We start from the raw sequence: 144,179 nt of genomic DNA on the forward strand, positions 1-144,179 counted from the left end.
CATATGTGGTTACAGCTGCCGACTTAAGCCAGTGTCTCAAAGCTCGGAGTTTCTCTGATGCAAACTCACAAGTATGTTTGACCAGATGTCTTGTTCATGTTGCGGAAGGTTTGTCGATATCTCTGTGGTGACTGCATAAGCTGCTAAAATAGCGCTTTTTACTACCTCGTAATCTGAGTTGTCTTCGATATTGTCTAGGACTGCCAAGGCCTTACCGTTGAGTTTGGGCTTGACTAGCCATGTCCAGTCCTCCTTAGGTAGATCGAAGTGAATGGCAGAGGATTCGATTTCCCGAAAGAATGCTTCTGGATCGTAATCCGAGAATTGAGGCATAAGAGGAAGAAATTTGGTTATCTGCAACCTATTAGGGGTTCGAGTCCCCCCGTCTGAGGACTACAGCTGAAGCACGCTGAGTTGATGTTCACGTTCACGTGCTTTACTTTCTTCATTTCGTTCGTGTTCAAGTGCTCTTGCTTCATCTGGAGTGCCTGCATTTTCACCCTCTCTATCTCTAGGGCGATTGCGGGGTTTGCAGAACCCAAAGAGGTAGGGCTTTCCATGAGGTGGTCAGCCTCCTCCTCAGGGTCACCCAGATGAGCTAGAATTAGGGACATCAACTCGGGTTTTCTTGTTTGACTAGTGAAGGGAATATTATAGTTTGTAGCAATATATTCAAGTTGTTCCACATTTACAGTTTTAAGTTCCTCCACAGAGGGATTACCGACAAACTCTTCTACGTTGAACACCATTTTGATTGATGTACAAATCGATTTAACGGTTGTACGAAAGTTGTTAGTAACCACTAATGGTTAAAAGTGATGTTTGGAATGTGACACAGTAATCTCCTGAACTATTAACTAGTTCACAATCCTGGCATGATATTAATTGATAGGGGAGCGACCCCTGAAGAGATAACACTTCGACGAAGATAACGAGCCAGTGGAGAATGACCAGAGAATGCAATACCCACATCTGCAAACAGGATCTGGCATTAAGTACTCGTTTGAGTTTGAGCTGGTCAAGTTATGAGTCGAGTGAAGTATTGAATTGATTCGGAACGTCAGTGGTTCCTAAAGAAAATGAGTCTCGTAGGCTATGGGGAGAAAGTGTCTCACAGGAAAGATTCGAACAGAGCAAAACGTAATTAAGAGTATGAGGAACTGATAAAGTCTCCACGCTAGGCCTTTGCGTGGTTAGTTATTAAAGGCACAGTCAATCCCTACACTCAATCACGTTGCACATGAAACAGAACCAACAAACAGTGATTACAAAAGTAATAGGAGTGATACTAGGGGTGAACGAACATACATGAAACAATAAATGATTAGCGAAGATGAAGTGGTGGAAAATAACTATGAATCAGTTATAATAATCCACTACATTTGATCCCGGACGGGCCCCCAATAATGTTACGAGCGACACAGTAGTTTTGTCTAGGGTGATAATTTAAGAAACTGGTTACCCAAATATTAAATGAGGTGATGAAAATACGAAGATAGTCCTTAACATAAATTTAATGTATAAGTAAGAAACAACAATATTAACAACACCTGTAGCAAGTGAGAGTAATTACGTTACTTGCTCTTAAGACCTTATGGTCGTTTAAATCAAGTAAATGGTGTGAAGGTCATTAAGCACAAAATAGTTCAATACGAGTATGGAAAATAACAAGATAATATACCAAAACGAAGATTAAACCAAAGACAAAATGACACACAGATAACAATGAGAAAAAGAAAACACAAGAAACCCACACAATGACACACAATAATAATAGATAATAATAACCACCACCAATGAATAAATGGATGATAATCACTGATGAATGGATGAATGAAAAGATAATAAACACAGAAATGATGAGATATGAGAAAAATAGTATTGTTCACCTCCTATAGTTCACTGGTCACTTTGTAAGTGGTTACTGACTCACTGACTCGGCTGATGACGTGAGAGTTGTTGTTGCTGCTAGCCGAACCCTCAGGAGATGAGTACACTTTGGCCTTTGAGATGAGACTAACTCTCACACTTTGTGGAGGTTTCGACAATGCCTCTGAAATAGCCCAAGGCTATTTGATAAGCCTAAAGCCTTAGCCGAAGCTAGCTCAGGGAGCAACAGGTACAATAATTGATAATTCAGTAGTTAGCAACAGAGATAGTCTGGTTGCAGTAATAATATATATATATATATATATATATATATATATATATATATATATATATATATATATATATATATATATATATATATATATATATATATATATATATATATATATATATATATATATATATATATATATATATATATATATATATATATATATATATATATATATATATATATATATATATATATATATATATATATATATATATATATATATATATATATATATATATATATATATATACCAGTGAAGGGATGAAAGAATGGAGATGCTGGTTAACTCTTGCATAATGGGTTTGGACAGTATAGGATGACCTAGAGTAGAGAGTCGAGTGCAGTGGGGCAGGAGGGAGCGGAGGTATGCAGTTAGCAAGTTCTGAAGAGCAGTCAGCGTGAAAAAATCGATAGAAGATAGAAAGAGAGGCAACATGGCGACGGAATTTAAGAGGTAGAAGACTGTTAGTAAAAGGAGGTGAGCTGATGAGACGAAGATCCTAAGACTCCACTCTGTCCAAGAGAGCTGTGTGAGTGGAGCCCCCAATAAGTGAGATGCATACTCCATATGAGGGTGGACAAGGCTGCGGATGCTTCGCTGGATGCTGACGGTGCTGCTACTTTGGTTCACTGAGCTGATGAAGAGACGTATGGTGCCAAAGGTGTGGCTACCTCAACTGGAGCAACACAGAAGACTAGTGCTACTGGTGCCTTACTGAAGACAGTGAAGGGATGACAGGGGCCAAACCAGCCACTGAAAAGGGAAGAGCATCGTCTGGTAGCACGGGAGGATTGCTGGTGGCCAGAGGACAGCCCGCCGGGAAGAGGACAATGCGATCAACAAAGAGGTAAACGTTGTCCAGGGTAGTTGTAGTGACCTTACTTTTTCAATTAATGTGATAATAATGCATTACCATCTATTAACTCAAATAACACTCTGATTCTAGAAAACTCTGAAGCATAAATTTCCATTACATGTTATAAATAACCTAACATTTAACTAAACACATTAACAAATGACAGACAAGCAGTCAATAATGACCTAGACATTATTATACACGATCCAACTTGTTAATATCATTTTCTTAATGACATAACTTTAATGACTCTTTATCTTCTAATAACCTAAAACTCCTACCATAGGCAGTGTTCCGCTTCACCTGGGTACGTTTACTACACAAATACCAGACACTCAACTTTCAATTCGATATATTTGGTATGTGTGAAACAAGACTTAATGATAATATAAGTTCTTTATACAATATAAATAATTACACTGCCCACTTCAAAAATAAAACCACAGCTGGAGGAGGATTAGTTATCTATACTTTTAAAAACTTTCAGTGCACAAAATTACAAGACTTATCTCACCAATTACCATATATTGAATCACTTTTTCTTAATATAACCCAACCGTACCGACTCACGGTGGGTATGATATATAGACCACCCAATGCCAGCATTACAGACTTTTTATCATCACTTGAGAACATTTTACTAACAATTACTCAAAATTCAAAACTACCATGCTATATCTTTGGAGATTTTAATATTAATTTATTAGATATAAATACTGACAACCATGTTAAAGAATTAGCCAATCTATTTTACTCCCATTATGTATTTCCTGTCATTATAAAGCACACACGAGTAACAAATACAACAGCTTCCATAACAGACCACATATGGACAAACGACATTTCGCCTTACAATGTCAGTGATATTCTACACACTTCCATCAGTGATCATTTTCCTGTATTTGCAATATTCCCGGTGTCCTACTACAATAATGACGATACACACAAAACTATTACAAAGAATATTATTACTAACGAGAGTATAACTATGTTCAGAGATGAACTTTCTAGCTTTCAGAGGGAAAATCTAATGAACTATACGGATTGTCATGATTTCATTATGGAGTGGCCTGTGGAAAAATACCGCGGGAGTCCCCGCCATTTTGATTGAGAGAGCGGAAGTAGTCACAAGTCAGGCGGGAAAAACTAGAAGGCGGGAACGTGCGCTATTTCAAATCAGATTCGTTATTACTGCCAACGCTGAGCTATGTGTGGGATGCATGACCCACTATGACCAATTGCATGTGTTAGGTTATTAATAAATAACAATCCATAGCCGTTAGGGCGTTTTAGCGTAAGTGTTGCACAGAAAACGAGATGCCGTATGGCGAGAGCTGGCATCTTGACCGCGGAACCCGGCCTGAGCATTGTGGGACCGCCGCCATCTTTCCATCCATCTTCCGCCCAGACTCGGCTGCGAGTAGACGTTCCTCCCCAGCCTCCCGCGCCACGCTGTCCATCGTGGGGTTTTCCTGCCTGTAGTATCCACAATTCCAGAGTGATTGTGTACTCAGGCGAGGGGAGCCTTTGGGAGGTAAGGAGGGCACGGCGCGTTGCAGTGAGGAACGAGAAGAGGACAGAAGGACTCCAGGCCTAACGGACCACGAGGCAAATCAGGGTGTGGCTTCCCTCTTCTCCCCCTACAGCTAAGTAACCATTTGCTAGGATGTGTTAACGTAGATAGCTAGGTTGCTGTGTGCTTGGTTTAATTAATTATTCTTAATTTCCAGCGAGTTTCTTTGTTGTTTTCAATAAACTTAAGAGCAGGTTTATCTGGCTTTTGCTTACCCTATGAGAGATGTGATTGGTCAGATATTTAAATAAATAAGGACTAGAGGGGCTGTGAGTCTGATAACTCAATTTTCAGTTATTTTATTTTATACTTTTTTATTGCTGAGAATTTACGGGATTTTCGGAAATCCAGGCCTTTCAAGAACCCCACACGGATGTAGACATAGATTATAGTGCGTACACAAATAAATTTGCTGAAATATATAAAAAAAACATTTCGTCACAAAACATTACCAAATAAAAAAGAGATACGCTGAAAAGCCGTATATTACTCCAGCCATCAAAAGTTCAATTAAACATCGCCATAAGTTACAAAAGTTGTATGCTAAATGGCCACAAACTTACGGTGCTGAGTTCAAAAGCTATAGGAATTAGACAAGCTAAAGAAAATTACTATAAATCCAAATTAATAGAGTCATCAGGTAATGCTAGTAAAACATGGGAATTAATAAATAGTATTTTAGGCAGGAAAATGAACCAATTACCAACATACTTTACTTACAAAAATATATGTATAACTAACGATCATAAAATTGCAAACTCCTTTAATGAATATTTTAGTAGTGTTGGAAATGACCTTGCTGAAACCCTAGAAGATACTCACGTGTCATTTAGACGTTTTCTACAACCACCTGTTCCCTATTCCTTTTGCCTAAGACCAACAACCGAAACAAATAAAATTATTAATCACTAATCTTAAGGTACATCTCCTGGCCACGACAATATAAATGTTAAGGTAATCAAAGAGTGTATAGACATAATTTCTCCTTTTGTAAAATATATCATAAATTTATCTTTTCAACACGGATCCGTCCCCAAACAACTTCAAACAGCAAAAATAACACCAGTTTATAAGAGAGGGAACAACATTAAACCAGAAAACTACCGACCAATGTCCTTGTTATCTACATTTAGTAAGATATTCGAGAAGTTAATGGCGAGCCGTTTGCTGGATTATCTAACCATATACTCATTATTAACTAATTGCCAATTTGGATTCAGGCCAGTCCATCTATCACTCCCTTGATAACAAACTATCAAATTACACTATTTTGTGACCTAACTAAAGTGTCATGATTTCCTTATTCCAAAAATAGCCCGTAGAAAATACCGTGAAAGTCCCCGCCATTTTATTTAGAGAGCGGGAAATAAGTCCCTAGAAGGCGGGAAACTTCTACCTACACAGGCCCAGACCCAGGCCAGGCGGGAGCAGGAGCTTATTCAAATACTTATCGTTTATTGCTGCCAATGCTGATTATTCGTGGGATGCATAACCCACTATTACTTAGTGCATGGTGTTAAGGTATTAATAAATAATAACCCATGGCCGTTAGGGCGATAGTTTAAGTGTTATGCAGATCAAGAGATGTCAGTTGTGGCGAGTGCTGGCATCTTGACTGCGGACCGGGGCGGCAGGAGTGACCTTGGGTCAGGGCGCACCCTTCTCTTCCTCCAAGTGACCCAACCGTGACCAGACGTCGCTTCGGTGCTTCCCGCGCCATGTGTATCGTGGTGGTTTTCCTGTCCTGAAGTATCCACAAGTCAGGTGACTGTGTACTGCAGGCGAGGGAAGCCCTTGGGAGGTACGAGAAGGCGGCGTGTTGCTGAGAGGTTACACGAGGACTGAAGGAGGACCAACTTGGGCGAGTACCACGTGGCAAATCGAGGCGGCTACAGGAGCGCCCATCTACAGCTAAGTACACTTCTTGACTACGATAGTTTAACCCAGTTAGCTAGGTTGCTGTGTGCCTGGAATTAATTAATTATTCCTTATTTTCAGCGTGTTTTCTTTGTTGTTTTAAATAAACTCAAAAGGAGGTTCATCTGGCCTCTGCTTATCCTATGAGGGTGTGACTGGTCATAATAAGAGACGAGAAAGGGACTGTGAGTCTGAGAACTCAATTTTCAGATACTTTATTTTATATTTTTTATTCCTGAGAATTTTACGAGATGTTCAGAAGTCCAGACTTTTTCAAGAACCCCACATAAAGCGTTTGATACAATTTCACACACTATCCCGCTGGAAAAATTACATACATTTGGAATTCTTGGACCACCACACCAGTGGTTAGGGAGTTATTTAAAGCACAGAAAACAGTTTACTAATTTTAATGACAGTTCATCATCACATAAAAGTATAAATTGTGGAATTCCCCAAGGCTCAGTCTTAGGCCCGATATTGTTCCTAATATACATTAATGATATAGTGCGTTCTTGTAAAAAGTAAAATTTCCTTTTATTTGATGATGACACGACTATTTACCTTCAAGGTAAATAGTCCTTTGACTATTGACCTCAAACAAGTAGAGAACACACTAAACAGCGAACTATAAATGTTTCAAATTAGATAAGTAGCAATAAGTTAACTCTCAACCAAACAAAAACAAATTACATGGGAACCCACACACTACTCAGTCATCCAGCTGCTGTTAACGTAAGAATAAGTAACTGTTTGATATATAGGGTAAATGAAGTTAAATCTTCAGGTATTTTAATCGATAACGATCTTAAATGCAAAGCTCATAAAGACGAAGTAAAAACGAGAGTATCTAAATTAGTAGGGGTAATTTATAGGATAAAGGGTTGCTCAAATCAGGATAATATCAAGCAAATATATTTGTTTAATATATCCATATTTCATTTACTGTGCAGCAATATGGGGGGAACTTACCAAACTCAACTACAAAGTTTATTTATTACAAAAAAAAAATATTACGGATCATGTTCAACCTGAACTACCTTGATCACACAAATCAACACTTTTTACACCATAATCTTGTAAATTAACTGATATTATAACACTACAAACTGGTTTATTTGTATACAACAGTTGAGGCTTCCCTACGACGGACTATAGAATCATTTCTCACACTCCGGCTGCCGTTGTGCCGCACCTTGCACGGCCAGCAGTGTGTGGCGCTGCGGGGCTCTGGAACCACCTGCCAGATAATATTAAACTCGCCACCTCCAAACACATGTTTAAATCTAAACTTAAGGAACCTTTATTAGCAAGCTATTATGATGATATTTAATGTACGTTTGTCCATGTAAGAAGCTGTGTGTGTGTGTGTATGTGAGAGAGAGAGAGAGAGAGAGAGAGAGAGAGAGAGAGAGAGAGACCAATACTTCTAGAATCAGGGTTGTCCCACAGTGCCCCATGTCCCATGTCCCCTACATATCACTAAATATCTGTTGACCAATGACAATTACGGTACCTAAATTTTCTAAGAAATATTAGTACAAAAATACAATATATTGGGTATTCGCATTTTATATTTACACTTATTTGGTGAAAACAAAAAAAATCCTCCACTCTCTCTCTCTCTCTCTCTCTCTCTCTCTCTCTCTCTCTCTCTCTCTCTCTCTCTCTCTCTCTATATATATATATATATATATATATATATATATATATATATATATATATATATATATATATATATATATATATCATCTAAGTATAACAATTAAATTTGCATAATGATATGTTTCTATTACAAAGTGCTTTCCTGGTAGTGAATGTACATGAATTTATTTTGTATAATATCAAATGGGGCACTGGGACACTTAAATCTGGGCACAGGGACACTGTCCCACTGGTTGAATTTGATGCTGCAATCAAGAAGTATTATAACAAATGCCTCATAGCAAAGGAAAAAGGTGATGAAGGCGACTACGAAGTGTCATATCTTCGGAGAAAATAGAAATCATTGGTATTTTTCTTTCCACAAGGGCAGGATATAGCGTCCATCAAGCTGACGTCAAGGTCATCATCCCCAAGCCTAGCACATGCGGCACAACAAAGAGACAAAATTCGTACCTTAAATTTGATTTGAAATTTGGTTTCAGAAATGTGTACTATTCATGTTCTAGTGTGGCCCACTTCTTGTCCCACTGTGCCCCCCCCACCCACCTTGGGGCACAGTAGGACAAATTTGAAAATGTTCTTTTGTGAGGATCACAGCTTTTCCAAAGAAGGTGATTGTTTCTTACGCACATGTCTATTATTGCTAAATGGTGCTATTTGCTTTCCATTATTTTAGTTTTGTAATAGCTGTTCAAAAAAAGGAGATATTTTGTTTCAAAGATCTTATTGTCCCGCTGTGCCCCACCTTCCCCTAACCTTGGAGATAACCCAACCATCCTGTGATAGAATTCTAAAATCATATGTTTTCTTTAGGCTCGTATTAGAGCATAAGCTCAACGAGCCAATATAACTTTGTAAAGAAAAATGTATATATTATAATACCTATCGAGTTAAATAAAGAATCAATCAATCAATCAATTCAGTCTTATATATGGAAAGCATATGTGCTGGGAAGAAAAACTGGCGGAGACGATACAGAACGCCCAACTTCGAGGAAGCTTATTTAGTAAGAGAGATGTGAAGAACCCAGTTAAAATTCTGAGCTAAGGATAGACCGAGGATGTTTTTTCTTGTAGAAGAAGGTGACAGATGAGTGTTGTCGAAGAATAAGGGATAGTGGAAAAGTTTGGGAAAAAAAAGCCATTGTCCTGCAGTGGACTACATAATAATGTCTCAGGACGATGATTTCAAGTTTGATACGTTTCTAGGAAATTAACTGGATAGTTATGAAGTGAAGTGTGCAGCAGACTATTTCCTCGTAGTGATGAGAATATTTTGGTCCTTGGTCATTTGACCGGATGGCTGCTTCGAGCTGGGTTCCAAGTCCACCTCACAGCCTTCAGGAGGTGAGAAGGTGAAGTTCTGCAGCAACGCAGCCATGAAGATGTACAGCTCCATTCTCGCGAGTGCCTCTCCCAGACAATTTCTGCGTCCTTGATAAATTAATTACATTAGTTTTATTTCCCTAATTTTAAAGCCTGAAATATTAAATTTCAAAAACAGTAGATGTCATCAAGCTAGCCCTAATACCTGCCCCTTTAGAACTTGTGACGCCTTCTCCCCCTTTGCAGAGAGCCCCGAGGTGACGGGCGAGTACGCTAGAGAGAGAGAGAGAGAGAGAGAGAGAGTGACTATGGCTCACCCCTTGTGGGGCCTCCGAGGCGAGAGCCGGGCAGTGAGGAGAGAGACGGCGCACTCTCTACGCGCCTGGCAGTGCGCACGCCCACTGTGTCCTACAGCTTTCAATGTTCAATTTTCGTCGTGGTCTAAACACTTTCGATGCCTTGAGAACTTATTCAGAAGAAATCTATAACACTTTAGATAATAAACAGTCATTATTAAGCATCTTTGTTGACTTCACCAAAGCTTTTGATAGTCAGACATGATATTATTATTACGTAAGTTGTATTACTATGGAATTAGAGGTATTATTCATGACTGGTTTCAGGATTACTTATTCCACAGAACTCAATCAACCAAATTCCACACTTGTCTATCTGCATCTCTACTTATCCAATACGGTGTTCCACAGGGCAATGTCTTAGGTCCAATCCTGTTTCTTTTATATATAAATGATATTATTTACATATTTACAAACCTTAAAACAATCTTTTTCACAGATGACTCAACCTTAAATATTACTGGTGAAAATCCTACTGACATGATACATACAGCAAACACTGACCTACAAATCTTTCATAAATGGTGTCTGAGTAATAGATTAACAGTAAACTTAAACAAAGCATTTTATATGCTATTTGCTAATAAGTCACCATCAATGCTTCCGTCCCTATTTTTTTCTTCCCATGACATTATAAGCAGAACTAATAAACATACATTATTAGGAATAACGTATGATGATACCATGACCTTTAAGCATCACGTAACAAACCAAATCCTTAAATTGTCCGGGCTAGTATCTCTGTTATATCAAATTAAAGAATTAATGCCATTGATGTATTGAAAATGTTATATAACGCACATGTCTTACCACACCTGTATTACTGTACACCTATCTGGTGCAACACCTACCTCACACACCTGTTACCTCTGTTTAGACTTCAAAAGAAAATAATAAGAATTATTACAAACAGTGACTACTTTGTCCACACACAACCTCTCTTTTAAAGAAACAAATTCCTTAAAACTTTTTGACATGAATAAGCTACAAATTGGTATTTACATGTATAAAAAGGCACCCGGTACCGGTACCTGGTGCCGAGAAGAATCTATTCAGCCGGCACCCGGTACCGGTGCCTGGTGCCGCGAAGCCTCATGATCACTCGGCACTGAGCATAGCCGCTAGTACCGGTACCGTTTGGATCTTAGTGACGCTCGGCGGAGCGCGGCCTCGCCAGTCGCCATGCGGTATGGGCCCTGTGGAGACGATAAGCCTTGAATGTTGTGCTCGGTGCTGAGTCACTGCCTCGCTGACCTCCCAAGTTCCCACCATTTTGTCCTGCTTTTCGTTTCCATCACAGCTCCCGTTTCCATTATTTTATTATTTTATTTATTTATTGGATTTATTGGATAATTCTTGATGTCCGATTCTTTTTCTTTTTTAGGTTGCTAATAAATATTGTTATTGTTATTAGACTATGATCGAGTACCCATATCACCGAGATATCCACTCACTGAGTAGTGATTTCTCTCTCTCTCTCTCTCTCTCTCTCTCTCTCTCTCTCTCTCTCTCTCTCTCTCTCTCTCTCTCTGAATGAAGTGAATATTTATTTTTTCGATAAAAAATAGCATGTATAGCTATTATGGATGTACTCGATCATAGTCTAATAACAATAACTATTTATTAGCAACCTAAAAAAAAAAAAAAAAACGGACATGAAGAATTATCAATAAATCCAATAAATAAATCCGAGCAATCTGGTACCGGTACCGTACCGTTTAGCTGGTACCGTTAGTACCGGTACTGGTACCGGTACCTGCCCACCCCTAATGACTGAGTGTCTCAAGAGCGGCGTAGGGAGGACGTTATTAGACTCCAAATATCGTGAAGAACGAGTGCGATTGTAAGTCCCACTCGTGACCAGAGGAACTGCTAATGGCTTTGTCAGCTTTACGATGGGAGGAGAATGGACCCTCTCAGAGAGCCTGGACATAGGCGTTTGGCACCACCGGTACTGTGGTGGTGTCTGTTGCGGGGTTGGAGTCGGCAGACAGAGAATGTAGCTGTTTCTGTGCTGGTTCCATCTCACATTTTGTAACAAAATCACAACTATGTTTTATACAGGTACAGCGGGCAACATTTGGATGATTCCTCAAATAGGCCACAATGCTGGCCACCCCTTAAGTGCCCCGTATAGCCATTTCATCTTATCACAGTGGTAGGCCTCTGCTGAGTTTTCCTCCATCATTAATGTAGATTATGGCAACCCAAAGTTGAAAATGGCGTAGAGGAGATAGATTACTATCTGTGTTAGCCTCTTTTGGTAACACTGCTGCTTCATAAGTGCAAGTTACCCTCCCTAAGTAGTGCCACCAATGAGAAAGGATCCACCTTAATAAAGGCCTCTTTTACTTACCATGGTCCATTTTACATCATTGGTCTGGCTGTAAAGCTTGTGTTTTATTTACCATTAAGATCTGGATTATCGTGATCTGGGTGATCTAGATCATGATCTGCCTGATCCAGCTCCGGAGGTGGAATGTAGCAGACGACACGCACAGTCTAGCTCCTGCTCGGTTAAAACACAGCAGATTACCATATTTATAAGAAGTATACATCCCAAGACCACCTCCCGTAATGAGGAGCAGATAAGTTAGGATAATGCTGCAGCAATGCGTTTGTAAGCACTAAAGATGCAGAATAGAGGAAATGAACAACAGAAATGATGGAGCAACACGATTAGTCGCGGTATCCAAGAGTCCAGTCCTGCCATTGTCATTGTTTTGATCTGCCGATCTGCCTCGAGGCAATCTATTTCCGCAGAGCGAGTTTCGGTCAGATTCAGATCCCGATCAATAATCTAGAGCTGATCAGTGTTCTAAAAAGAAGAGGTCTTAACGTAGTCGATGATCACAGTCAAAGTTAGGTAGGCTACTTCTATAATGCGCTCTATCTCCAACAGATGAGATCGCCTGCTTTGTCATGTCAGAGTTTAAAGTGTATGTACAGTACCTCCGCATTGCATTTTGCGCCGAGTCGCGGCGTACTTAAATAACAGGATGAGATATTGATAAAAAAAAACACATTTTTTGAGCGTACCGAAGATTTAGAAGTCAATAGGTCCACCTTTCCTCTTGATGCACTCCTGTATGCGTGAGGGTACTGACTCTGCAAGTTTGTGGATCATTTCCAGGCCTAAATTGTTCCATTCCTCCCGACAGGCTGCCTCCAGCTTGGCGATGGTGCTTGTGTCCCTCCCTTGCAGACGCCGTTTAATAATGCTCCACAAATTTTTAACTGGGTGAAAATCCGGTGAATTGCTCGGCCAATCACCTATGAAATCTACCCGACAGTCTTCAAGCCACTCAATAACAGATTTTGCACGGTGACATGAAGCACCACCATGCAAACATGAACACGTCTGTGCGGCATTTTTCAACACACGGCTGGACAATCGCAGAGAAGCTCCATATAATTAAACTGGTTCATCATTTCATTTCTGGGTAGCACAACAAGGTCACCAGTGCCGATATACGAGAAGCAGCTCCACACCTTTAATATTTCAGGGTGCCTAACAGCGATGCAAGTGCACTTAGGATTGAGGGGATCACTTCCGGGGCGCCTTCACACACTAAATCCACGCTCACGCTGTCCACTGATAGATAAGCAGGCCTCATCAGTCTACAGCACATGCTGCCACTTCGTCATATCCCACTGAACGTGAGTCCTGACAAAGTCAACTCTGCTTCATATGGGTAAGGGTGAGCAGCGGCTTCTTCCTTGCGCGGCAACTGCAGAATTTTAAATCGTCATGGATGCGTCGATGCACAGTACTAACTGATACATTGCTAAAAATTATAGGGTTTTGTTCTTTTAATTCCCGTGCTGTTAGACGAGGATTGACCTCAAATTGTTTCTTGATAATAGTTAATGTCCGATGGGATGTCTTCCGAACCTTCCCTGGCCGGCCTCTGTGCTGACGTGTTGCTAGCCCGCCGTCATCCCTAAACCGCTTGATCCAAAGTTGAACTGTTCGTTCACTCACACCAACAAAACTTGATATTTCTTCTACGGAGGCTTGGTCTTATGGAGGTCAAAAATTGTCGCTATTTGCTCTTTTATCAAATCTCTTCTCTTGCCCATTGTGACAAAAAAGCAAAGAAACACCAGGCGTCGGGGCCAAACCTGCAGCGATGTCAGGAGAGCGCTTTTTTTTTTTTTAATCCTCGCTCACTGATTATGCAGAGGCTACTGGTGACAGTTTTGACAGTTGACACATTCATCGTGAGTCACTCTTCACTGTCCAATGTAAGATGACTTCCTTAGGGTCAGATGACTGGCGTGGAGGAACGATAATTCATTATCGACAAATTTCGCGCCGTTGCCCCCGTCGTGCATAATGCAAGGCAGAGCAGTAAAGTTGAGAGTGCCAGATTCACCTCAAGTTTAAGAGCACACGAGCCGCTCTCAGGAGTCACTCCCAGTCCAACATATAGCATTAAGACGCGTCACTCGACAATGACTTCTTCTCCTCACAGGTATTCATTTTCTTTTTCTTCGTCGGAGTTATTTATTTTCTTTATCTTCTTCAACAGTGAGTCTTCTCACCTTTACCTTTCGTACCATCCATCTCGGAGTAGATGTAAATTACCTGTCATTGTTACAGAAGCCATAGATTTGTAGCAGAATGTAAAATACTTCATTGATACTATATACTTCAGCTTTTAGCTACATTCAAAAGTAGATGAAGGGAATATTGCATTGGATGAGTATTACAATGAGCCAGAGGCACACCAGAACGATCCAGAATTCTTGTGACTGTACTTATACTTTCCTCCTGTGACCCGCCAGACCCCTCTGTCTTACTCTTACTCAAACAAAGGAGGCACTGACACGAACCGACACTTTCTCATTATGTTATTCATCAAGGGCAACACGCGTTAATTTGATCTGAATTACGAGGTCTGCGTTTCATAGGGAACATTTCCCTAGATACTTAGCGTCATTGCTTAGGGAGAAATTCTTAATTAGAACATCCTTGTCTCTACAAAATATTTACATATGGCATCGTTTCACTTTCTTGTTTAATGATGACGAAGGTGTGAGTTTTCCTACCGGAAAGACCTTACTTACCTGACAAGGATGCTGTAGACTGATCTATCGTGCCGCACTAACACAACAGGAACCTCGTGAACTCATTATCGGCCCAACCTTCCAGTGCTACCCACTGGAACCTCAAGAAATGGTCATCCTCGCCAGCCTAAGGAGCTGGAGTGTCAGCCATGCTTCTATGTTTTTCACTGTAACATCACTGCTAAGACTTCTAAGCCATATCTTGCGCAGAAGCATGAATTCTTGGCAAGAATTAGAGGGACGTCTTGGAAATCGGACGCGCCAGAACAAAGACGGCATGATTTGCAAGAACTTTGCAAAATCATGCAAAATCTGGGTCATTCTTGCTCACTAAACAAATCATTCAAATAGTCCGTTGAGGCGTTGCCTTCCGCGGGTCCTTTCCTCCCCTCTGCTCTGCCACACAGTTCCAACACTTATTTTTTTTCTCTCTTATGTTACCTAAAGGTAACCTATGAGAGGAAGAGATAGGTGTTGGGACGGTGTGGCAGAGCAGAGGAGGAAAGGACCAGCCGAAGTCAAAGCCTCAACGGATTATTTGAAATGGTTTGACTTATAGATGACGGCACAAGTGACCATCAGAAGGTGCTCACATTAGCGTTCCACAACCCAGCGATGCTGATAAAAATTTCTTGCTCCAGCTTCATGACATGTTGGAATAAAGTAATGGAAGTCGTTATATCACATTTACCTGTATTGAACGGCAAGAAACCCTCCTTCTGGGATACAAAGTTACCCTCCTCGTCAAGGAAGTGCTCCAGTCTGAACTGGTCTGGCTGCTCCCAGTACTGTGGGTCCTCATGACAGCAGATGATAGCCCCCGTCACCATGGCACCCTGCAGGGTAGAGAAACTCGGTTCATACTTGGTTTTGCACAAACAGACAGGCACAGATATATACGATCATGAGTGGAAATCCCCAAATAGAGAAATGGGTGAGCATTTAGGATGAAAACTGTATGGCATTCATAACATATCTGCAATATAGTAGCTTTTGTTACTGGCAAGTGCCTAATATTACCTACTGGCAAAAATAGTAATATACATCTTTCACATAACGCCTTTCACACATGCAACCTAACCAGATGGTCTGAATGTATAGGCTACGTGACTTGCTAGATGAGGTTGCGATAATAGGTGATGGTGGTGGCAGTGGGGTCTAGCACGTTACCTTGGGGATCAGGTAGCCGCCAAGGTGGACGTCGTTCTGGGTCGCATGGTGGACGCCCAAGGATATGAGGGAGGACTTTCGCAGCACCTCATGTACCGTCGCCTCCACCAGCGGGAGCCTGTGAACCCGGCCACAAGTTATCATTGTCCTGATCCAGTGTGTGTGGGAGGAGGGGAGGTAGTAGTAGGGTAGAAGTAGTAATAATGTAAAAGTAATAGTAGTAGTAGTTGTAGTAGTAATAGTGCGTAGTAATGATGGTACTTAGTATACTTCATATTCTGGAATAATACTGATGGGGTTCGCCCCCCTCGACCCCCCTGGACTCCCTTCTATTTTTCGGAAGTAACTTGTTGCTGCACTGCATTCAGGGACTAAAAAGAAATCCATGTTGTAAATATTAACTTCGCCAGAGGAGGCTACCTTTTCGTGAATATTATCCGTAGTGGTAGTAGTAGTAGTAGCAGTAGTAGTAGTAGTAGTAGTAGTAGTAGTAGTAGTAAAGAACAACTTCTCAATTTTTTCATAAATCGACATACACCTAAGGTGGGCTAAAATGAATCAGATTAGGTCACTGACCTCAGCGTCCAATCAACATGCACCTGGGGTGAACTGCCACTACTACTACTTCCTTTTTTTTTACGGCAGAGAAAACAGCTCAAGGGAAAAAAAAAAAAAAGGAAACAGTAATGAAAAAAAAAGCCCACTACTCGCTGCTCCCATAAAAGATTTCAGAGGAGTGGCCGAAAGATAAGTCAATATTATTTCGGGAGGAGAGGTGTCCTGATGCCCTCCTCTTGAAAGACTTCAAGTCGTAGGCAGGAGGAAATACAGATGAAGAAAGATTGTTCCAGAGTTTACCAGCGTGAGGGATGAAAGAGTGAAGATGCTGGTTAACTAGTGCGTAAGGGATTTGGACAGTATTCACACAGGCGGTTTTTGACGCTCCGGCGAGCGGCAGCCGCATGGCACTTGGACATCTACGGTCAAGTGCGGTGTCTGCCGCATCCGCTTGTCAGTCATATTTTAGTGCACCTCTGTCTGTCAAGGATGGAGGACATAAAATAGAGAGTGGTGTCTGTTCACTTGATGAACAAAGTCCCCCCCCAAAAAAAGAAGAAAGAGAAAATTCTGGAGTCACCCCTTGAATAGCAGTCGCCTCCTCCAGGGTGCATTTTTTTGTTAGTGATGTTTCTTTTTTTACATCAGAGGAGGGAGTCAAGGCAAGCAAGCAAGCAAGCAAAAAAAAAAAAAAAAAAAAAAAAAGGAGAAACGCGAAAAAAGTCCGTCAAACCAACTGCTCAAAGAAATAAGATAACATTGATCGGATGACTGTAAATAGTCTACTTGGATTAGTTAAACGTAGACACACGCAATCAAAGGCAAACAATCAAAGAAAACAAGCAAATAAATAAAAAAGAATAACACGAAAAACATTGAACACTGAACGGATGACTTTATATAGCCCCCTTTGATTAGCTAAATATTGAAAGTCGTTATTAAATACATATATGAGTTTTTTTCTAAATACGCCTGTGCTCCTTCCTTCCTTCTTCCGCGTCACCTGGCAATTCCTTAGTCCGTAACTTTGAATCTCACTCGTCTATTTCAATTTCCAAAGCAACCTTGTGTATACTTTTTGTTTTGGATTCTTCTGGCGTGTCACTTTTTCCTTGTGTTTAAGCCTCTTTTGAATAGTTTACAGGTTTTTTTACCGAAATATCACCACTCAGCTCGATTACACTTCCTCGAAGAGCTCATTCCTTTCTCTTATCTCCTTCTCTCATTCCTCTTCGTTCTAGTTTTCTTCTTCCTCCTCTAACTCCTCTCTCCCGGCCTCCTTTTATTCTTCCTCCTCCTTTCATTCATCTTTACCTCTTCCTCTTCCTCCTATTACTTCTCTACTTTCTCATTTCCTCTTTATTCCTCTTTTGTCCCTTTCCCTCTTATTCCTCTTGCTCTTCGTTTTTATTTTACTTCCTCCTCTTCCTCCTCTTCTCCTCCCTTCATATCTCTTTTCTTCTCCCTCTTCCTATTCCTCCTTTCATTTCTTTTCTTCTTCTTATTCCTCTTTTTCTTCCTCCTCCTCCTCTCATTCCTTCATTCTTCTTCTTAATTCCTGTTCTATTAATTTTTCTTACCCATTTTTTTCCTGGTCTTTCTAAACTAACTTTCAATCTCCGAGATCAGCAGCTCCGTGTCGTGGTAATCTAAATTAACCATAACCCTGAAGTTTAAATGCAGATGTTTGTTGTACAGAGGTATAGAGAATTAATATGTAAGACACTTACATTTCAATGTACATTAATTGAAAGTTCATAAGATGGAAATATAGTGCATACCAGCTTTTCCAATGATGCAAAGTGGTCGCGTGCCTTTCCTCCCAGTGTTAACAGAAAAACTATCCCTCGCCGCACGCGGCAAACACCGCATGTGTGAATGCGCCCATAGCAACACATGACCACCGAAACCGCTGTGAGGCATTTTTTGCCGCTGCGGTCTTGCTGGCAGTACGGCAGGATGCGGCTGCCGGCTGGTCAGCATGTTGCGGCGGCGCCGCGCGGCAGCTCTGCCTCGCGGCGCCGGATATGAGAACAAAACACACAAGAGTTAAATGCACGTGGTCACACTGTCCGGCCACGCCGCGCGGCGCTCCCCCCGCTCCCCCTTGAAACCATGTTTGACGTGGATTAATTTATTCAGTGTGTATTATCTTTTTACTAACCTTAGTGTAATGGTTAATCTCTCTTCTGGAGTTATTGCCCTCCTCAACTCTGTGTTTTGTTTGGAGATATGAGGCTTTAGAACTTGCAACAGTTCATCAAAAGAAGCCTTGGACATTCGGTAATAGTCAAAGAACTTTTCATCATATTTCCTTATATTCTCATAGAACTTATGAAACCTTTTACAAGTTTCCCTTTCAGCATGAAATGGATGAACCCAATGTCTCCGACGTGTGGGTTCTTTGAGTAATCCTTCTGCCTCAAGAGCACAAACAATCTTAAGCTTGGACAACATAACTATCCACAGTGACTGATGGGGGTAAAACTGCTCGCCGTGTGCGGCTTTACCGGACAGTGTGACATGGTACTGGTCATGCGGCGGCGTCGCCCCACAGTGTGACACCGGCCTAAGAGTCAATGTAAAGCTAAACCGTCCGGCACGTGCCGGAGCGGCAGAAACCGTTCGTGTGAAATGGGCCCAAAGGGATGAGCTTGAGTAGAAAGTTGTGTGCGGCGAGGCCGCGGGAGGGGGGGAGGCATGCAGTTAACAAGTTCAGAGGAGCAGTCAGCGTGAGAATATCGATAGAAGATAGAGAGAGAGGCAACATGGCGGCGGAATTTAATTAAGAGTAAGAAGACTATCGGTAAGAGAAGGAGAGCTGATGAGACGAAGAGCCTTAGACTCCACTCTGTCCAGAAGAGCTGTGTGAGAGGAGCCCCCCCACACGTGAGATGCATACTCCATACGAGGGCGGAGAAGGCCCCAGTATATGGATACCAACTGTGCGGGAGAGAAGAACTGACGGACACGATACAGAACGCCCAACCTCGAGGAAGCTGATTTGGCGAAAGATGTAAAGTTTCCAGTTAAGATTATGAGTTAAGGATAGACCGAGGATGTCTAGTGTTGAAGAAGATGACGACTAAGTGTTGATGAAGAATAGGGGATAGGTGATTGATAGATTGTGTCGAGTTGATAGGTGGAGAAATTGAAATTTTGAGGCATTGAAGGACACAAGGTTCCTTTTACCCCAGTCGGAAATAACAGTAAGGTCTGAGGTTAAGTGTTCTGCAGCCTCCAGTCTGGAGTCTTGTAATTCCTGTTGAGAGGGTCTTCTGTTGAAAAAAGTTGAATAATGCAGAGTGGAGTCGTCAGCGTATGAGTGGATAGGACAGTTTGTTATGGAAAGAAGATCATTGAAGAATAACAGGAAGAGAGTGGGTGATAGGACAGAGCCCTATAGAACACCACTGTTAATAGATTTAGGGGAAGAACCGTGACCGTCTACCACAGCAGAGATAAAACGGCCGGAAAGGAAACTGGAAATAAAGGAGCAGAGACTAGCGCAACTGAGAAAGTTTCACCGAAACGGCTAAGAGAGGATGACCAAGAGTCAGTTAAGAGAGCTAGAGGATTGCCAGTAGAACACCCCTTGCGGAACCCATTCTGGCAATCAGGTAGAAGATCAGAAATGGAAAGGTGCTTTTGAATTTTCCGGTTAAGGATTGATTCAAAAGCTTTAGATAGACATGAACGTAAAGCTATAGGGCGGTAGTTTGAGGGATTGGAACGGTCAACCATCTTAGGCACAGGCTGTATGTAGGCGTACTTCCAGCAGGAAGGAAAGGTAGATGTTGACAGGCAGAGGCGAAAGAGTCTGACCAGGCAGGGCGTCAGCACGGAAGCACATTTTTTTAAGGACAATAGGAGGCACTGCATCAGGTCCGTAAGCCTTCTGAGAGTTGAGGCTACAGAGGGCATTAAAAACATCATTCTTAACAATCTTAATAACAGGCATAAAGGAGTCAGAGGGGTGATGTGCAGAAGAAATATGCCCAGAATCGTCCAGAATGGAGTTTTTCCTTTTTTCCTTTTTTTTTTTTTTTCCTTACAACAAAGGAGACAGCTAAAAGGCACAAAAAAAAAGGAAACAATAATAAAAAAAAGCCCGCTACTTGCTGCTCCTAAAAAAAGACTCAAAAGAGGTGGCCGAAAGAGAGATCAATTTCGGGAGGAGAGGTGTCCTGATACCCTCCTCTTGAAAGAGTTCAAGTCGTAGGCAGGAGGAAATACAAATGAAGGAAGATTGTTCCAGAGTTTACCAGCGTGAGGGATGAAAGAGTGACGATGCTGGTTAACTCTTGCATAAGGGGTTTGGACAGCATAGGAATGAGCATTAGTAGAAAGTCGTGTGCAGCGGGGCCGCGGGAGAGGGGGAGGCATGCAGTTAGCAAGTTCAGAAGAGCAGTCAGCGTGAAAATAGCGATAGAAGATAGAAAGAGAGGCAACATCGCGACGGAATTTAAGAGGTAGAAGACTATCAGTAGGAGGAGGAGAGCTGATGAGACGAAGAGCCTAAGACTCCACTCTGTCCAGAAGAGCTGTGTGAATGGAGCCCCCCCACACGTGAGATGCATGCTCCATACAAGGGCGGACAAAGGCCCCTGTATATGGATAGCAACTCTGCGGGGGAGAAGAACTGGCGGAGACGATACAGAACGCCCAACCTCGAGGAAGCTGATTTAGCGAGAGAGAAGATATGAAGTTTCCAGTTGAGATTTTGAGTTAAGGATAGACCGAGGATATCTAGTGTTGAAAAAGGGGACAGCTGAGTGTTGTCGATGAATAGGGGATAGGGGTTTGGAAGATTGTGTCGAGTTGCTAGGTGGAGAAATTGAGTTTTTTTAAGGCATAGAAGGACGCAAGGTTCCTTCTACCCCAATCGGAAATGATAGCAAGGTCTGAGGTTAAGAGTTCTGCAGCCTCCAGTCTGGAGTCGTGTACATCCTGTTGGGATGGTCTTCTATTGAAAGAAGTTGAAAAATCCAAAGTGGAGTTGTCGGCGTATGAGTGGACAGGACAGTTTGTTACGGAAAGAAGATCATTGATGAATAACAGGTAGAGAGTGGGTGATAGGACAGAGCCCTGTGGAACACTACTGTTGATAGGTTTAGGGGGAGAACAGTGACCGTCTACCACCGCAGAAACAGAACGGCCGGAAAGGAAACTGGAGATAAAGGAACAGAGGGAGGGATAGCATCCGAAAGAGGGCAGTTTAGAAAGCAAAGACTTGTGCAAGACTCAATCGAAGGCTTTCAATATGTCTAGCACAACTGAGAAACGGCTAAGAGAGGATGACCAAGAGTCAGTTAAAAGAGCAAGAAGATCGCCAGTAGAACGCCCATTGCGGACCCCATACTGGCGATCAGATAAAAGGTTAGAAGTGGAAAGGTGCTTTTGAATCTTCCGGTTAAGGATTGATTCAAAAGCTTTAAATAGACAGGAAAGTAAAGCTATAGGGCGGTAGTTTGAGGGATTGGAACGGACACCTTTCTTAGGCACAGGCTGTGCAAAGGCATACTTCCAGCATGAAGGAAAAGTAGATGTTGATAGGCAGAGACGAAAGAGTTTGACCAGGCAGGGTGTCAGCACGGAAGCACAGTTTTTAAGGACAATAGGAGGCACTCCATCAGGTCCATAAGCCTTCTGTGAGCTGAGGCCAGAGAGGGCATATAAAACATCATTATGAAGAATCTTAATAACAGGCTTAAAGGAGTCAGAGGGGGTATGAGTAGGAGGAATATGCCCAGAATCGTCCAGGGTGGAGTTCTTACAGCAAGTTTGAGAGAAGAGTTCAGCCTTTGTGATAGATGAGACGGCGGTGGAGGGAAAGATGAAGAAGTGAAATTGGAGGAAATATGTTTGGCTAGGTGCCAGAAGTCTCTGGAAGAATGAGAAAAAAGCAAGGTTTTGACATTTAATATAGATGAAAGCGATTTTGGTAAGTCCAAGAATAGATTTGGCACGATTCCGGGCAGAAATGTAAAGATCATGGGCCGGTCTCCAAGACGGTCGGGAATAGGTGTAGAGTGCTGAACCAACTGCTCTAGGTCATTGAGAAGAGCAAAGCTGTAGGTTTGTTCACCAGGCTGGTCAGTGAAAGAGGATGAATGCCAAAGCTGGTGGTGAACATTGAAATCTAGAATGGAGATTTCAGCGAAGGGAGAGTGGGTCAAGATGTGCTCCACTTTAGAGTTGAAATAGTGAAAGAATTTTACAAAGTTAGTAAAGTTAGGTGAGAGATAAACAGCACAGATGTATTTAGTAATAGAATGACAATGAAGTCTTAGACAGATGGTGGAAAATTCTGAAGAGTAAAGGTCGTGGGCAGGAGAACACGTGATGTCGTTGTGCACGTAGGCGCAACATCCAGCTTTGGATTGAAATTTAGGATAGAGATAGTAGGAGGGAGCAGAGTAGAGATTGTTGTCAGTAGCCTCAGAAACCTGTGTTTCGGTGAGGAAGAGGAGGTGAGGTTTAGAGGAAGAGAGATGGTGTTCCACAGAATAAAAATTAGAACGAAGACCGCGAATGTTGCAGAAATTGAAAAGAAAGAGGTTCGAAGAGTTATCAAAACACCTCTCAGGTCGGTAGCCAGAAGGGGAGTCCTCCCTGGGGGAATATGTGGTCCCCCCCCCCAGGCGGGGACTCCGTGGTAGAGTGAAGGTGCGCCATTTTGAATTTTGGGAAAAGGTGTGTATGTTGAGTGAATGTATTTTTTTTTTTTTTTTTTTATGGCGTGGTGTGGATAGAGAAAGGATCTTTCTTTACAGAGCATGCTGAACTACCCTCCGGTGTTAATGAGACAATAGGGAAACGGTTAGTGAGGACATGGGAAGGGTCTTTAGAGGGCTTCAGCACCTTCCACGCTTCCCATATATACCTCACCGGGAGTAGCTTGCGCACGTTTCGGTAGGTGTCAATTTCGGGTGGAGAGGTGTCTTGATACACTCCTCTTCCTTACACCCAAACCCCAAAATAATCACTTCCCCGACCATCTAACCCAGCATCATCAACACGTTGAGCACCCACCCTCACACACATTCCCAATCACCACTCCTTGGATCACCCCCACCACTACCCCCAGAACCATCAACACGGCCAGCAACTCCTCCCTCGACACATTCCTAACCAATACCTCTGGGACCACCCTGACCACCACGCCTAGCACCGTCAACACTGCCAGTAACCCCGCCCCTCCGACACATACCCAACCCCAACCCTTGGGACCAGCCTGACCACCTCCCCTAGCATTTACTTCAGCATTGATAAGTTTCTATTTAGAGGTGGTGGCCGCTGTTGGGGCCACTCGGTTACCCGGGGTGTCCCGCACACCCTCGCATCCCCCTTACGACGACACTGGCGGGATTGTCAGGAGGGCTTGGAAGATACGGATGAGCGCTGGGCTCGGTGTAGCCCTAAGTGCATATGAAATGTGTGCATAACTTCTTGCTGGCTATCACCGCATGCGCACAACCGCGTCTCCAGGCATTCTAGCGTCTCCAATATTCTAATACGCCTCCACTCCTCCTGCCTGGATGCCGTATTCTTTCTCAGCCATATAGAGGTCAAATTCCTTATGCAAGAGTTAACCAGTATTGTCGACATCTATACAGGCGGACAAAGATTCGAATCTTAAGTCGCTTGTGCTCCCTGTCTTATTGTATGGCGTGAGACATGAACACAGAATAGTGACTTGGAGAGGTGGGTTGATGCCTTTGGTACCAAGTGCTTTCATGGGGTATCGCTGGAATGACTTCGTGTCGAATCGGCGACTGCTCTGTAAAACTGAATCCAGGCCTGTTACCAGCTAGTCCGTGAACGCCAATTCCGGCTATACGGGCACGTGGCACGCCTCCCGGATGTCGATCATGCTCATAGTGTTGTTTCTGTACTAGACAACCTTGAGTGGAGGCGACCAAGGGGACGCCCATGTAACTCATGACTGGGGCAAGTCAATCGATTCTGCCGGGATTGACTTGGGATGGATATGGCAGCTGCGAGGGAGCTTGCGAGGGAGAACCGCCGCGGGAGTATGGACGACGAGTGAATGAACCGACGCGACCCCGGGCGTATGCTCTCCATTAGTTAGTTGGTTACGATTCAAACACCTTCAGAATGGAGTCATCAGGACAACTCTCCAACCCTAATTGTATTCAGAATTTAGATATCCTTATAATTTTCGTTTTAGGAGACCAAAGTTATAGCATTTTTTTCAGTATTCCTTTTTCTTTCCCTTGAGCTGATTCCTTAGCTGTAAAAGAAGGAGATTTTTTGCTTAGAGAATATTAGTGGGTACGTTTACCTATGGCTTCCTGAGTTGAGAGTATGACGAGAGCCTGAATTCTTACCTCGGCTACAACAGTCCAAAATATAATTATTCAAAAAGCCAACATACTTGTGTTTATGTTCATAGGAAGGCAGCGTGTCGCGCGGGACTACCTCGTCGATCTGCTGCTGTACGCGACGCTGCTCATCGGGGTATTTGGCCATGTAGAGAATAAACCACCGGAGGGTGCTTGAGACTGTGTCAAACCCAGCGTTAAACAGGTCAAAAACAATTCTTGTTAGATCCAATTCTGGAAAAAAAATTGGCAATGTAAGCCGCGCTGGACTGTCTTGGCGGTGGTTTTCAAACTCAATTAGCCGACGTACCTCTGGGATATTTCAGCGCTGTCCACGTACCGTGTTGACCCAGAATATTTGTTAAAGAAGGATAAAACAATGATATGGTTCATTAAATAGGTTTAGTTTGTCTTCTTCAATGTCATCCCAGAGACTTCAGATGACCAACTTAAAGAATTTACTTGATAACACTTCCTCCTCGTTCCTTAGCACCATTATGTTTCTAAGGTACCCTCCTGCATCAAACAGGCGTTCAGGGACACACATTGCTTCCCTGAATATTCAAGTCATGTAACCCTTGAGGGTACGTGTACATCCATTTGAGAGCCCGTGGTAGCCCGTGGTAACCAACATTCCCCTGTTCATTACGTTTTTTTGTTTTTTTTCACGGTGTTATTACAATCTCTCTGATGAATTCCTCTAAGACTTCAGTCATTGACGTAAGTAAAATAGGAAGATTTGGAAATACATACCGCTGAAGTAGGTCGCGATATCACTCTTTCTATCCATCGCCAAGAGGTATTCATCAATGATGTCGCGAGGATGGTCCGGGTCTAGGGAGACTCGGTGGGATTCCATCAACTCCTGTAAAAGAAGTTCTGGTCTGGTACTTAGTTCAATTTATTCATTGCCATGTATTATGCCACTGTTATTGTTTTATTTCTGTCTGAAGCCATGGTGCTATGGAATGAAGTAAATAACCCACCTTGCACAGCTTGTAGTTTTCGTTCTTTATCCCTTCCAAGGCATCCTCTAGCATCCACTTACTCCTTATGTACTTGGGAAATAACTTAGATAGTTTCGGGAATAAAAACCTAAACATAACAGCGACAGCATTGCCCTCCACCCCCTTGATGATCTTGACTATCCGAAGAATGTCCTCATCATCTAACTCGTAGCGTTTGCCTGGAAAATTTCATGTCACGTTGTATATTATGAATTAGCATGACTAACACAAGATTTCCATAATATCTATAATGTTTAGAAATTACTAGATGAAAGTTCATATATCTTTTTTAGAAAAATTCGAGCACTCTATAGACACTGAAAGACTAAACAAATTCAAATTTCACATTTTGCACCGCTTAAATTAAGTCCCTTTAACTGCTATTAGAACACAAACAAGGTTGTATGAATGTCAATTTTCAAAACTAATAAAGCTATAACAGAACAGGAGAATGATAGGTTCATTAGAAAATTGAGAAATGCCTGCGAATCTTTTTCAGGGAATACTAACAAAATTTTATGAAGTCAATTCCATACTTAAGTTCTTGTCTTTCATCATATATCAAATTTTGCTACTCGTTTCTATTTTATTTTTTCATAGATCAACAGAGGTTGGGGTCAAGTCCCTCGTTAATCCAAAAAGATAAGATAAAAGTGAGTGCATACGTTATAGCTACTCGTGGCTTCGGTGCTCATCTCCGATCCTTTGAGCCTGTGGTAGGTAAGAACCAATTTCCCCAGGACGGGCCAATGTGAAATCCGGGCTTGCCACAGTTTACATTCTCCAGGTTTCCCCAGGTGCCCATATATCGACCAGCCCGAAAGGGAGGATGAACTGCTGGGTAAGCTGCAGCCGACTGCCCGGCCACATTATTCGGAACTCTATACTGGCTCTATACTGCGGTGACTAATTATATACAGCAGTAGAAAGCAAGAATGATAATTGTATCGTCTTTGGTAGAGTAGCGGCACGCATTGCATACCTCACAGCAAAAGTGGTACATGGCAACTTTGCAGCCTTCATCATCATTTTAATTAACAAAGATGTCTTTGGCTTCAAGCTTAAGAAAATGCTTTAAAAAGTATTTTTCAACTATTCCTCTTTGGACTATTGCTACTCACACTGTTGTTAATAATAAGGCAGCAATATATTGATTTCATATATTTGTTACATAGAAACTGTTTATGACGTCATTCTCCAAGCCCTTCCTTGCGTCGTGACTGGCTTGGTCTGGCTGACACATCTGACTGTTGATTGGCTGATTGTGGGTATGGGACCGCGCAAATATAGTTCCGAATAATGCGCCCGGGAGGAGATTCCAACTTGGGCCCCCGGAATCGTAGCCAGGCACTTTAACCACTACTCCACGGATACGCATGAAGTTTAATCTATATTTGTGACTTGGAGCTGAAGTAATAGCTTGCAGTACCAACAAAGCGTGACTCACTAGCGAGCATCTGCCACACCACGTTTAGCACGGCGACGTTAATCGACTTTGGGAAGAGCGTGGGACTCCCTGAGACGCTCCTGAAGTTATCAACCAAGCACGTCGCTTCTTTCTGTATCGCCCTCTCCAGGTAGGTCTTGCCCATGCCTAAGTCACGCAAATTACGCAACAGGAACCTTCGTGCATTCTGCCAGTGTTTGCCGTTACTCATAATCACACCTGAAATATATAATTTACTGATAAAAGTGGAGGCAATATGCAGCTATCTATATAATGTGATACCACAATACAATGATGGCTAATATCCTTTTTTTTTGTGGACTTACCTGCTTCAACGCCATCTGTTATGAAGTGCATTCCTTCACCACTAGGTCGGTCGGTTATGTCCGAACGGGAAAACGCTTCTTTGATTAGCTTGTAGTTGCACAAATATACAGTCTTCACGCCAAGCATATCCGTTCTGAAGGCAAGATATAAAATTTGGATCATTCAGAATGCTCAGCATAATAGGGGTCAAGGACACTCTTCCGGTATTATTGTGAGGGTTCCTGTAACCGGTTAAAAAAAATAATAGACCAAATGTACAAATAACATCACAGTGAAACTTACATGAAGATGTCTCCGTATTTCTTCCTGCATTCTTTTACTCGTTGCACCGTGACCACTGGAATACCGCCCAGGTAAGGGAGTGCAAATGGACCTGTGAAGAAATGGCAGTGAAAGCCAACTTCATATGCATAACTGGTGGGGTAAAGAGAATAAATACAGCACTTTGTAGAGGGAAAATCAGAAGAAAACAATATTCCAACTTGCAATAGTGCACTAACTAAAAGAGTCTCTCTCTCTCTCTCTCTTTATTCAAACACATGTTTAGTACATTAGAACATGGAAATATTTTTTTTCTAAGTTAAAGTTCCCCCGTCCGGTGGGGAGCTAATCGAAAGCCTCTGCCGAGATTACATTTGTATTCTATACATTTATTTACAAGTGCTTACAATTATTTACAAGCGTTTACATTTACGCTTTTACGGTGGGCGTAGGTGTAGCCACCTGTGGGAAGCAAGCTTCCTCTGCTGAGTGGACAGTTGTGTCACGTCGACATCAGCAGTGAGGTTGTTCCACCACACCACCGCTGCAGTGGAGAAGGCACGTTGGTGGGTGCTGAAGCGGGCCCTTGGCACTTCCAGGAGGGAGGCGTTGCTCGTGCTGCGCTCAGGCCTCCTTCAGGTAGCCCTCAGGTCCGTCAGGTGGTGCAATTGGCCCACTTGTGCCTTGTGTAGCAACGTCAGGGCAGCGACTCTGCGGCGGTGCTCCAGGCTATCCAGCTGGTTTATGGCTGCTCCTGCCCGTCGCTCGTGTGGTTGTTGTTGTTGTTGTTGTTGTTGTTGTTATTGTTGTTGTTGTTGTCTCTCCCACTAGCTCGGTCGGTGTTGCTGGGTGCCGCTGATGAGGCGTTCTGCCCTCCTCTGCACCTTGTCCAGCAGGTTGAGGTGGCAGCGGGCACTGGCCATCCAGGTGAGCGGTGCATACTCCATCACTGGACGGACTTGTGCCTTGTAGAGGGTGTTCAGACCTTCAGCGTCAAGGAGATTCTATATGCGGTGTAGGAGGGTCACCTTCTGGGAGGCTTTATGCGCCACCCTTTCAAGGTGACGGTCGAAACGCAGCTGAGAGTCCACCTCCACGCCTATGATGTCGACGCTGGACTGCAGAGGGATGGTGTCGTTTCCGAATCTCAGCCTGCCGTGGAGCTGCCTCGCGTCCTCCCGAGAGCGTGATATTACCATGGCCTGGGTTTTGTCAGGGGCAAACCTGACTTGCCACCTCTTTCCCCAGGCCATTATGTCTGCCAACTGTCTATTGACGGACTATCACGTCCTGGGCTTCCTCCCCTCTTGTATGTTTTGGAGAGGGTGCAGTCGTCGGCGTAGGCGTTTGCTGCCGGAATGGTTTGCAGGAGGTCGTTAAAGTATATGTTCCACATGATAGGTCCAAGGACGGACCCTGTGGAACGGAGGCCTCCACCGGGAAGCTGGTCGAGGTGCTTCCGTTGACTGCTACAAGGAGGCAAGGTAAAGAGAATGGAAGGTTGGTTCACCAGGGGGGGACGAGGTAACCTAAATATGTCTCTTCTGCGCATGACGTCACGTGTAAGAAGGACTGAGGGGTCCGGGCATGGAAGAGAGGTCAGTCTAGCGGCTTGCGCGCACCAGCCTCCTGACCTGAGCTCCTCACTCACTCAATGGGAAACTTAGCTGAAATGTATTTTCTTTCAATATGCCAACGTTTTGCATTGTGCGCTGTTGTCGATCAGTTTCGATGAAAGGAAACGGTAATATACAGTTTCATCAGCTGCCAAAAGATCAAGGACTTAGAAAGAAATGAATGGAAATGTGTAGTATACCTAAATACTTATTCTCGAGCAGATTCTGTTGGCTTTGTGTGCAGTCTTCACATGCCGTAAAAAGGAATAAACACTGGTATAAAACTAGATGTTGATCGCAGACCTTAGTTCTCCATCACTGAGTATAGACCAGCTACCTGTCATTCTCTTTAACTTTAAATTTACGTTTCTTTTTTCTTGAGACGTCCGCGCTAATATTTGCCGTACCAATATGGCGGTCGGCTGCCGACCATATACGCCAGTCGAGCGCGCGGTAGCTACTCTACCACAACTTTATTTCACGTGACGTCACACCCTGCGCGGAACGGCCGGTGTGAGCCTACCTCCCCTTCTCTTTACCTTGGGCGGAGGCTCCTACCTGACAGGTAGTTGGAGAGCAGGCGCTGCAGGTCCCCCGTGATGCCTAGTTGCTGGAGCTTCGCCGTCAGACCGCGGTGCCACACGGAGTCGAACGCACCATCTATATCCAGGGCAATTACGGGAGAGGGGTGGCCGTCATCAAGGGCGTCATGCCAGGACTTTGAGAGGAGGAGCAGGAGGTCGGAGGTGGAGCCGTCCTTCCGAAAACCAAACGGCTTCGGAAGGATATCAGTTGCTCCCCGATGATCCTCTCAAATATCTTGCTGATGATTGAGAGGAGTGATATTGGCCTGTAATAGTCTGGCTCAGACCTAGATTTTTTCTTGTGGCCTCCTTCCACTGTGCAGGCCACACCCCGGTCTGCAGGCATCGCCGGAAGATCTGGGCGAGGGGGCAGGTGAGCTCATCGGAGCATCGCCGCAATAGGTGTGGACTCACGCTGTCAGGGCCTGGCGCCTTCCTGTTGTTGACGCCCCTCAGATGTCTCCTGATAGCGTCCTCAGAGACTTGCACACTTTCTAGTTTTAAGGCGATGAATTGGGGAGGGTGGGGGACTGCCTGTCTGGTTCCTGGGTTGTCATCTTTTGACTCTCTCTCTCTCTCTCTCTCTCTCTCTCTCTCTCTCTCTCTCTCTCTCTCTCTCTCTCTCTCTCTCTCTCTCTCTCTCTCTCTCTCTCAATCACTTCAGTGTCTGAAATCGAGGAAGTTATAAAACACCTCAAAAAAATGTCCCCTGGTACTGATGACGTTAGCATAAAAATTATTAAAATATGTATGCTCTATTGAAGCTTCTCCTACTCTTGAATATATTATACATAAATGATTTACTGAATCTTTTTTTCCAAAAGACTATAAATAGCTAAGGTAATTCATATTCATAAAAAGGGTGACAAGTCCACATCCAATAATTACAGACTCCTGTGTCAGTTTTATCAACTTTTAGTAAGATCTCGAAAAACTCTTAGCGAAGAGAGTACTTGCTTGTACTACATTGATTAGTCATTATTCTTTATTTTTAAATTATCAGTATAGATTTAGATCAAATGTTTCAACATAATGAGAAATTCAAATCTTATGTCTAAGTATATATACAGCAATGGACAACAGACTGTATCAAATTATTGTATTATGTTACCTTTCGAAAGCCTTTGACACTATTGCACACACAATATTAACATAGAAATTGAAGGTATACGGGTTTAATGAGTCGGCTATTGAATGGTTTAAAAGTTACTTAAGTCATAGAAAGCAATGCACGGTATATAATAATGCAACATCTGTAACCAGAGATTTTAAATGGGGAGAACCCCAGAGCCCTGTTTTGGGTCCAATTTTATTTCTTGTGTTTATTAATTATACAATTCGATGTCGTGACATACTTAAATTTATCCTTTTCGCCGATGAGAGTACTATTTATATTCAGGGGCGAGCTACAGTGTAACCTCGGTTCACCAAGTTATTTCGTTCCTGAAGGCCGTTCGTCACCCGAAATATTCGTAAACCGAAGCTATTTTCCTCATAGGAATCAATGTAAAATGGAGTAATCCCTTCCTGGACCCCAGATGATTGCTTATTAAAGCTTTTACAACGGCACTTTTTGCACAAGTTCGTAACACAAAACCGATGCAAATCAATAAATCTAACACACAAAAAAAGAGGAATTCAATACTAAACTGATAAAGTATAGACGAAAACTTTATTTGATTTTACCGTACCTGTACGAAGGAGAGTTGACGGTGCAATAGGCGGTGTCACCTAAATAGGAGGTAGCTGCGGATTCGAACCCGCATCGTCCAGAAAGCGGCGAACCCGGGACCCGTACGCTAACCATTCAGGCACCGCCTCCCCATATAATGCCCCAGATCTGTTGTCGTTTGATTCTTTATGGTTCATTAATCACATATTAATGCATTCATCTAGTGATCAGGGTTCTGGTCCCCATTTCAACGGTATTAATCGCTCTAGGGCGAGAGTATCGTGACGCGCCAAGTCATCCCGAGGGGGCATTTCTGAGCGTATGCGACGCACCCAAGTGAGACTCATGGCTCCTTCCTTAAAGACTGTTCACATGGTAAAGAAATTATTACAGCGGAGGCGGTAGCCAATGCCCATGTTTCCAACGTGGTGTTGCCCTTACTCCACCGCGAGGGGGGAGGGCCGAACATCAGTGGTTATGCATCGCAAACTGTGACGAGGGAGCTCAGGATAAATTGAAAGGGTACAACAAAGGATGGCCTAACGGCTTTGTGGTGATTCTATAGTTTAAGTTGTCTGTATTTGTTGGGGTTTTAGTGCTTGTTCGTTTTAGTGTTTCATATGTATCGTTCGGGATAGGTGATTCGTATGTAATATGAATCGTATTGTATGGTTTCGAAACTAACTTATCTAGTTTCTTCGTCGATGAAGCCAGTGCACTCGGGCTGCAGGTACTGTACGCACCTAGGGTTTTCTTGCCGAGTAAAGCCTAGAGAAAAGGGCTCTTGAGGTGGTTTACTTATTCCCTCACGACAATTTACTCGGCAAGAATCCATGAAGCGAGCTGGAGATGGAGAGACTACTGAAACCTGAACGCTTCGAGGGTGCACAAGACACAACGCCTGCTCAGTGGAACCACTGGCTCTGCACCTTCAGTAACTTCATTCAGTCTATATCTCCTGCACCTGACAAGTTGAAGCTGCTCGTCAACTACATCTCTCCAGAAGCATACACCCACATCACCGACTGCCCATCATACGAGGAGGCCATCAAAGCTTTGAAAACTGTGTACGTGAAACCCAAGAATATCATCTTCGCCCGGCATCAATTGGCTACTCGCAGGCAGCAACTGGCCGAGTCCATCGACACCTTCCTCTTGTCTCTGAAGCAGCTGTCTAAAGACTGTGACTACAAAGACGTGACTGCTGACACCTACACTCAGGAAGCCATCAGAGATGCCTTCATCACTGGTCTCGCCTCTCCTACCATCCGTCAACGTCTATTGGAGAGAGAAACTTTGTCCCTGAATGAGGCCGTACAACTTGCTCGAAGCCTCGACACTGCTCAACGCAACGCTGAAGGATACTCTTCACCTGTCACTCCAGGGAACGTGTCGGCTGCTCCTGCTCTTACCTCGGAGGCCTCTGTTAACACCACGGACACCGTAGCTGCCGCCTCCCAGTCTCAATCCTGTTTCTTCTGCGGTGGAAAGCCGCATCCTCGGTCTCGCTGCCTTGCTCGTGCGTCAGTGTGCCGTAAGTGTGGGAAGACGGGCCATTACGCCAGCGTCTGCAGGTCTGGCGACCCTGGACGATCGAGAAGACCTTACACCGCAGCCGCTGCTACTATGGAACCTCCTGGCTCTACCTCCCCGGTCCCTCCCTGTGGACACTGCGCCCTGCCACCAACTACTGCCGCCACTCCAGTATTAGCGTCTGTTACTACGCCTCGGAGCTCTACAATTCCTGTGAGTGTCAATGAACTGCAAGTGAACTCCCTTATTGACAGTGGAAGTACTATTAGTTTCATCCATCCACAAGTTGTGAAAAACTTAAATATTCCTGTGTACCCTTCAAAGACTGATGTCACCCTTGCTTCTTCCCAAGTTTCTACTACCGGAGGACATTGCTTTGTCAACCTGAAAGTTAACGACAGTCTGTATCCTCAATTCAAGTTGTCAGTTCTTCCCCAGTTGTGTTATAAAGTAATCTTGGGCAGAGACTTCATGGAAAAACACCAGGCTGTGGAATTCACTTTGGATGGCTCTTTACCTAAACTAACTATATGTAACGTAGCATCAATGTCTATTGATCCTCCATCCCTCTTCCCTAACCTGTCCCCTAATACAAAGCCAGTCTCCACGTGTTCTCGTAAGTTCTCGAGGTCGGATGAAGAGTTTATTCATGATGAAGTACAGTCTTTGTTACAAGAAGGTGTTGTAGAAAAGAGTCAGTCCCCTTGGAGAGCTCAAGTGCTAGTAACAAGCGATGAGAGACACAAGCGGCGCATGGTTGTTGATTACTCTCGTACCATAAACCGTTTTACGTCATTGGACGCTTACCCAATGCCTCGTATTCATGATTTAATTCACAAGATGGCTAAGTACAAAATATTCAGCAAACTTGATCTGAAAAATGCTTACTATCAAGTTCCCTTACGAGAAACGGAGAAACAGTACACTGCTTTTGAGGCTGACGGACAGTTACTTCAATTTACCAGAGTTCCTTTTGGTCTGACAAACTCCGTTGCTGTTTTTCAGAGAATCATGGACTCTATCATAGCTGACAATAAATTGCAAGCCACCTATGCTTACATTGATGATGTTATTGTATGCGGCGTAAGCAAAGAGGAACATGACCGGAACCTTAAGCGTTTCAAGGAGGTAGCCTCAAAGTACAACTTGACTTTGAACTTGGAGAAGTGTCACTACGGCTTAAAAGAAATTACTTATCTCGGGTATTGCATCTCCGATAATTCTCTGCGCCCTGATCCAGATCGTATCAGACCCCTGATAGAAATGCCAGTTCCTAATGATTCACCCTCTCTAAAACGAGCGCTTGGCCTCTTCTCATACTATTCCATCTGGATACCTAACTATTCTAAGCGCATACAGCCTCTTCTGCTCTGCCAGAGTTTTCCACTCGGCTCTGAAGCTATTAAATGTTTCGAATCGCTAAAGAGAGACATCTGTAAGGCTTCAGTAGCTGCCTATGATGAAACTTTGCCACTCCAGATCGAGACTGACGCATCCTCTGTCTCCATAGCAACCACTCTTTCCCAGCTTGGTCGGCCAGTAGCTTTCTTCTCCAGAACCCTGACCGGCTCTGAAAGACTTCAGCCTGCTGTGGAGAGAGAAGCCACTGCTATCATTGAAGCCGTACGTAAGTGGAGACTTTTTATTTTGGGCCGCAAATTCACTATTGTCACTGACCAATAAGCTGTATCCTTCATGTTTGACTCACGGCATTCCTCCAAAATTAAGAATGACAAAATATTAAGATGGCGTCTCGAGTTCTCTGAATACTTGTATGACATTAAGTACCGACCAGGTCCTCAAAACATCCCTTGCGACACACTGTCTCGTGCATGCTCGGTTAATACTAACCCAGGCTCAGTCCCTCTCGAACAAGTACACGTGTCTCTGTGTCATCCTGGCGTCACAAGACTTTATCATTTTGTAAAAGTTAAGAATCTGGCTTTTTCTCTAGATGATGTAAGGAGGGTTTGTTCTCAATGAAGTATTTGTTCAGAATTGAAACCTAGATTCTTTAAACCTCCAGTTAAGAACCTGATCCATGCAACGCAACCCTTTGACCGAATCTCTATTGATTTCGCTGGACCGAAACCTTCTACTACAGAGAATAAATACCTCCTGGTAATAATAGACGAGTACTCTAGATTCCCATTTGTGTTCCCATGCCCAGATATGTCTGCTCAAACTGTTAAAGCTTGCTTCCTTAAACTGTTCTCTATGTTCGGTTGTCCATCATCAGTTCATTCGGACAGAGGAACACAGTTCATGTCTCGTGAAGTCGCAGATTTTCTGTTGAGCCACGGTGTCGTCATGACACACTCCACTCCCTACCACCCTCAAGGTAACGGACAATGTGAAAGAGAGATTGGTACTATTTGGAAAACTGTACGCCTAGCACTCAGATCCTCCAAACTCCCCGAGTCTCAGTGGGAACTAGTTCTGGACAGAGTACTTCATTCCATTCGGTCCCTCCTTTGTACTGCCACCAATCAAACCCCTCATGAAAGGTTATTTTCTTTCCCTAGGAGATCATTTAGTGGTTACTCCTTACCTTCCTGGCTTGCCACACCTGGACCTGTCCTGCTGCGGAAGTTTGTTCGTAATTCCAAATCGGATCCGTTAGTGGAAGAAGTTGATCTCGAGAGTGCTACACCACACTACGCTCACATTCGCCATCCGGATGGGAGGAGGTCTACCGTCTCTACGAGGGACCTGGCTCCAACCCCTAAGGAACAGACAACCATGCAAGAGAACATCAATGGGACAACACCCACTGAAGAGAGTTCGGCTCCAGAATCGACTTCTACCGATGACAGCGATGGAGGGGCAGCCACTCCTGACGCTTGTTACCCAGCCTCCGATGACACTAGACTTCCGGACACAAGAAAAAGCGACTCGCCCGAAACTTCCGAAGAAAGACCTGAACCACTAAGACGTTCAACAAGAGTCAGGAAAGCTCCGGATAGACTAGGCGTGTGATATGTACGCAATTATTTGTAAGAGGGGGAGAATGTGGTGATTCTATAGTTTAAGTTGTCTGTATTTGTTGGGGTTTTAGTGCTTGTTCGTTTTAGTGTTTCATATGTATCGTTCGGGATAGGTGATTCGTATGTAATATGAATCGTATTGTATGGTTTCGAAGCTAACTTATCTAGTTTCTTCGTCGATGAAGCCAGTGCACTCGGGCTGCAGGTACTGTACGCACCTAGGGTTTTCTTGCCGAGTAAAGCCTAGAGAAAAGGGCTTTTGAGGTGGTTTACTTATTCCCTCACGACAGGCTTATTACACCAAGAGTCGGAGTCTCAGGAACAAGATAGATCTACTGAGGGGGAAAGCATATGTAGAGAAATTCGACATTATAGCAATCACGGAAACATGGATGGATACTGCAAACAAAAACTTCATGCCGGAATTGGAAATAGATGATTATCAGATGTTTCACAAAGATAGAAAGGGGAGAAAGGGAGGAGGGGTAGCAATTTATGTTAAAGACACTCAAATGTTCCTCTAACAATGCTGTTCAAACAAATGGCGACTCAGAATCAGTTTGGGTGGACGTCCACAGAAAGACAAACTTACTCTAGGGGTTCTTTTCAGGCCACCCAACTTGAGCAGGCAGGACACGGATATATTACTATAAGAGGTTGACAGGGCGAGCAGGAGAAAAAATGTCTGCATAATGGGGGACTTTAACTATAGGAATATAGACTAGGAAGGCGTGGTAGGTGATCCAGAATCTGAGGATTTTCTGAAAGCAATACATGACAATTTCCTCAAGCAGACAGTAACTAAGCCCACCAGAGGTAATAACATTTTAGACTTAGTCTTAACCAACAACGAGAATATGATCAGTGAGCTAGACGTTGGGGGAGAACTTTGTGGTAGTGATCACAAGATTAGGTTTAACTTGGACTGGGCGGTGACCCATAAACTCAACCCTGTGTTGGTGCCAGACTTTAGAAGAGCCGATTACGAGGGGCTTAAAAGATACCGAGGAGGTAAATTGGGAAACCTTAGGGCTAGATGAGCGCCGGATATCAGGGCTGGAACCTGAAGGGCAAGGGAATCATGTAGAAATGACCTACAATAATTTAGTTAGAGTAATAGCAGATGGTCAGAGACAGCATATCCCTTACCAAACACGTAGTGTTGAAATTATCAACACCGTGGCTAAGATCTGGAGGTGAAACGGAGGGTAGAGACAGGCTGGTGGCGGCTTGATCTCTCTCTTCTTTCTGAGACGTGTTTATTTTTAACGACAGGAACTTGTACAGACAAAACCCGAGAAAGGCAAATATATACCTATCTCAGTTCAACTAAGAATACAAAACTTGATTTATGAAAAACTAAATGAAATTAATTATAATAAAGGAAAATAATGGATTCAGTAAATTCAGCTTAAACTGCTGGATTTATAAAAATATGTGAAGGAGTAATTAAAGAAACTGTACTTTACATGGGAAACTTAAATAACTTCTTCACTAACTTCAACACGTAGAAAGGAAAACAACGACCCTAAATGAATGACCCGCAGGCTCAAGCATGAGATTGGCTTAAAGAGAGGAATTCATAGGAAAATAAACAACGAGGAAACCCATCTCAGGGGTAGGTATTGTTGTGCTGGAAGCTTCCCCCGGGGTCTATGGGCCTCTGGAAGGCTCCGGGAGGAGCGAGTAGAGGGGCGGGGAGAAAGGCCCCGCCCTCGCCCAGCGGGGCTTGCAGCCAGGCGCCAGGCGGGAAGTGTTGCCAACTCGCACATATTTTTGCTACATGTTCTTGTATAATCTAATATATACTGTAACGTTCTAGACTGTACTGTTCGGTATATATAGGAGAAGAGGGCGAGAGGAGTTGGTCCCAGTCATAGTAAGCTAGTGGTCAGTGAAGAGTCAGAGTGAATTGTACTACTAAGGAAGAATATTAAACTACAGAAGCTGTGCAAGGTGTTTACATATCTCCCTCCCACGGAGTCTCCTGACGGCGACACGGAACCCAAGTAACACGTCCGGCATAACATTGGCGTCAGGAGTGTAGGCATTTGTTTTTTCGCCATGGAGACTCGTTCCCAAGCTGCCCAGAGGGACGACATGTTGACTGAACTCTTGGAAGCTTTGAGACTACAGGGGGAGAAACAAGAAAGAGCACAGCAACAACAAGAAAGAACACTCCAAGAACTCAAAGAACAACAAGAAAGAGCACACCAAGAACTCAAAGAACAACAAGAAAGAGCACAGCAACAACAAGAAGGAACACTCCAAGAACTCAAAGAACAACAAGAAAGAGCACAGCAACAACAAGAAGGAACACTCCAAGAACTCAAAGAACAGCTAGAAGATCGCTTCACGGGATTACAGCAACAGCTACAAGCAGTACAAGATGGAAGTGAGTCAGTGCGAAGAGAAATGACTGATGTGACCACGAAGTTAGGACAACGCCTGATAGAAGTGGAGAAAGAACACACAAATCTTCAACAAGAGATGGAGGTGGTACGGGAGACGACACACAAAGAAATATTAGAAGTGCAGGGAAAGGTGAACCGTACAGAACAGGTAGTTTGTGACGTAAGTGACAGAGTGAAGGCTCTTGAAGACTGTTTGGCTGGAAACGGACAGCCAGTGCCTGCAAGGGCTACTTGTACCCAAGATGCTTCTCCTACGCAAGTCCGGGGTAATTTGAGTCCTGTTTCGCCTGAGTTTATCCCCGCAAGAAGTTCCGCCAGCCCCATGAGTCTGCTGGGGTCGCCTGTTAGAAAGAAGCCTCAGGAGTTTGATGGCAAGGTCCGCTGGGAGGCTTACCGCGATCAGTTTGAGTTGTTGGTAGCTCGGAATGGATGGGATGACCAAGAGTGCGCGGTACAGCTGGCCACTAGCCTGAAAGGGGCGGCGCTGGAGGTCCTTGCTCAGCTCGACAATGCGACGAAGGGCAGCTACAGCGGGCTGGCACAGGCGCTGGAGCAACGATATGGGACCAAGCACCAGAACGAGCTCTTCAGGGTAAGGTTCAGAACCCGCAACAGGAGGCGCGGCGAGTCTCTTCAGGAACTCGCTCAGGACCTTGAGAGCATGGCGTACAAGGCATACCCAGGTGCCACCCCTGACCTGCTGACGGTTTTGCTGCGTGATCAATTCATCGATGCCCTGGACAGCCCTCATCTAAAGATATAAGTGAAGCAAGCTAAGTCAACATCAATGCAGGAAGCTCTGGCACGTGCCATGGAGTTTGAGTGCCTTGTTAGGTCTAGCTTGTCAAGCTTCAAAGACGACTCGACTTCTGGCTTTAGGGCACGAAAGGGCGCTGTCAGCGACACAGACAGGTTCCAAGGAACGTGCTGGTACTGCGAGAAGGTTGGGGATAAGGAGAACGAATGTTATAAGAGGAAGAAGAAATATGAAGGTGGCGCTAGGAAGAAGCCCAGGTAAGGACCCAAGTGCTGGACCTGTGGAGAAAAATGTGCCCCCAACGAGGGACCACCACTCGGGAAACTAAGGAGGACTGGTTCATGGGGCAACGACCAGTCTATCCTGTACATGCCCCGAAGATATCAGTGTGCAGAAGAACCACCATGACAAGCTGCCAAGTGGAGGGCAAGGTTGACGGAGTGTTGTGGCCTGTGATCGTCGACACAGGCTCGGAACGCACACTCGTGCGGCATGAGGTGGTGAGTCATCGTCGGCTTCCTACGACGCCGCTACGACTGTGCGGAGTCACAGGACACTACGCAGAGCTCAGAGGCCCAGTGGACGTGAAGTTTGAGCTCGGAGGAAAGAAAGAGATCCTCTCTGTCTACGTGGCTGAAATGGACGACCCCTGCATCCTAGGTATGGATTATCTTGTCTCCCACAGGTGTGAGCTGGACTTCCGCGCTAAGCAGCTGACTGTAGGAGGAAGGAGGGTGCCACTGAAGACTGTGAACAAGGAGGGCCTGCCAGTGACGGTCAAGCACACCACCATTATTCCTCCGAGGTCAGAGATGCTGTTACCCTGTCAAATTACGGGTGCCCCCCCAACCAGCCTGTGTGTGGTAGAGAGTGGAGGTCGATGCCCGGTAGAAAACGGGGTGATTGTAGGCAGTACTTTGGTAGACCCTACTGCAGCGGAAGTGCCTGTCGTCGTGGCCAATGTCTCCTTCAGCCCAAAGAAAAGAAAACAAAGGACCATGGTGGGGTTGTGCCAAGAGATCGACCAGGAACCGAGAACCCGTGTCTACAAGAGAACCCTGGCGAAGCCCCAGGAGGAGCTGCCCGACTACCTGCGCGACCTGTTTGACAGGAGCTCCAAGTGTCTAGAGGAGCCCCAAGTGGAACAGACAGGGGAGGTGCCATGGGAAGACTTGGGAAAACTGCAGCGGGAGGACCGAGATCTGAGACCAATTATGGAGTGGCTGAGTCAGTCGTCAACACGACCTGGGTGGGAAGTAATCTCAAGAGAAAGCCCTAACACCAAGAATTACTGGACTCAGTGGGACATTCCTCAGATGGACAACGGGGTGTTGCAGCGACGCTGGGTCTTTCATGATGGTCTTGACCACTACTGGTCCACGGTGCTACCTATAAAGTCCCGGGAAGGCGTCTTGAAAGAAATGCACGACAGCATCACCAGCGGACACCTTGGCGTAAAGAAGACACTGAGTCGCCTGCGCCAAAGGTTCTACTGGGTTGGCATGAGGAAGGACGTGGAAGAATGGTGTCACGCGTGTGAGGTGTGCTGTGCAAAGATGGGCCCCAAGAAGCGTCACCGTGCCCCATTGCAACTATACCAGGTTGGAGCCCCCATGGAACGGGTGGCAGTGGATATAGCAGGACCCTTGCCTCTGACGACGAACGGAAATAGGTACATCTGCGTCACAATGGATTACTTCACCAAGTGGCCGGAAGCCTACGCCATCCCTGACCAGGAAGCCACTTCCATCGCCAAGGTTTTGGTGGAGGAGTTCTTCTGTCGCTTCGGTGTGCCTAACGAGCTCCATTCCGACCAGGGAAGGAATTTTGAGTCAACAGTCCTTGCTGAGTGCTGCAAGCTTCTGGGTATCAAGAAGACCGGACCACCTCTGCACCCAGAGTCAGATGGAATGGTGGAGAGGTTTAATTGGACGTTGGGCCAGGAGTTGGCGAAGCAGTGCAACAATGATCAGTCTTCATGGCATCAGAAGCTGCCTGCGCTTCTCATGGCCTACAGGTCTGCCGCCCACGAGACTACGGGGTATTCACCACCAAAGCTGATGTTTGGACGTGAGCTGCGATTGCCGGTGGACCTACTGACAGGAAGGCCTCCTGGGGAAAGCCTTCCAAGGGACGCCTCCAATTTTGCCCGTCAACTAGAGGAACGGCTGGAAGAGGTGCACCATCAAGTCCGTGGTGCCTTGAAGTTCTCCGGGGAGGCCATGAAGCGCGGTTACAATATGAGGGCAAGCCACGTTGACTTCAAGGAAGGAGACCAAGTCTGGCTTTACAACCCGCAGAGGAAGAAAGGACAGTCTCCGAAGTTACAGAGCCCCTGGGAAGGCCCTTATACTGTGCTAGAACGCCTCTCCGACGTGACTTAACGAATCCGGAGAACGGAAAGGACCAAGCCGAAAGATGTCCACGTCAACCGGCTATGGAGGTACCACGGTCCGGGAAACTACACCTGGAACAACTACAGACACCCAGCAGCCGACGAAAACGCAAGGGACGTCCAGGACCGAGAGGAGGTCGACGACGACATAGGCCTTCTGGACCTTTCAGCCGAGGGAGATAACCTTCCGGCTTCGGCAGATGTTCCAGGGACAGCACAAGAAGCGGACGACGACGAGGCGCACCAGGAGACAGACGAGCAGGAGGCAGCGAACAGAAGACAGAGACAATCCAGGCGTCCACGGCGATACGACGATTATTATGTTTTTGATTAATTCTCTTATGTTTGTATATGGTTAGGTGTGTGATCGGGACGATCACAATTAAGAGGGGGGGGGTAGTTTTGTGCTGGAAGCTTCCCCCGGGGTCTATGGGCCTCTGGAAGGCTCCGGGAGGAGCGAGTAGAGGGGCGGGGAGAAAGGCCCCGCCCGCGCCCAGCGGTGCTCGCGGCCAGGCGCCAGGCGGGAAGTGTTACCAACTCGCACATATTTTTGCTACATGTTCTTGTATAATCTAATATATACTGTAGCATTCTAGACTGTACTGTTCGGTATATATAGGAGAAGAGGGCGAGAGGAGTTAATCCCAGTCATAGTAAGTACTACTAAGGAAGAATATTAAACTACAGAAGCTGTGCAAGGTGCTTACACATCTCCTTTCCACGGAGTCTCCTAGGCTGACGGCGACACGGAACCCAAGTAACACGTCCGGCATAACAGTATGTTGAACTAGAAAGATCGGTGAATAAGAACACCCGGCTAGCAAAAAGAAACTGAGATTAGGGTAGCCAACGAGGCCAAAAGCGATCCCAAGGGCTTCTTTAAATTGTACAGAACGTGCTCGTCGAGAATGGAGAAGATATGAGGAAAATATTGAATGACTACTTCCTCTCAGTTTTCGCACAGGAAAATCTGACAACCATCCTGGAGTGAGTTCAGGTATATGAGGGCTAAGACAACGACAAGTTGAGGGATGTGATCATCACTAGGCAGGTAGTCCAGGATGAGATTGGTAGGTTGAAGTAAAACAAATCGTCGGGCCCAGACGAAATATTCCCACGGGTTCTGAAAGAGTGCAAGGAGGTCCTCAGTTGTTCACTTACCGATATCTTTAAGATGTCGGTAAATTCTGGGTAAGTGCCCAACCAATGGAAAGTAGCTAAAAAGCTAATGTGGCCCTAATTTTCAAAAAGGGAGACAAGTCAGCCACCTCAAATTATCGCCCAATTAGCTTAACATCAGTTGTCGGCAAGATGTTGGAGTCAATTATAGCCAGGAGCATTCGGGACCATCTAGAGAAACAGTTTAATTCATGACTCATAGCATGGGTTCACAACTGGTAGGTCTTGCCTTACTGTTGTCCTTCTACAATAAAGTCATCGAGGCGGTTGACGGAGATGAAAATTATGACATACTATATCTAGATTTCAGTAAAGGCCCAATCACACTGATTTTACGACCAACTGACGACCTCCCGCGACCTGCACTCATTTGGTCGTGCGTGCGATCGTCATGTGTCTCCGTCCGCCGTGCGACCGAAAAGGTCGGCTGGAGGTTTTGGGTGCTGCACCAAAACCTCCAGCCGACCTCTCAGGTCGCTGCCGGTCGTAAAAAGGTTGCCGTCCGGTGGCCGAATGGACTGCGTCTGGACGGCAAGCGGACTGCAACCGGTGGCCGACAGATGACAGTTAACTGGTGAACAGCGACCGGATGGCGGACCGGTGGTAGGTCAAACCACCTCTGACCGGAAATGAAGTACATTCTTGAGGAGTGACGTCCCACGCCCTTCAACCCGTCCAAGCTCCGTCCCGACTCAACCTGCTCCACAGGCCAAGCACACGGCCAAATGTGTGTGGATCACCTCTGCCTAACGAAAATAAAATACTGCAGGACAGGATGTATACAGCAAAGCAATGAGAGTCTGTGGAGCTAATGGCTTTTATTCACTGAATGAAGGATTGTTAATTTCATCTTTTGCTCTGCCCAAGTTGATGGAAATGCTTAAGAACGAATATAATGCACATACAGGTTGAACTAAGATTGCGTGGAGGCTTTTTTTAAACTCTGTGGCACATGAGGGTTGTCACAAACATCCGTCTTTTGCTGCAGTGAAGCACAGAATATTTTCATTACCTTTCACAAATAATTTACAGAAATAAGAATGAGAAATGTGTAATATAGCTGGATGATAATATTACTGTAACAACTGAATATAACGTAAGAACGGAAAATTCTCCTAGTGTATGACAGTGCAGAGCACGTCAGCAGCAGGTCGTTAAGGGAGATCGCCGTCCTCATTGCGACAGGACGCGTCCAGCGTGTTGGCCTGTCGGTCACCGGTCGGGGTATGGGGGCGTCTTGGCCTGACTTCAGGTGTGAGGTCAAGGTGTGAATCTTAGTATGGTCGCCGTCCAGCCACCCACTGGAAGGACACTGGACGGACACTAAACGACCCCCGGTAGCCGTTCGGTCGCACGACTACTCTGCCACCTATGTGGTTGGAAAGCGGTGAGTGTGAATCGCAGCATTTAGGGATCGTGGGTGATCATTAGCAGATCGTAAAGTCAGTGTGACTTTATCTTAAAGCGTTCGACAAAGTCCCTCATCACCGGCTATTACTAAAATTACAGGCTCACGGCGTAGATGGGAGAGTTTTGAACTGAATCAGGGCGTGGCTCAGTGGTAAAAACCAGAGAGTGCAAATCAATGGTAAAAAATCTGAATGGAGCAGTGTTACGAGTGGAGTCCCTCAGGGGTCGGTGCTGGGTCCACTGCTTTAAATCATTTACATCAATTATTTGGACACTGGAATTAGCGGTGATGTCAGTAAGTTCGCAGATGATACCAAGATCGGTAGAGTAATCCAATCAGACCAGGACGCTAGCTCTCTCCAGGATGAGCTTGACAGACTATATGATTGGGCGGGGAAGTGGAAGATGGAATTTAATATTGGGAAGTGTAGTATTCTGAGTGTAGGTAGGAATAACCCCTCACACAATTACTCCTTAAATGACACTCCTCTAAGCAGGTTTGGGTGTTAAAGAGACTTTGGAGTCTGAGTGAGCACTGACCTCTGTCCTAGAGCTCAATGCATTCAGGCTAAAAATCGAGCGAACGATTACTGCGTTTCATCTCAAGAAGCGTAAGCAATAGGAGCGCTGAAGTCATCCTCAAACTTTACTTAGCACTAGTTAGACCTTATCTCGATTATGCGGTTCAGTTCTGGTCACCCAACTATAGAATGGATATCAAGATGTTGGAATCTGTACAGAGAAGGATGACAAAAATATTCAAGGGGTGAGAAACTTGCCTTATGAGGTAGACTGAAGCATTTAAATCTACACTTTCTAGAAAGGCGAAGGTTGCGAGGAGACCTGATCGAAGTTTATAAGTGGATGAAGGGCTTTAATAAGGGGGATGTCAATAGGTGTGAGGGCTGAACTAACACACACACACACACACACACACACACACACACACACACACACACACTGGTATTTACACTCGACGATAATTATGTGGTTCGTGCTTTTATTGATTGTTCTCTGCTCAGCCGGCAGTGTGGCGTTGCTGCTTCGTTAACCCTGCCTTGCTTCACTCGCCGTCCCAAGGCTTCCTCCAATGGCGATACCGTCTCGTTCGGGCTTCACTCCCTGGCGTCACTAACTCCACGTGGCGTCGAGGCGAGTCCATGTCGGCTGGTTACCAGGCAGGAGAACCAGAGTGGAGCTGACCCCTGAGCTGTACAGGACCTCTGAGCGTCCGACGCCTGCCTCTCAACTAGTGGGAGCCTTGCAGCCAAGTGGACTCTGTCTGCATGAGCCTCCGTCCATCCTACCCGGTCCAGTCTTCACGCCGAGCTGACACAGCTTGTCCGTCTCGCTGGCTGACCCGTCTACCCTCACGTCACCATCTTCGGGTTCATGCAGCTGCCATTCTGCTGAGCCCGTCCCCCTCCATTGAGTGACGTCTACAAGATAGCGAGAGGGTACGCGAGCAGGCTCAGAGGGCAGAAGAGAGGGCACGCGAGCAGGCTCAGAGGGCAGAAGAGAGGGCACACGAGCAGGCACGCCATCTTGCCGAGGTCCTCCAGAGCAGTCTCTCGTCCCTGAAGGCATCACTTGCTCTCTTGCCCACGACCTTGACTCTTCTGAATTTTCCACCATCTGGTTAAGACTTCACTGTCATTCTATTACTAAATACATCTGTGCTGTTTATCTCTCACCTAACTCTACCAACTATGTAAAATTCTTTGACTATTTGAATTCTAAAGTGGAGCACATCTTGACCCTTCGCTGAAATCTCCATCCTAGGAGATTTCAATGTTCACCACCAGCTTTGGCTTTCATCCTCTTTCACTGACCATCCTGGTGAACAAGCCTACAACTTTGCTATCCTCAACGACCTAGAGCAGTTGGTCCAGCACCCTACACGTATTCCCGACCGTCTTGGAGATCGGCCCAACATTCTAGACCTCTTCCTTACCTCAAACCCTTCTGCTTATTCTGTCAAACTGTTCTCTCCGTTGGGCTCCTCCGATCACAATCTTATTTCTACATCCTGTCCTATCGCTCCTGTACACCCTCTGGACCCACCGAAGAGGCGATGCTTCTGGCATTTTGCTTCAGCTCGGTGGGACGACCTGAGGATGTACTTTTCCGATTTCCCGTGGAATGATTATTGCTTCCAGGATAGAGACCCCTCTGTGTGTGCTCAGCGCATCACAGAGGTGATTGTCTCTGGAATGGAGGCATACATTCCTCGTTCTTTCTACTCCTCACGCTAAAAAGCCTTGGTTTAATCACGCTTGTTCTCGTGCTGTCAATGATAGAGAGGTAGCTCACAAAAGGTACCAGAGCCTGCAAACTAATGCTAATTATGAACTTTACATTTCTGCCCGAAATCGTGCCAAATCTACTCTCCGACTAACCAAAAATTCTTTCATTAATAGAAAATGTCAAAACCTTGCTTTCTCTAACTCTTCCCGTGACTTCTGGCATCTAGCCAAAAACATCTCCTCCAACTTCACTTCTTCATCTTTCCCTCCACTCAGTCCTGACGGCAACACTGCCGTCGCATCTATCTCTAAGTCTGAACTCTTCTCTAACTTTTCTAAAACTCCACTCTGGACGATTCTGGGCATATTCCTCCTACTCATCCCCCCTCTGACTCCTTTATGCCTGTTATAAAGATTCTTCAAAATGATGTTTTCTATGCCCTCTCTGGCCTCAATCCTCAGAAGGCTTATGGACCTGATGGAGTGCCTCCTATTGTCCTTAAAAACTGTGCCTCCGTGCTGTCACCCTGCCTGGTCAAACTCTTTCGCCTCTGCCTGTCAACATCTACCTTTCCTTCTTGCTGGAAGTATGCCTTCATACAGCCTGTACCTAAGAAGGGTGACCGCTCCAATCCCTCAAACTACCGTCCTATTGCGTTACTTTCTTGTCTATCTAAAGCTTTTGAATCAATCCTTAACCGGAAGATTCAAAAGCACCTTTCCACTTCTGACCTATCTGATCGCCAGTATGGGTTCCGCAAGGGGCGTTCTACTGGTGATCTCCTAGCCTTCTTAACTGACTCTTGGTCATCCTCTCTTAGCCGTTTCGGTGAAACTTTTGCTATTGCGCTGGACATATCAAAAGCTTTTGATAGGGTCTGGCACAAATCTTTGCTTTCTAAACTACCCTCCTACGGTTTCTATCCTTCTCTCTGTACCTTTATCTCCAGTTTCCTTTCTGACCGTTCTATTTCTGCCGTGGTAGACGGTCACTGTTCTTCCCATAAATCTATTTACAGTGGTGTCCCAGAGGGTTCTGTCCTATCTCCCACTCTTTTTCTGTTGTTCATTGATGATCTTCTTTCCAAAACGAACTGTCCTATCCATTCCTACGCCGATGATTCCACTCTGCATTATTCAACTTCTTTTAATAGAAGACCCACCCTTCAGGAACTTAACGACTCAAGGCTGGAGGCTGCAGAACGCTTAGCCTCAGACCTTACTATTATTTCCGATTGGGGCAAGAAGAACCTGGTGTCCTTCAACGCCTCAAACACACAGTTTCTCCACCTATCCACTCGACACAATCTTCCAAACAACTATCCCCTATTCTTTGACAACACCCAGCTATCACCTTCCTCAACACTAAACATCCTCGGTCTATCCTTAACTCAAAATCTCAACTGGAAACTTCATATCTCTTCTCTTACTAAATCAGCTTCCTCGAGGCTGGGCGTTCTGTACCGTCTCCGCCAGTTCTTCTCCCCTGCACAGTTGCTGTCCATATACAGGGAGCTTGTCCGCCCTCGTATGGAGTATGCATCTCATGTGTGGGGGGGCTCCACTCACACAGCTCTTCTGGACAGAGTGGAGGCTAAGGCTCTTCGTCTCATCAGCTCTCCTCCTCATACTGATAGTCTTCTACCTCTTAAATTCCGCCGCAATGTTGCCTCTCTTTCTATCTTCTATCGATATTTCCACGCTGACTGCTCTTCTGAACTTGCTGCCTGCATACCCGCCTCCCTCCCGCGGCCCCGCTGCCTTTGACCTTCTACTCTAGCTCATCCCTATACTATCCGAGCCCTTATGCAAGAGTTAACCAGCATCTTCACTCTTTCATCCCTCACGCTGGTAAACTCTGGAACAATCTTCCTTCATCTGTATTTCCTCCTGCCTACGACTTGAACTCTTTCAAGAGGAGGGTATCAGGACACCTCTCCTCCCGAAACTGACCTATCTTTCGGCCACCTCTTTGGATTCTTTTTAGGAGCAGCAAGTAGCGGGCTTTTTTATTAATGTTTACTTTTTTTGTGCCCTTGAACTGTCTCCTTTGCTGTAAAAAAAAAAAAAAAAAACAAAAAAAAAAAAGTACACCGACAAGGCCTGCGACAGCGTTAAGAGTGAACTGCTGGAGGTGCGGACCCAGGAAGGCGAGGTCCAAGGCCTGAGGGAGGCGGAGAGGCAGCTGCGAGAGGTGGCACCGTCGCACGCGGAGGAAGAAGGCTCAGTTCTGGCAGGAAGCGCCGGGGCGGCGGTCCTGCAGGGGCGTATCTGGGGCCCCTGGCAAGGACTCCTGGAGCCTGGTAGCGTCGTGGCGGAACCAGTAGCTGCCGCAGGAGGTTGGGGAGCCCCCGCCTCGTTGCCTCTCTCACCCCCTCCCTCTCCTCCATGCCAGCCGGCTCGCAGGTCACGTAGTCCACTCTCTCTCCCATGGCAGCAGCGAGAGGTGGCAACGTGGTGCGAGGAGGAACAAGAAGCGTCACGTGTGCTGGCGGCGGGTGCACGGGTGGCGGACTGGCGGGGCTCCGCGTGGGGCCCCTGGCAAGGGCCCCTGAAGCCTGGTGGCGTTGTGGCGGAGCCGGTGGAGACTGCAGGAGGCTGGGGAGCAGTCGGAGCCGCTCCCTTGGGTCCAGCTGGTGCTGGAGTCGGACCCATTAACCCTGCCTCGTTGCCTCTCTCACCGCCTCCCTCTCCGCCATGCCGGCCGGCTTGCAGCCCACGTGGTCCGCCCGCTCTTCTCTGCGGCCCCCCAGCCTCCCGGCGCTCAGGGAGGCTTAAGCCAGCGGGGCACGACGGGAAGTTGGCATGGGAGGCCCAGTTCAAGATCCCAGCTGCTGCCCAGGGCTGGGGCGAGGATGAGAAGGCGCTGCAGCTGACAACAGCGCTACGGGGCTCAGTGGACGGGCCCGGCCGCTTGGTGGGGAGCACCGAGAGGACCTTGGGGCGGCCTGACATGCTGGCCGCTACGCGACTCCAGCAGGACGCGCCACAGAGGCTGTGTGGCGTCACGGGGCACTGCGTGCAGTCCAAGGGCCCAGTGGAGGCTCCTATCGGCATAGGCAGCGCTGTGGAGCGCCGGCCGATGGACGTCGCCGATCGAGACGAGCCGTGCGTGCTGGGCCTCGACTACCTGCCGCAGGGCGAGGCTTGTGCCGACCTTGGACGGGAGCTGGAGAGGCTGCGCGGACAGGCGCCTTTGCTCCCGAAGGTCGGCTGTGCAGAGGTAGTCGCGGTGGAGCGACTGCACCTTGCCCCGGGGACGGAGGCCAGGGTCCTGTGTTGCCGGTCGGACGCGATGCCAGCGGAAGGCACGGTGGAGTCCACGGAGGGCCTGCAGCTGCCTGGTGGTGTGGCAGCCGGACGGAGTCTCGAAGGAGCGGGGGAGGAGTCAGTCACGGTGCTGGTGGCTAACTCCTCCGACGAGGCTCGGAAAGTACCCGCTGGTGCCAAGCTGGGCACCTGCGAAGAGGTGGAACAACAAGAGGAGGCGTCGGGGAGCGAGGAGTCGGCCGCTGTGAGGCCGCTGCCCGACTTCCTGGAGGATTCGGCGCACCGGAGCGCCGCTCACCTGACGGAGGCGCAGACGAAGGTGCGCCACACCCTGGCTCGGTGCGCGGATGTGTTCAGCGGGGGTGGATTGGACCTACTGGGCTGCACGGGGTTGGTGAAGCATAGCATCAACACGGGAAATAGTGTGCCCATCAAGAGCCCGCCCAGACGTGTCGTGCCGGCCAGGCGGGAGGAATTGCAGCGCGCCGTTAACGAGCTGGCGGCGCAGGGGGTGATGGAGCGGACAGACAGTCCGTGGCCCTCAGCAGTCGTCCTGGATATGAAGAAGGACGGCACGCAGCGCTTCTGTTCGGACTGCCGGGCGCTGAGGGACGAGACTGACGAGGACTCTCACCCCCTGCCGTGGACCGACGACGCGCTGACGAAGGCCTTGGAGTTGGGGGCACTGACGACGACCAGCGGCCTAGCGGCGGCCGCCCCGCCCTGCCATGACTTCCGGGGCCGGATGGCGAAGGTGAAGATGAAGGCAGCGTCGATGAAGGCGAGCCCGGAGGGTCTCCGTGGCTCGTGCGGGGGCTGTGGCAAGAGGGGGCATAGGTGCAGTCGGTGCCTGGGGGAGCGAAGGACGCGTTCCCTCGACCGGCTGAGCCCCGACGGCCTCCAGCCGCGCTGTAAGGACTGTGGCCAGTCAGGCCACCGCTTGAGTGCCTATCCCAGGCCCAAGGACGCGGCGCGGGAGGGAAGCGCGGACGGGCTGGAGAAGGGAGCCGACTTCCAGCCGTCTCCCGCCCTCGGGCCCCGCCTTGTGTAAGCTGCCGCCGCCCGACCAGCGTGTTGCCAGTGGGTGGCTTAGCGGTTGTAGCCACGACGCGTGACAGTGGACACCGGGGGCTGAGGAGTGCTCGGCATGGCCTGACCCGAGGTAGTGTGTGCTGCTGGAGGGGCCAGTGGAGGCTCGTATCGGCGTAGGCAGCGCTGTGGAGCGCCGGCCGATGGACGTCGCCGATCGAGACGAGCCGTGCTTGCTGGGCCTCGACTATCTGACGCAGGCCAGTAAGGCTCGTGGTGGCCTCGGACGGGAGCTGGAGAGGGTGACCGGAGAGGTGCCCTTTGCTCCTAGGAGGTTTTCGAGCATGGCTGCGTGGGGAGGTAGTCACAGCCGGGCGAGGGCACCTTGCCCCGAGGGTGGAGGCCAGGAGCTGGTGTCGACTGTCCCGAGCGTCACGTGGAGCGGATGGCGTGGAAGAGCCCACTGAGGACTGGCGGCTGGTCAACGGCATGGCTGACAGGCGGAGCCCCTTGGGGGCGCGAGAAGAGACTGTGGAGGACGTGGTGGAAGACAGACTGATTTATGTGTATTGCATGTATTTTTCTGTGTTCAATGTTCGGCCGAGAGCTCAGGCTTCCGGTGGATTTGGCCACGGGGCGGCCTCCCGACGTGAGCTTGCCCACCGTCACCTCTGGCTTCGCAGCGGCACTGCAGGAAAGCCTGGCTGAGGTGCACCGACGCGTACGGGGCAAGCTCAAGGTGGCAGGCCAGGCCATGAAATGAAGGAGACATACGACCGGCGCAAGAGGGACGTGAGCCCCAGCTGCAGCGAAGGGGACGTGTCAGAGGTCGACCAAGGGGCGAACGAGAACATGGGCAGTGCGAGCGAAGCGGCTGACGTAAGTGACGACCCTGGGCAAGGACTTGGGGCCGACGACGTCGCTCTGGGTGCCACCGCCTGCCTGCCGCCGCCCGCATCTCCCCAGCGGCGCCCTCGGCGAGAGAGGCGTCGGCCGGGATGGTTAAGAGACTTTAGTGATGTCCCAGGGGACTGATTAGTTTGATTTATTTCATGTGTTTTGTTTGTTGAATGTTGGGGCAGCCGGGTCGACTGCCTTTGAAGGAGGGGATAGTGTTACGAATGTGCTGTATGTGAATGATTGTATGTGTAATGTGATGAAATTGTAGCATGATGCAATGTTAGCTCAGCGTGGTGCAACTCTACTTGTTGGGACAAGAAAGACAGAGGGGAGCCCGGGGCCACCGGCCGCCGGGCATGAAGTGCTGAGTCGGCTGTTGCGAGCAAGGGTGGCTGAGGGGCAGTTGAGAAGACGCGTGTCTGGGCTTGGAGAGTGTTGAGCTGTGTGCTCCTCTCGCGAGCTGTGTGCTTCCGGTGTGCGTGTCTGCCGTGCCCCTGTACTGTGCCTGATTAACTAACTGTTCTGTGCCCTTGAAAGTTGCTGTACTGTGTGAGGAACCTGTCATTAAACTAGAACTTAGTGTTGAACGTGTATCCTTTGTGCCTGCCTCGTTCCCTCCTCCCCTCGGTGTTCTGTGTGGGCCGCTCTGAGTGACTGGTGCCCATGTGGTTGTTCTGGGGATTACGCCACCTGCCTGCCCGTGGATGGTGGGTGTGGGGGGGTGGCGTAATAATACTATAACTGAGACGGGGATTCTCACGAGCGACATCGCCCTTTCAGGTTCGCCAAAGGCAAGCCTGACTGATGGGAAGCTGGGCGTCGCCCAGACCAAGGCCAACATGCAGCAGTAAACACTTTTGAAGCTGCGTTGTGGGGAATTGCCTGTGGCAGGGTGTGTAAAGAGAGGAAGGAAGGAGGGGCCGATAACGGGCAGCCATCTTGGAACAAGGTCCCTTGTTCCCAGTCTGCCGCTTTACCACTCTCACCTCGGGCCCCGGCCCACAGTGCTTCCCCAAACAACCCTTAGCTCTGCGCGACACCCCTGACTACCCCTGGATGTCGTCAGATCCGGGAGGAGACCGCGAGGCCGCCTCCGCCCACCAACCTCCCCTGCTTGAGGCCTCCCACGACGTCTCCAGGCCACCACCTCCGCCCGCCGCGGAACAGATGGACTCCGCCACCTCCTCCTTCAAACGGCCTCGCTCTCCACTTGGTGATGTACCCTCCGGCGAACCCAAACACCATCATGGTTCTCCTCCCTCTCCTGACCCCATTCTCACGCTCACCACCCCGCCCGCCACCCTGCCCTCCACACTGGGCCCCGCGGACCCCCTCACTCATCCACCCCCCGGGGAACCCCTAGAGTACCCTGGCCACACTCCTACCCTTCCCTTCCCAACAAGCGTGACCCCACCGGCAAGGCACCATTAGTGGTATGCCTCTCTTCCTACAACCACACCCGCTGCTTCATCCACCCGTCCAAGGTGGCCAGTGCTCTGCACGGCTCCATCTTAAAGAATAAAGTGATCGAGGAGACCCTGCAGATCACACACGGGGGGTACGGGTTACGCTTCGAGGTTGCGAACCTTGACAACTTAACCCAGTCCCCAGAGTCTGTGACCTCCCTGGGGGACTGGCCCGTCCGCTGCCGGGTGATTGACCCTGACCCAGCCAACAAACATACATACGGCCGAATCTACCCGGTCGACACTGCCCTGCCTGACAGTGCCATCCTAGAAAAACTGACTGTTCTGGGGGGCTCCCGATCCCTCCCAAGTGCCATATGCCGACTTCCTGGCAAGTTCCTTGACGGTGCCAGAGCCCGGGGCCTGGCAATCCGCATTAAATTCCAAGGCCCTCTTCCAACACATGTGGCCATCGACAGTACGGCCTATACAGTGCGGCCCCATACCATTCCAGTCCTCTAGTGTTACCACTGCCTGGCATACGGGCATGGGACAGGGACCTGCAGGGGCCAGGTCAGGTGCCGCACCTGCAGCGGTTTCCACGCTGCAAAGGACTGCACAAAGGACCCTCGCTGCCTCTACTGCCAGGGCGCACACACGTCCACCTCCAAACTCTGCCCAGCTCATGCAGCGGCAGAAGACATACAAAGCAGCCTTAATAAAGGAGACCTGACGGTGCTTGAGTCCCGGCAGCGGACGCGGGAGATCAATCCTGGATCCTTTCGCCCGGGACCACCACCCCAGCGCCCCCCCTCAGCCCCATTGCTACCTGCCTCCGGAGCGTTGGAGCCAACCCCTTCCACCCACCATCCTAGCGCCATTGTCCGTCCCACCCCCCGTCTCCTCACCCTCGCGCCCACTCCACAACGCTCCGCCACCCCGCCCCCACAGCCCCTCGGCAACACTGATTCCCTCCCGCGCTTCCCCTTGCAAACACCTCACCCTGCCCACCCCCACCCAACTCCAGGTCCACCACCCACCCCCCGCAGCCACAGATTTCTCCCCGCCGTCGCCCGGCCAGCAATGTCCTCACCCTCCTCCCCAACGCCATCTACGCCCCTGCTCCCGATCCCCCTGCTGATAGCTCCCCCGGTCCCGCTCCCCTTGAAGGGCACACCCATACCGCCCACCCCCTACCCCACCACCCCCTCGACCCTCCCCAGGCCCTCCCTGACAGCCCATCACCACTCCTCCTCTTACCGGCACACCACGCCCAACCTCCATTCCAGCCCATCTCCCACCTACCAGCTGCCCCACTCCCCGCCTCCTCCCCAACCCCTCACTCAGCCGACACTGCTGCCCAGCACACCGCGCCCCTTTCACTCACCTCCATCATCTGTAACCTCGCCCCGGTCATCCTGACCTTCTGCTCTCTCCTTTCCGCCGGCCACTCCCTCTCAGATTGCTTCTCAAAAACCCTTCCTTCCCTCATCTCCTTCTTTGGTTCCCTTTCACCGTGAATCCTCCACCAACATCTCCCTTTCTTTTCTGGAATGCCAGGTCCCTTTACTACAAGCTCCCACAATTCAAAACTTACCTTTCCTCCATCTCTCCTCTCCTCATTGGCGTCTGTGAGACCTGGCTCACTGAACCCTACTCCCCGTCATTCCCTGGTTACTTTCCCTATCGGCAGGACCGCCGAACTGGAGCGGTGGGCGGAGGCCTCCTGCTGCTGGTCCGGCGGCCCCTTCCCTCCTGTTAGCTGTCCCTCACCCCTTACCCGGGAGGCCACTTAGAGTTCATGGGAGTTCGTGTCACCTTCAGCTCGGGTCCCCTTGACGTCCTTATCCTCTACAACCCGTGTCAGGACATCTCAACACTAGAATACCGCCACCTCTTCAATCAGCTCTCCTCCCCTGCACTTATCATGGGTGACTTTAATGTCAACCACACTCATTGGGAGCCGTCCCTCTTCACGGCTCAGCAGAACCGTCCCGGACACTTCCTAGTGGATTTCTTCGCCGGCAGTGCCTCCTTCTCTCTCCTCACCCCCCCAGATCTTCCCACCCGAATTGACCCCGCCACAGCCAGGGCCTCCACCCTTGACCTGTGTCTTGGTAGTGGTCCATTGCACCTCACCACCGTCACCACCGGGCCGTACATCGGCAGCGACCATCTTCCTGTCATCCTTACCTTCCCGTCACTAATCCCGCCCCCCCCGGCCCCAGGCCGCCCGAGTTGGTCCCTTAGGGCTGACAACAGGCCCTCCTTCCTAGACCACCTCTTCCACACCTCTCCCCCCCAGCCCTCCTCCTGACACAGCCATAGGGGCCCTAGCTGACACCTTGGTGGAAGAGGGGTCCCATTGCTTCACCTTTCGTTCCTCCCCACAGGCCTTCCGCGCTCACCCGCCATTCATCACTCGAGCCCTCTCTATCTACACCGCTCTCTCTGTCACCCCTCCACCATTCTCCCCCCTTGCACACCTCTCTCCCCTAGGTCCATGGTTCCCCCTTCCTTCATTCATCTCCCTGGACCTTCAGACACCTGGGACCAAAGCAGATTGTCCACACCAGGGGAAGGCCCTCTTCCTGTCTCTCCTCTCCACTAAATACAGGGACACCTTTTTCATATTCACAGACGGCTCCCATATTCCCTCCCCTCCCTCCACTAGTGCGGCCATATACCTCCCAACCCTACACACCTCCACCAACTGGAAACTCCAACCCCATACCACCATCCTTGAGGCAGAGCTTTTCGCCATCAGGGAAGGCCTCACAGCAGCGACAACGCTTCCCCCACACCAGTCTGTCTCCCTCTTTACTGACTCCCTCACTTCCCTCCAACTCCTCTCAACTCACAGACCTCACACACACCACACACTATGCTTTGCCATCCACTCCCTCCTGGCACGGGTAACCTCCGGGGGCAGACGGGTCCACCTTCAGTGGGTCCCCTCCCACATAGGCATCGTGGGCAACACAGACTAACGACTGACCTCAGACAGCTCACCCTCGGACACTACAGACACTCCCCCGCCCGGCACTGGCGCCCCTTCTCCCCCAGTCGCCCCCTGGACACAGCCATCACCCGTCTGAGGATTGGGCACACCCGCCTCAACGCCCACCTGCACAGACTGAACATAGTCCAAGACCCACACTGCCCATGGTGCCCCACACAACCTGACACACCAGAACAACACCTCCTCCACTGCCCAAGATTCCACTCCCTTCGCACCACCCTCACAGCATCCTTAACCAGTCTCCGTATTCACAGGCCAACCCTAGAGGACCTGCTGGGCAGCGACGCCCTCAGCCCCAACACTGCCTTCCACGCCCTCAAGTGCACGCAAACCTTCCTGCAGAAGTCTGGGCAACTCGACAGGATCTAACTCCCACCCTGGTGACAGGACGGCCAACACAATAAACAACTCCTGATAACAACTACCACTGACGGGGCTCTTGAGGCTGTGGGCCCACAGCCTAACAAGCCCCATAAAACACCCACGAAGAAGAAGAAGAAGAAGGAAGGAGAGGCCAAAAGGGTGGTATGTGTGTCGTTCTCAGGGGTAACAATGGATAAGCGCAAACACTCACTAGTTTTAGTTAGGACTTAATTAAGGTGTGGAATGGTGGAGTCTGTGTTTCCCCGTGTGGGTGGAAACAATTATTATGTCGGTGCTACTTATTGCCATGTGCGCATGTTAGTTTACGGTGTTAATGTTAACCCGTATTCAGTGGTATTATAACGTCTTTTTTTCAAGGCAACGCTACATTCCTTCTGACGGCCACTGGTTAGATGGTAATGTGGTAGCGGGGTCGTCTGGCTATTTCCGAGCGGTTGTCAATGATGTTGAGACAAGCCTCAGGACAAGTGAACACTCGTTCTGGGTTGTGATGATTACCTTTAGTGCGGTAATTATGGAAGGTGAGTGGATTCCCGTATGAACCACTCTGAGACAATGTTTAGTTAAGGGGGGAGTGGTGATAATTCACTAACGTGTGTGTGTGTGTGTGTGTGTGTGTGTGTGTGTGTGTGTGTGTGTGTGTGTTCAGTAATGCCCAAATGGTAGGTTGACAGGCTTTAAATTATAGCACTTACAGTAACTCAATAACTTTTCTTGTGTATGAATATAATTACAGACCTTGGGAGGTTAGTGGAGTGACATTTAAATGGCTACATACATAAATGAATATTATTTAACCTAACTATCTATTAGGAAGATTGGGGAACATTTGAATGCTTATCTGTGTTGAAAACCCTTGAAGTGATGACTGGTGCAGGAGGGAGGAAGAGTAAGACACGGGGACGACGAGTGTAGACTGCGGGGCCGGTGAGTGTAGCAGCGTTCTTTACGAGGCCGGGGTTGTGTTGGTTAAGAGGCTGGGCGAGATTGAAGATGAAGAGGCTGTGGAGGTGGTGGCTATGAGGCTGGGGCGTGGTTGAAGAGGCCGTGGAGGTGGTTATGAGCTGAGGCGTGATTGAGGAGGCCGTGGAGGTGGTTATGAGCTGAGGCGTGATTGAAGAGGCTGTGGAGGTGGTGGCTATGAGGCTGGGGCGTGGTTGAAGAGGCCGTGGAGGTGGTTATGAGCTGAGGCGTGATTGAGGAGGCCGTGGAGGTGGTTATGAGCTGAGGCGTGATTGAGGAGGCCGTGGAGGTGGACCGTGGTTTGAGCTGAGGCGTGTGGTGGTGCTGCTCCTGTCCTGCTTGTTTCTCCTTGCCAAATCGTGCTTTGTTTCCCCTCGCCTTGCTGTGTTTTGCTCTGCCTCGCCTTGCTGTGCTCTGCTGTGCCTTGCCTCGCCTTTGCCGTGCTTATGGTGGTTGGTGGTGTTCACAGGGCTGTGATGGACGGTCCAGCCACCCCCTCAGAAAAACGTGCGTCCTGTTCACGGCTCTTCGGCTCACTCTCTGCCTGCTCGCTTCGCCCTGCCTTGCCGTCTTGTCTTCTCCCAGTTAAGCTCCTCCCCCTTCCTCACGTGACCTCCTTATATGGTTCTCCACTTCCCCGTTGTACTCCCTGACCTCTGCATTACAACTAGATAATCTATCGCTTGCTAACTAATAATCACTCTAGGGTTCGAGACTGGAGATGAGGATTTCAGAAATGTCTTTCATCCATTCACACCCTCATTCACGCCAATAATCTCTACTTATCTCACACACTCGTTCACCCGTCCACACATCCGCTCTATTGCTCGTTTGTTGTAAGATATAGTCATTCACTCACTTGCATTCCATACTCACTCACTCATTACACATTTGGACCGTTACAATATGAGGAAATGATGGTGATGAAGATGATAAAAGAAAACAATGGTGATGATGGTGATGATATGAGAAGAATACACATTTGGACCGTTACAGTATTTACAAGTGTAATTAGTGATGTAAGATACGTAAGCTAACCTCTAATAAGTGGACCCTGTCCTATGACCCTTAGCTCACCAGAGCGATGCCTTGCTGAGCGACGCGGCCATTGGTTTACCAGGCACTGTATTGACCCCTGAAAACCCTGCCACTCCTTCCTCGTGACCTGCGGGCGGGGACACATACTGCTGGTGACTGTGTGTCCTTGGACTGCCCATGAGACTGTTCATGCCGCTTCCCTTGTGCGCGTGTATCACCTTTGGCTTCCACCTTTGGCTTCTGCCTGTGACCTTTGGCCTCTACCTGTGACCTGGACCACCTGCTGTGCCCCTGCTGACCTGACTTTTCCTACCTCGTCGCCATGGCTCGGGGTTGGCTGGCTCCTGGACGCGGTGCCGGTACAGGTGGGAGCCCCACTCGTAAGCACAACACCCAGCGTGATTCTAATGTCAGTGTGAATAGTTCAATCAATAGCAACCTTAGTTATTGTACTGATGGCCACTGCGCAACGTGTGAAGGTGAGACTAATGATGATTCTATTGGCTGTGATAGATGCCCTTTGTGGTTTCATGACTCAACAATCTGTATGGGCCTACCCCAGACTGCTATCCAGGCACTTAAGAATGTTGGTGGTGAGGGGATACTGTTTGTCTGTACAGGTTGTAGGGTAAATAGTGGTAGTATCTCTAGGGGCTCTGCTGGTGCTGGGGGTGGAAATGTTAACCACGGTGCCATGATGCAACTACACGAGACAGTTAGAGCTCTGTGCGCCTCTGTAAGATCTCTCACTGAGCAGGTCACCAACATGATCAGTGTTCAGGGTACCACTACACAGGCTGCTGCTGGCGCCAGGACTTCCCCTAACCCAGCACTGCAAATTCCTACAGAGACTAACCTCAACTCAGTTTCTGTTAGCCTTGTGATCAGGAAGGAGATCACTGAGATGGAGGAGAGGAGAAAGAGGAAGGACTCCTTGATTGTTCGGGGCACCAAGGCCACCAACTACGCTGAGGCCTTGGCAAAGACAGATCAGGCTGCTACTTTGGCTGTGGGTTCCGTTGTCCCATTGTCTGATATGTACTGCATCAATCGTGAACGAGGAATTTATAGAGTCAAATGTGTAAATATGGACAAAAGACAGGAATTGCTTCAGAAAGCCAGTTCGCTGAGGACCAACGAACAGTGTCAGCATATCTATTTCAACAGAGATTTAACATATATGCAAAGGCAAGAGCTGTATGCTAGGCGCCAGCGTTCTGTGGTTGCTGCCAGCGGCCAGCTGGGGGCTGGAGCTGGCTCTGCTGGCTCTGCCTCTCGTGACGCTGGTGGCGGTGCCCAGCATGGCCACCCGTCCGGTGGTGTTGTGTCCCGTTCTGTCCCTTTACCACAGTAAATTTATCTCAGATCAATGTAAATAGTATTAGTAATAAGTTAACTTTAGTTTCATACTTTCTGTCTCAAAACAAGATTGATATCTTAGCTGTTACTGAAACGTGGCTTCTTCCTTCTGTTCCTGATTCTTTCGCTGCCATTCCCAACTATAACATAGTGCGTAAAGATACATCAGCATCCACTGCCAAACATGGTACCTGCCTTTATATACGCAACACTTTTGCATATTTAGCGCTGGACCTACCAGTCAGAAACTTAGTAGGAGTTCACCTGCCTTCCTATGGTGTATATATTCTAGCAGCTTATCGGCCTCCCTCAAACTCTCAACTACATGATGTTGAACTTAAATCATTCCTGGAGGACTTTGCTCCTGGTAAGGAATTAATCCTTGAGGGAGATTTCAATCTACCAGGTATTAACTGGTGTGACGTGCCCACTGCCTCTACTGCCCATGACACCTCCTTCCTTGACTGCTTTATGTCTCTTGGTCTTCATCAGTGGGTGACAGAGCCTACTAACACAAGAGCGGACTACACTCTTGACTTGGTATTTACCACGGAACATGACAGGGTCGCTCAGGTGCAGCTCCATCCTCCCTTGCCCAACTGTGATCACCTCCCTATATCCTTTATCTATACTTTTCATGGTCTCACTCCAGCCCAGACTCCAAAGTCAATTATACTATGGCACATGGGTAATTATCGAGCCATGAATAATGCTCTCTTGGAATTCGACTTTGCTTACGAGTTCTCAAACATGTCTGTGGAAGCTGCTTACAGTCAACTTCTAGAAATACTGCAAGCAATGATTTCACTGTATGTTCCTAGCAGAGTGGCCCGTGACCGCCCCTTACTCCCTTGGAAATCCAAGCCACCGGCTGAACTGGTCAGGAGGCGTCACAATGCATGGGTTCATTATAAAGCAGTGCAACAGTCATGGGGTAGGAATTCAGATGTCGCCCAGATACCCTTGTCCTCTTTTCTAGATGCTAACTATGAGTATAGGAGCTACTCCTATCAGTCACAGAAAGACTATGAGTCCCACCTGATCTCTAACCTAAAGACTAAGCCTAAGTTGTTTCATGCTTACATCCGTAACAAGAAAGTGGGACGACCCACTATAGGACCCCTTAAACAACCCTCTGGTGAAATTAGTTCTTTTGCCCCAGAAATGGCAGATTTGTTTACTAAGGCCTTCTCTTCTGTATATTCTACCAGTGCCCCTGACAACCCAGTAGAGCACCAGCACTTTGAAGGTAACTTGAATAACTTGGTTATAAATCTGTCTGATGTCGCCAATACTCTGCGTGATCTAAATCCTTCCAGCAGTATGGGGCCTGATGGCATCCACCCTTGTTTGCTCAAACACTGCTTCTCATCCCTTTCATACCCCCTTCTCTGGCTCTTCCATCAGTCAGTCCAGACTGGTGAACTCCCATCAGTCTGGAAGTCTTCCCAAGTAGTCCCCATCTTTAAGAAAGGCATGCGTTCTTCCCCTCTTAATTACAGACCAATAAGTCTCACTTCAGTATCCTGCAAGTGTCTCGAGCGTATTATCGTGAACAATCTGACATCTTTTCTCGTGAATAATAACTTATTAGATTCTAATCAGTTTGGCTTCCGTAAGGCTCACTCAGTTGATGATCAGCTCCTTCTAACATATGATGACGCCACCTGCTGGCTTGATCAGGGGCATATGGTCGACCTTATACTATTTGACTTTAGTAAAGCGTTTGACCTTGTTAATCATAACATTATGATCAGTAAGCTCTCCCACATCGGTATAGGCCCTATAGGGGATCCCTTACTCTCTTGGATACACGGATTTCTGAACGGTAGAGTAATGAGGGTTGTGGTTGGGGGTTCTGAGAGTGATTCTACGCATGTAACTAGTGGAGTTCCCCAATGGTCTGCCCTTGGACCAACCCTTTTTCTCATTTATATTAGCTTTGTGGCTCACGGTCTAACCTGTAAATACAAAACTTTCGCTGATGATCTGAAAATATACCAAAAGATAAATAAGACTATGCCTTCTCTTACATTGTTAGATATTGCTTCTGTGCAGAGAGATGTAGACCTACTGGTGTCACGTGGGGGCTCAGGCTCAACTCGGACAAGACCCGTGTTCTTAGGTTCTGCCGAGGATCTGCTCCAAATCTTGGCCCGTACTCTGACTGATTAGAGGAAATCCTTTACAGTTTGTGCAGTCTGCATCAGATTTAGGGGTTCAAGTTGATACTTCATTGAAGTTTCATCTCCACATACGCTCTCTTGCAAATAAAGCTGCAGGAATTTCGTCGAATTTACTTAAGAGCACAGTTAACCGTGAGCCTGAGTTTATGAAATCTCTTCTCACCTCTCATATCCATCCTGTGCTGGAATTTTGTTCAGTTGTATGGCACACAGGGTATGTAGATGATACTGACATGCGTGAGAGAGTCCAACGACTATGGACCAAGGAGATTGTTGGACTTTCGCATCTTGACTGTGCCTCCCGACTGGATGCCTTGGGTCTCTTTTCTGTGATGGCAGACTGCTTAGAGCTGACATAGTCAAGGTCTGGAAGATTCTCAATGGCCTCTCTTCTGTGCAACCCTCTGAGTTATTTTCCCTCCAGACATCATCTAGAACCCGTGGAAATTCACACAGAATATTTCTACCCCACAGCAACACAGAAATACGATAGGCGATACTTCTCAGTCCGAGTGATTGCTTTGTGGAATAGCCTGCCAGACACAGTTATCCTGTCAACATCCTTAACTGTATTTAAGAGAAAACTAGCAGAGTACCTTGGTCAAAGGCTATACGAATTTTAACCCCTACACACTAATACCAATGTATTCTCATATATAATTTCATATGATCTCATTTTAACTATAGTTCCTAAACACTCTGGTCAAAGAACATATTAACTCTAAATTACTTTATTCTACTTACAGCAATATAAATATAAATACTTATTTCACTTATATACATATAAGTCATTATATTTTATAACTAGGCTCTACTTAGTACAGTCAACACACATTCCAGCAGCGGCTTAATAATTTTAGTGTTAAGAGTAATTACACAAATATGTATTCTGCTGGCGTGTTGGCACTTGTGGGGTTCCCTTCTCGTGGAACCCGTCTAGGTAAGATGTCTAGGTAAGATCAGAATCTCTAAACAATAATTACCTCAAGTAACATTCTTAAAGTCGCGTTACCTATATTACTTGGGCAGGTGATGATCCTGTGTGCGATAATGGTGCCTTATAAGACTGGGTGAATAAACTACTAATTTTACTCCGTGGTTTAAATGATCAACAATTAATTCTACTTTGAGGTATAATGAACCTACATAATTAATTAAAAGAGTGACCATGAACGGCACGACAAAATGGTGGCAGCGGTGGGATGATTTACTTTGATAGTGTGAACAACAGGCTCGGGACGGGCTTCACTTGTTGAGAGTTAGTGTCAGTAGAAGTGAAATTAAATTGTCAACATGCCTGGAGACAAGGTAAAACTTTAGTCCCCAGGGGCAACAGGAGGACCCCAAAAGCCAGAAGTGAGGATTGTAGAATTTGAGAACAAATTGAAAGAGCTGGGGGATATTATTATTGCACAGGGGGAAATTCTTAGCCAACTAGGTAATGAGACCCTTCTCAAGACAGAAGTAGGAAGCTCACCCCCACCCAAAACTATTTCTACTAAGCCCAGGGACATACCCATCCTGCAGTTACATGAACTGGATGATTTAGAGGCTGCAGGGAAACTCAGTCTCTTCTTTGACCTTGTCGAACAATGTACCACCGAAGATGGGGATAGAATGCAGGTGGCTAAAACAAGAGTTAGTTCAGAGCTTGCCATGCTCATTCATAATCAGCAGGGGAAAAGTAGTTGCCAGTCTTGGGAGGATCTGAAACAGTTCCTAAAAACCCAGTTTGCTGCTGAGGTGACTCTTGATAGGGCCTGGCAGCATTTTGAGAGCCATCAGTATGACTGGGCTCTCAACCCACAAAGGTTTGTGAATACTCTAATGTACAAATATGCTGTTATCGAAAGTAAGTTCCCCAGTGACACCCTCCCTAACAAAAAAAAGGCCATAAAAAGGAAATTGTGGAGTGGATTGCCAACAGAGGCAAAAGGAAGGGTAGAAGGCTTTTTGGATGAGAGTTACCCCCTCAATAAGTTTGTTGACCGAGTGGAGCACGAGAGACAGTTCATAATTGCAAAGCATGTCCCTACAATAGGTAGAGTTGAGAAGGAGCAACCTGCCCCAGAAGCCACTAACCCGAAATCTGAGTCGAAGAGTGAGCTCCAGGAGCTTAAAAACCAACTTGATACACTCTCAAAGAAGCTTGAGCGCCTCACCTCGGGAAGACAGCGGTATTGCTCCTACTGCCGCAGTAATTCCCATGACCAGCGTGAATGTACACGCAGCCCACCACCAGGTCATTGTTTTGATTGTCTACGAAAGTACTGTAGACGTGGGCACCCAAATTGTCCAGGGAAGAAGCCCCAATCTAACTCACACTGACTAAGATCCATAAGAAATACTTCCCCGATAATATCCATCGCGGTAAATGGGAGAATCGTGCAGGCTTTAGTTGACACAGGCAGTGGCCACACGCTAGTAAAGAAATCAGTAGTAGAGAGACAAGGTGGGGAGGTCAATACCAGGAAAGAAACACCAAACCTAGCTGGAGTGACTGGCACCCCTCTACGTATTGTGGGAATGGCCTGGCTCGAGATAGCGGTTGGAGAAGAAAAAATTTATAAACAGTTGTTCCCAGTAGTGTCAGAAGCTACTTAGATTCAGATGTTTTGTTGGGCTGTGACGTTTTAGGACAGGCCAGCCTCACCTGGAATCAGTCTAACCGTCTTATGCTGTGGGGAAATGCCACCTATCCTGTGTCCAGAGTAACAAAGAAACCAGGCAAGGTGGAGAGAGTACAGAGCCTTGCTGCCAGGGAAAATCAAAGGGTTAAAACACCTAACCAGCTCAGAGTGAGGGAAAGGCTTGTCATTCCTCCTTATCAGTCCCACTTGTACCCATTAGAGGCGAAGGCTGCAAAAGGGAAGTCCATCATGGTTTACCCTCATCATGGTATTAGTAATCTGAATTACCCTTACATTAACACAGTAAATGAGGAGAATAAGATAATATGCCTTATAGAGAACAAGGGAAGAAGTAACAGAGTACTCAAAGCTGGGACACTTTTGGGGACATAGGAACAAGTAATCCCAGACAGCAGTAACGTAAAATCCACCACAGTCATCCACAACGATTTACTCCCATATTCAGATCAGCCGCGTAGGAGTGGGGACAGGCGTGACAAACTTAGGGCTCTGTTAGAAAAGCAAGATTGGAATCATTTATCAAAAGAGCAACAGCAACTCCTGGCAGAGGTGATCCAGGAGCATCACCTAACATTCATATTGGACAAAAATGAGTTGGGATGCATTCAATCTCCCCCAGTTAACATTGGTATTAGTGATCCAACGCCTGTTAGAAAACCAGCCCACCGTTACCCGGAAAAGGCAAAAGAGATAATAGCAGATCTCCTACAAGATATGGAAGCTAGGGACATAATAGAACCTTCAACGGCAGCTTGGCTAAGCCCTATTGTCCTTGTTACCAAGCCAGATGGCAGTAAACGCATGTGTCTTGATTATAGAGAAGTGAACAGCCACCTCACTACTGACATTTATCCTCTCCCCAGGCTGGAAGAGTTGGTGGAAACTGCATCAGGAAACAAGTACTTTGCCACATTAGACCTGAAAGATGCTTACTTCCAGGTGATGCTGGACGAGGAGAGCAGAGACGTTACCACCTTCAGTGACGGTGTGTCTTTGTACAGGTTCAAAAGGTTGCCTTTCGGCTTAAATTGCAGTCCAGCTATATTTCCCCGTCAGATGGCCACAATATTGTCTCCCCTTATTAAACAAGGCTGGATAAGGAACTATTTGGATGATGTTATTCTATGGGCTCCTGATTTTGACACTCTAGGTAAGAGGCTGGACACCCTTTTCAAGTGTTTCACCCAGAGTGGAGTCAAACTGAATCTTAGTAAATGTGCCTCTGGTCTGAGGCAAGTGAAATTCTTAGGTCACATTGGAGCTATCGCGAGTCACCACGAGTGGTGCATCTTATCATGCATAAGATCTTTGGTGTGACTGCCTCCGTCGCCCTACACACTAGCTTAGATTCAGGAAATATTCACTTTTCTTTACTAAGCTCATTTGTTGCATAAAACAGGTAAATTTTGTTGACATCATTGGATTAAGCAATAATTGTACAAATATAAAACGATAAGGGAAAAAAAATATTTACGGTGAGTAGAAGTCAGAGAAAAACATTTATTGTTTATACTAATTTTAATTTTGTATCGAAATTTGCAGCAATTATCAATTATGGAATCGATTTTTTAATAAAACATTTATCTTACATAAAATCCTCCTGAATACGACGGTACTTTCAGATATCATATAAAGTGCGATATAAGAGGAGACAATAGTGTAGAGTGGTATAAACAAATGTTATTCTCTGATTTCTACTCACCATATCTACTTAATTTGTTTACCTTATCGAGTCTTGAAAGTTGCGTTATAGTTTTACAATCACTGCATGTCAAATATTGTCAGCAAAATTAATCTATCTTATGTAGCAGATGTGCCAAGTAAAGAAATATGTTTCCCGAAACAACCCACACTATCCATTTCCTTGCCTGCTGCTCATGGGGGTGAGGTGCGTTCAACACAACACTTCATACAGATCTGCATGAAGCATAATGTAGACGAGGCTTTACACACGACTAGCAAAATCTCAGTGTCACGAAACAAATGAGAAATAGATCTATTCGAGAAAAAAAAATTCCTAACATTCCTCCCGGGATTTGAATCCGGCCCTCGACATGGGAGGCAGACACGTCCCCGTCGTGTGATCCCTGAGCCCTGCCTCACAGCCTTGAAAGTCTTTGTTTTTTCTCGGGTCAACACAATTATATATTTATTCTTATCATTCTTATCACCAAGAGATATGCTAACTCACCACAGCACTCTTATCTTCATCTTTGCCCAGATATCTTTGAATATTTCCTTCGAACATTTCCATGAAAACTTTAAAGAATGGACAAAATATCTTCAAATAAAGAAATTTCCAGGTTTGCCAATGATTGAGATAGGGAAGCAGCCAAGATTACGACCAAGACCAATGTAACCAGCCCGATACACTAGAGCAGGGGTTCTTAACTGGGAGCATTCATACCCCTTGGGGGTATGGGAACCAAATAATGGGGGTATTGAACTCTATCTCTGAATGATACTATATATTTGATCTATTAATTTATGGTTAGATAGAATGATACATTATAACGAGAACTCCTATTCAGTATTTATAATCAGTGTTATTTCATGAATCTAAGAGTGATTAGCACTCAGTTGTATTACTTTTTCTTCTTTAAAATAGATATTATAATATTTGGAAAACATTTATGTGTGGTTGTAAATATGAGGAAAAACATCAAACCACCCAAAATATTTGGCTTGGCAACCCAGTGAAGATCTTGCTATTTTTCACTGTGTTTTGAACTGAATGACAGTTGAGCTCAGTGAGTTGTAGTTAGCCCAATACCTCCGTCCATCCCTTCTTCACATTGTCATTGTGATCGTCTTCATAATTATTTCCTCTGTATGCATTTTCTCTTCTCTGCCCAAGATTGAGTAATAGATGTTTAAATACTATAAGGATAAAAACATTGTAATCTGCATTTGCATCTTCAAATGCATAGGATAGTCCTTTAGCCTTTATTTTTTTGTTCAAATACTTAATTTTGTAAGTTACTTTTACAGTATTTAATCTACTATTCATGTATTTATTTTTTGATACATAATTATTGCAGTTTACAGCACGTGTTTGGATGCATATTTAGCCGTTTTAAGTATGAGCCATATCTATCATAATCCTAATTATTACAAGATGTGATAGGTATAATATAGCTATGGGTTGGTAGGCTTAATTAATGATGGCAAGGGGATGTAAAGCTTAGTTTTCGTTGGGGTCATAATACCACTTCGTATTTTTCTCATGGAAGCTCATTTTATTTATGGATGCCGTTAGCACAGGTTTTCCTAAGGTAGCATGGACCGGTTCTGGTACCAATTAAGTGATTTAGGAATGACACAAATGTATTTATCATTATTATTATTATTGTCATTATTATTATTATTATTATTATTATTATTATTATTATTATTATTATTGTCATTATTATTATTATTATCATTATTATTATTATTCAGATACTGTTCCATAAAAATCATGTATATGCGTACCAGTATGTTTTTTTTTATAGTTTTTTGTATTTTTCTTTCACAGGCTGTTGCAAAATGTCTGTCGAAAAAACAGTGGAATGATTCATATTGTTGTGCTGGAAGCTTCCCCCGGCGTCCATGGGCCTCTAGAAGGCTCCGGGAGGAGCGAGCAGGAGGGCGGGGAGCAAGGCCCCGTTCGCGCCCGCGGGGCTAGCTGTTGTTGTTGTTGTTTTATTTTCTCATGCACGCTGGCATGATGGGCTATGGGGGAGCCCTGCAGAGTGGCTCGGCGACAGGCCATGAGGCCCTGCCCAGCGGTCGGGGGGCACGGGTGCATCTTGCACCCGTAGCCGGAGCCGAGCGAGCAACTCCACAGTCTATAAGCTGGCTCAGTGGCCAGGAGACTTGCTGGCTCGACGAATGCTGGCGTTCCACTGGCGGGGCTAGCGGCCAGGCGCCAGGCGGGAAGTGTTGCCAACTCGCACATATTTTTGCTACATGTTCTTGTATGATCTAAAATATACTGTAACACTCTAGACCAGGGCTACTCAACTGGCGGCCCGCGGTCCGAATCCGGACCTTATGAGTGTTGTAACTGGACCCCAAGTTCCAGCAGTAGAAAAATATAACTGATTTACATGGTCCTGGTAGTGATAGATTCTTGCAAGTATATTTCCTTGCCTGACTGTAGGCCCTACAATCAGTCAAGGAAATACACTTGCAAGAATCCATCGCTAGAACTTTCATAATGTAAAATTATATTTTGCTACTCCTGGAGCTGGGGTCCAGCTACAATATTTAATCGGATCTCTGCATACATTTGTACTTGTCTAACTGGACCTTTGCTCATAATGGTTGAGTAGCCCTGCTCTAGACTGTACTGTTCTGGATATATATAGGAGAAGAGGGCGAGAGGGGACAGTCCGAGTCATAGTAAGCTAGTGGCCAGTGAAGAGTCAAGAGTTAAGTGTACTACTAAGGAAGAATATTAAACTTCAGAAGTTGTGCAAAGTGTTTACATATCTCCCTCCCACGGATTCTTGTGACGGCGACACGGGACCCAAGTAATACGTCCGGCATAACAATATGTTGCTTTTGGCTTCACCTGTTCAACATGATGGAACTGAAAGACACAAACGCATGATTTGAAAAATGGTAATGAGCAATGGAAATTTGAGGCCATCATATTCATATTGTTAACTATTAGGAGTTAATAGGACTGGTGATGATGATTTCGGGAGTCGAGCGAAGTCATCATACTGAGCTATATAGTTGGGGTCTACGATCATTAATCATTAAAGGTCAAGTCGCTCCAACCCGGCGAGCAAACATAATATCACGGGATTGAATTATTGTGAAGTACCAGTAAATAACTAGGCGTTTACCAGGTGCACGCGCTATACCCATGCACCCTCTCCTCGGATTTATGGCGATGTTTTAGACTGATGAAAGTGAAACCTTGGAAGGGCACAAGCATGACAAATAAGCACATAAGAACAACAATGATGAGGAAAGAAATATCTCCGTAATTACAGGAAAGGATGTTGTAGTGGTAAGGACATGTTACGAGGTGGAGCGACGTATTCATGAAAAGAAGGTAATAAAAATAAATTGAGAGGCAAAAGGAAGAAGAGGATGACCGAAAAGAAAATGAGGATGCACCGACTGTTGAGGGAAAGGAGAAAACTTAGATCGCAATGGATACCTTACATACGTGAGGGAAAAGTCAAAGGCAAAGAGGAAGAAATCTCGGACGAGAACACTTACCAGGCGGCAAGTCCTTGGGTGTGGTGAGGTAGTGCCTCAGCAGTAGCACCACCAGGCCAAACAACAACACCGCCAGCCACATACCGCACGTTCCTCCTACCGGGGATGCACTGATACTGGTGCTGTAACAGTTAATTCAGCTGCAATAATCTGAAATGCAATTTACTGATAATCTGCTCTTCTACTTCTCTGACTAACTGGCCAATATTCAGAGAAGTTTTTAGATACATGCGATATTTGAAAAACCTCAAGGGCTCCGTTGTCTATAAGGGGTTCACAATATTTATCCCTCTTTCAAATTATGAATTTCTTGATGTTTCCAGATAATCATTATCCAAATAAGGAGGTAGTATATTACTTGCCCCCAAAACAATCCCACTTAGGGCCCTATGAATCTTAATATATATATATATATATATATATATATATATATATATATATATATATATATATATATATATATATATATATATATATATATATATTAACCTGCTGAGCATATATATTAACCTGCTGATGCTCATCCCATGCACGTACGTAGAAGTTTCAGTAAAACCTCAACAACTCTAAAACTAAACCTGTCACGATAAGTCTTACTGATATGTATAAAAACTTGCTGCATATTTGGACTCACCCAACGTAATATCCTCACTCCTCACTCAAGACCGCTAGATCTTCCCTGCTGGTATGTTGTGGGACGACTATACGGATCATATTCTAAAACATTTCGGAGCTTTTGATATGATAAGGCTTTCGTTGAAGTTGCAGGTACTTCCACATGCTAAAGTTTCACCACCTATATAGTGATAGTTTGACAAGGCTTCTGCACTATGAATGTGAAAAACACTCATGAGAACCAGTCTAATCTACTTTGTGGCCACTGGAAATATTTGTTTAGACAGTCCAAAGGGTCGAAGAATACGGACCTGCATGTACGGCAACAGTCTCTCACCCTAACCTTGAGGGTGACGTCACCAAAGTCCTATGAGAGAGAGAGAGTACCAACATCCTAAGATTTGGACGCCATATTTGGCCCATATATTTCTGATTCACAGCCATACGAGGCGTCCACTGAAACTGAGTATACTTATGTCAGGCAGGCACACCTCCTATCAACCAGTTGGGAGCCAGCAACCAGTGAGCGCTGGGAAGACACAAACAAGTGTCGCCAACACAAGAGTTATATGCCTAGAGCGCGGGCTCCCGTGTTGTGGGGTTGGCGGCGGGTGAGACCTTGAAGGAAGGATGGAAGGAAAGGGCATATGACGTCACAGAAGTGAAGCAGTCTTGCGCTCCGGCGCCAATCTCAAGTCCACCCATAACATTGCTCGGCTGGCCGGACGCGCGACACCCACACACCTCAACATTTTGCCTTCATGACGGCTTGCTCTGCCTTTGGTTGCGCCCACAGAGGCGGGGATGGTAGCATAAGGTTTTATCGGTAAGACAAAATTATATTTGTGGTGAAACATTATGTAGAAGGCGAGAAAAATAAGCTTGAAAAAGAGCGTCACAAAAGAATGCTAATGATTCCTTGGGGGAAATTTCAAGGAAATCATCTGTAATTCATCTCCCATGGCTTTTACACACAATTAGGTCACATTACTGAAATGTAGAGGTCCTTAGGTATTATCAGAAGTACGATGAACACATAGTTATTTTGCAAAACATGTAAAATAAGAGTGTAAACCTGAGCAAGTTACCGAGCCGATTCAACCCACAGGCACTCATTTGCCTGACACCATTAATTCTCATTCCCTCTCATTATTATTCTCTAATTCTCACTCTCTTTCTCTCTCATTCTCATTCCCTTTTTCATTATCGTTCTCATTACCTCTCTCATTCTCATTATCATTCCCCCTCATTTTCAATCTCTCTCTCTCTCTCTCTCTCTCTCTCTCTCTCTCTCTCTCTCTCTCTCTCTCTCACACACACACACACACGCACGTTCTTCCTTTCTCATTCTTTCTCTCATGCACATTCTCTCATTCTCATTAACTCTCTCATAACGAGTCCCCCTCAATCTCTCATTTTTATTCTCTAATTCTCATTCTCGTTGTCATTCTCATTATCTCTCTCTCATTCTCATTGACATCCCCCTCATTTTCAATCTCTCTCTCTCTCTCTCTCTCTCTCTCTCTCTCTCTCTCTCTCTCTCTCTCTCTCTCTCTCTCTCTCTCTCTCTCTCTCTCTCTCTCTCTCTCTCTCTCTCTCACATCAATGCATCGATGCAGCAAATAAAGCGAACAGAATGTTGGGCTTCATTAAAAGAAACTTTTTATTCAAGAATAAAGATGTAATACTTCCGCTCTACAATAGTTTAGTCAGACCCCACTTGGAATATGCGGTACAGTTTTGGTCTCCCCACCATGCAAAGGACATTGCTAAACTAGAAGGTGTTCAGCGTCGAGCAACAAAAATGATCCCTTCCTTGCGCAACAAATCCTACGAAGAAAGGCTTTCCACCCTTAACATGTTCTCTCTTGAGAAACGTCGCCTCCGAGGAAAACTGATCGAATGTTTTAAAATACTTAATGGTTTCACGAATGTAGACAGAACAAAATTGTTTATGATCGATGACACTTTGCGAACGAGGAACAATGGCACAAAACTCAAATGTAGACAAGTAAATTCAGACTGCACCAAATTTTTCTTCACCAACGTTGTAGTGCGAGAATGGAATAAGCTCCCACCATCAGTCCAGTGTAACACGATTGACTCCTTTTAAAAACAAGCTCGACCGTCACTTCCTTGAACTTAATATTAACTAGCGTAGAAAAGCAACGTTTTGGAGCCATCTGATTAATGTAAAATCACTTAGGTTTAAGGACAGACCACCTAGTCTGGACCATGGGGTCTGTGTGGTCTGATTTTCTATGTAAATCTATGTAAATCTCTTAATTAATCTCTCTCTCTCTCTCTCTCTCTCTCTCTCTCTCTCTCTCGGGAGGGAGGGAGGGATTAACCGCGGCGCCGAGCCCTGCCCTGCCCTGCCCCGCCCTGACCTGACCTGACTGCACCTGACCCTCTCTCGAGCCGCCGGGCCGGGAACGGCAGGGGACACTTTTCTGTTTTACTTATAAATAATTGAAGCTGGTCATTATGGCAAGTGTCGCCGCTAACGCCGACCTTCGCTCAGACAGTGAACGTGAAGGAAATTAACCTAATAAGGAAAACATTAGTAAAAGTACTGTCGACATGCCACCTCCGTCTGAACCCAGTGCTAAGCCTAAACATGTGTCGGGTTCAGAGGCCACTATCTCACCACGACTGTCAAAGGAAAATCATACTCCCCTGAATCAGTGCAACATGGCACAAATGAGCAACAACATCACCGGCGCTGTCAGCGTAGTGAACAGTTCAGGTGAAAAAGAAAATAGTGGTAAAATGCAGGAAGTGGCGGCAAGCAGTGACCCCAGTGCAGCAAAGCGCGGAGGGCAAACAGTGACCTTAACGAAGGAGTACCTTAACGAAAGGTTCACGAAACTATATCTCCAAAAACAATTTCGTGATATTGGAATAAGTAAAGTGTGGGTGACAAAAGATGAGCTAATTAAAAAAACTTTAAAATTCACTGAAAACTCACAATACTGTAACTCTCGCAGTGAGGCCAACATGCACGAGCACACTAACCGCCATATTCTCAGTGAAGATCTTCCCTCTTCGTCGAAACGTCGCTTAGAGAGTGTGTTTCCGTTGAAGGGTATGCCCAGTCCCTAGATCTTTTCCCCCTTCGACACAATGCTTCCGTGTAGTGTTAATTTGTACTACTGCAAATCAAACAAACGTTGAAAACCGAAACCTTAATGCAATTTATAGGTACATTTTTATAATGGATTATATAGTGTGACTAATATTTATGTAAACAGTGCTTGATGCAGTGACATACATTATATATAGCAGAAATTGTACATTGATGCATTTAATTGGTTGGTACCCGTGGCTATGTTTGCTTCGCTTTCATCTCGTCCCGTTACCTGTGGGCGGAGCTTAGGAGGCCTCGTTAGAATAAACTGCTTTTATTTTCTTTATTTTCCTCCTGTTCCATGAGACATCTCTTTCTCCTTTCGTTATTTCTCCTTTGTAAATATATTTTAACTAGCCTTCGAGCTCCTATCAGTGGGTGGAAAATGTTATCTATATTGCTGAGCTTAGCTAAGCTCCGTCCACAGGTGACGTCACGAGTTTGGAGATTGGCTGTGGGAAACCAGCACGGAGTACCACATAACACCACATATTCATACACACTTGTGAAACAAGCGCCCGGAGGCCAAAGCCTGTTAGTCCGTCACTTTAAAATTCATCCCAGCAATCTTAATTCATGCTGATGGTTCGAAGTGCCCGCCCTACCAACGCTCAAAAAAGAACTGTTGTGTATAGTTGAGACGAAAGGGCGGGGCGTCCTGGTTGAGAGGAGTGTGCCAGTGTTGGCTTAAATTATCATAGGAACCGTGAAGTCTTGAATAAACAGAAAAATATTGCTTCTTGCATTGTATGACTTTTTACATAAGGCCTAGAAAACTTAAATTGTTCTTATGCCCAATTAATAATACAGCAACATGGAAAAATGTTGTAATAAAGCATTAAATGTGCGAAGATATTAGCGAAGAGCGGGCCTTCACCTCCTCTTCGTCAAGAGAGAAAATTAGTTCATTTTTTTCCCGCTCGCCGCTTCGCGCGCTGCATCAAAGACACTCCTCGTCACTGAGAATACCGTTTGGTCCACGAAGCCTTGTTTCCTCCCGTGAAGGGGGAAAAGATTGTTTGAGAAATCCACCGTAACCCTCTTCCAAAGCCACCAGTCGATGTGACACCAACCGAAGGAGTAGCAAATAAACTGGTAAATGTTCAAGAAAACCTGGAGGAGAAAGACACGGTAATATCACGCTTAAATAATGAAATCATAAAATCAATTCAGTGTTGGTAAAAGTAGCTGATCGTCTGGCACCCCTGGAAACAAGAACAGAACGATTGGCAGAGCTGGAGACAAACCCCTCAAATCCTCCCCCGCCACCGCTGACACACGCTGACTCAGCAACAATATGCAGCCTAACCAGCCGCATCGAAAAAATGGAGGAGGTTTTAGAAAACATTTTAACGATATGATGAAGTATGATGAAAAGTATGATGATGATTAGTCCATTACCAAGGTAAGATGCACAAATAATACACATCACGCTTCCCCCTCTGAAAATTGTCCTAGTATAGAGAGCAGAGTCCAAACTTTAGAACATAGGGAAACTGCAAGAGGCCGGGTGGCCTACACAGGGCAGCTCCAGAATCCCCCCCACTACTCACGATGGGTGAGGTGTAGTTATAGGGGTTACAGGTAGAGGCTTGATCCTCGTTATACCGGCGGTACTAGGCACGCACCTGTACCCTGCCACCTTACTGCACCCACACCTCACTGCCACCTGTCGTCCTCGTCCATGTAGCTATCCAGTCTACTCTTAAAACAAGCTATCGTCCCTGCACTAACTATGTGATTGCTGAGTCTATTCCATTCCCCCACCACCCTATTACTAAACCAATGATTGCCTATATCTCTCCTAAATCTATACTTTTCTAATTTAAATCCATTACTGCGAGTTCTATCCTGCTGGCTAATTCTCAGTACTTTACTTATATCGCCTTTGTTGTAACCCTTGACCCATTTGAATACTTCTATCAGATCTCCCCGCACTCTTCGTCTCTCTAGTGAATGTAAGTTTAGATGTTTCAGCCTATTTTGATATGGGAGGTTCCTCAGCCCCTGAATCATCTTGGTCATCCTCCTCTGAACTGATTCTAGCAAGTTGATGTCCATTCTGTACTGTGGGCACCAAAACTGGACAGCATGATCTAAGTGTGGCCTAACTAACGCTAAATAGAGTCTGAGGATGACCTCTGCACTCCTGTTGGTTACCGTCCTGTTATTAAAGCCTAATACCTTGTTAGCCCTATTCCTCGCACTAATACATTGCTTCCTTAGTTTTAGGTCAGAGTTCACAAATACTCCCAAATCCCTTTCACACTCTGATCTGCCAATCGCTGTGGAGTCTAAACTATACCCGTGTAATGGATTGCGTGTTCCTACACTAAGTACGCTGCACTTGGTGATGTTAAAATTCATCTGCCATTTCTCTGACCAACCTGACAGTTTGTTGAGATCCTCCTGCAGTGCTCTAGCATCCTCCCTTGTCCTAATAGTGAGTCCTATTTTGGTGTCATCTGCAAATTTACCTATGTCACTAGTTATCCCATTGTCTATGTCATTGATGTAGATAATGAATAAAAGCGGGCCTAAAACTGAACCTTGAGGAACCCCACTGGTAACATTACCCCATTCGGATGTTTTACCGTTAATGGTAACCCTCTGTTTGCTGTCGCTAATCCACGCTTTAATCCAATCAAATACCTTCCCCCTTATCCCATGAGCCCTGACTTTATATAACAGTCTCTGGTGAGGTACCTTATCGAAGACCTTACTAAAATCAAGATAAACCACATCATAGCTCTCATCATTGTCAGCTGCCTCGTATACTCTATTGTAAAAGGATATAAGATTAGTGAGGCACGACTTTCCTTTAGTAAACCCATGCTGGAGTCGTGAATTAAATTATGTCTGTCTATATGGTCCCTAATACTATCAGCTGTTATTGACTCAATCATTTTACCTATAACTGACGTCAAACTAATCGGTCAATAGTTCTCCATAGAAGATTTGTCTCCCTTCTTAAATATTGGAATAACGTGTACCTGCCTCCATGAAACAGGCACCACCCCTGTGTCGAATGACTTCCTAAATACTTCTGTTAACTGCCCACTTATTTCAGTTTCACATTCCTTTATTACCCTGGGGAAAAGTTTATCTGGCCCTGGCGCCTTAGTGACTTTAAGTCTATCCATCTGTCTAATCACGAGCTCCCTACATATGTTGATGTCGGTTAATTCTTCTACCTCTTCTCCCCTGTAGATCTGTTCTCCCTGAGGTATATCATCTAATCTTTCTTTGGTAAATACAGTTAAGAAATATCTATTTAATGCCTCGCTCATTTCCTCATCACTATCAATCAGTGATTCTCCTGACTTAAGCGGCCCTATCTTATCCCTAACCTTGGTCTTATAAAGCTGAAAGAAGCCCTTTAGATTGGTCTTTGCTTCCCTGGCAATTCTAATCTCATAATTACGTTTTGCCATACGTATGTTTTTCTTTACTGCTCCAGCTAAATCATTGTAACTATCCCTTAGGTGAGTTTCCCCCCTTTTAATTCTAACATATAGTCCTCTTTTCCTTCCTATTTCAGTTTTTAGCCTTTCGGTCATCCATCGCGGATAATTACCTGTTGACCTGACTTCCCTGTGAGGTATAAACTGTTTCTGTCCTAATTTAATCTCCCTGACCAGACTATTGTACTCACCCTCCAAGCTACTGACCTGACTAGTGACCTCACCAGAGATTAACGCCCCTCCCTGCTCTGGGTCCTGACCTACTTCTGATCTCACTCCCCTAAGCTTCTGCAGCTGCTTTCTTAACCCCTCGTAGTCTGCCTTCCTGAAGTCAGGTATTAATATGTTGTTACTGCTGACTCTATCCTCCCATTTAATATTAAATCTAATTTCCTTATGATCACTGTTACCTTATGAATCCCCAACCTCAATGTTGCTTATTATGTCCTCTCTATTAGTTAACAACAAATCCAAAATATTTTCTTCCCTCGTTGGTGTTCTAATTAACTGCTTAAGGAAACTATCCTGTATCACATCTAACAAATCCTGTGCCTCTTGGTCTCAGGATAAAGTTTCCCACTCTATGTTCCTATAATTGAAATCCCCAATTACACACACATTCCTATAATCTTGACGCCCTACTAATTTCTTGTAAAAGGGGTTGGCTACTGTCCCTGGAAAGGTTGGGCGGTCTGTAAAGTACTCCGATGACAAGCTTCTTCTTCCTACCTGTTGTTTCTACCCAGAGGGATTCTGTATTGCTATCTTCCTTGATTGAGCACAACCCGAGGAAGCTCCGCAGCTCCTTCACGTTGGTGGGTGTCGGCCAGTCCCTTACCGCAGCCACCTTCTCAGGATCAGTGCGTACTCCAACCTCGCTCACGATGTGTCCCAAGTATTGGACCTCTTTTTGGAATAGGCAGCATTTCTTCGGGCTGAGTTTAAGGTGTGCAGCTCTAAACCGAGCGAAAACCTCTGATAGCCTTTCCATCTGCTCGAAGGTCTGGCCAAAGACAATCACGTCGTCGAGGTAGATGAGTGCCGTCTTCCAGTGAAGTCCCTCCAGCACCCTCTCCATCAGCCGCTCGAACGTGGCCGGCGCGTTGCACAGGCCAAAGGGCATGACCTTAAACTGCCACAGGCCTTGACCGTAGGAGAAGCCTGTTTTCTCTTTGTCCTGCTCCGCCATTTTGACTTGGTGATACCCAGACTTCATATCTAGTGTTGAAAACCACTTGGGGCCCACCAAAGCGTCGAGCGTGTCGTCGATCCGTGGGAGTGGGTATGAATCCTTAATGGTGAGATCGTTGAGGGCTTGGTTGTCCACGCAGCACCTGAGGGAACCGTCCTTTTTCCTGACGAGCACTACAGCAGATGCCCACGGGCTGCTGGACCGCTCGATTAACCCCTGTTGCCGGAGATCATCCATCACCTCATCCATCTCCTTGCGACGGGCTGGTGCCATCCTTCGAGGAGCTTGCTTCACTGGGCGGTGGCTACCTGTGTCGATGTGGTGCTCTACCAGGTCCGTACACCCCAACTCCAGGTCTCCTGTGGAAAACACATCTGCATTCCTCACGAGAAGCTCCCTGAGCTGTTCCACTTGGGGCTCCTCCAGACACTGGGAGCTCCTGTCAAAGAGGTCGCGCAGGTAGTCGGGCAGCTCCTCCTGGGGCTTCGTCAGGGTTCTCCTGCAGACACAGGTTCTCGGTTTCTGGTCGATCTCTTGGCACAACCCCACCATGGTCCCTTGTTTTCTTTTCTTTGGGCTGAAGGAGACATTGGCCACGACGACAGGCACTTCCGCTGCAGTAGGGTCTGCCAAAGTACTGCCTACAATCATCCCGTTTTCTATGGGCATCGACTTCCACTCTTTACCACACACAGACTAGCCGGGGGGACACCCGTAATTTGACAGGGCAATAGCATCTCTGACCTCAGAGGAATAATGGTGGTGCGCTTGACCGTCACTGGCAGGCCCTCCACTTGGCAGCCCGTCATGGTGGTTCTCCTGCACATTGATATCTTCGGGGCATGTACAGGACAGACTGGTCGTTGCCCCCGTGAACCAGTTCTCCTTCTTCCCTCGCCCGAGTGGTAGTCCCTCGCCGGGGGCACATTTTTCCGACACTCATTCTTCCAGTGCCCCTTTTCTCCACAGGTCCAGCACTTGGGTCCTTCCCTGGGCTTCTTCCTAGCGCCACCTTCATATTCCTTCTTCCTCTTATAGCATTCGTTCTCCTTGTGCCCAACTTTCTCGCAGTACCAGCACGTTCCTTGGAACCTGTCTGTGTCGCTGACACCGCCCTTTCGTGCCCTAAAGCCAGAAGTCGAGTCGTCCCTGAAGCTTGACCAACTAGACCTAACAAAGGACTCAAACTCCATGGCACGTGAAAGAGCTTCCTGCATTGATGTTGGCTTAGCTTGGTTCACTTGTATCTTCAGCTGAGGGCTGTCCAGGGCATCGATGAATTGATCACGCAGCAAAACCGTCAGCAGGTCAGGGCTGGCACCTGGGTATGCCTTGTGTGCCATACTCTCAAGGTCCTGAGCGAGTTCCTGAAGAGACTCGCCGCGCCTCCTGTTGCGGGTTCTGAACTTAACCCTGAAGAGCTCGTTCTGATGCTTGGTCCCATATCGTTGCTCCAGCGCCTGTGCCAGCCCGCTGTAGCTGCCCTTTGTCGCATTGTCGAGCTGAGCAAGGACCTCCAGCGCCGCCCCTTTCAGGCTAGTGGCCAGCTGAACCGCGCACTCTTGGTCATCCCATCCATTCCGAGCTGCCAACAGCTCAAACTGAGAGCGGTAAGCCTCCCAGGAGACCTTGCCATCAAACTCCTGAGGCTTCTTTCTAACAGGCGACCCCAGCAGACTCATGGGGGTGGCGGAACTTCTCGCGGGGGTAAACTCAGGCGTAACAGGGCTCAAACTACCCCGGACTTGCGTAGGAGAAGCATCTTGGGTACAACTAGCCCCTCCAGGCACTGGCTGTCCGTTTCCAGCCAAACAGTCTTCAAGGGCCTTCACTCTGTCACTTCTAATATTTCTTTGTGTGTCGTCTCCCGTACTACCTCCATCTCTTGTTGGAGATTTGTGTGTTCTTTCTCTACTTTTATCAGGCGTTGTTCGTGGTCACATCAGTCATTTCTCTTCGCACTGTCTCACTTTCATCTTGTACTGCTTTTAGCTGTAGCTGTAATCCTGTGAAGCGGTCTTCTAGATGTTCTTTGAGTTCCTGGAGTGTTCCTTGTTGTTGTTGCTGTGCTCTTTCTTGTTGTAGCAGTGCTCTCTCTTGTTGTTCTTTGAGTTCTTGAAGTGCTCTTTCTTGTTTCTCCCCCTGTAATCTCAAGGCTTCCAAAAGTTCAGTCAACATGTCGTCCCTCTGGGCAGCTTGGGAACGAGTATCCATGGCGAAAAAACAAATGGCTACACTCCTGACACCAATGTTATGCCGGACGTATTACTTGGGTTCCGTGTCGCCGTCACAAGACTCCGTGGGAGGGAGATATGTGAACACTTTGCACAACTTCTGTAGTTTAATATTCTTCCTTAGTAGTACACTTCACTCTTGACTCTTCACTGGCCACTAGCTTACTATGACTGGGACTCCCTCCTCTCGCCCTCTTCTCCTATATGTATATCCAGAACAGTACAGTCTAGAACGTTACAGTATATTTTAGATCATACAAGAACATGTAGCAAAAATATGTGCGAGTTGGCAACACTTCCCGACTGGCGCCTGGTCGCTGGCCCCGCGGGGCGCGGGCGGGGCTTTGCTCCCCGCCCCCCTGCTCGCCTTCTAGAGGCCCATAGACGCCGGGGGAAGCTTCCAGTACAACACTATGTATATATATATATATATATATATATATATATATATATAGATATATATATATATATATTGTTACCCCCCCACCCCCGCTGAACACACTCCACAGCACGAACAGGCGGTGGCACCTCAACCCCAGACCACCACACGCGGGTCGTGAACACCCATAACAGCGAGACACCACACCGTCACTCGCCGGGGCAGCCAACACACCACGAGGCAAGCAAGGCAGGGCAAAGAGGCTCAAAGTGCAGGTTTTCTTCTTCACTGGGCAGCTCCAACACCGTACAAACACTGGTTCACAAGGCACAGTAACTCCCAGTACACAGAGGGGGGCAGACACAGCACAAGGCACGCTACTACGGTCTACGAGCAGGGGCACACACTTGCTCGCAGCACGTCTCTTGTCTCTTGCCGCTCAACTCTCTCTTTGCTCCGCGACTCCGCCGGCCGCTCCCCGGCTGGGCTGTCGCAATGCACCCCACGCCCGCCGGCCACAACAGCCCTCCGCGCCACAAACTAGCACCTCCCCCCCCCGCCACACAAATAACCACAGAGTTATATACTAGAGGGTTCAACTTCATTCTCTAGCCACGCTGAGAGGTGAAGCCACTGCTCCTGCCTGTAACTCTATGGTCGGCCGCCATAGGGTGATGGATTGGCGACCTTTCCATGATTCCACATGTTTACACCTAACCACTATTAGCTAGCCACCATTATGATATTTTGGAAAACTGAGCCGATCATCGTGTTGATGAGACATTACTGCATTTCATGATCATAAATGTATTGCACTTTGGTATACCTTCAATAAAATAATGAGAAAAAATTATGGAAGTGTATAAACATTTTTGTTCACTTTTTTTGCTTCAAGTCGTTATCATTCATGTACTTTTTATTGCATTATTTTTTTTGTTTACAGTTTCAAATTCAGCACATTTTACCGATTCAGATGGTATATGAACAATGTAACAATAATCAGGGTGTAAAAAATGGACAAAAAAATAACAAATCTATCTGACTGCTATGCCGGACGTGTTACTTGGGTTCCGTGTCGCCGTCAGGAGACTCCGTGGGAGGGAGATATGTAAACACTTTGCACAGCTTCTGTAGTTTAATATTCTTCCTTAGTACTACACTTCACTTTGACTCTTCACTTACCACTAGCTTACTATGACTGGGACTAGGACTCTCTCGCCCTCTTCTCCTATATATATCCAGAACAGTACAGTCTAGAATGTTACAGTATATTTTAAATCATACAAGAACATGTAGCAAAAAAATATATGCGAGTTGGCAATACCTCCCGCCTGGCGTCTGGCCGTGCCCCGCGGGGCGCGGACGGCTCGCCTTGCTCCCCGCCCCCCTGCTCGCTCCTCCCGGCGCCTTCTAGAGGCCCATGGACGCCGGGGGAAGCTTCCAGCACAACACTATCCCCCCCTCTTAATTGTGATTGTCCCGATCACACACTTAACTATATACAAACATAAGAGAATTAATCAAAAACATAATAATCGTCGTATCGCCGTGGACGCCTGCGTTGTCTCTGCCTTCTGCTCGGTGCCTCCTGTGCGTCTGTCTCTTGGTGCGCCTCGTCGTCGTCCGCTTCTTGGGGTGTCCCTGGAACATCTGCCGAAGCCGGGAGGTTATCTCCCTCGGCTGAAAAGTCCAGAAGGCCTATGTCGTCGTCGACTTCCTCTCGGTCCTGGACGTCCTTTGCGTTTTCGTCGGCTGCTGGGTGTCTGTAGTTGTTCCAGGTGTAGTTTCCCGGACCGTGGTACCTTCATAGGCGGTTGACGTGGACAACTTTCGGCTTCTCCGGATTCTCCTTCTTCCGTTCTCCGGATTCGGTAAGTCACGTCGGAGAGGCGTTCTAGCACAGTATAAGGGCCTTCCCAGGGGCTCTGTAACTTCGGAGACTGTCCTTTCTTCCTCTGCGGGTTGTAAAGCCAGACTTGGTCTCCTTCCTTGAAGTCAACGTGGCTTGCCCTCATATTGTAACCGCGCTTCATGGCCTCCCCGGAAAACTTCAAGGCACCACGGACTTGATGGTGCACCTCTTCCAGCCGTTCCTCTAGTTGACGGGCAAAATTGGAGGCGTCCCTTGGAAGGCATTCCCCAGGAGGCCTTCCTGTCAGTAGGTCCACCGGCAATCGCAGCTCACGTCCAAACATCAGCTTTGCCGGTGAATACCCCGTAGTCTCGTGGGGGGCAGACCTGTAGGCCATGAGAAGCGCAGGCAGCTTCTGATCCCATGAAGACTGATCATTGTTGCACTGCTTGGCCAACTCCTGGCCCAACGTCCAATTAAACCTCTCCACCATTCCATCTGATTGTGGGTGCAGAGGGGTGGTCCGGGTCTTCTTGATACCCAGAAGCTTGCAGCACTCAGCAAGGACTGTTGACTCAAAATTCCTTCCCTGGTCGGAATGGAGCTCGTTAGGCACACCGAAGCGACAGAAGAACTCCTCCACCAAAACCTTGGCGATGGAAGTGGCTTCCTGGTCAGGGATGGCGTAGGCTTCCGGCCACTTGGTGAAGTAATCCATTGTGACGCAGATGTACCTATTTCCGTTCGTCGTCAGAGGCAAGGGTCCTGCTATATCCACTGCCACCCGTTCCATGGGGGCTCCAACCTGGTATAGTTGCAATGGGGCACGTGACGCTTCTTGGGGCCCATCTTTGCACAGCACACCTCACACGCGTGACACCATTCTTACACGTCCTTCCTCATGCCAACCTAGTAGAACCTTTGGTGCAGGCGACTCAGTGTCTTCTTTACCCCAAGGTGTCCGCTGGTGATGCTGTCGTTCATTTCTTTCAAGACGCCTTCCCGGGACTTCACAGGTAGCACCGTGGACCAGTAGTGGTCACGACCATCATGAGAGACCCAGCGTCGCTGCAACACCCCGTCGTCCATCCGAAGAGTGTCCCACTGAGTCCAGTAATTCTTGGTGGTAGGGCTTTCTCTCGAGACTACTTCCCACCCAGGTCGCGTTGACGACTGACTCAGCCACTTCATAATTGGTCTCAGATCTCGGTCCTCCCGCTGCAGTTTTCCCAAGTCTTCCCATGGCACCTCCGCTGTCTGTTCCACTGTAGTGCGGCGGCACATATTCTGGACGCTTCCCCTCTGGAGGCAATGTTGACACTCAGCCAGTGACTCAGGTAGGCAGGGGCGCCGGCTCAAGTTGTCCGCGTTACCGTGTGTTAGCCCAGATCGGTGCACAATAGTGTAGTGATGCTGCTCTAGTTTACCTATCCAGCGAGCAGGCTGGCCCTCAGGGTTTTTCAGTGACTTCAACCACCGCAATGCAGCGTGATCCGTGCGGATGGTGAAAGTTGCACCGTACAGGTAAGCATAGAAAAAGTCAAGGCTCTTGACTACTGCCAGGAGTTCTTTCCGGGTCACGCAATAGTTTTTCTCGGCTGGGGTGAGCTTCTTGCTGAAGTAGGCTACAACCCGTTCCATGTCGGCACATGCCTGGGACAGCACTCCACCAATCCCCTTATCACTGGCATCACAATCCAGTATAAAAGACTTAGAGGGGTCTGGGTAGGTGAGTACGGGCGAGCTGATGAGGGCGTCCTTGAGCTTCTCAAAGGCAACCTGAGTTTCCGCTGTCCACTCAAACTTGCGCCCCTGCTTCGTCAGGAGGTGCAGTGGTGCAGCAATCGTAGCGAAGCCTTTCACAAACCTGCGGTAGTATGAGCACAACCCGAGGAAGCTCCGCAGCTCCTTCACGTTGGTGGGTGTCGGCCAGTCCCTTACCGCAGCCACCTTCTCAGGATCAGTGCGTACTCCAGCCTCGCTCACGATGTGTCCCAAATATTGGACCTTCTTTTGGAACAGACAGCATTTCTTCTGGCTGAGCTTAAGGTGTGCAGCTCTAAACCGGGCGAAAACCTCTGATAACCTTTCCATCTCCTGCTCGAAGGTCTGGCCAAAGACAATCACGTCGTCGAGGTAGATGAGTGACGTCTTCCAGTGAAGTCCCTCCAGCACCCTCTCCATCAGCCGCTCGAACGTGGCCGGCGCGTTGCAGAGGCCAAAGGGCATAACCTTAAACTGCCACAGGCCTTGACCGTAGGAGAAGGCTGTTTTCTCTTTGTCCTGCTCCGCCATTTTGACTTGGTGATACCCAGACTTCATATCCAGTGTTGAAAACCACTTGGAGCCCATCAAAGCGTCGAGCGTGTCGTCGATCCGTGAGAGTGGGTATGAATCCTTGATGGTGAGATCGTTGAGGGTTCGGTAGTCCACGCAGCACCTGAGGGAACCGTCCTTTTTCCTGACGAGCACTACAGCAGACGCTCACGGGCTGCTGGACCGCTCGATTAACCCCTGTTGCCGGAGATCATCCATTACCTCATCCATCTCCTTGCGACGGGCTGGTGCCATCCTTCGAGGAGCTTGCTTCACTGGGCGGTGGCTACCTGTGTCGATGTGGTGCTCTACCAGGTCCGTACACCCCAAGTCCAGGTCTCCTGTGGAAAACACATCTGCATTCCTCACGAGAAGCTCCCTGAGCTGTTCCACTTGAGACTCCTCTAGACACTTGGAGCTCCTGTCAAACAGGTCGCGCAGGTAGTCGAGCAGCTCCTCCTGGGGTTTCGTCAGGGTTCTCCTGCAGACACAGGTTCTCGGTTCCTGGTCGATCTCTTGGCACAACCCCACCATGGTCCCTTGTTCTATTTTCTTTGGGCTGAAGGAGATATTGGCCACGACGACAGGCACTTCCGCTGCAGCAGGGTCTACCAAAGTACTGCCTACAATCACCCCGTTTGCTACCGGGCATCGACTTCACTCTCTACTACACACAGGCTAGCCGGGGGGGGTACCCGTAGTTTGACAGGGTAACAGCATCTCCAATCTCGGAGGAATAATGGTGGTGCACTTGACCGTCACTGGTAGGTCTTCCTTGTTCACAGTCGTCAGTGGCACCCTCCTTTCTCTTACAGTCAGCTGCTTATCGCGGAAGTCCAGCTCGCACCTGTGGGAGACAAGATAATCCATACCTAGGATGCAGAGGTCGTCCATGTCAGCCACGCAGACAGAGAGGAGCTCTTCCTTTCCTCCGAGCTCAAACTTCACGTCCACTGGGCCTCTGACCTCTGCGTAGTGTCCTGTGACTTCGCACAGTCGATGCGGCGTCTTAGTAAGCCGACGATGACTCACCACGTCAGGCCGCACCAATGTGCGTTCCGAGCCTGTGTCGACGACCACAGGCCACAACACTCCGTCAACCTTGCCCTCCACTTGGCAGCTTGTCATGGTGGTTCTTCTGCACACTGATATCTTCGGGGCATGTACAGGACAGACTGATCGCTGCCCCCGTGAACCAGTCCTTCTTAGTTTCCCGAGTGGTGATTCCCTCGTTGGGGGCACCTTTTTCCCGGCACTCATTCTTCCAGTGCCCCTTTTCTCCACAGGTCCAGAACTTGGGTCCTTCTCTGGGCTTCTTCTTAGCGCCACCTTCATATTCCTTCTTCCTCTTATAGCATTCGTTCTCCTTGTGCCCAACCTTCTCGCAGTACCAGCAAGTTCCTTGGAACCTGTCTGTGTCGCTGACAGCGCCCTTTCGTGCCCTAAAGCCAGAAGTCGAGTCGTCCCTGAAGCTTGACAAGCTAGACCTAACAAAGAACTCAAACTCCATGGCACGTGCCAGAGCTTCATGCATTGATGTTGGCTAAGCTTGGTTCACTTGTATCTTCAGCTGAGGGCTGTCCAGGGCATCGATGAATTGATCACGCAGCAAAACCGTCAGCAGGTCAGGGGTGCCACCTGGGTATGCCTTGTGCGCCATGCTCTCAAGGTCCTGAGCGAGTTCCTGAAGAGACTCGCCGCGCCTCCTGTTACGGATTCTGAACCTAACCCTGAAGAGCTCGTTCTGGTGCTTGGTCCCATATCGTTGCTCCAGCGCCTGCGCCTGCTGCCCTTTGTCGCATTGTCGAGCTGAGCAAGGACCTCCAGCGCCGCCCCTTTCAGGCTAGTGGCCAGCTGTACCGCGCACTCTTGGTCATCCCATCCGTTCCGGGCTGCCAACAGCTCAAACTGAGCGCGGTAATCCTCCCAGGAGACCTTGCCATCAAACTCCTGAGGCTTCTTTCTAACAGGCGAACCCAGCAGACTCATGGGGCTGGCGAAACTTCTTGCGGGGATAAACTCAGGCGAAACAGGGCTCAAACTACCCCGGACTTGCGTAGGAGAAGCATCTTGGGTACAACTAGCCCCTGCAGGCACTGGCTGTCCGTTTCCAGCCAAGCAGTCTTCAAGGGCCTTCACTCTGTCACTTACGTCACAAACTGCCTGTTCAGTACGGTTCAACCTTCCCTGCACTTCTAATATTTCTTTGTGTGTCGTCTCCCGTACCACCTCCATCTCTTGTTGAAGATTTGTGTGTTCTTTCTCCGCTTCTATCAGGCGTTGTCATAACTTCTTGGTCACATCAGTCATTTCTCTTCGCACTGACTCACTTCCATATTGTACTGCTTGTAGCTGTTGCTGTAATCCCGTGAAGCGATCTTCTAGCTGTTCTTTGAGTTCTTGGAGTGTTCCTTCTTGTTGTTGCTGTGCTCTTTCTTGTTGTTCTTTGAGTTCTTGGAGTGTTCTTACTTGTTGTTGCTGTGCTCTTTCTTGTTGTTGCTGTGCTTCCTCCCTTCCCTAATTGTAGTCACAGCCCAACACTTTGCAGTTACATTTTTCAGGATATTTCGGGATCCCAAATGTCATGTAGTCATAGACTCTGGCATAAGGGTAAATACCAACAGATAAGTAGCCACTTGTCTGTTGTTGACTGGGACTTGGAATTTCTACACCTTAATGTCGAACAGATGTGTTCACGTTTCCTTAATATTTTGATGCCTTTAATTGATAGATACATTCCCTCCTCCACCATCAAGGCAGGTGCTCATTCCCTTAAATTTCAGGTTCACCTGCCTCAAGCTTTGAAGAGGAGACGCCATATACTGTGGATACAATACAAGACAATACGTTCTCGTTTAGGAAGGAATTCTAGAGAGGCCACTGATGCATTAAGTCTTTTTCAGGCGGCTCCAGTATCGGAATTTTACCATAGCAAAGCAGGCGGCGTATGAAGCATCAACTGAAGACAAATCTTTACATGTTATTGAAGGATATCAATGTATTATTATTATTATTTAATATCACCACGAATTAGGCATACAATTGTCAATGGAAAAAACCCACGACAGATAGATCACGCCACCTTATAGGAATGTCGTCCGTCAGTGTTTACCATCTCAGTTTGTATACATCGCATTCATAATGCGTGGAGGTCACCTTGACGTACGTGACCAATTGTAACAATTATTTTCCAACCTGTAACTCGTCACTCCTTCACGAGAGTCCGACTGACACACAACGGCAGTCGCTCTCGCTACGACGCTCCTTGTACATATAGGCTACGAATATATTCGCCTTAAGGAAGCTGAAGTCTTAATCAACGCCCTTTAAACGCCCCCCGATAACCCGTTACATATACAACTCAAAGGTTTTTCATTCATATATACGCCAGAAGAAGGTGGGCAAACCTCGAGTTGGTCCACTAATGTCAGACAATGGTAATGTCATCAACCAGGCAGAGGGCATGGCTAATATTTTCGCTGCGGCATTTTCCTCAGTTTATGTGCAGGAAATTCCTGATCACCCTGAGCCTCACCAGGTCTTTGATGGGAGCATTGGACACATTGATATCTCATTGGATTCTGTCATTGCTGTACTTTCAGATCTCGATGTGTCGTCATCAATGGGACCAGACGAGCTCCATCCTTGTTTGCTTAAATCTTGTAAAGTTGAACTTTCTTACCCTTTATGGCTCATTTTCAGATCTTCTCTGGACACATGCACTCTACCATCCATATGGAAGAGGTCCTTGATTGTGCCAATCTTTAAGAAGGGGATTAGACATGATCCTTTAAATTATAGACCAGTATCGCTGACATCAGTCTGTGTGAAATCTCTTGAGCGTATATTATGTAAATTTATTTTTGATTGTGCCACAAGTAATAACATTTTGTGTAATGAGCAGTTTGGTTTTCGTCCAGGCAGATCCACAGAGGACCAGCTGCTGCGGACATACACTAATGTTATTTGTGCCATGGAACAGGGTAAAAATGTTGATCTCATTCTTTTTTACTTTTTTAAGGCCTTCGACACTGTATGTCATGACATTTTGTTGGATAAGCTTAGGAAATTGGGTATTACAGGCATGCTTTTGGGCTGGATAAGGGAGTTTTTAAAATCTCGGGTTATGAATGTTGTAGTCGATCGTCAGTTGAGTCGTCCTTGCGATGTAGTCAGTGGAGTGCCCCAGGGTTCAGTTCTTGGTCCACTTCTATTTCTTCTATATATTAACTTTCTTACTCATGACATTAGTTCCTATACAAAAATTTTTGCTAATGACCTTAGACTGTATATTTCAATTGAAACTAACTGTGTGCATACTGCTCACCAAAACATGGCTTCTTGTCAAAGAGATATTGGTAATCTTTACAAAGTTGCATTGTCCTGGGGTTTATCCATGAACATTAATAAATGTGTAGTTGTCAAATTCCAAAGGCGGACCGTGGACTTATCGGGTTTACCGGCCTCTGGTTTGTATTATCTAAATGGTATTCCTATTCCAGTTAAAGATTCTGCAATGGACCTTGGGGTTAATGTCGATTCTTCCTTGAAATTTCACCAGCACATACAGAACCTCGTCCAGAGAGCAGGTGGCATGGCTCAAAATCTACTTAAATCTACAGTTAACCGCGATGCTTCCTTTCTTGTCCCTATTTATGTGACGCACATTCAGCCTTTAATTGAATATTGTTCAGCTGTGTGGAATCTGGGATATATTACTGATCTCAACTTACTTGAGTCAGTGCAGAGACGTTGGATCAGGAACATATTAGAGGCATGGAGACTGAAGGCTTTGGATTTGTACTCTGTCCATGGTCGGCTGCTACGACATGACATGGTAAAGTATTGGCAAATATTTCACGGTTTTTCTGCTATTGCCCCCGAGGATATGTTTGTCAGTCCACCACATATAGGCACCACAAGAGGCCATCGGTATAAGGTTGCACACATAAGAACTGAATTAGAGATCCGCAAGAGGTTCTTCAACGTCAGAGGTATTTCGCTGTGGAACTCTCTTCCCCAGCATGTTGTTTCAGCTAATTCACTCTCGGCATTTAATACCAGGTGAGAGAACCAGGTGAGAGAGAACCTGTTCCGTGCCACTCTGGAGCCTGTGGAGAAATCCCTCCGTAGCCAATTAAGATGGACAAGGCCCAGATACATGACATCGTGCTCGTGGGCGGTTCCACCCGCATCCCACCGCTGCCACCAGTGAAATGCCAGAATTTTTCTATTTTACATAGATTTACATAGAAAATCAGACCACACAGACCCCATGGTCCAGACTTGGTGGTCTGTCCTTAAACCTAAGTGATTTTACATCAATCAGAAGACTCCACTACACTCCCACACTACCATCTGCGTGTAACGAAACACACGAGAAATTTAATTCAGACAAGGAAAGGTTTGCCGGCGCCGGGGATCGAACCCGCGACCAGCGTAACGTGAGAGCCACTCCTTTACCAGTCGTCCAAAGAGGTACCCCACTGGCAGAGGGAGTTATGGGAGGCTCGCCCATCAGGCAAGTCAGCATTACAACAGGATGCTCACTTAATATACGTGAAAGAACATTATTATCACCGTGATTTATCTAACAATTTTATTATAACAAAAAAAAAAAAAAAACAGAAAAGAAGAAAAATGTGACAAGTTTATGTGATCGAGTTGAAGGTAGCTACACATACAAAAAAAAGTACGAATTTCATAAAACAAATTCATTTGCAAATCCAGCCCCACTAAGGTGCTAGAGTTATCACGGAAAAGAAATAATAATACAAGAAACCGTACCGGTACGAAGACCGCCCCGTGGAGACGGCAACAGTGTGAGGGAGAAGGGTCGTCTGCAGGTGTCAGTGTGTGTCACGGGAAGGGCTACTAGTCGCACGAGGAAGAAGGGGGCGGGACACTAATGTATTAATTTGTGTGTATGTGTATGTGTGTACGTGTGTGTCTGTAAATATGTCGGGGAAAGTGATCCGAGGCCAGCGCCTGGAGACGGAGATAGAGCGGAGCAGGGAGGAGTCCAACTGGAAGAAGGTGATAGAGCTGGCGGAGCACCTCAAGTCCAGGAACCAGCCAGGACTAGGTAAGCAAGCACCTCACTTGGTATTATTTCGGCTGGGGTCATTCCCAAGCTAGACATTTCTTAACTGTCCCATACTGCAGAGCTTGGCACTCTGAATTTTTTGTTCACCATATATATTTTGCAAATTGACAGTAACAAAGTTCTATATTTCTATATCGTATTTTGGCAGCAGGACAAGTCAGGTTAGGTTAGGTTAGAGCTGTATAGTTAGGTCAGGTCAGATTATGTTAGGTTATATTTAGTTTGGTTAGATTAGATAATTTTAATGGTTATTGATGATTACGTGTCATTCACTTCACTCTGTGACTTTATGTTTTCGTGTGAGAGAAGTGGCAGTGAATTCTGCCCTCCTCATTGTAGTGTGTTGGCTCAAATGCTTATTTTTTTTCTTTTCCATGTGTTTAAACATATGAGTTTTGAGCTATTTGTTTCCTCTCTTAATCTTGATGTTGATAAGTAATGCATAGGGTACCTATACAGGTGCATAACACGCATATGTGGGTTGGCTGTTGGGGGAGAAGGAGGAACCGAGTGTGCAGGGGAGGGAAGTGAACCGTGTAGTTGTTAGTGTCGGTGAGTTGTGTTGACAAGTGTGTGTATATTTGGGTTAAGATTCGTTTTAGTACTGTGCCAGTATCTCATTACCTACCTTATGAAACATCAATAGCTCTTCAATATCTTCTACAAACCTTCAACAGTCATGGAAACGCTTTCAAAATCCAATTCAAGGACTTTTTTTTTACTCTTGAAAATAGGGGATAATGTTTACGAAAGCGCGTCGCCTCCTATGGTGCTGGCCGCGGCGATGGTGGTGCTTCCGCCGCTGCAAAATAGCTTGCAGAGGGTTTTGTTAGGTTAGGTTATATTCATGCTCCATGATAAAATTCGCGGTATTTGCATAAAAATAACAGGTTTGCTCTGGCGATGGCCGCGGCTGCGGTGCAGTAGGTGTTGCGAGATATACCTCCTCGCAGAAATAAGTCGCATATACATGTGGGGGGGGAGCAGCCCCCCTGATTAGAAGGGGGGGGGTTGAGGGCCCGTTAGCAGGTCGTAAAGTTCGGTTGGAGTAGTTTAGATATGCTCCCCCATTCTAAATTCTCTGCGAGCTATCTTGCGGCTGCGGCGGCGGCACCGTTGCCGCGGCCGCCACCAGAGGAGGCAACACGCTTTCGTAAACATTATCCCCTCTTTTCAAGAGTAAAAAAAAGTCCTTGAATTGGATTTTGAAAGCATTTCCATGACTGTTGAAGGTTTGCAGAAAAGATATATGAAGAGCTACTGATGTTCCATAAAGTAGATAATGAGATACTGGCACGGTACTAAAACAAATCTTTACCCATATTTGTTTTCTGAATGAGTCTATTGTTTAAGTAGGCCTCCTATACCATATATGAATAAATATATTGCCACCTCCTAGTTTTGTTGTTTTTTCTTCCATTTGATTTTTTTTTTTTTAGTTCATTCGCGTGTTTTGAAGCATCATTTGTTGTGCAAATGAATAATTAGCTTAATTTGACCAGTAAAATTTGTTGGATATAGGCTAATATTGAATTTATGGTTGAGCAGAGGTTAGGTTAGATGTAGTTTGGTAGGTTTGCTCAGTTAATTTTTTTATTCTTTCCATTCAGTCAGAGTTTTGGTAGCTTCCTCAAAAGTTAATAAGTTTGAGATATTCACTTATAAAGTGTTATGTGTATATGTTGACAGTATGTCAGTATATGTTAGATATTTTTGTATTGGACAGACAAAGAAACGAATAAACAAATAGACATTGACAAAAACATTATTGCCCTCCTCTGTTAGATGAGCAATAATATATATATATATATATATATATATATATATATATATATATATATATATATATATATATATATATATATATATATATATATATATATATATATATATATATATATATATATATATATATATATATATATATATATATATATATATATATATATATATATATATATATATATATATATATATATATATATATATATATATATATATATATATATATATATATATATATATATATATATATATATATATATATATATATATATATATATATATATATATATATATACCTATGTGTGAGGGAAAACGGGAAGCCACGATCTCTCGCCCTCAATATTAAGATGTAATAGCCAGGAATGCCCTAATAGCCCTTTGGAGAGGAAAACAGCACAAAATAAGGGTGAGTGTATTAACACAAACAAAGACAACAAAACGACCACAAAGTAATCAAACCACTGTAGTGTGCAAAAGGGGTTGGCCTGCTGAGTCACCAGGGTTGGGTGCACCGGTTGTAATCCTCTCAGCTAAAGGCCAGGGAAGTGAAGTCCATAGGCTGGAGTGCAGTGGGGGACAGCAGTGGTGACTTGGTCGGGCGGTACAGCCAGGGGAGGAGCAGCAAGGAGCCCAGACACGCAGCTTTCCCAGTGAGACGAAAGACCAGCGTGAGGTTGAGAAGGCGAGGTGTGCACTCTGTGGTGGTGAGCTGGTGTCTGCCTTAGCCCGCTAGCCGGCTCTGACGTTGGCTCGGAAGTAGGAGGAGCCAGGGCGGAACGAGGCCGGCAGACTTAACAAGGCCGGCAGGGCGTAGTTACCCCTCACACTATGTAATTTTCAACAATTGTTTTCATAACTATGTGTTTATGCATATTTTTGGGGTGCTGATTCCAAATATCATAACAGTTTTTTCCCATCATGTAAGGTTTCCCCACAAAATGGTATCAACTAAATACAAAATGTAGGCAAGATCTCATATGATAGAACACAATTAAATCTTTAAAATGTGTCTGGTACATTAATTTAACAAATAAAGAAGAAGAAAGTACAACTTAAAATTAGTACAAATATATCTTTGACCATTTTCTAAGTTTCAGTATTTTAAAATCTCTTCTTTTCACTTGAAAACTGTGCCTGCCGCTTCTCCGTTTGTGAGCATTTGATGGAGTCTCCCGATGCAGCATCCAGCAGTTGTTGGCCATCATATTGACATTCCATCTTCCTTAGTTTCTTCTCTCCATCTCCTTTAGATCTTGATGGAACCTTTCCCACTGCTCTTCACTCACATCTAAATTTTCGAGGTAGTAATCTAGATGTGCATGCTAAAAATGAACTTTAAGTCTTATATTGCATCCTAAGGCTTTAAACTTCTCTAGCATATTCCCTTCAATGTCTCGATAATTTGGAGCCTTGTAATTACCCAGAAAGTTTTTCATCACATCCTTCAAGCCAGTCCATGTATCTTTTTCTGCATCACTAATCTTTTTCTTGGTGATGGCACCAAGAGGATACTACACCAGGAGCTAAAGGATTCTTGACCTTGAGTCTGGAACCTAAAACCTCTGCTGCTTCCTTGCTAAGACCTAGGTCCCTCAGTAGATCATTTAATTCATACTGAGTGAATACCAGAGGTTCCTGACTTTCACCGTCATAGCTGAAGTCTGAATCATGATCGCTACTGTGCAAATCAGAACTCAGATGAATGTCCTCAAAGTTGTCTAGAGGTGATGGAACTGGTACATCTGGTCCATGGGGAACAGGCCGCAATGCAGATGGAAGATCGGGGTAGATGATACTCTTTCTGGTCTTAGAATTGTGTCCTTGCACCTTACATGAGCAAAAGTAGCAGCCATCACCGTGATTTTTTGGTTCCCTCCATATCATTGGAACACCAAAAGAAAAAGACTGCTTTGTACCCTTTGTCCACTGCCTTAGACCTTCAACATAAACTGAGCACACTTTATGTGGAGCCCATGTCTTATCTTGGTCTCCCAGCTTCATTCCAAAGTATGCATAGTATGTTTTTTTACAAAGTCTGTAATGTTTCTCTGTTGTTTATTAAGACTAAATTCACCACATATGTAACAAAAGCTGTCTGGGCTGGTTGGACATCCTCTGGAAGCCATCCTCGTTTTTATTCAAGTTCGTAACTGTAAAGAACAACAAATGGCTTTAATTTTGTGATACGGTATTAGACTAAAAAAAAAAAAAAAATCTATTTTGTGTAAAAACTGTATGTGATGCAGAAAATTTGTTGTGATTTTTTAAATCAGCAGGTCCAAATTGGTATAAGTCGCCTACCTACTAAAGAGGAAACAATTTTTGGGTTGCAGACCTTTATATATAATTATTGCAAATAAATGATAAAAATTCACTAAAAAAAAGCCTGTGCTCTGAAGGCTGATCATGAATACTTCCAAAAGGTGCCAAAAGTGGTTTCTGATGCATTTCCACCCAGACAAATGTAAATTGTTAAGATTCACCAGAGCTCACAACCCCATCCATCGCACTTACACTCTTCATAATCCAGACATTGAATCTGTGCACACACACAAGTATCCTGGTGTCCACCTCTCCATTAACTTCAGATTCAACTAGGGCCGGCTCAAGGTTCTATTGGCAACTCGGGCAGCCGCCTGGGGCACCATCAATAGGGCGCCATGTCATGTGTTTGGGATCTTCCAAATAAAATTAACAAAATGTGAAAATAATAAATAAAATGAAAGAAAAAACAAAATGTTAAATTTCTTAAGTGCAGTAAAATTTTTGAGAATCTGATTATTAACACTTTCGCGCGCACCCTCCCATCTGATTTTCGCGTCCAAAACGCACACCTAACTGGCTATTGGGAGGCCTGAATTTGGTACCTTGAGGTATACATTTTTTTCAAAACTCGCTTATTGAATCTGTTGCTCGGTTCACTTTTATGAAACTACATCAACACACCAACACGAACAATTACACTTGATTCACTTCCCTCCCCTGCAAACTCTGTTCCCCCGTCTCCCCAACAGCCAATCCAAATATGCATGTTATGCACCTGCACAGGTGCCCTGCACATTACAATCAAGATCAAGATAGGTGGTTCAGTCCTGACCAGAGCTGGGCATCGCTAACGAATTTGAACTTCTGCTATCACAAATCCGCTAACTTGTTCCATAACTTTCGCAATTGCAATTCCGCAAATTTCGAGATTTAGTTTAAATCGCAATCGCAAATCCGCTATCACAAATAGCTACATAATATTTGCAGTCTTCCGCCACAAAACTTGACACCGCAAACGCAAACCGCAAACAAAAATTATATTATCAATAGCTCTCAAATCTCTTTTCACTCTTATTTGTGATGTCATGCTGCAGCTAGGCATTGATCATACATACGCTACTGCTACTTCAAGTATGGACAATTTGTAATCATACTAATTAATTTGTAATAATCTGATGAGCATCTATTTTAAACTTATTTTTAATGAGAAGGACCAAAGGAAGTTCATCAGTGTGACTGTCACAACTAAATCCATATTCATATGCACGGTCTCCTTCAAAATACTTATTATGATGTTTACAATAAGATCCCCTGAGAAGTTTATGTGAATAAGTTTTTTGTAAAAGGTGGAAAAGGCAACAACTAAAAAAGTTTTGAAGTTAATCAGTTTTTATTTTAATATTTGAAGTATCTTCAGATTGATGCTATCCCGGGTTGGCTCCTCCACGTGTTAGTGGAGTTTAGCGGAAGTAATACAGGTAACTCTCGATTTACGTGAGTATTGTGTCCTTGAAGAGGTGGTGTAAATCAAAAACGATGTAAATCAAACAAGAGGTAGGTTTGTACCTTTATTGCCTACTGTATCACTCTGACTCCTCTCCCTCTCGTGGTTCCTCCTCTGGCTGCCCTTCCCCTCGTGGTAGAACAGCAGTGAAGCTGTTGTTGTTGTTGAGTAGCATGGGTACTGTATTGTTGTTCAAGTGGCGCGCGGGAAGAACTGAGCTCAGCTGTGGCCGCGGCGCCGTGTGAGTTTAGTTGCGTGAGACATCTGGTGGCCACTCCATAAAATATTGTGTATAAGTGAAAAAAACGTGTAAAGTAAACATTTATTTGGATTTTGGACCCCGCGTTATTAAAAAAACGCGTAAACCAAACTCACATGAATCAAGAGTTACCTGTACTGCAAACGCTAATCTGCAAATGAAATGGAACTTCCGTTATTGCTGATTTGTGGATTTTGTGTACTAATTAGTGGAAGTGCCCAGCACTGACGTGTTAGCAGAGGTTAGCGGAAGTAATACCGCAAACGCTAATCCGCTAATTAGCGATTTTTTTGTCGCAAACGCAAATCCGCAAATGAAATGGAACTTCCGCTATTGCAGATTTGCTGATTTGCAGACTACTTTAATTAGCGGAAGTGCCCAGCACTGGTCCTGACCGTAATCACTTCTAGTGGGTATTTAGACCATGAGTCCTGCCAATGAGTACCAGAGGGGACTTAGGAGAAAGTCTGGTTTAGACCATGAGTGCTTAGTATTCTGCTTCTCATAGTATGGTATGGCCACTCTCCAATAAAACCTGTTACAAAATTGAGTGATTGAATTTGGTATATTCATCTTTACTAGATATCACCAATAACTATGGGCTGATTTCACAGTAACTCTTTTGTTGGGATCATTACCAATGAGCAGTGATCTCTGTCACCAATAAGAAGTCAGATTTCACAGTCGTCTTTCACGACACTGTTTGTTTGCATTGGTACCAGAGACTGGAACCTTTGGTAACTCATGTCTGGTAGCTGGGGGGGTTCCCCAGTGGAGCTTACTGATGCAATTTATTAGCAAACAACACATTTTTGCTCCCATATGGTTATATTATTTCTTTAAATAAATGTAAAAAAAAAAAAAAATGCAGTAATACATCACAGGGCTTCAATGGCAATATGAATTTGTTTTTAGAAGAATTTGACTGACATAATCTCACTTCACCAGCTGAGCAGCAAATGTCCTGAGATCTTCAAAACCTGTCACCATTACTCGCCTGTTATGCCATCTTGGTCAAAGTCTTGCAATATTCTAGACAGCTTATATAGTATGCATAGGGCATACAAACTCTGAAATAAGTGTGAAGAATATATATAATGAATAAATGTGAAGAGAGTCTCGCTGAAATACATTGCTCAGATCTGCTAGTTTCTGTACCCCGGAAAAAATACTTTATTCTGCAGACAGTAATTTTTCCAGGGTGCAGAATTGGCACAGCTTATCCCAATGTACCCCAATGAACTTCAGATCTCTTTTTACCCCAGTTAACCCCGATGAAACATTCAACAACTATTTAACCCAGTGATCCCGAATCGCGAACTGTGTGTCCCAATGTTCATTGGCATAAATAGATGTCGTTTTAACACAATATAATCCATTACATTCCAGTGTACCCCCAAATTATCATAGTGTTACATCAGTGTATCCCAGTATTACCTTAATGATACCCCAATGTAACTAATTTTACCCCAGTGTACCTCAATTGGGTTACATTGGGGTAATATTGGGTACATTGGGATATTATCGAGGTAGCAATGGGGTATACATTAAAATATACTGGGGTACATTGGGGTAAAAGAATCCCCTAATATACATATGGGGTATCGTTCAAAATATGTGATCATTGGGGTCAAAAGATTTTGAATGTTTCATTGGGATAAAAAGACACCCATTGTTCATTAGGGTAAACAGACATTTTGGGCACACCGGGGTATTACTGGGATAAAAAGAGGCGCTCCTGCAGAAACTAGGAAATTTTTAGGCTACTAGCAGAATACTAGAATACTTTAATTGAATGTTGGCAGCCATTTCCTTAATAAGATTTTGGCCATTATGATGGACAATTATTATTCCCTCTGTGGAATAAATAATAAGAGAATGATTGTGACTATCTTAAAAAAAAAGGCCAATGTGGTGGGAAATCTGCATTTTTTGGAGTACAGTAAATTCTCTATAAATCAGACCTATATTTTTTTGATATTATTTAAATTGGACTCTTTCAAGGCTTTGGACACATATCTGTAAATCAGACCAAAATCCAAGATATACAGCACCTGTCCGAACAGCGTCTGGTTGGTTATTGTAAATCAGCTGAAGACCTGGTTTATAGCTACGAATTTGGTGTGAGTCTGGACCACATCATCTTCAAACAAAAGCTGCCAATCTCTCATGTCCCTCCTGAACCCTCATTGGTGTTGGGCAAGAGAATGCAGCTGCTTAATTTTATTATTTGATTGCATAAACACACACAGGGAATAGTTAAATTAATTTTCAAATTCAACATTATTTTAGATGTGTGTACTAGATGAAACTCGTAACTTCTGCACTGAAAACTAGCTTTCCTGACGCACATGGTGTGCCTCATGTATTTCTGTTCCGTGATTTGTTTACAATTGTCACCCTCATCGCTGCCACCTCGCCTTCGCTGCCCTGTTTCACAACACAGTACTCCAGAGACATACAAATTCATATTTAGACATCCCTTCTCTGCTTCAAGAATTAATCAGAATTCTGGTCAACTCTGGAACAGCCTTGTTTGGGTATAAAGGTAAAGGTGGGTGCATACGCTATAGCTGTGCATGGAGTGCTCATTTCTGAACTGTGATCCTTTGGGCTTGTGGTAGATTAGAACCATTTGCCCTGAGACGTGGGCCAATGTGAAATCTGGGATTGCCACAGTTTATTTTCCCAGGTTTCCCTACGAACCCATTTATTGATCAGCCTGAAAGGGAGGATGAACAGCTGGGTGAGCTGTGTGCCAACTACCCTGTCTGGGATTCAAACCTGGGCCAGTGGAGTTGTAGCTTGGCACGCTGACCACTGCTCCATTACATTCCGAATTTTTGGCAATTTCATATAATATAACTATGATCTCACCCGCAAGTAGTCTGATTTATGGAAGGTTTACTGTATTCTGTCTAATATTATGTTGATCTCCCTTTTATAAGGTTGAGTAAGGCTGTCAGGTAAGTTCAGGTCAAGTCATAACAGGTAAGGTCAGGGCAAGTGGGGTGGAGTCTCGGTTGACCACTCTATATGGTACAACAGACAGCAGATATTAAGATAAAACACACACTATAGTAGTACCCAATATTCTTTATCATTGGTTATTGCTGGTATAAGTAATTTAACTGAAAAAATTATTGCAGAAACTCTTGCCAACTTCCTTATTGGAGAGGGGAAGCTCGAGTCATACCTTGAGGAAAATCCTCCAACAGAAGCCAACATATCCAAGGCGAAGACTGGTCTGGCAGAAGCTCGAAAGTACCTACTTATGTGTATTGGGGAGCCAGCCAAGAAGGTGAGGAGTTTGTCTCTTGTTGGAAGCATAAATTCATAGGGGAAGTTGCATTAATGGAATAAAACAGGGTTTCAGCATGCTGTAGTTCTTTTATTCATAATCCATTAGGGACAATATTTCCCGGCTATCTACTTTAACCCCTCTGGTGCCAGAAATGACAAAAATTGATTTTTCAGGATTACACTTGACCCTTGATTTCCCAGATATTGGATTTCTTTGACAAAATTTGGGGTCTGGCAATTGTCAGACATATGCCTGGTCAAGTCTGAAAATTGAAAAAGAATCGCTAAAGCTCTAAAACAGGCATAAAACTTTTTACTTCTGTAAGAGTAAAAAAATGCCCATGATTTGCAGTCTTGAAGGAATCTGTCAAAACATTGTGTACCTGATGGGTTAAAGAAAACTGTTTGGAATGAGCCTGAATTGTTTTTAAAGTATTTTCATGTAAAAAATTCTTGAGGTTCTATCCTCCACAGTGCAATTGGCAGGTAATTATATGTTTGATCATGTTACTAACTCTTTGAACCCCTGTTACTAACCACTAACACCCATCTTTTAATATTGATGTTCCTTTTTTTTCTAATTGATCCACTAATAGCCTCTTAAAAAAATATACTGTCATCCTATCCATAAAACCAATCCCTATCATTAAAAAATATGCATGTCAGAAAAAAAATAAGGACTCTTGCTGCAAGTTTTGAAGGACTTGCAGGGGTTGACAGGAGGGGAGGGATGGTCGGTGGAAGGGACAAAGGAGGTAAGGAGAGTGTGAGGGAGAAAGCTTGGGCAGAAGGGTGGTAGGAGCAATAGAGGATGAAACAGGAGTGGTGGGTTGTAGATGATAAAATATAAAGCATGTCACAATACATTGTCTTCAAAACAACAACAAAAAAATGAATTCACATTTAGGAATGCCTGATGGAATGTCCTGAAGATGTATGGTGTGAGAGGACATTTACTTGAAGGGATCAGGTCGTTTTAAAAGGATGTGAGTGCCTCTATACACAAAAATGGGGAGCTGAGTGAGAGTTAATGTTAGTGTGGGTGTAAGACAGGGGTGTGTGATGTCATAATGACTTTAATGTTTATATGAATGGTTGTATGAGAGAAAGGAAAGCCAGCCTAGGGCAAATAGACTTGGCTGAAAGTGACGAGCACAGAGCAGTCTTTGATGGTAGGCCCTTTTGCAGATGATGCAGTATTGTTGGCAGAAAGGGAGATGATGTTGCAGAGGATTGTGGATGAATCTGATAGAGTGTTAGAGGGTAAAGTCGAAGGTGAATATTGACAAGAGTAAGGCTGTGGTATTTAAGAGGGCAAACTGTCGAGGTTGCAGAGCCATACAGAGTTAGAGAGAATGATAGAGTGTAAGATTTGGTTGGGAGAAGAGATGACAGAGGAAATAAATGAGTTTAAGCACTTATAGTCATTTCTATGTATGCATAGAGAGAGAGCAATGATGGGCAAGCAGGTGATAGGTGCCTTAGAGAGAGTCATGAAAGGAAGAAGTGTGAGCATGGGGGTAAATAAGGGTACAAAAAACAGTATTATCCTCCCAACACTGTCACATGTATCAGAGATGTGGGGCATGGAATGTATCATAGTAATCATGACTACACACCATGGAACTGAGGTACACGTGGTGTGTCAGGATAAGATTGAGAAAATAGTGAAAGCATGTTTGAGATATGGTATGGGTGTAACAAACCTTTTTTTCTTAGCAATAAAAAAGACAGGCTAAAGATGTACTTTATTGTGATACATATGATTAGATTATATGGTTAGTATATAAACAAAATTGAAATTATAGAGCAAAACTTATTTTAAATGTTATTGATTTTTTTTTGTATATGGGGGGGTTGAATTTTTCCTCAAAAAATATTGGTTCTATCTGAATTAAATTTTTTCAATGAAGTCCTTTATGATATTCTGTTACTCATAAAATTTTCAGCACAGTCAATCTGTGAATTCTGTGGCCTTGAGTTAATAATTAAGAAAGGGTGGAAGATAGGAAGGCATGCAGCTCAGTAATTCATAACACAGTACAGTATATCTTTGTCTGAGGTGGAGCAGATGACACACACACACACACACACACGACCAAAATTTGAATATGCTGCAGTTGTGTGGTCACCTCACAAAAAGAAGGGTATCAGAAAGTTGGAAAGGATACAGAGAATTGTAACTAAAATGGTCCCTGAACTCTCGAATATGATGTATGAAGACTGATTGAAGGAGATGAAATTAACGACACTGGAACAAAGAAGGGAGAGAGGAGATCTGATCATGCTGTATGAGTTGGTAAATAAGTTTGATGAGGTGGATAGAGATGATCCCTTCTCAACTGCGAGAATGCAGGGGCTGAGAGGACATGGAAAGAAACTTAATAAAGGAACCTGTTTGAGTGTCTTGAAAAAGTATAGTTCTCCACATAGAAGTGTTAACACATGGAACAGCTTGCAGGAAGAGGTGGTGGCGAGGAGTGTCCAACAAATGAAGGAAAGGCTGGATTAATGTAGATATAGAGACGGGACTATTAGAGCTTAGCTGGGGCCCGGTAGACTACAAATAGGTAAATACAAATAGGTAAAATATTTCCAGTTCATTTATTTGTAGTGAAGAATAGATCATGATTGCTTAGTGTAGTCAAATTGATTGGTAGGAAAATTGAGTTTTTGAGGCATGAAAGGCCTCCGAGTCTCTGCCCAGTTTAATAATGGAAAAATCAGAAGTTCTGTTTAATGCAGCATCTCTTTCAGAGTTGTGTGACTCCTTTTCTCAGGTCTGATTTGGATTATATATATATATATATATATATATATATATATATATATATATATATATATATATATATATATATATATATATATATATATATATATATATATATATATATAACAGTATAAATGTGGACTGGACAGTGAATTTGAGAAAGAACATTGGAAAAATTGAGAGAGGAAGTTGGTATTGAAATAGTACTCAGAGGAAATGCACTTTCTAAGGCTCTGAAAAGATATAACCATATACTTCTGCAGAAATAGGTCACCCAGAAAGACAACTTGAGGAAACTGTAAAATTAACATAGGGACTCTCCCAAAAGCAGAGATTCAAGCTCGACTCAAAGAATTCTTCAGCGCAAACAAAACTTGTGCTGGATTTATTATGTTTAATTACACAGTAGAAGAAAGCACTCATGTAGTGCAGAGAATATTTGACAATGATATAAGATGTTGCTAACTGACCATAGTCAACTCGGGGGGCTTCGTGGTGCAGTGGTTAGCACACTTGGCTCACTACCAAGAGAGCCCGGGTTCGATTCCTGGGCGGAGTGGAAAAATTTGGGCGGCTTTTCCGATACCCTACGCCCCTCTCCACCCAGCAGTGAATGGGTACCAGGTATTAATCGGGGGTTGTGTCCCGTGTCCTGGGATCTGTTCCCTTCAATAATTCCTTCCCCTCCTGTCTCACTCTGGCATATGACCACATGTTGCGCCGACTAAACAAAACTTTCCAACTTTCCAACCATAGTCAACTGATTGTTGTGCAGTGGAAGCAGTTTATTTTTGCTTGGAAGAAAAATGATGATCGTGCAGTGAAGGCACATTTTACTGCCTGGAAGAAAACCTAACTAAGGTTATCATCTCTCTTGATTTCAAATCAGTTAGTAGATTGAAATTAGACAAGATATGAGGCCACCCTGAACCAGAGGGAGCTTAGGGACCAAATGAAGTAAATGAGTTCCCTGCACTAACATGTTCTACAGGCTTTCAGTCATGTGATGAAACACTGCAGATCTCTCTGGCTTAGTCCAAAGCATGTTTAAATTTATCCTTATAGCTGAAAACAAACTGTGAATCTCTTTAAGGATTGTGTGCAGATGACACCAAGCCAGAGAGAGCTATGACATCATGCTTTGCATCCATCCAATGGTGCACTTTGTTTTTCATTCAACCAATCACTCACTGCGCCTTCCCAGGCTTTGAGGGATGAGGCAGACTCAATGCTCAGCATGTTTTTGTCTCTCACTTCTGCCACGCACAAATAAATGGAAATTTTGGGGATTATTAAATATTTAAATATAGATAATGAATTTTACAGGTTTTTATTCATATCAGATCTGTTTTTTGGTGAAATTAGAACTAAATGACCCAATTCTAATTATAGTATCATTATGAAGTCACTATGGATAAGCGTCCGTTACTAAAAAGAAAAATATATAATAGTGGTTGACAATTCTGTAACATTTATTTTTCATGTGAAACATATTCTTTTATCTCTTATAGGTAGAGAGATATCGTTCCTGGAGAACTTTAATTACGTTTTTTGGCGTTAAGCAATTACAGAATATCCCTTACCTCCTTCTGGCTTGTGGTGCCTCATATTATAGTGTTCTTTCTGCTACAGTAAGGCAGCTTACATATCAGTGCAACCAGTTGCATGAAACCAGTTGCACTGCAACAGACATGTAGGTTTCATTAGAGTTCCTCACATTGAGGTGACTAAAACTGTCTTTGGGTGCTGGTCGCATAATGATCATTTGCATTGTGGACACTCATTTATTAGAGAGAAAGGATGAATATACTGTGGGAAGTATCTTATTTTCATTAGGGATGATAAGCTAATGAACTCTTTTACTTACCTGTGTGCTATCATAACCTTTCTTCAATGCTAATAGGTTTTCTGTATTTTGCATCCTATTAAAAAATCTTTGGGCCCACCAAACAAACTACAGCACTGAAGATTTCTTTAGACATTCTGGAAAATTATTAAAATTTCACAGGGTCCAAATCCAGGTCTTGAGCAGCAACAAAACTCCTTCATTTAACATATTTTATGTACTGTATTATGGATGAACCCATGATTTTCTTTTTTTCCTTCTGCTGATAATCAAAGCAAAACTACATTATCTGCATCCAACGACATTGTTGAATCCATAAAATTCCAATGTGAGGACCTCAAGGCAACCAATTGTATGCAACTACTTGTGCGTGATCAATTTCATGCGGTTGGTTACGCCGATATGCGAGATGCCTAACTCTTAAATTACTTTATCTATCCCTCTTGCCTGATTGAGATATCATTCAGTGTCAGTGACTATTGAAATCAAAGAAAGTATCAGGAACAAGGCAACAGAACACAGATATATGCAATGTGACATATTTCACAGGGCAGTCTTGCCTTCTCTGATTTAGTAGCCTTTTGGGGGGGAAGGGGGCCTGTCCTGCTTCCTTTTACCTTATTTTTAAGTAATTTAAAACATTTCATTCCACTTCTGTTGAAAACTCAAACTCATGATAAAGATATTGAGGATCTACATACATATAATAGTTTTGGAATTTAACTTAGATAAGGATTTATCTTCATGTAATACAAAATTCATTGACTTGTCATACATTGCATAGATCATTATTTGATGAATTCACTAAAATGTTTGATCATGTAAAAACTAACTTTGCATCTTTCTTTACCTTACATGTAATTTTTTTATGCTTTTATCCACAGGGAGAGGTAAGACAAAATGGGCTCCTCCAACTCATGATTTTATGTAATTCAGTAAATCAGTGCCGTCAAACACACATGTCAACTTTTCAGGAAAGTAAGGTGTCGTAGATGTAGTTGAACTCACATCTGTAACTGAGATAAAACATAGCTCTGTGTTGATATAACAAGTGCTTGAATGTTTTACCTGTTTCATTCACAGGGATGTATATACATAACATTGTATTGGTATTGGCACTATCAGCTTTATTTTAAATTACTAACATCAGCATTAATGAAGCTCTCTCAGATACTTCTTAAACCTTTTTGCAACTTTCTCAGTACATCTAAAAAAATTTTCTTTAATGTGTTACTTATTATTTAATTATTAAAGCATTAATGTTACTGTTTATTTCCTAGATTTTTATTTATATACTCAGTCATATCATGGCCCACAAACACATAAGCTGCATTTAATATGATATCCTCCCTGGGCTTCTTCCTTTACTGAAAAAAAATAAAGCCTCCCCTGAGTGTTCTATGAAGACCCTGCATTTTTTTTTGTATGGGTGGTCAGGATATGCAAGTATATGCACCATAGGGACCCAGTTGTTGAAACTATTTCCTCAAATACAAAAGTAATGATTTTTTAATGTACTGGTGTCCTGCAGGCTTTTTCACTTGGTGTTTGATGGCATGTACATGCTCACAGTATCACATTCATGCTCTCTGGGCAAAACAGCCAAGACATTTGGAGACCCATTGAATTTGGGTTTTGTGCATATTATGTCTTCCCATGACAATTTCTTCCTTAATACAGCACATGCATTTCTAGCAAGGATGTATTGCTTTCATGAAAAAAAATGCTTTGGGTCGTTAGGACTGTTGATTTTTACAAGGAACACTGTAGTGTGCAAATCCCATGAAAGTAAGGCTGAGGCTCATGCTGTTGAAAGCACTCCATTTATTTGTTTGATGGATTAATTATCACATATGTTTTATTACCCTGGGACACAGGACAAATGTGGCATCTGAGTTACAATTCACCTTTCCCAGGTTTCTCCAGGTACCTATTTATCAACCAGCCTGAATGGGAGGCTATATGCTGGGTGGGCTGCATTCTGACTGCCCAGGCCAGGATCGAACCTGGTCTGACAGAGTGGCTGCTAGGTGTGCCAACTACACTATACAACAAGGGCATAGGATATGGCCATCTAACACTAAACTCCTATACTGGTCACTTTATGCCCTATTCCATTCTTATTCAATACAGATTCGAAATGGCTCCTCCATACCTCCTTAATCTATCTGTTTATTTATATCCAATCCCCTGCTCCCTCACAGGAACATTTCAAGGGCTTAGCCAATTTTTCCTGTTCCAGCACTCCCTCTCTGCACACTCAATCCCTTGCCTGTTAACTCTTTCCCTCTCTTCAATACTCGTATACTGTATTAATCCATTTCATTGGTGGTCTTGTAAAACCTCCCTCAATCTTGCCCACATAGATATACTCTTTTCACAAAGTTGTCCTCATTGATTCTTGTCATGTTTGAATTACCTCAGCACCACACTTCACCTATTCAACCAATTTTGCCACTGCACAATCCACACCCCTTGTTGTTATCTCCTTAATCTCATTCCTTTTCAGAAGCGCCCCATAACCCCTCTTTATGCTGCAAGTGTCACTCTTTCTTTTCCCTTTTTTATTTTAACTTTTCCAAAAGAGAATTTTATTGTCGAGATATTTTGCTGATATATTTCTACCAAATTCATCATATATTTGCTCTTTACATTTTTTCTACCAATGCTATATTCTCATTTTAACCTCTTCAAGCACATCTCTTTGTAGGCAGAAGAGTCTCTACCTTCCTATTTTCTGATATGGGTGCCTTGCCCATTAAAATATATACACATTTCTATGAAGAGTTTTCATTATAGAAACTCTGTCATCTGTCTATTCTCTCGCCCTCCACATCTTACAGTTACTCCTTCAAAATCAACATATATAGGTTACACATTTTTTATGCACTTATTTTCAGCTTATGACCTCAGTTTTTTTTTTTTTTTTTTTTTTTTTTTATATCAATCACTGCATTAAATTTGACACACACACTTTACTTGCCATCACATTACCTCTGCTCACATAATAGGACATGCAATAATTTTCATCTTGTTCCATGTGCTCTACCCTGATAACTTATTTCTACAGACAGTTAATTGCACCATAGTCACTCACAATCTGTAAACATAGACAACATGAGCATAAAAGTTTCACCTAAGTGTAGGCAATACATGAACTTTCAACAAGTGATTACAAATTGTTTGATAGGACAACAGTTATATGGGAGAGGTTCATAATAGAACTTCAGTAAAACCTCACCATTTGCGCATTCACCATTTGCGCCCTCGCCATTTGTGCGGCCTTAATTTGCGGCCATCATTGCTTAATATAGGTTGATTTATATAGTGAAAGGATTATATAAAAATAGTAACTTTTTATATAGATATCTTAATCCTCTCGTGCACCATAAGTTTCCAATAAGTTTCTGTTCCACTGATCATACATTTCTCAGGCCCGACCGGCCTTTTTTTGCCGCCGCGATACTCTACATTCCCGGACGTATTTTACCCTCACAGATACATCGTACCCCAATAAATTTGGTATCAGTGGCTTCATAAAGACTTGTACTAGAACATGCCTAAATAAAAATAGAGGAAAATATAATATATAAGCAATACAAACTCGTTTCAAGTCTCCATATAGAGTATTGTAGACAATAAATCCGAAGTACCAACGCTTCCCCACTCGCTAGCTTGAAATTTTGTGGGCCAACTTTTTTAGCCGAATATATATTTCTAAGCGGAATTTAGTGAGGATTCTTATGGTATCCTCAAAATTCTCACATGCCTATTAGTTCCAGAGTTACACCGAGAAAACTGTATTATTTTCCTTTCCTGTCAGAGTAGGCTAACAAATAATACTCGCTCAAAGCTCCTCATCTACGCTCCTTAGAAAGGTTGTCATATGTTACCATTAAGAAACTTATCCCAACAAATGACTCTTCCAAATTTAACGCAGTTTCACCAAAAACTTAATTTTTAATCAATTTTTTAAACTTTTATGACGCGTTTCGCGTCATCGTGTGCCAGGACCTTTTATCCTTTGATGACGCGAAACGCGTCATCGTGCGCGAGAGGGTTAAAATGGTTTTAATACAAGATAGTCAACATATTGAAGCATTCATGTATGAATTGTTATGTAGATATATTAATTTTTGTGGTGTCAGGAAGGTTTTTCGTCGCGGCGCGTGAAATGAGTCAGATTCCACGAATGTTTGTAGCGAATTCTGGTCGAGCTCGAGCGAAAACTACTGAAGCTAGGAAGGCGTGCTTGGTGGCAAATGAAAGCTCTTTTATTACAGATTAATAATCAGAAAAAAATTGGAAAGCATTAAATAAATTTAAACAATTATTGGCAAAAAACTAGGACGTGTCCAAATCGCGGCAAAAGGGCCGAAAAACAGGCTATTTTGTGACGGCTCGACGATGAATTTGGAATCGAGCTATCAAAAAATTCTTTGAGTTGGTCAAACTACATTGCCAGGAGGGGCTACATGCCAAATTACAGCCTTCTAGAGGCAATAGCAAGACCACACTAGACAAAAACGACAAAGTGTTTGAGTTTGTCAAAATCGCCCTCGACAAGGTTTACGTTTCGAACTTTAGTGACGAAACTACTGGGAGTAGGGAAATGTTATGCACCATATTGGATAGCACATTGGCAGGGCTAAATCATTTGTTACATAAGTCTTTTGAAATTCTCCAAAAAATGAGCGGGTTTCAAGGTTGGTAACTCAAAAATAGTTTTTTTCCAGTCTTTTTTTGCGAATTTATTAAATTTTTTACCCTTTCAAGTCAGTTTTCGAGCCTGTTCACTAATTAAAAAATGTTGCCCTTTCATTTTGCCGTCGATTGATACTTAAAACTTTTCTGTAGCCCAGTAATAAGGGAGTTATGGCGATTCGCACCAAAGTGGTTGATTTTCCAAAATTCGCGGCTTAATGACAAGAGCGCCGCAAAATCAAAAGAGTAAGCCGTCCATTACTTGAGATGTCACTGGAAGGAGGCATGCATGGAGACTTGCTTTTTAGGAACTTATGGGCTTTGCATCATGGGGTGAGTGAGGTGACACACCCCCTGGCGTATGCCCCTACAGATTGATTGACACCCACCAACTCTTCTTTCCTTAATTTGGTGGTCTGCCTCCTTTAAAGCAATGATCTGAGCAATGTTTTTTTTTTTTTTTTTTTTTTTTTTTTTTTTTTTTTTTACGTGTACGCCTGTAGCGCCGGTAGGCTCTTGAGGGGCCTGGATGGTAGTCGGCCCCAGCCCGTCATGGCGCAGGCAAGTGTTTATAGTGGCGCCATCTTCTCTTGGCTCATGCTGCACCCAGGAACTCCTTCTTGATTCACTTGGACGGTTTCCTCTAGAGTCTGGGTTGATGGGTGGTCTTCAGAACAGTATGTGGGTAATTTTAAGCCACTCGGCGGTGACTGAAGAATCCGAGGTGGTAGCGTGGGGATTCGAACTCGCGTCGTCCATCACGCGGTGAATGTGGGCCCAGCACGCTACCACTCAGCCACCTCTGCTAAGTTCCTTAGTAGGTGCCATAATAACAATATACGTAATACCACAATCACCACTAATACATAAAGTGGGTATTTCATGGGAACAATTTTGGTTGAGCAGGCCCTGTCCGTAAGCAAATGCTGACAGATGGGACTCTGCTCCTTGACCATAGGGGGTATTGGAGTGGACCAGGCTGGAGCTATTTTCTGGTTCTCAGGCAGCCCGCTCATGCTAGCCCGGGCGCCTCACTTCACCCTGATTCGCAGGCTGGTTCTTATGCTCCTCCCACCTCAATTACGTCATCAGCCTCAAACTCGCTCTCTCATCTCTCTCTCTCTCTCTCTCTCTCTCTCTCTCCTTTTTTTATACTACTTTGAATATTGATAGGGACTTTGCATACATCTTATTTATTCCTAGTTAGGTTCTGATTAAGTCTTTTGCCATCCAATGTTTTTGCTATACTACTTGTGAGCACTTGTTATTCATTCACCTTCTGCCTTCCCTGTCTTTAAAACTGTTTAACATTACATGTAAACCTCCAGTCGTACTTGTAACAACTGAGCAACTCTTACATTCATCTCATTCATCCAGGTGAGGTGAGGAAAGGAGGGAGGAAGGGTGAGGTGTGTATTTTTTGTAAATGCATTTTTGTTTTTCTGTGTAAAAATAACTATATTAAAACATAATATGACTGACAGAAATTAATCAACATCTATTTCTACATGAAAGTAGGTGTACGGTCCTTGAAAGTCAAGACCAAGACCAAGATTGCCCAATGCCCATCAAATGTAGCATCCCCATGTGATTAGTGCATGTCATGTTCCCGCAGCAGCTCAGCGAAAGTTACCGCCCAGAGGTCTGGGTCCCGAGCAAAATCGTTCCCGTGAAATACCAGCTTAAGTGTGAAAAACAAGGCATGCTCATGGAGCAAGAAATGGCATATCACTGATCGCTATGACAGCCAGGAGGTGAATGGCGCCCACCCTTGAGCTGGCTGCTGACATCTAATGAATGTAATAACATCATGTAGCCACTGCACACGTCTGTCTAAAATCTTTCACCCACAAGACCATCATTGTATTTTTGCCATAAATATGTGGCACCTTGAAAAAGGTGCTGCTTATATTTGGTGAGTGCTGTATACCATAATAATTACCAAGAATTACCTGTCTGTTATCTTGTGACTACCATAGCAAACTATTACCTGTCCATTACCACCCCATTTTGATTTTTGATGATGTAAAACATTTAAATAATGATAAATTCATGCTTTGGACTTCATTTACTTTTTGATAATAACATTAATGGATTAATGATTTTTCTATTTTATTACTTTGATCATATGCACTTTGATGCAAGCATCAATATAAAGCCTCTTGATCTAACAATAACAAAAATATTGGTGTTTAAAGTTTCAAAAACTTCAAATGCATTTTGTAGGATATCTAAAAAATATTGCTTACCCCATTCATATGGTGCCTCAGCTTTATGGTAAAAAGGTTTCTTTGTACCATATTTCATCAATTAATAGGAGCACTGTTTCAAATAACTTACCAGTGGTGGTAAATGGGGGCTAACTTTAAGCACAGCAGCAGAACACAGTTGGTGGGCTTATTATACAACTGTAGCTCATTTGACACCCTAGCTAAACCCCTCACACCATATGTGCTCAGTCTCTGATCTGCAATACATGTTCTGAAGATGCAGAGCAATTTTCTTATTCTTTTTTTTGGGGGGAAAAAAGGTCTTACTCACTGGCAAGTATAGTGGTAATTAGTTTTGAATAATAGGGTGGGATACTGGGAATAATAATTTAATTGAATCAAATATAAATTTTTGCATTATATTTCTCTTTCCTGGCCTTCCTGCTTCCTGTCTCACATGTATGTACTACATTTTTCTATGCTCTTGCAAACTTTCATAATCTTAGAGCCTTCAAATAATAAATAGAATAATAGTAAATAGAATAATAATATGTATTTCTTTTATGAACTTAGTTACATCAATAACTTTGCACACTATTATGATTTTTATAGTTAATCTAGTTTGTAGTGCTCATTCCTTCACACATTTTAAAATAAGTATAATGTCCCATTTTAGTTACTTTGAAACTTTGCCTGAATAAAATTTTACTCTGCCAGAAAGTATATTGTGATTACACAGCATAGTGCTATAGGTTTAGCCTGTTGTCTCAGGTATATTAATCTCCTAATAACTAAGAACATAACAATTATAAATATTCATTATTTCAACTTTTTAACAAACTGAACAAAAAAAATTTTTTTTTTTTCATGTGGACATTTGTTGGAAGAATGCATGGAAGAGTTATTTCCAACTGAAAAGGCTTTGTGAATAGCATGATGTATTACATTTATTGTGCAACAAGTGGGCTTAATTTGCCTATGTAGTGTACTATAGTGCAGTATAGCGAGTAAAAAAAAAAAAAAAAAATAAATATATAAAAATATATATATATATATATATATATATATATATATATATATATATATATATATATATATATATATATATATATATATATATACACAGTGGTGGGTACCGCTAACCGAAAAGTTAGCTTCGCTAACTGGTAATCCACTAACTAAAAAGTTAGCTTCACTTATGCTAAACACGTAATCTGTTAAAGAAAATAGTGGTAGCTAACACTAACCGCTAACCTTTTTATATATGGATTTAGCTTCGGTTTAGTATTTGGCTCTAAAACCCTCAGAAACAGACCTAATGACCTGAGATTCAATATGTTGTAGCTTAGACATAGAGGTTTCCAGAAAGGTATAGCATGGCAAAATAAGATTATGATAAAGATGTACACAAATAAACAAATTAAATTCAACATACACAATACAAGAACTAACCTGTATGATTTTTTTGTGGATTTAAAGTTAGCAGAGGAGGAACTACGTTTAGCGGAAGCTAATTGGTCCACTAACTGTTTGCAAAGTTAGTGAAAACGCTAATCAGCTGAAAGTTAGTGGATTAGCGGTTATATCTATATATATATATATATATATATATATATATATATATATATATATATATATATATATATATATATATATATATATATATATATATATATATATATATATATATATATATATATATATATATATATATATATATATATATATATATATATATATATATATATATATATATATATATATATATATATATATATATATATATATATATATATATATATATATATATATATATATATATATATATATATATATATATATATATATATATATATATATATATATATATATATATATATATATATATATATATATATATATATATATACGAAGTGCCTTAGTTTATACAGTGTTTTAATTTATGAACAAAATTATCCCACAAAAAATGCCTTGGTTTATGAGCGGTGACTTAGTATACAAGCATCCTGTTCCATTTTTTATTTTTCCATTTGTTGCCACCCCCGGGTGTGGACACATGCTATATGGAGGCCATCAAGGTCAGAAATTTACATCCCTTCGAGTAGGGACCACAAACCCTTGCTGGGTGATGGCTTGTGAAGGGGAGGGGAGGATGCCGATTGACTGATTTTATCAGCTTAAGACAGCCTAGCCGACCAAGTTGGTCTTTCGACAAGGACTGGCGTGTCTCTTTGTACAAGTCGAAGACGTGAGTGTGGGTTACCTTTGTTCGCCGCAAGACAAGAGTGCTCAGAGCAGAAAAGAATGGGAATAGAGTCTCAGTTAGGGCTGCCACCTTGATCTAAAAAAAATAATCCCACTTTCCAATATAACAAATCCATATTTTAAGGAACAGATGACAACCCTAAAATTTCTCTGGCCTGCCATGACTGACAGCTGTTGCCTGCTGTTGGTGAAGGGAAGAGGAAGGGGGGAGAGACGTTACAACGCGTATTTTACACGTATTTCAGGACAACCCTTGACAAACAATTTCATGGAGTGGTTTTTTGGTTCACCGAAAAATGCGCTCACTACAGTTTTAAAATACTGAATATTATCTGCTTAACCATTCAGACAGGCAAATACAGAACATATGGCATTCTGTATTTTAAGGAAAGGGTGCCAAGTTTGCAACTCTAAGTCGTTATCTGGCAATACGTATATGGCCTTCTTGAACGACCCCGCCATTCATGAGACTGTTTTTCACCTCCCTCCCGTAATCCGCCGGAGTGCTCTATCTTGTCCATATGATTGGATGAACCAACACTATTACTCATTTTGTCACTTATCAAGGACAACAGGTGTTAATTTAGTCATAGTTACAGGATCTACAGTTCATTAGGAGTATTTCAGTAGTTGCGTCATTGCATGTGACGGAGTTTCTTAAAATGGCCCTTTTCTCTACAAAATATTTACAAATGGCATTGTTTCACTTTCTTGTTTCTAACGATGACAATGATGTTTTCATACCGGGAAGTTCTTACTTATCCTAGAGTGATGCTCTGAAATGGTCTGTGGTGTAACAGTAACACAACAGTAACCTTATGAACTCTATATCCATCCCCACCTGCCTGGTTTACCCACAGGAAGCTCAGGAAATGGTCATCACCATAGGCCTATGGAGGTGCGGTCAGCAAGACAGTGGCCGTACCCAGCCCCGCCAAGAAGCTTTATGAGGACCCCCAATTTTTGGCAAGAATTGGGGGGAATTCTTGAAAAATCTGATGTGCCAGAACAAGAAACGCAAGAATTTTGTAAGAATTTGGGATAATTCTTGCTCGGTCTGGGGTAATTCTTGACCGCCAGTTGACGGCTCTGTATAGTCTCAGTTCGCGTTGTAAACTCGTAGAAATAGTATCCGTGTGCTCGTGTCATGTTTTCAGCACTACAGTGTGAGTTCTTTGTGCTTTAACAATGTCCCTCAGAAAGATGGTTAAAAGGGATGGTGCTGCAAAGAGGAAAACAGGAACAGTGGATACTATGCTCTCAACAGGAACGTGGGGGCGAGCCTTGGCGGCTTGTATGCCCTCTTGGATGTGACTAACTCCCGTTCACCCTCCATCTTGGATGATACGTCGGGTTAACTTCACATTGGTGGTCGAACGTAGTAGGGAAACTGTGGCTGCTAAACCCCGGTGCGAACTCTACACCTCGAGCGTAGTTAGCGGTTGCGGGAGTCTCCGTAACAACCGTAATACACAGATTTGTGTTTCATATTATATATCATTGCTATTTGTTAATAGAATTAGAGTAATTCTGTAAAAAAATAACATGAAAAATGAATTTCATATAAAAAAAAAATTGAGATATGGGATATATATATATATATATATATATATATATATATATATATATATATATATATATATATATATATATATATATATATATATATATATATATATATATATAAAAAGTAATGGCAATGAAGATATAAATAAAACAAAATATTAATTGCAGTTGAGCATTGCTGAATTAATATTATGTACCTTACCTTGACTATAAAATAAATATGGCATCATTTTATCACTGACCATCTCTTTTGTTGATCATAAAAAGGAATAAACATTCTTGTGATATATTACTTATTGTTGCAGCTGGAGGTGTCCCTGGATGCTCTGCTGCTGCTGTCTAAACTGGAGTATGCCATGGGGGACTATGAAGGGGCTCTGGGCCGCCTTTCAGCTGCTGGCCTTGACCAACTTACTGAGAAGAGTCTGCCGACCCGCTCCCTTAGAATTGTTGCCGAGTCTTATGCCATAAAGGGTAAGAGGATATTGTCCAACATTCATGAATCTCTACTTATATATAAATATATTATTAAAGTATCAATTTATGTTATTGTGTATATAGTTTCATTTAAGTGTGTTTTGAATATCACTTCTACTAATATTGGTTAATGCTGCTTTCTGTGAAGATGTAGTTTGTCTGCCTTTTCCTTTCTATTTAAAGTATATTGGCAGTATATAGCTTAAGACTTGATACCTCTTTAGTGTACAATACTGTAAGACTGAGAGCCTTTACTTAAACTTATAAGAATATGCAGCACCATATGTTATTAAGATTGTATTTTTGTAAGTATTAGTTTTAAGGATTTAGAGTTTGTATTTTACAAGTACTATAAGTTGTGTTATAAGTGTAAGGATGTTTAGAGACAAGTTTTAAGTATAGTAACTCCTCATTTCTGATATGTAATCTCTTCAGGACTATGCTCAGCGCTTCAACCCAGAAACAGCAAGTATTATTTTGCTGGAAATAAACCTATACTAGCTCACAGTCAAGGCTGTTCTCCCTTACATGATGTTTTTGATAGTTTGTGTGGGGCATAGGAGAACATGCTTTATAGAAAACTCACTCTTAGGATCCCCTTGCTTAATTGTCTGTTACTTGCACACCAACACCAGCCCTGTAGGTGTCTGGGTAGATGAAAGTTTGGTGTTGACATCATACCTGCTTTTTGATGAGTACACAAATCAAAATTTATGATGCAGAGAGAAAATGCATAAAAGTGGGAAATTTTAGCAAAGTAAATACATAATATAAACTGCATGTCGTCCACTTAAAGTAGAAGACAACAAATGGAGTTTCTTGTTTTTTGTGTCAGTAATTGTTTAAATGATACCCTCCAAAAAAAACAAATGAGTTATATAAATTGCCTTTTTTAATTCAGAATGTGCATATATATTTTCTGGGTATGAATACACAGTGCAAATTTTGTCTTACAAATTTCACAGTTTGAAGAGAATGTGAAAATACTCCTGCATTTTTTTAATATGAAGATCAAGATTTTGAAACCTGTGATGGCAGGCTTGGTGTGCATGAATAGTGTTGTTGACTAACCACAAGGGGGTCAGAGCATGAGGTGTTTCAGATTGCTATTGAGAACTGAGAGAACTCTGTAGTGAATTACTGTTGTGTCAAGCAGTGGTAGCATGTTTTTACAGGATTTTACGTATTCATGTATGTCTGTGTGTGTGTGTGTGTGTGTGTATTTACCATGTATATACCTAGTTGTGATATACAGGAAACAAGCTACATTTGTGGGGTCTCATATCTAATTCTCAGATGGTCAAATTTAGCATTAAACTCACTTAAGTTTTGGGATTGGACAACCTCTTTGTCTAGACTGTCCCACTGCTTATTGCATTATTATCATCTCATTATCCATTCACAGTCAGATCTTCACGAAATATCTTATGAGGTTAGATGGTTAATGATATGGTTCCAACTATTTATGTCAATTGCCCCAACCTTTCCAATGCCCAGTACTGCCAAATCCTCTTCAGTACACTGTCTCCATGTCTTCCTTGGCCTTTCTGGTGGGCAGTGACCTGACAACTCCACCCCAACAGATTTCCCCAATGCCTCACCTCACTCTCTCCTCTTCATGTGCCCAAACCACCTCACTCTCCTTTCTCTCAGCACTGTACTCCACATCTTACCACCTCTTTACTGGACACCTCATCTCCATGTGATCCCAGCTATATACCTCAACATACCTTCAAAATACATACCTTCATTACTTTCTCTATCTCATTCTGATACACCACATGCACCTCTCATATAGTTCATCACTGTGCTACATTGCAGATCCATATCTTTGATGCATATGACAGAATTGGGAGAATAATGCCATTTCATATACATATACTCTTCTTTACCCCTAAGCTCACATTTTTCACAATTCTCAGCTGTGCCTGTTATCTGTCAGACTTTCACTTCTTTCTCCCTCACCTCTCCCTTGGAGCTGTTTCTATCTACTTAAATTTAATCACTTCCTCCATCCTCTCTTCTTACAACCAGACCTTACACTCTTGCCTGCTCTCTTACCAAACTTTGTATGGATTTGTAAAATCAATAATCTGCTCTCTTTCCTTCTTTAATACCATAACCTTTGCCAAAATTCATTTTCAACTTTCTCCTCATACACACCCTGTCAAATTCATCCACAATCTTCTGCAGCATCAAGTTACTTTCTGCTAACAACATTATACATCTGCAAATAGGCCTGTCACCACTGACTGCTGTGTATCTCACTTTCAGCCTTCAGTTTAACTTTCCTACTTTGGCTCTCATTTATCTCTCCCCTCACTCCTGAAATAAAAAAGAGGAAAAGGTGAATATTACATGAAACATGATATTATCCTTTCCTCGTTTTCTTGCCTTAACTCTTGGAAAAGTGCATTTTTGACTCCATTATCCCCTACCCCTAATGGGTCTGGTCTCAGTTGGCTAGTCTTGTAAAATCAGAGCCCACCTACCTGAGCTGGCATTCTTCCATTCCATGCTGCAGAAGGTTGTGGTCACTATATACCAAAATTCATTTTTTAATGTTTAGGTACACTTGAGACTTTATGAGGTGTAGGGACACTGCTAGGGCCTCCTTCTTTACAACTCTGTATTTTGTCTGAAATGGAGAAGTTTCTGAGGCATGCATGCCACTAAAAGTAGTGTCCCCTCTAATTCTTGACACAGCACTCCTCCAATTCCCACATTTGTGGCACTGAAACACATGACAAATGACTGGAGCTGAAGTTTAGGTTGCCCTCAGCCCCATGAAAATCTAACACTTCTGACTATTCAACTGGCCATCCATGCTCAAGAGAACAGTGAGAGGAGCAGCCATCTGTGCAAAGTTTTTGATGAGTCATTGGTCATGAAACTCAGTTATTTTGAGCACCTTTGTCTCAATATGCCTTATGCCTCCCATTCCCACACTGATAATAATGCATGTGAGTGTAGGCTGGGTGAAGTCACATTTTTTAGATTTATGGTAAAAATTAGCTTGAACAAGCTTTTTGAAAATAGCACACAAACTACTCAGGTGCCCTTCCCATGTCTCTTAAGTACTGTACAATGAGATCATCAATTCAGGCCCTTACCATTGCTGTCTCGATATAGAGAAGGCCTGACAGCTTGCCGGATTCTTTGCCAATGAGTCATCCAAGTAAAGCTGAGTATGTCCCGCGCTCTCCAACTAAAATGTTATTTTTTTGTGTTTTAATGCATATTTTTGTGTTAAATATAGTTTTTTCTTTGATAAATAAATGTTTCCCAACATCAATATCTTATTAACATCATCAAATTAGACCTAAAATAGAGGAAAATAAATAAGATATTGTATAAGGAGAGGGAGAAAGTCACAATTTTTTTTTATATAAATACATTGATAGCCGTAACTGAGTAGACTCCTATTATTTTGATTTATCACCATTTCTAAATATCTCTCTTTGACATTCATAACGCTGTCGTTACAATTACTATATTCAACAAACCGATCCTCCATCCCTATACTATTATAGGCAACTCAGTCACCTGCTATCTGGCAACTACAAATTACATAGAGGTACTATAGAGTGCACCACCGCTGCATGGTGAAGCCATCACTCCAGCCACTCCATCATCATCATCATTTCATCGACACCTGCTCCTAGGAGCTCCCACCAGGGGATGGCCATGGCAGAAGAGCTTCCAACTTTCTCTATCCAGACTCTCCCTCCTTGCCTGCTCAAAGATTCTCAAAGATCTTTCCCCCCTCTCCCTAACGTACTCTTGCACCCTATCCCTCCATTTCACTGGAGGTTGTCCTCTTGCATTCCCTCCCTCTATCTCACTCACATACACCCTCCATTCGCTCCATGTGGCCAAACCAGTTTAAAGTCTGTCGCTTCACTTCTTCCACCACTCCACACTTCTTCCCTTCATCCCTTTGACACATTCCAAAACGCTCGTACACACTTTCATTACTCATTCCGTCCATTCTACTCACACCACAAGCACTCCTCAAATAACTCATTTCCACTGCCTGCACTCTAGACCTCTGACTTTTATTCCAGGCCCACGTTTCACTTGTAGGTCACTTTCATTTTCTGCAATGAGCACCGTGTCATCAGCAAACAGTATCGAATTCAGTACCCACTTCCTTCCCCCATCGAACACTCTTACTCCAACATCTCCAACTTTGCCCGTCATTTCTCTAATAACACCATCCATATAAATATTGAATAACCATGGTGACATGACACACCCCTGTCCTAAGCCCACTTTTATCTCAAAACGGTCACTTGTTTCTCCAGTAATTTTGACACATGCAGATGCATCTTCATAGAAAGACTTTATTGCACTAAGCAGTTTTCCTCCCACACCATAAATCTTTAAAACATCCCACAATGCAATCCAATTGACTCTGTCATAAGCTTTTTCCAAATCCATGAAGGCAGCGTATAGTTTCTTTCCTTTTGCTAATATTTTTTCTACTACCATCCTGAAGGCAAATATCTGATCCACACATCCCCTTCCCTTCCTGAAGCCTCCTTGTTCTTCACTGATTTTCTCTTCTGTAAGTCTTTGCACCCTCTCTATTATGACTTTTCCATATACCTTTCCGGGTATACTCAGGAGACTTATACCTCTATAGCTCCCACATTCCCCTCTCCTGCCCTTCCCCTTGTTAACTGGGACAATGATGGCTTTCATCCAGTCTACTGGCACCCCCCCCCCCCATCCCATGCTACTTCACATATCTTGACCATCCATTTAACAACTACATCTCCTCCACACTTCAACATTTCTGCTGTGATTCCATCAATTCCTGCTGCCTTTCCATTTTTTAATCTTTTTATTGCCTGATTTACTTCTTCATATGTTATACTTCTTTCTTTATATACTCCTCCTCTACCCCTACTCAAAACTGCTGCTGTTACAGCTGCTGGACGTCCATCCTCAAACTTCATTAAGTTTTTGAAATATTCTCTCCATCTCTTTCACTGCTTCCCCGTCTTTCAACATCTTTCCATTCTCATCCATAACTTCATTTATTTTACATTCCACTATGTTAGAAAGACAGATCGGGACCATGAGGGATATAACATGGTTAAACTTACCCAGGAAAACTGAGCGAGTGAGCGTGAGAGAGAGAGAGAGAGAGAGAGAGAGAGAGAGAGAGATTGATTAAAGGTCAGTTTATACCACCTGCTTATCTTTGCACTGGCATCATCCAAATCTGTCCACACATCCCCTCAATCCATACCTGACTCTTCCACATACACACTCCTGTAAGTCTGCTGCATTTTGGTGAGAAGAGAGGATTTAATAAACACAGCTACATACATAGACAATTTTATTCTTTCATTAAGTTGTTCAGTTAATACAATACTTGGAATAACCTTTCTTAACAATGCTTACACATGGCAGTGGTTAATATGTCTGGCCATAAATCATAAACACGTAAACATGTTTCCTTATAATGCTAAAATACAAAGGAGGATAAAAAGAGTACCTATATCATAAAGAAATATGTGAATGCAGTAAAAACTGACAGATGGATTCCAAGCTGAGGAGGGCAGAAGGGCCGGTGAACTGCAACGCTACGCTGTGGCTGTGATGTCATCATTAATATGCGACAATCTCAGTCTCACATCTCCAAGCCATATATTATAAATGTAAACTATTTCATTGCTATTATACGATTATATCTCTTTAACAAATATGACGATAAAATATATCATGTTAACACTGAAATCCATGTGGTCATTATATGAGTAAATAATTTGTCCCAGGAACGGAGATGGTAGAAAAAGGATTGTAGCAGCCCCCTCACTCCTCACTCGTAGTTGCCAGATAGCAGGTGACTGAGTTGCCTAGTATCGGGATGGAGGATCGGCTTGTTGAATACAGTAATTGTAACTTCAGCGTTATGAATGTCAAAAAGAGATATTTAGAAACGGTGACAAATCAAAATAATAGGAGTACCCAGTTACAACTGTCAATGTATTTATATATTTTTTGTGTGAATATTTCTCCCTCCTTATACTATATCTTATTTATTTTCCTCTATTTAATGTCTAATTTGATGATGTATATAATATATTAATGTTGGAAAACCTTTATTTATCACAGAAAAATATATTTTCCACAAAGATATGCATTAAAACACACACAAAAAATAACATTTTATTTGGAGAGCGTGGGACACACTCAGCCTTACTTGGATGACTAATACTTTGAGCTGTCAGGCCTTCCCTATATCGAGATGGCAATGCTCTTACCTACTTCATTCCACTCACCACCCAGTTTGCCAACCACTGGAATGGACTAGCAGCATTGTGTGTCTCAAACTGCTTAATCACATATTTAAAAAGGCCATCCGAAGTGATGAAAGCAGATGCTTCTCTCAGTTGCATTATGAGTGGCACTTGGTAAAATCCCTTCAGCAGGTCTACTTTTGAGAAAACTTTGCTTCTTCCACAGCATTCAAGGTGTCATATATTCTTGGGATAGAGTTTGGATCTGGCAGTGTAACATGGTTCCGTGGGTAGTCTGTATGCATTCACAGCCTCATGGTCCTACTGCCTTTTGAAACTAGGAAGCAGGAAGACGGTCACATACTATAGTCTGTTTCACTAAGATATTATAGGCGGCCACACCCCCTCATGCTCTTCAAATTTGACTGGCCAAGTGGCAGCCGATCACCGCGCTGGAAAAGCTTAGTCTGCTTGGCCCAGGAAGCTTGCTCTGTGCTCACACTGCCTTGCAGTGCTATGGGATGTATAAAAAATATGTTAACACCTCAATATCACCATGATATATTAACTTAATGCAATTTCACCGTTGAACATCTACTTGTACATGTCAAAGATTATGGTGAGACAAAAAACATAGCCATAAGTACACTATTAACTTGAATATAGATAGAAATATAAACTTTTTTTATCGTATAAAAAAATCTTCATTCATCACAATATCTACGAGTAAAAATAATTTGTCATTTTGTGTAAAAGAATGAATGTTATAGATAATGACTCAAGAATGGCAATGCTACTAAGAAAATACAGGTAGGCCTTGTAGTATTCCAGATAATATTTGAAAACTAAGAACATAGCACAGAGTAACGATGCTAGGGGCCAAGGCAGAAGCAAACTGATGGGTTCTGCCCAGTGATTGGCTGCCATAGAGCTGATCAAAATCAAGAGAGAAATAGAGGTGTGGCTGCCTGTAATATCCTAGTGAAACAGACTATAGTGCTTAGAACTGCCAGGCCAGGATGAAGCCAGTAGTCAGTCTCAGCCTTCATTTTAGCCCTTTTCAGTAAGGGTTCTCGTATACTGGCTGTACTTTTACTTCCAAGAAAACATCATGCTGCAGTAGCATCAATGAGGTATGTTCATCCTTATCAGGTGTCACCACCGACTGCGTCTTTGGGCCCACGATGCTTGACTTATTCTTTCAATTATCATAAATTACCTGTGTTTCTCTGGGACTTATAACAATTACACTTCAGTACAATAAGTGATACTATTGTTGATAAAAATGTCGTTAATCATTCTCGTTATTTTATTTATTGGTAAACGAGAAAAAATAAGTGACTTGCAAGGTTCTCTCATTTAAATTCTTTCTCGCATGAAAGCCCTGGAAAATAAAGTAGAATTGGACTTTTCTAAAATTTCTGTTTATTTTACAATATTTGCTGAGTACCTGCTCTGGGTGTATCAGTCTTGTCTTCGACGAAATTTAGGGTGTCAAGCATCTCGACAGAAAGCATAGCATCCAGTGTTTGATCTCCGTGGGGTTCAATCGTGGTAGCAGCAGGCGTCCACCCAAAGTCTTGGTTCACCCCACACAACAACCAGCAGTCAGTTGAGGGTGGAGTGTAACATTCTGGGAGCGGAAACCAAAGACCTCACGGAGACACAAACACCTGGCCGTCATTGTGTTGGTAGGGGGGTAGTCGAGTTGCTTGATGCCCTAATCTGTTTTTAGAAATTTCTTTGAAGGCGAGACTGATACACACTAAGCAGATACTCAGCAAATATTGTAATATAAATAGAATTTTTTTTAAAAGTCCAAATTTGCTTGATTTTGCAGGGCTCCCATGCAAAAAAGATTGTTAATGAGAGAACCTTGCAACAGTCATTTATTTTCTCTCGTTTACCAATAAGTAAAACAACGAGAATGATCAACTACATTTTTATCTACAATACAATTGTATCACTTATTGTATTGAAGTGTAATTGTTACAAGTCCCAGAGACACACAGGTAATTTACAATAATTGAAAGAATAGTTTAAGCTTCATGGGCCCAAAGACGTAGTCAGTAGTGACACCCACTGGCTGGCAACTCTGAATATGCCCCATTTGTATGGGTTGCCACACATTCACTTTTAGGAATCCTTGCAAGATTGCCCCCAAGTTTGACCTCTGTGATTCAGCAAGGTGGCTTAGCTTCCCTTCCAAGACTTGGGAGAAGTGTTGAGTTGCCAAGTCAGCTATTCACCCACACAGTGGTGAAGTCGTCATTACTTTGGGCTGCTTCCAGCATTTTCTCAACATTGACTCAAGCCATTCCTACTGTCATCACCTCTCCTTAACCCTTTCTTTGCATGCAGTGTGGACGTGACTATCCCCTCAGGCGCAGTCGGGCAGCCCAATGGGGGGTCTCTTTTAACATCTGTATCTCAAAAACTATTCATCACAGCTAAAAACCAAAAACACCACTGGAAAGAGGAGGTCCAGGTCTATAGGAGTCGGTTATGTATGCCTCTCTTGTGAATGTACATGCACGTTCAGGGAGTGTTGAATGTTAACACTTACGTTGGTGAGTGCGGGATGATCAGCCATATTGAGGGAACTGCGAACATCTCTCCTTCAGATTCTGGCAAGGGAGTATTGCCAACTGCAATATTTACAACTATTTGGTCAAAGAATCAGTCTGGTGATAGGTGAAGCTATGCAAAAATGCCGCTATATTGGGCAAGAACATCCACCAGTCATTCGTCCGTAGATTTGCCGCGCTGGGCTGATATGATTTTCCACCAAATTTAGTGAAGAATCCACTCAATTGGCAATCCTGTGTTGTGAGAATTGGTGTTGGAACACTCATACTCGGGAGATTTGAGTGCGTGTGGAGCTCGCAGCGAGCGTTTAGCAACACCAGCAAATATGCCTAACGCTCGCCGCGAGCATTTAGCAATGAAAGTGTTAAATGTGCAGGAAGTTTACATGCACCAGCTGGGTTTCCTTTCTCTTGCTGGGGGTTGACAATACAAAATTATAGGCTCCAACTTTTTATAATAACCTAAAGCCCCTTATGTCTGGGTTGTAGTTGGTACTACCTACTTGTTTGAAAAACCAACACGATCTCTTGGCTTCAATTTCTTTTCCATTGCCCATCTATCATTCAGTCTTGAGTTTCTTCTAAGTTCACCCTTCACACTTATGCTCTCTGCCCTACTAACTTGACCATGAGCGGCGCTACCACCATGGCTCCACCCAAAACCCCAGCTTCTACTCCAAGCAAGGTAAAAAAATTCAGAAAATATTCATATTTTCTTCATTATGTTGAACATATCTTTAGTCTATTATAGAATTCATCTTGGGTCAAGGAAGTGGTAAAGAACCTAACCCCCCATATTTACATGTATTTGTATGGGAAAAATTGGTTCGTTATCCAACAATTTAGGTATTCGACCACTTTCTTTGGAACACAATCCTGTGGAATAGCAGGTTTCTTGTACTGTTCTTTATTTTTTATCATCACTCCTCCCAGTTTATCCTTTTGTCATCTGTACCATCTCCCACCTGGATAATGATATCCTCACTTAACTTGGTCTCCACTAAACACATGATGAGCTCCTTTTCCCTTAATAAATACAGTAGTTTATTTCCAGCCTCTTTAACCATCTATATAAGTGTGTGTCACTTTCAAACCATTTTCATTGTTGTCTATAACACCCTTCTCACTCTTTCTCTTCATAGATACCATTTTCTCAGCCACAGATCCAACACTCCAATAAAGCCTTGTGTTCCCTTTCTCTGTTTTCTGGTAATTTTTTTTTATAAATCTTGGCATCCGTTGATACCTTCTTTACTTATGTTCCCTTTTCCACATTTACATCTTTCCTTATCCAAACATTAATGAAAATCTCCTTGACTGATAATTTTGAAGTTCTGTTAATGATATCATTTACCTTGGTTTGTGACTAAAACTTTTAGTGGCCATGTGCCTTCCAAACTTAGAGATCTGAATCTCCTCTTGAACTTTGTGATTGCCTTTCAAGACTGGAAACACTATCTCTAGCCAGTCTTATTTCTCCTATTTCTCCGATTCTGTTTTTGTCAGCATTTGTTTTACTTTCAGTCCTGTAATTATCACATACTTCTCTGCTGTATCTTTCACCAGTGACTAATTTTCAATACCTTAATCACTTCCTTTTCCACTTTTTACTGATTTTTCTTCCTTTGCTCTTTTAACCCGTACAGCGTCAGATACGTATGATGTACGTATTACTTTTTAACCCCTTCAGCACGAGGACGCGTATACTTCATCCTTGCGTGCCCCATACCATATCCGAGGACGCGCACACTGCGTCGTTTAGGCAATATACGAGTTATTTTATCTCTATATTTATGCTTACATTTCAGAATTATCAATTAATTTAAGTTTCTTTATGTGCACCATTTCATTTTGCATGTTTTCATATATAATACATGATGATTATGTTGAGTTTATGGCTGAAAACTTGTTATATTCAGTAGCGACATTTGAAATTTGGCACGCGCGGTGATCCCGTATATGGCGTGGGGCGCTGTTTTGGCCCAGCCGTAGTGAGTTTTTTTTTATGTGCACCATTTAATTTTGCATGTTTTCATATATAATACATGATGATTATGTTGAGTTTATGGCTGTAGACTTGTTATATTCAATAGTGACATTTGAAATTTGGCGCGTGGTGATCTTGGATACGGCGCGGGGCACTGTTTTGGCCCGGCCGTAGTGAAGGGGTTAATACCATTTAACGTCAGATACGTACGTCGTACTCATTTAATGTATTATTTTTTCCCATCACTGGAGTGTGTCGAGGGTGATTTCTGTGGTGGTGTCCTAGTAGACTGATCCTTTGGGAATACTGACCACCCAATATATTTCATTTATTGCCATAACTGGCAAGCCTGGCAGCCATTATTCTGCCTACACTTTTTTTATATTTGTGTGAATGTTGGAGGTGGTTTTGGAGATTGTGATGTGGAGATTGAAGTGGTTGGTGATTGGAAAGTGGTTTGACAGTGTTGTGGGAGAGGTATAGTGGGTATACTAACGTCCAGAACCGGCAATTTTGGTAAGGAGGGGGCCACGTATAAACTGTAATTTCGTGAGCGAACACTCTTGTGGGCGACTGTACATTGAGATGAACTATCAAAAAGCTCAAAATAAGTTACTCTCTAACAATATATATATATATATATATATATATATATATATATATATATATATATATATATATATATATATATATATATATATATATATATATATATATATATATATATATATATTATACAGGGGTTGATATGCGAACTTGGGATATCTGAACCACCTCATAATATGAGGTGGTTCTCCACCATAATATGAGGGAGGAGGGAGGAAGGAGGTGCATATTATGCGACCTTTCCTCCTCCCTCCTTGGGGTGGAGCACGGGAGTGGTGACTTGACTCGGTAGTAAGAGAAAAGGTTTTTTCATTCATTTCATGTTCCCGACTTCGCTAACATCCATTTCCTACCAAATAATGAACTTGCTGTTACTCACTTCCGAAAGGAAATAAACAATGGCGCAATCTGGCAACTCTACTCTGTGAGACGGCTCCACGTGTTCTCTTCATCAGCACGTCTAAAGCAGCCATTGCTCTCACAAGCTGTGTCTGTGCTGTGTGCAAGCTAGCCTGTGGGCTATTGTTGTTGCTGTTGTTGTTGTTATTATAAGCCTCCAAAAAGAACTTCGAAAAAGCAGTTTATTACATTGAAACTAAGTTAAAAAATGTGGCTGACCGCCCATATACCATTATTTACATGCTTTTAAGGTTCCTAATATGCAATTTGCGATATACAGGCTTTGAATCATATATATTCTCAAGATATTAGACCCCTGTATATATATATATATATATATATATATATATATATATATATATATATATATATATATATATATATATATATATATATATAAGTGTGCTAAATATATGAGAAAGCGATTTACTCAAACACGCGCCCTCAAATCCAAGAAAGTCTACGGAAATCAACATGACCATTGCGCTTCCCGACTTGATAAAAAATGGCCCAAAACACCGACTTCTAGGCGACGGTAAGCTAATAGGTGTTACATTTCTTAATTTTTCATGGTTTTAAGCTGTTTTATGCAAAAAAGGAAAATCGATTTTTCCTCCGACGCTGGGGTGGGGAGGAAATTACAAAATACCAAAACGCTGTACAGGTTAAATTAATAGTTTCTTCTTCCTGTATTTTTCCTTATCAACCCTGGAACTTTTACTCAATTTTTTTAACATTTTACTTCTGTCTTTTTGTACCAATGAGACACTTAAGTTCAGGGTGATATTTTATGAATATTTGAGAGAAATTAACTTTAAGAAACAAAATCCCTTGGTTTGTGCAAGTGTCACCTCTGCTGCATCTTCTTACCTTCTGTAAATGTTTTGTTCAACTATGATTGCTCTTTTCTGTAAATGGTCGGTTATAGGAGCTACTGTAAGAGTATTCTGAGGTGGCTGTTGTTCTGAGGTGTCATTTGGCAGTCAACTGGCATGTGCTAGATTTAATTATATGCTTGGTTGGAAAGGGGAGGGGAACTGTGTAAACAAAAAAACGCTCTAAACACAGTGAATTGTTTGAAATGTCTACTCATTACTTAACCAAACTGCAGGAATATTGTGAGGTGACTGTTGTGGGGTGTCATTTTGCTAGCCAGCTGGCATCTGCTAGATCTAGCGGTAAGCTAAGTTGGAAGCTCAGGACCTGTGTGAGTAAACAGCTGCTACCCACAGCACATTATTTGAAATGTTAACTCATTACTTAACCAAGTATTACTAATATTATTGTCCTGGTTATAGGTAGGCCTAAAAGCTAAATAGTGACTAGTTACTGTAGTGTGAGGAGTACTTAGAGCTGAGTTCCACAGGAAACTAAGGGGGAAGGCTTGGTGGGCTGGCCCAGCCCACCCAGCCTTCCCCCCCTCCTGCCTTACACCAGCCCAGCTGGACCAGCACATGAGGACAGCGACAGGGAAGGGGGGGCTAGGAAGCACGGGAACTCTGTGTAAACAAACTGCTGCTTTACCGATGGCGGGATATTTGAAATTTCAACTCATACCTTAACCAGGTTGTAAATCACAATTTTTGTAACACAAGGACTACCTGCGCTGCTCTCTTTGATTGATTCTATCCACATTTTAATTCTGAATGAGCTGACTACTCATGCACTCACTTCACTTCATCACAAATAAGCAGGTTTCCTCATCACTGCCGCTCCATCAAAATCTCCACCGATCATTGTGCAGTTGTTGTCGGTGTCGCTCTACGTGTATGTGTGTAATTCACCTCTTGGTCCACTGCGGGTCTCTCAAGATAGCCAGCCGTTCCCCTATGGAAGGAGCTCAGATCACAGTGTCTGTGTGTGTGTGTGTGTGTGTGTGTGTACCATATTTATGCATATATGTGTATCATATATGGATGCATCCTCTTTGAGCTTCGATACTGTGTGTGTGTATGTGTGTGTGTAATTTACCATGGTCTGATTACACTTTGAACTCGCAATTGCCTGCTAGTACCCTCCCTGAAGAAACTTTTTTTTTTTAATTGCATAGGTATTCAAAGTATGTTCATGTCCAATGTTTTCACAACACCCAGCATACTGTTTGCAATTTTACTTTAGAAAATATAATTCTGAGACTTGTGGTTTATCATCTTTAGATTTTTTTTCTTTCTGTAATTTGTGATGTCTGATAAAAATATCATATTGACAGTTCTGTCCTTAATTATATCAAACACTTGTTTTTGTATTTTCTGGGCATTTTGGGAAAGTGCCTCATGTGTCTACATTTCAGGAATTGATTTTGGGATTAATCGTGAAGCAATAGGCTGCATGTAAGTGGACTGAGATTACGCCTGTTTTGATAGTCGGACAACTATCTCTGGAAGTACTGTCTTTTTTCACAGCACCACCAATATATTTACATATACATGTTTTTTCCCACAAAAGGTAGATGTCATGGTCCTGCTATTGCCTCTGTCAAGTGCAGCAGTCACATGGGTAAAGTTGAGGGTACTGATTGTTGTGCTTGACAGTGCATTACCTTGTGGGAAATGACAATTAGCTCAAATTAGCTAAAAGAAAGTTGGTCTCAAGAGCAGCAACTAAATGTCATTGAATGTGAAATATTAACAGAACGGACTATGAAATATCACAGTAAAAACCTAAGTACAATAGTGAAGCAGCCATGTGAAACCAGTAAGTTTAAATCAAAGAGGAACAGTTTGTTTTGTTATACTGATGAAAACTGCACCATGATAAATTTAGTTGAAGTACAATAACACTGCATGATTGTTTGATTCAAATTTTGTTGGCACCTTGCATGGTTTAGATGAAGTTCAGAGATTTTATTTAGATAATATTTCAGGATTGCATTTAGCCTTTTTTCAACTCAATTACAATATCAGTTTTAAATGTCAGTCAGTCAAGCGTCCATTCTATCTCAAAGTCGGTCTGAATATTGTTTTTGCATTATTTAAAAAAAAAAAAATGCTTCTTTAAATGAACCACTATTGTAGAGCCATCAAATCATGCTCCAAGAGCTGAGAGTAACAACTATATATCTTCAGTCCTAATTAGTTATCCTCAGTAACCAGTGTGTATCATGACGAGCCAGTCAGACCTGACATATTGCAAAATAGTGGCTATACAATGTAAAGAAGCATATGATTGTTTTTAGATTTCTTTGAAAATATTAAATATACATGAAATAATAATAAAAAAAAATCCTAGAAACAATTTTATGTAGTCAGAATTATGTCTGTTTGATTGAAAAAATAATAAATCAAATTTCTAAACAGTAATGAAGGAAAGTTTATTTTGTACAAGAGCATGTTGCTTTTTTATTGATGAAATGCAACTTTTTTTTCCTAATTTTGTTGTAACATTATTTTATGTGCATCAAGCCATTGAAACACAAAAGCCAGTTAGATAATTGGCATGGATGGAACACAAAAGCCAGTTCGATAATTGGCATGGATTTGTTTTATGTTAATTATATTATTAAATTTATTGAGAAATTTCTGAATTCAATAAACATTTGATTAACAAATACAGAGTGGTGCTAGTAATTGGAAAATATCTCTAACTGATCAAGTATTTACTTACATGTGTATGTGTATGTGTGTGTGTGTGTGTGTGTGTGTGTGTGTATGTGTGTGTGTGTGTATTTACCTAGTTGTAGTTTTACAGGGCCTGGGCTTACGCTCGTGTGGTCCTGTCTCAATATCTGTATTTGTCCAGCTTTTCCTTAAAGTTGTGGACACTCTTTGCCGATACTACATCCTCACTTAGTCTGTTCCAAACCTCTATGTTTCTTTGCAGGAATCTATATTTCTTTATGTCCCTCAAGCATCTTCCTTTTCTCAATTTTTAACTGTGTCATCGTGTGTTGCTGGTGTTTCTTCCTTCTCTTATTAGCAACTCCTCATTGTCTACTTCTTCCATTTTATTCCATAATTTATGAATTTGTATTAGGTCTCCCCTCTCTCTTCTTTGTTCCTATGTTGGTAGGTCCATTTCCCTTAACCTTTCTTCATATGACAATCCCTCCAGTTCTGGAACCATTTTCGTTGCCATCCGTTGTGTTCTTTCTAATTTTTTGTGTGTTTCATCTTACGGGGAGACCACACAGTTTCCGCATATTCCAATTTTGGTCTAATCATTGTGGTTATTATCTTTTCATCATAGCCTTATCCATGTAGTTGAATGCTATTCCTGTATTTCTTACCATTCCAAACGTATCACCGAATATAATATTTACATGACTCTCAGACTGTATGTGTGTGTGTGTGTGTGTTTGTGCATCTGTGGGTGCGTGTGTGTGTTGCATGCGTGCATCTGTGCTTGCATGGAAGTGTGTGTGTGTGTGTACTTGCATACACCCCCCAAAAGAATTTATTATCATTGTTACCTTCAGGTTTGTGCTCTGAACGGATTCCTCTGCCTAACAACAGCAAATATCAGAGGGCTGAGAAGAATGAAAAGATGATTCGATGTTTTGAATTGGCTGGTGACCTGACGCTGCTGTACCTACAAGAACAAGATAAATTAACCTCTACACCCTCTACTCACTCTCTCCAGTCTCTCCCGGCTACCACTACCACAGGTATGCAATGATTTATCATGTGTGTAGCAGTTACTAGTAGGAATACTTCTTCATAAGCCTCATACTATAGATGCTCTTGAGTTATCAATGATAATCATACATCAGAACGTATTTCTGCCACCTCCTTTGAATGTTGTGAATGAAAAAAAGTCAATAGAATAGATTTTGACTTTTCAGAGATCTAGTGACTTGCCATGCTAACAAGGAGTAATGATAATAATAATAATAATATTATTATTATTATTATTATTATTATTATTATTATTATTATTATTATTCATTCATCATTTCATCGACGCCTGCTCCTAGGAACTCCCACCAGGGGATGGCCACAGCAGAAGAGCTTCCAACTTTCTCTATCCAGACACTCCCTCCTTGCCTGCTCAAAGTTTCTCAAAGATCTTTCCCCCCTCTCCCTGACGTACTCTTGCACCCTATCCCTCCATTCCACTGGAGGTCGTCCTCTAGCATTCCCTCCCTCTATCTCGCTCACATACACCCTTCTGCTTATCTTACTCTCCTCCATTCGCTCCATGTGGCCAAACCACTTTAAAGTCTGTCGCTTCACTTCTCCCACCACTCCACACTTTTTCCCTTCACCCCTGTGACACATTCCAAAATGCTCGTACACACTTTCATTACTCATTCCATCCATTCTACTCACACCACAAGCACTCCTCAAATAACTCATTTCCACTGCCTGCACTCAAGACCTCTGACTTTCATTCCAGGCCCACATTTCACTTGCATATGTGAGGGTTGGTACTATTATTGTATTTCTCAAATCCTTCTTTACCTCCATGCTCACACTTCTGCCATTCATGATTTGTCCCAAGGACCCTACCACCCTTCTTCCTTGCAATGCCCTGTCTCTTATCTCTCCCTCCATACCACCATGCTTACACATAACTGATCCATGGTACTTAAAGTCATTGACCTCCTCCATTTCTTCACCATTCAAAATTATTTTTCATTCTTTTTCACATTCAATTCCCACTCTATATGGGTATACAAAATCTGCAACCTCACTTCTACTTCGCTCACAAACCATCACTTTACTTTTGTTGACATTTACTTTCAGCTTTCTCCTATTACAGACAGTATCAAAAACACTGACCAAATTTTGTGTCACTCTCATTTTCTGCAATGAGCACTGTGTCATCAGCAAACAGTATCGAATTCAGTACCCACTTCCTTCCCTCAGTGAACATTTTTACTCCAACCTCCCCAACTTTGCCCTTCATTTCTCTAATGACACCATCCATATAAATATTGAATAACCATGGTGACATGACACCTACCGAATGGGCGTGAGCTACTCCCGGTGAGGATATATGGGAAGCGAGGAGGGTGCTGAAGCCCTTCAAAGACCCTTCCCATGTCCTCACTAACCATTTCCCTTTTGTCTCATCAACACCAGAGAGCAGTTCAGCATGCTCTCTAATGACAATTCCTCTCTCTTTCTACACCACACTACATTCACAAAACACACACACCTTTTCCCAAAATTCAAAATTTAACATGGCGAAAAAAATAACTGCCTCGGAGTCCCCGCCTGGGGGGGGGACCATAAATTCCCCCAGTGAGGACTCCCCTTCTGGCTGCCGACTTGAGAGGCATCCTGACAACTCCTCGAACCTCCTCCTTATCAATTTCTGCAACATTCGTGGTCTCCGTTCTAATTTTCATTCTGTGGAACACCATCTCTCCTCCTTTAAACCTCACCTTCTCTTCCTCACCGAAACACAGGTTTCTGAGGCTACTGACAGCAACCTCTACTCTGTTCCCTCCTACTATCTCTATCCTAAATTTCAATCCAAAGCTGGATGTTGCGCCTACGTGCGCAACGACATCACTTGCTCTCGTGCCCACGACCTTGACTCTTCTGAATTTTCCACCATCTGGCTAAGACTTCATTGTCATTCTATTACTAAATGCATCTGTGCTGTTTATCTCTCACCTAACTCTATTAACTATGTAAAACTCTTTGACTATTTGAACTGTAAAGTGGAGCGCATCTTGACCCACTCTCCCTTCGCTGAAATCTCCATCTTGGGAGATTTCAATGTTCACCACCAGCTTTGGCTTTCATCCTCCTTCACTGACCAGCCTGGTGAACAAGCCTACAACTTTGCTCTCCTCAACGACCTAGAGCAGTTGGTTCAGCACCCTACTCGTATTCCCGACCGTCTTGGAGACAGGCCCAACATTCTAGACCTCTTCCTTACCTCTAATCCTTCTGCTTACTCTGTCAAACTGTTCTCTCCGTTGGGCTCCTCTGATCATAACCTTATTTCTGTATCCTGTCCTATCGCTCCTATACATCTTCTCGACCCACTGAGGAGGCGATGCTTCTGGCATTTTGCTTCAGCTCGGTGGGACGACCTGAGGATGTACTTTTCCGATTTCCCATGGAATGATTACTGCCTCCAGGAGAGAGACCCCTCTGTGTGTGCTCTGCGCATCACAGAGGTGATTGTCTCTGGAATGGAGGCATACATTCCGCATACTTTCTCTACTCCTCATGCTGAAAAGCCTTGGTTTAATCATGCTTGTTCTCGTGCAGAGAGGCAGCTCACAAAAGGTTCCAGAACCTTCGAACTCCCACTAACTTTGATCTATACATTTCAGCCCGGAATTGTGCCAAATCTATTCTCCAACTTACCAAAACTTCTTTTATAAATAGAAAATGTCAACACCTTGCTTCTTCTAATTCTTCCCGTGACTTCTGGCATCTAGCCAAAAATATCTCCTCCAATTTCACTTCTTCCTCTTTCCCTCCTCTCCTTAACCCTGACGGCAGCACTGCCGTCTCATCTGTCTCTAAGGCTGAACTCTTCGCTCAAACTTTCTGTAAGAACTCCACCTTGGACGATTCTGGGCATATTCCTCCTACTCATCCCCCTTCTGACTCCTTTATGCCTGTTATTAAGATTCTTCCTAATGATGTTTTCTATGCCCTCTCTGGCCTCAGCTCTCAGAAGGCTTATGGACCTGATGGAGTGCCTCCTATTGTCCTTAAAAACTGTGCTTCTGTGCTGACACCCTGCCTGGTCAAACTCTTTCGTCTCTGCCTATCAACATCTATCTTTCCTTCCTGCTGGAAGTATGCCTTTGTACAGCCTGTGCCTAAGAAGGGTGACCGCTCCAATCCCTCAAACTACCGCCCAATAGCTTTACTTTCATGTCTATCTTAAGCTTTTGAATCAATCCTTAACCGGAAGATTCAAAAGCACCTTTCCACTTCTAATCTTCTATCTGATCACCAGTATGGATTCCGCAAGGGGCGTTCTACTGGCGATCTTCTTGCTCTCTTAACTGACTCTTGGTCATCCTCTGTTAGCAGTTTCGGTGAAACTTTCTCTGTTGTGCTAGACATATCGAAGGCCTTCGATAGAGTCTGGCACCAGTCTTTGCTTTCTAAACTGCCCTCTTTCGGATTCTATCCCTCTCTCTGTTCCTTTATCTCCAGTTTCCTTTCCGGCCCTTCTATCTCTGCGGTGGTAGACGGCCACTGTTCTTCCCCTAAACCTATCAACAGTGGCGTTCCACAGGGCTCTGTCCTATCACCCACTCTCTTCCTGTTATTCATCAATGATCTTCTTTCCATAACAAACTGTCCTGTCCACTCGTGCGCCGACGACTCCACTCTGCATTATTCAACTTCTTTCAATAGAAGACCATCACAACAGGAAGTACACGACTCCAGACTGGAGGCTGCAGAACACTTAACCTCAGACCTTGCTTTCATTTCCGATTGGGGCAGAAGGAACCTTGTGTCCTTCAATGCCTCAAAAACTCAATTTCTCCACCTACCAACTCGACACAATCTTCCAAACACCTATCCCCTATTCTTCGACAACACTCAGCTGACACCTTCTTCAACACTAAACATCCTCGGTCTATCCTTAACTCAAAATCTCAACTGGAAACTTCACATCTCCTCTCTCGCTAAATCAGCTTCCTCGAGGTTGGGCGTTCTGCATCGTCTCCGCCAGTTCTTCTCCCCTGCGCAGTTGCTATCCATATACAGCGGCCTTGTCCGCCCTCGTATGGAGTATGCATCTCACGTGTGGGGGGGCTCCACCCACACAGCTCTTCTGGACAGAGTGGAGGCTAAGGCTCTTTGTCTCATCAGCTCTCCTCCTCCTACTGATAGTCTTCTACCTCTTAAATTCCGCCGCGATGTTGCCTCTCTTTCTATCTTCTATTGATATTTCCACGCTGACTGCTCTTCTGAACTTGCTAACTGCATGCCTCCCCCCCTCTTGCGGCCCCGCTGCACACGACTTTCTACTCATGCTCATCCCTATACTGTCCAAACCCCTTATGCAAGAGTTAACCAGCATCTTCACTCTTTCATCCCTCACACTGGTAAACTCTGGAACAATCTTCCTTCATCTGTATTTCCTCCTGCCTATGACTTGAACTCTTTCAAGAGGAGGGTTTCAGGACACCTCTACTCCTGAACTTGACCTTGCTTTTGGCCACCTCTTCTGATTCTTTTATGGGAGCAGCGATTAGCGGGCTTTTTTTTTTTTTTTTTGTTATTGTTTTTCTTTTTTGTGTGCCCTTGAGCTGCCTCCTTTGTTGTAAAAAAAACAAAAAAAAAACACCCCTGTCTTAAGCCCACTTTTATCTCAAAATGTTCACTTGTTTCTCCAGTAATTTTGACACATGCAGATGCATCCTCATAGAAAGACTTTATTGCACTAAGCAGTTTTCCTCCCACACCATAAATCTTTAAAACATCCCACAATGCAATCCAATCGACTCTGTCATAAACTTTATCCTAATCCATGAAGCAGCGTATAGTTTCTTTCCTTTTGCTATTATTTTTTCTACTACCATGCTGAAGGCAAATATCTGATCCACACATCCCCTTCCCTTCCTGAAGCCTCCTTGTTCTTCACTGATTTTCTCTTCTGTAAGTCTTTGCACCCTCTCTATTATGACTTTTCCATATACCTTTCTGGGTATACTCAGGAGACTTATACCTCTATAGCTCCCACATTCCCCTCTCCTGCCCTTCCCCTTGTTAACTGGGACAATGATGGCTTTCGTCCAGTCTGCTGGCACCACCCCCCCCATCCCATGCTACTTCACATATCTTGACCATCCATTTAACAACTACATCTCCTCCACACTTCAACATTTCTGCTGTGATTCCATCAATTCCTGCTGCCTTTCCATTTTTTAATCTTTTTATTGCCCGATTTACTTCTTCATATGTTATACTTCTTTCTTTATATACTCCTCCTCTACCTCTACTCAAAACTGCTGCTGTTACAGCTGCTGGACGTCCATCCTCAAAATTCATTAAGGTTTTGAAATATTCTCTCCATCTCTCTTTCACTGCTTCCCCGTCTTTCAACATCTTTCCATTCTCATCCATAACTTCATTTATTTTACTTGGGGAGATATTTTCTGCATTTCTTTCGTTTTTTACTTCTTTCCAATACGATTTCCTGTTCTCTTTATATTTTTCACTTAGTCTTTTTCCAAAGTCTTCATCAACTCTCTTCTTACTTTGTTTTATTGCTTGTTTTAATTTCATTTTGCATTCTCTATATTTCTTTTTCCTTTCCCTTTTTACTTGTTCAGCCACATTTCTTCCTTGAGTTTTCTTAAAAAGTTCCCTTTTCTCTTTTACTATCCTCCTTATCTCTTCTGTCCACCATGAATTTCCTTTTCTTTTTCTATCTCGTATCACTTTCATCCCCATGATGTTCTGAGATGCTCATTGGTCTATTCTCAATATGCAAGATTGTAAAGACAGGAGGTATCATTTGTTGGTGTGAACATAAGGTGGACACTATAATATATCATAGACTCCATATCCTTGACGGGTTTCGGCGGAACTGCCTAAATATTAGCCGGGCAAACTCTCATAACAAATTAAAAAAAGGCGTCCTGACAATTTTTTTTTACCTAGCCTCACCAAGTTTTGCATGTAGCCCCCCACTGGTAATGTGCATGGACCCATGAAGTCACATTTTCATTTCAGTTAGTTTTAGCATAAAAAAGATAAACAAAAAACTTAAGCACCGCTAAAACACAACACTAACATCTATTCTGCCCACTCAGCTTCTGCTTTTTAAATCCACTCATGCTTGAGAGAGAGAGAGAGAGAGAGAGAGAGAGAGAGAGAGAGTAGTCATCTTAAAAAAATATTAGCCTAATGCATCTCCCAACCAATTTATTTTGCAGTGAGTGCATTTATATATATATACTTTTTATTTTTCACTTATTATCCTTACCTCTTATCCCATTTCATGCTCCCTGTTACTTATATTAGACACCAGTTCTGAATAGCTATCTGTAATACATTATTCACTCATAAGTCCACGAAGAATTTATAAAAGAGATGGTGGTATTTTTCTTAAGGATGTGAGGAAACAAGCGTTGTAGGTGGAATTCCTGAAGTAGAGAGAGAGAGAGAGAGAGAGAGAGAGAGAGAGAGAGAGAGAGAGAGATTAATTTCTCTTAAGAAAAAAAGTTACTGCAAAATAATAGCCTAGTTTTCTTAAATGCATAATAATAATTTAGTATTCGTAAATGCAAAATAATAGCCTAGTGTCAGAAATGCAAAAGAATCGCTTAGTATTCTTAAATGCAAAATAATAGCTTAGTATTTTTAAATACAAAATAATAGCTCAGTATTCTTAAATGCAAAATAATAGCCTAGTGTTTGTAAATGAAAATAATAGCTTAGTATTCCTAAATGTAAAATAACAGCCTAGATTCCTAATTGCAAAATAATAGCTTAGTATTCCTACATGCAAAATAATAGCTTAGTATTCCTACATGCAAAATAATAGCTTAGTATTCCTAAATGCATAATAGCCTACTATAGTCTGTTTCATTCCGTCTGTCCACCAACAAAGCGGGAATTTTGAGGGATGTGGCACCTGTGCATTTCTAGTTTGTGTATGCATGAAAATCAACTGTTGTGATAGACATTCAAGCTTATTTTTCAATAATATACTTGAATATTTATGTATACAAAAAACAACTGTGTCGTTTTTATCGATAATCTTATATACAAGCACGCGAAAAGACAGAATTGTATCAAATCACATGGGCACATCATGCTTGAACGATCTGTGTTTTTCAAATTCTTTGATTGATAGCTCATTTCAGGTATTAAGACATCTGGCTCTGCAAGTGCAAATAAAGGATATCTTAATGATTTACTGCATGTAAATAACAATTAATAACATAAATAACATGAAAAAGTATAACTGTTGAATGCGATGCTAGGCTATTTCGAATATTAGGCTACCCATGGTATTTACATGCAACACTTCAAAATTCTTTATGTATAGACACTTGCAGAGTCATATGTCACTTAATTTATGTAGCCTATACCTGAATGAGATGATATATGAGTATCTGAAAGGCTATAGATCACTTGAGTATGATCAGACTATACTGTTTGATAAACAAGTTGTTCCTTCATGTGCTTGTATGGTAATTATCGATGAAAATCTTCTGTGTGTGGTTTATATATGATGGCTTGAGGGTTTTTTGTATACACAAACATTTGAATATACCACTGAAAATATAAAGTTGATCTTCACGCAATCACAAACTCTCAATGCACAGGTACCGCATCTACGTTCGCTAGTGCACAGATGGAATGAAACGAACTCTAGTTTCCTAAATGCAAAATAATAGCCTGGTATCCTAAATGCAAAATAATAGTTTTGTATTCGTAAATGCAAAATGATAGCTTGGTACTCCTAAATCCAAAATAATACCCTAGTATTCATGAATTCAAAATAATTGCATATTATTCCTAACTGATAAATAATCACCTAATGTTCATGAATGGAAAATAATAGAATAGTATTCCTAAATGCAAAATAATAGCCTGGCTTAACAAAATACAAAATTATAAGCTAGTGTACACAGTAATTATTAGCTAGTGTACACAGTAGAATTATAATGTATTTCTCTTGACTACTTCATTGGCTTATTAGAAAGTTATTACAGATTGTAAAACTTTTTACACTTACAATTTATTACAGAAGTTGTAGATATGGTATAACAGGCAGAAAACCTTACACCATATGAATAAAATCCAATATTCCTCAAAACAACTTACCTCGTTTCCAGGAGATCACGACCCCCAGGTTAAGAACCTCTGAATTAGAATCAAGAAACAATAAAACAATATCAGTGACAGCAAGGAAGGGAAGCGCGGGGTACTGTACTTACTTGAAGCACTGGATGTTCGTTACTAACCAACTGTCAAATTTGAGTTGACACAAGCAACTGGCGTTGCCAGATGGGGATTATTTTACCATATTGAAAACCTATAAGGTTGATCCAAGACAAGTATATACTTGCCTTGGGTTGATCAGCCGAAATAATAACCTTAGTGTTAGAGCGTCGGGATATGCAGGGTGCCAAGATTAATTTCTGGTTAGTGTGTGTGTGTGTGTGTGTGTGTGTATATATATATATATATATATATATATATATATATATATATATATATATATATATATATATATATATATATATATATATATATATCTACAGTGGTCCCTCAAATAGTTCGGTTTCGGTTTTAGACGGAGTGTGATGGATGAATTTTTTTATGATTTTCAAATTTCCCGCTCGTTGCACCAAGTAGCCATCGTGTTACATTTTGGGATGAGTTACGTTGTGGTAGGGAGGGCATACCACGTGAATGTGAGCAGTGTTCGCTGTATCTATCATAGTGTAAAAGAAATTCTTGCCTCAGTAACTGCGAGTGCTCCAAGAGTGCTGCAAGAGTGGAGATAAAGCCTGTCCTTTTCTGTTTGTTCATAAATTAACCTTTTATAAACACATAAATATTCATTTTCTTACCTTAAACAAGAAATTGGTGGGCAGGAGTGGGCACTCCTATGGGATCCGGGTTTCCCGCCTGGCACAGTTTCTACTCGTCGGCCAAAGTTGTCAGTTATGCATTTTCTGCTGTAGTGTTACCAAGCTGGACAAGTGAGCCATCCTGGCAGCGCTGCCTTCCAGCGAGCAAGCCATGTCATACACTCACACTCTCTCTTACTCTCAACCACAATTTCTATTATTGCTCTCTAAATCATACTTTAAATAAGATACGAAACGGTAATTGTGGAGATTGACTCCGCGCTTCCAAAATCCAACATTACGCCTCCGTATTATATAGTTAAGGGAAGCATATTTGAACTACTCCAATCGAACTTTAAATAACCTGACCTCTAGGGGGGGGGGCTTCGCCTCCCTCGACCCCCCCAGCGTGGTAACACTGCACTGTGACTGCAGCAAAAAATGCATAACTGGCAACTTGGGCCCGTGGGTAACAGCTGAGCCAGGCAGGACCCAGATTCTGTAGTGTTTCTAGGGGGGCACTAATTATATACGGATTTTCGAATAGTACGGGGGTCCTGGGTCCCTAAACCCCATACTATTTGAGGGACGACTGTGTATATATATATATATATATATATATATATATATATATATATATATATATATATATATATATATATAATGTGTGGTGTGGAGGAGGTGGATGGTAAAGAGGCGTGATAGTGTTGCCCACCTATCTGGCGAGCTGTTGCGGCAAAGCCCTCCTGACACCCATTAAGGATACGGAGTGTACGAATATACATATATATATATATATATATATATATATATATATATATATATATATATATATATATATATATATATATATATATATATATACAGTGGAGACTCAATACTCGAACTTAATTCATTCCAAATGGCTGTTCGAGTATCAAAAAGTTCGACTACCGATACCTATAAATCAGGTAATTCGTTCTAACCTTAGCAAAACCTTAAGTTTACAAAAATTTCAATGTAAATTTTTTTATAATTTTGAGTTGTACTTACTGTAAGTGAAGGCTGGTGATGGATAACGAGAAGAGGAGGGAGAAGGGTGGGAGGGAGGAGGTTGTTGTCGGAGGCGAGTCACCGTCTGGTAACTCGTCTCCTGGTGTGATTCCTGTGAACCCACTAGTGGAGGGCTGTGGCTCACTAACACTTGCACTCTCACTAGATTCCTTTTTCAACAAGAATCTGTCTAATGTGATCTACCTTTGCCTTTTTTTCAAAATGTCTCTGAAATGCTGCATCAAATTTTCATCAAACTGGTTTATGTTTCTGTGTACGGCAGCAATATCAGGGTGGCACCTCTCCAAAAAGTTTCCCAACTCTGTCCACTGCTGCAAATATTTCCTGATCTCTGCAGTGGAGACTCTTTCCTTGCTGTTCCCCTCCTCCTCCCCTGAAGACAGCTCCTCAGTTACCTCCTGCAGCTGTTCCTGGTGAAATTGACGCAGCTCGTCAGTGGTGAGGTCTTCAGAGTGTGCTTGCACCAGCTCCTCCACATCATCACTGTCCACCTCAATGCCTATGGCCCTCCCCAGAGACACAATGTCCTCCACCACAGCAGACTCCTGGACTGAAGGCTCGAATCCCTCAAAATCCTTGGCTGTCACACAGGTCGGCCACAGATTTTTCCAGGCAGACTGCAAGGACCTCACAGAAACTTGACCCCAGGCTTTATCTATAAGCCTTAGGCAGTGGAGGATATTGAAGTGATTCTTCCAAAACTCCCTCAGAGTGAGCTCTGTTTCAGAAGTCACCTCAAAGCACCTCTCAAAAAGTGCTTTTGTGTAAGCTGGCAATGACATTCTGGTCCATGGGTTGGATCAGTGGCGTGGTGTTGGGGGGGAGGAACATCACTTCGATGAATTTATACCCCTTACCCAATTCTTCTTCCACGCCTGGAGGGTGTGCAGGGGCATTGTCCATCAACAGGAGGGCCTTGAGTGGTAGATTCTTCTCTATTAGGTATGTCTTCACTGCAGGTGCAAACACCTCCACAAACCACTCCGTGAAGAACTGCCTGGTTGTCCAGGCTTTCTTGTTTGCCCTCCACATCACACTGAGTTTGCTCTTTTGCACACCGTTCTTCTTGAATGGTCTGGGGTTTTCCTAATGGTACACCAGCGGCGGTTTAATTTTGCAGTCGCCGCTTGCATTGGCGCATAGAACCAGGGTTAGCCTGTCTTTCATGGGCTTGTGTCCTGGCAAACACTTCTCTTCCTTTGTTATATAGGTCCTGTTTGGTATTTTTTTCCAAAACAGGCCTGTCTCATCACAAAAGACACACATGACATTACCAAATGTGGGGTACAAACTTGGCGGAGGGACTGTTTTTTGGG

The 144,179-nt window shown here is 43.8% G+C and overlaps 2 protein-coding genes across 7 annotated transcripts in view; one reads left to right on the forward strand and one right to left on the reverse strand.

The window, feature by feature from the left end:
- Positions 1-8,555: 8,555 nt before the first annotated feature.
- Positions 8,556-71,006, reverse strand: LOC127009403 (cytochrome P450 2L1-like). 2 transcript variants are annotated; one of them, XM_050882479.1, is made up of 11 exons: positions 70,904-71,006; positions 70,270-70,391; positions 28,070-28,160; positions 27,787-27,920; positions 27,461-27,679; positions 25,993-26,192; positions 25,760-25,871; positions 25,060-25,240; positions 16,101-16,218; positions 15,622-15,766; positions 8,556-9,609 (listed from the first exon to the last, which is right to left on the reverse strand). In XM_050882479.1, exons 2-11 carry the CDS (start codon positions 70,349-70,351, stop codon positions 9,425-9,427), a joined length of 1,467 nt encoding a protein of 488 aa, XP_050738436.1. In that variant the 5' UTR covers positions 70,352-70,391; positions 70,904-71,006; the 3' UTR covers positions 8,556-9,424. The 2 variants fall into 2 exon arrangements, with proteins under 2 accessions (XP_050738436.1, XP_050738437.1); XM_050882480.1 differs by having other exon boundaries at positions 70,270-70,419; positions 70,904-70,951.
- Positions 71,007-91,253: 20,247 nt separating this feature from the next.
- The window catches only part of LOC127009404 (tetratricopeptide repeat protein 7B-like), a 208,800-nt gene continuing 155,874 nt past the window's right edge, over positions 91,254-144,179 (forward strand). Inside the window, exons 1-5 of one of the 5 annotated variants that reach the window (XM_050882481.1) lie at positions 91,254-91,536; positions 100,520-100,671; positions 116,340-116,508; positions 116,947-116,976; positions 132,760-132,948. In XM_050882481.1, coding sequence (XP_050738438.1) covers positions 91,410-91,536; positions 100,520-100,671; positions 116,340-116,508; positions 116,947-116,976; positions 132,760-132,948 — 667 coding nt within the window. In that variant the 5' untranslated portion in view covers positions 91,254-91,409. Of the gene's footprint in view, positions 91,537-100,519; positions 100,672-112,505; positions 112,663-116,339; positions 116,509-116,946; positions 116,977-130,822; positions 130,842-132,759; positions 132,949-144,179 lie in introns of those variants that run through there. The other 4 variants (XM_050882484.1, XM_050882482.1, XM_050882485.1 and 1 more) reach the window with 4 other exon arrangements.

Source organism: Eriocheir sinensis, chromosome 40 (genome assembly GCF_024679095.1).
Source record: "Eriocheir sinensis breed Jianghai 21 chromosome 40, ASM2467909v1, whole genome shotgun sequence".
In the NCBI taxonomy this organism is placed as follows: Eukaryota; Metazoa; Arthropoda; class Malacostraca; order Decapoda; family Varunidae; genus Eriocheir; species Eriocheir sinensis.

Bases quoted from the DNA above. Each gene is read 5' to 3' on its own strand.
- LOC127009403 (XM_050882479.1), bottom strand. From the start codon at position 70,351: ATGTGGCTGGCGGTGTTGTTGTTTGGCCTGGTGGTGCTACTGCTGAGG. The intron at 27,921-28,069 runs GTAAGTTTCACT...TCTTGCCTTCAG, and splicing joins AAATACGGAGACATCTTCAT to AACGGATATGCTTGGCGTGA. The intron at 26,193-27,460 runs GTGAGTCACGCT...GAAATTTTCCAG, and splicing joins GGTGTGGCAGATGCTCGCTA to GCAAACGCTACGAGTTAGAT.